This window comes from Myotis daubentonii, chromosome 6, assembly GCF_963259705.1.
Source record: "Myotis daubentonii chromosome 6, mMyoDau2.1, whole genome shotgun sequence".
Classification (NCBI taxonomy): Eukaryota; Metazoa; Chordata; class Mammalia; order Chiroptera; family Vespertilionidae; genus Myotis; species Myotis daubentonii.
In genome coordinates this window covers 98,502,108-98,639,912 of record NC_081845.1, presented here as the reverse complement: position 1 = coordinate 98,639,912, position 137,805 = coordinate 98,502,108, and the positions used below count along the sequence as shown (strand labels likewise).

General features: G+C 53.0%; 6 protein-coding genes, 1 long non-coding RNA gene and 1 pseudogene across 17 annotated transcripts in view; 3 read left to right on the top strand and 5 right to left on the bottom strand.

The window, feature by feature from the left end:
• GABBR1 (gamma-aminobutyric acid type B receptor subunit 1) overlaps positions 1 to 16,204 on the bottom strand; it is a 23,853-nt gene extending 7,649 nt beyond the window's left edge. Inside the window, exons 1-12 of one of the 2 annotated variants that reach the window (XM_059702199.1) lie at positions 16,087 to 16,204; positions 15,710 to 15,806; positions 15,034 to 15,237; positions 14,150 to 14,335; positions 12,961 to 12,981; positions 11,678 to 11,838; positions 8,660 to 8,794; positions 8,174 to 8,344; positions 7,102 to 7,203; positions 6,733 to 6,798; positions 6,149 to 6,340; positions 307 to 549 (exon numbers count right to left, since the gene is read on the bottom strand). In XM_059702199.1, coding sequence (XP_059558182.1) covers positions 307 to 549; positions 6,149 to 6,340; positions 6,733 to 6,798; positions 7,102 to 7,203; positions 8,174 to 8,344; positions 8,660 to 8,794; positions 11,678 to 11,838; positions 12,961 to 12,981; positions 14,150 to 14,335; positions 15,034 to 15,237; positions 15,710 to 15,806 — 1,578 coding nt within the window. In that variant the 5' untranslated portion in view covers positions 16,087 to 16,204. Of the gene's footprint in view, positions 1 to 306; positions 550 to 6,148; positions 6,341 to 6,732; positions 6,799 to 7,101; positions 7,204 to 8,173; positions 8,345 to 8,659; positions 8,795 to 11,677; positions 11,839 to 12,960; positions 12,982 to 14,149; positions 14,336 to 15,033; positions 15,238 to 15,709; positions 15,966 to 16,086 lie in introns of those variants that run through there. The other variant, XM_059702198.1, reaches the window with a different exon arrangement.
• An 18,947-nt stretch (positions 16,205 to 35,151) lies between these two features.
• On the bottom strand, positions 35,152 to 42,267 carry LOC132237650 (NHP2-like protein 1; annotated as a pseudogene).
• A 6,353-nt stretch (positions 42,268 to 48,620) lies between these two features.
• On the top strand, positions 48,621 to 63,428 carry MOG (myelin oligodendrocyte glycoprotein). Of its 2 annotated transcripts, XM_059702224.1 has the most exons (8): positions 48,621 to 48,755; positions 50,542 to 50,889; positions 60,074 to 60,187; positions 61,473 to 61,493; positions 61,815 to 61,835; positions 62,415 to 62,531; positions 62,747 to 62,767; positions 63,121 to 63,428. In XM_059702224.1, exons 1-8 carry the CDS (start codon positions 48,674 to 48,676, stop codon positions 63,132 to 63,134), a joined length of 738 nt encoding a protein of 245 aa, XP_059558207.1. In that variant the 5' UTR covers positions 48,621 to 48,673; the 3' UTR covers positions 63,135 to 63,428. The 2 variants fall into 2 exon arrangements, with proteins under 2 accessions (XP_059558207.1, XP_059558205.1); XM_059702222.1 differs by lacking the exon at positions 63,121 to 63,428 and having other exon boundaries at positions 62,747 to 62,831.
• A 644-nt stretch (positions 63,429 to 64,072) lies between these two features.
• ZFP57 (ZFP57 zinc finger protein) lies at positions 64,073 to 109,853 on the bottom strand. 7 transcript variants are annotated; one of them, XM_059702217.1, is made up of 7 exons: positions 109,712 to 109,853; positions 109,512 to 109,570; positions 106,590 to 106,665; positions 66,785 to 67,183; positions 66,235 to 66,361; positions 65,778 to 65,882; positions 64,073 to 65,235 (listed from the first exon to the last, which is right to left on the bottom strand). In XM_059702217.1, the coding sequence occupies exons 4-7, from the start codon at positions 66,890 to 66,892 to the stop codon at positions 64,193 to 64,195; spliced, it is 1,383 nt and encodes a 460-aa protein (XP_059558200.1). In that variant the 5' UTR covers positions 66,893 to 67,183; positions 106,590 to 106,665; positions 109,512 to 109,570; positions 109,712 to 109,853; the 3' UTR covers positions 64,073 to 64,192. The 7 variants fall into 7 exon arrangements, 5 of the variants coding, with proteins under 5 accessions (XP_059558200.1, XP_059558204.1, XP_059558203.1 ...); XM_059702221.1 differs by having other exon boundaries at positions 66,235 to 66,358; positions 109,512 to 109,847; XM_059702220.1 differs by lacking the exon at positions 109,512 to 109,570 and having other exon boundaries at positions 109,712 to 109,797.
• A 78-nt stretch (positions 109,854 to 109,931) lies between these two features.
• POLR1H (RNA polymerase I subunit H) lies at positions 109,932 to 112,968 on the top strand. Of its 2 annotated transcripts, XM_059702228.1 has the most exons (5): positions 109,932 to 110,075; positions 110,203 to 110,357; positions 110,532 to 110,632; positions 110,811 to 110,920; positions 112,735 to 112,968. In XM_059702228.1, the coding sequence occupies exons 2-5, from the start codon at positions 110,222 to 110,224 to the stop codon at positions 112,757 to 112,759; spliced, it is 372 nt and encodes a 123-aa protein (XP_059558211.1). In that variant the 5' UTR covers positions 109,932 to 110,075; positions 110,203 to 110,221; the 3' UTR covers positions 112,760 to 112,968. The 2 variants fall into 2 exon arrangements, with proteins under 2 accessions (XP_059558211.1, XP_059558212.1); XM_059702229.1 differs by having other exon boundaries at positions 110,030 to 110,357.
• A 1,749-nt stretch (positions 112,969 to 114,717) lies between these two features.
• Positions 114,718 to 116,327, bottom strand: LOC132237567 (uncharacterized). The gene is made up of 2 exons (XR_009453553.1): positions 116,021 to 116,327; positions 114,718 to 115,591 (listed from the first exon to the last, which is right to left on the bottom strand). It is a non-coding gene; the product is annotated as an uncharacterized LOC132237567 (long non-coding RNA).
• A 218-nt stretch (positions 116,328 to 116,545) lies between these two features.
• PPP1R11 (protein phosphatase 1 regulatory inhibitor subunit 11) lies at positions 116,546 to 118,518 on the top strand. 2 transcript variants are annotated; one of them, XM_059702226.1, is made up of 3 exons: positions 116,546 to 116,823; positions 117,755 to 117,863; positions 118,297 to 118,518. In XM_059702226.1, exons 1-3 carry the CDS (start codon positions 116,755 to 116,757, stop codon positions 118,497 to 118,499), a joined length of 381 nt encoding a protein of 126 aa, XP_059558209.1. In that variant the 5' UTR covers positions 116,546 to 116,754; the 3' UTR covers positions 118,500 to 118,518. The 2 variants fall into 2 exon arrangements, with proteins under 2 accessions (XP_059558209.1, XP_059558210.1); XM_059702227.1 differs by lacking the exon at positions 116,546 to 116,823 and adding an exon at positions 116,908 to 116,989.
• A 1,104-nt stretch (positions 118,519 to 119,622) lies between these two features.
• Positions 119,623 to 124,107, bottom strand: RNF39 (ring finger protein 39). The gene is made up of 4 exons (XM_059702230.1): positions 123,654 to 124,107; positions 122,399 to 122,421; positions 122,100 to 122,191; positions 119,623 to 120,953 (listed from the first exon to the last, which is right to left on the bottom strand). The coding sequence occupies exons 1-4, from the start codon at positions 124,002 to 124,004 to the stop codon at positions 120,376 to 120,378; spliced, it is 1,044 nt and encodes a 347-aa protein (XP_059558213.1). The 5' UTR covers positions 124,005 to 124,107; the 3' UTR covers positions 119,623 to 120,375.
• Positions 124,108 to 137,805: the final 13,698 nt, after the last annotated feature.

Sequence of the window (137,805 nt, the reverse complement as noted above, 5' to 3'; positions counted from 1 at the left end):
GGCTTCTGGGTGTGGGGCCTGAGCAGGTCGCTGAGTCCCTGGGTGGTTTCCCCACTTTAATGGAATAAGCAAACGACCTCTTTCCTCTTTCAAAGCCCTATAGTTCTTATCTGACAGACATATCTGGGCTGAAAGGAATGAGGAGAGGGCTGAAGCAATGGGACGGCCTTCCCCCTTCTAGTCTCAGGTGGGTTTGGGGTCCCTACTCCTTGGACTGAGACCAGCTGCTGCAGGGAGGCAGCTGAGAGGAGGCGTTTCCAGAGGGGCTCCCAGGAGCACGCGTGTGGAGGGGCCACTGGCACTCACGGAGACGCCCTCGAAGGACGAGGAGTTCATCGCCCGGTAGATCTGGTCGGTGATGGTCTGGTTGTTGTAGTTGAAGTCTTCCAGGCGCACGCCCGCGTGGCCACCCCCTCCCGAGGTCTTGTTCAGGGCCAGGGCCAAGGCCCAGATGGCATCGTAAGCCAGCGGGGCCTCCTGGAAGCCCCCCGTCTCCTCGGGGTGTCTTTTCAGTCTCTTGGTCAGTTTTTCCACAAATTCCTGGGATGTCTAGGGAGGAAGGGGTTGGAGGGTGGGAGGCCGGGGTAACACCGCTTCTGGTTCCCCCATCTCGACTTGAATAGATGGTTTACGTTCATGTTGTCAGGTCGAGCGAATGTATACATAAAACCTTGAGCTACACCCGTGTCTGATTTACACCTGAAGCCACTAGACTAGGGCAGGGAGCAGCTGGGACCAACACCTTCATGTGCACAGCTGCTCAGAACGACACACAGAGCTGACACCGCATGATAAATGGTGAAGGTTAGAATGTGGAGGGCAAAGCAAGAGAATGGCTGTGCTCTCAGCTCCAACCTTCCCAACAGAGCTCCCCGGCCACACAGCCCCTCCGACGCCCAAAGCCCCGGCGGCGGAGGCACCCAGCTTCCTCACGCGGCCTGTCCCAGGGCGCCTTCTCAGGGCCGGACTCCTGCCCCGCAGGCTTGCAGTTCACGGACTCGCAGACATCCCCTAAGCTTCAAGGTCTATTATTCAACCCCTACCCACACCCTTCCAGCCCTTTTTCTTGGAAATCTTTTTCCAAGAAAGCTAAGTAACAGAATGACAGTTCTTTTACCTCTGTTGTGAAATGGGTCAGAAACCTGAGTTTCCATACCTGGCAGCACTTAGCTAGATGACCAGAGTGAATTCCCGTAAGGGTTTGGAGATGGCTCCCACATAAAGGAGAAAATCACACCTGCCCTTCCCTATCTCCTAAAACCACACTCAGTGGTGACTTCTCAGCAAGACACAGGTTCCAGGGGTGGGCCACAATGGGTTCTTAAACTGGACTGGAGGGCCGGAACAAAAGCATGGATGGAGTGTTTGTGTGAACTAATATAAATTCAAAGTAAACATCATTACATAAAAGGGTACGGTCTTTTTTTTCTTTTAGTTTTATTCATTTCAAACGGGCCGGATCCGGCGGGCCGTAGTTTGCCCACCCCAGTAGGAGGTGTGCAGGAGGCAGCTGATCGATGTTTCTCTCTCATCGATATTTCTAACTCTCTATCCCTCTCCTTTCCTCTCTGTAAAAAATCAATAAAATATATTTTAAAAAAAAGTCTTCATTCCCCATGCGGTGCCCACTTTTCTTTATATTCAACTTTCTGGACACAAAGGAGTAGAAAACGCAAAGGCCAGGCAGTGTGGTGCAGTGGGAACAGCCTGGCTTTGCAGACAGACAGGCTGGCTCTCCTGCCCTTGAGGACAGGACCAGGCTCCACCCCTCTCTCCTTCCTCAGAACCCAGCACTGTGCCTTCCCAGATGGATGTCCACGGGATTAGGGCACTGAAGATGCTCTGTATGATTTCACGAGGGGTGTGTGTGCATGAAATACAGAATGCACAACTCCAAGAGTGAGCCCTCATAAAACTATGGACTTTGGGTGAAAACGATGTGTCAATGTAGGTGCATCAGTGACCACTCGGGCATGCTGACAGTGAGGGTTCTACGTGTGTGTGAGGGCAGGGACATGTGGAAAATCTCTGCTCCTGCCACTTATCTTGCTGTGAACTTGAGCTGCTTTAAGAAATAAAGTTAGGCCCTAGCTGGTTTGGCTCGGTGGATAGAGCGCCGGCCTGCGGACTGAAGGGTCTTGGGTTTGAGTCCAGTCAAGGGCACATGTCCAGGTTTTGGGCTTGATCCCTAGTAGAGGACATGCAAGAGACGGCCGATCAATGATTCTCTCACATCACTGATGTTTCTTTCTCTCCTTCTCCCTTCCTCTTTGAAATCAATAAAAATATATTTTTCTAAAAAAGATACTGCTCAGTGAATAGCTTTAAAAGAAAAACATATTTGTTGCCCAGCTTGTGTGGCTCAGTGGTTGAGCATCGACCTGTGAACCAGGAGGTCAGGGTTCGATTACTGGTCAGGGCACATGCCCTGGTTGTGGGCTCAATCCCTAGTAGGGGACGTGCAAAAGGCAGCCAATCAATGATTCTCTGTCATGGTTGATGTTTCTCTCTCTCTCCCTCTCCCTTCCACTCTGAAATCAATAAAAATATTTTTTTTAAAAACTATAAAAAAATAATACCTAAGACTAAAAGCTCAATTTTCCTCACTCCCTAACACTTCTCAGCACATAAGATTGAATCCTTAAAATCACCTTAGACTCCTTCAAATCACCAAATTTCTTAATTCTTTTGTTGAAATGTGTCATCAATCCCATGCATTCCTACACAGAGCACTGTTAATAGTAATAACAATAGCTAACGTTTACATTGTCTGTAACAGGCACCTTCCTAAGGTACATGTGTCACTTACTTAGCCTTTAAATGAGGTGTATGGCCCTTTTAGAAATAAGGAAACTGGCACAGAAAAGTTCAGCTGCCTGAAGGTGCACGGCTAGTGCGTGGCAGCAGGACCCACCGCCGGCGCCTGCGCCGAGTCCCTGAGCCCTGTGCTGCCCGGGCACCCAGGCCTCGCAGAGCGCCGCTGAGAGGACGGCAGCGGCTGAGGCTTTTAAAAATAATTGTAATTGATTTTTCAGAGCGAGCGAGAGAGAGAAACATCAACTGCTGTTCCACTTGTATATGCGTCCTTGGATGCTTCTTCCTGTGCCCTGAGCGGAGATGAACCCACAGCCTACGTATCAGGACAAGCTCCAACCTGTCCTTCTGCCTCCAGGTCTATCCAATCTGCAGTTCACAGTAATCACTATGTCAGAAAGTCACCCCAACAGGCAGGGACTCCCCCCGCTCTGCATGCTGTGCCCCTGCCCAAGCCCTGCCCCCCTCGCCCCCCCCTCCACCCCCCACTGGCTCGGCCGCTGCTGGCACCCTTGAGCCCACATAACTAGTTACCAGAAACAGCCCCTCTTGGGCCAGCAAAGGTATGGCTGCCACTTTTCAAATAAAAATGTTACTAGGCAGCTCAAGGAAAACAGAACAAAAGTTCCATAACGCATAGAAATTAGAGAAGTAACCAAGTGCAAATTTATGAAACTAATTTTCTAACAGCCCTGTCTGGCAGTTTCTATATGTAAGAGTGGGTGCTCAACAGTGACCTAAAATGCACATAATGAGATCAGTTTTATTTTGTGTTTTCTCCAGGTCTGATGGCACCTCTATCGCTGTCAGAATTTACTCATTTAGCCCCAGCCTCTTTGGCTCAGTGGATAGAGCCTCCACCCACAGATTGAAGGGTCCCGGGTTCAATTTCTGTCAAGGGCGTGTACCTCAGTTGCAGGCTCGATCCCCGGCCCGGGTCAGGGAGGGTGAGGGAGACAACCAATCAACGTGTCTCTCTCACATCGATGTTTCTCTCTCTGTGTCTCTCCACCTCCCTTCCACTCTCACTAAAAATCAATGGAAAAATATCCTCAGGTGAGGGTTAACAACAACAAAAAATTTACTCATTTTACTCACAATCTTGCTCCCACCGCCTACTTGCCCCTCTAGCCCAGAGCCATCGCCATTCTCCAGAACCGCTCTCACCCACTGCGCACGGCTGGCCTTTGCAGCAGGATAGCTCTTTGTGGCAGGGGACTGTCTGGTACATGGTAGGATGTTTTGGAAGCATCCCTGGCTTGTCCACTAGACAGCAGTTGTGACAACCAAAATCACCCCTAGATATTGCAACCTCTGGTTGAAAACCACATCTCTAACCAATGGTACTCAAAATACGTCCCCAAGCCAGAAGCATCAACATCCCCGGGAATTTGTCAGAGATGTAAATCCGGCGGCCTACCCAGACCTCCAGAATAGGAACTTCCAAGGGAAGAGGCCAATAATCTGCATGCCAACCAATTTCCGGGTGGTTCTGGGAGCTCGTTTCAGAACTATTCACCTAGATTCAAGGCCACCAACTCGGCTCCTTTTCTAAGTCGCCGTGACTCTGGGCCCCGAAGACCAACCCTTGCTTCTGGTCCACCTGCCTTGTCCATTTAACTCGCCTATAATCCCCTCCCTAGTTAGGCGTTACGGCTGCTTCTCCCCTGGTGCTGCAGGCTGCGGAGCTCGAAGGCAGGCAGCATCTTTGTCTAGAGGCCAAGAGAAAGAAGACCTCCATCCAATGGACAACTCACCGGCCAAGTGACCTTTCAGAGTTTTTCCAGGGAACTTTTCAACCAAGATGCCTTACACATAGAATCCCTCAGACCGTCCCAGGACAGTGTCCATAGCAGAGTCCACATGACAACTGGCCCTTCAGCACAATCCACGGCCAGAATAAACTTCTCGAATCTTCTTTCGCTCTCACTCAAAAAGAGTGTTAGCCAACCAAAGTAGGAATTTTTTAGTCAGACTTCCTGGTTCCCTGGAAGGTGATGGGGACACGGGTTTGGAGCGAGCCTGCCCACCAACAGTTACAAGGCCTGAGACAAGTCTGTCACTACCCCCTGTGAGCCTCAGTTTCTTGGCCTATAAAATGGGAATGAAAAGCTAACATCAGAGTACTGCTGTGAGGATCACTAAAATTATGTATCAAGCTCCTGGTTTACTACACAAAAACAATTACTACCAGAACTTTGTTTTAATGAGATATTTGGGGGTTTTATAACCATTAACTCACCCTCAGCTTGCTGCCCAAAGCAGGCATTCCAGACCTGGGACCGCCCTGGGCACAATAAGCAGACACTTAGGTATTCCTATCCAGCTCACCCAAGACTCTGTATTCCTTATGCTGTAGTGCCTTGCCCTGGCTGGTGTGGCTCAGTGGACAGAGCATTGGCCTGCGGACTGAAGGATCCCAGGTTCAATTCCAGTCAAGGGCACATGCCTGGAATCCCCAGTAAGGGATGTGCAGGAGGCAGCTGATCAATGATTCTCTCTCATCATTGATGTTTCCATCTCTCTCTCCCCTTCTCCCTTCCTCTCTGAAATAAGTAAAATTAAAAAAAAAAAAAAAAAAAGATGTAGTGCCTCTTGCCCTCACACCCTCACCTGTGGCCCTCACCTGCAGGGTTGGGGCTAAATGACTTCAAAAGTCCCCTTTGCACCTGCAATTCTAGGAGGATTATCCAGAGCAGCACCAGGAGCAGCACTGCTGATTGAGCACCAGCTGGAAAAAGCTTTGAAGTCACCAAGAAAATAAACTATATTCACGCCCAGAATGGCGCTCCTTAGAGGTATGCTTGCATGTGCAACACCTGTTATTATTAACACCTCTCCCTTATCTCACTTCTTTTTTTTTTCTTTTAAATATATTTCATTGATTTTTTACAGAGAAGAAGGGAGAGGGATAGAAAGTCAGAAACATCGATGAGAGATCGATCAGCTGCCTCCTGCACGCCCCCCAGTGGGGACGTGGCCGCAACCAAGGCACATGCCCTTGACCGGAATCGAACCCGGGACCCTTGAGTCCGCAGGCCGACGCTCCATCCACTGAGCCAAACCGGTTCAGTCCTCATCTCATTTCTTGCCAACAACTCGTTTCCATGGTAACAGACCACCCTCATTGAACCACCCCACTGCCTCTCTTTCTTGCCCAAGGAAGTCAGAGCAGAAGTGGAATCCAGAGGAAACGATATAAACAAGTTCAAGGTGGGCACAGGCCCCCTGCACCCCTGTATCTCCAAACTCCACACCTGCTCCCCTCCCCTTCAAGGCTCCCTCAGGGCTCCCCACCTGCCCAGGTCCGGCCGCTAAGTCCCCACACTCTCACCATGTTGGAAATGCTGCGGGTGTTGGCAGGGTTCAGCATGACAATCTCAGTGGTGATGTGGCCCTCCACCGCCTCGGTCATCTCGTCCACTGTGCAGTTGATGGACGGGTCATAGGTCTTGAACCAATTGTCCGCGTACCAGCCAATGAGGAACCACACATACTTCTTCCCGAAGAGCCGCTCCTTGTACACCTGGATGCAGAGGAGGAGGGCTGGGTCTGTCACTGTTTTCTGGTCCTATCTCGTATGTCACTATCCAGCCTCTGGGGAATCAGAGAAGGGCCGAGAAATGAAGAGAGCAATCTACAGGTTTGGGGCGGGGAGTAGGAGAGGCTCGCCTCCTCCTCCTAAGCTCCTCCCAGCCCGTAGGAAGGACTGGAGCTACAGACCCCCCGGAAACAGGAAGTGGTGGAAAAATGAGAGCTGGAGAGTGTCATGTGTGTGAGAAGCCGAAGATGGAGTCAGAGCCAACCGCCGGGGATATCATGTGAACCATCCGCTCAGCCCCTCTGCTGTCAGCTTCAGCAGAGCCCGCCCAGGGCCAGAGCCCGCCCAGGCCCACCCTCTCCAGACTCCAACGCCACCTCACAGAACACTTTGCGGGCTTCGGTCTCATAGAAAAGTCCCACGATGATGCGGGCGTCCTGGCGCTGCAGGAAGGAGGGAGAAACAGAGTCCTGAGCGGGTGAGTGTCACCTGGAGCGTGGAGACAAGCTTCCAGGAGAGGCTCCCGTCTCACAGAACCGAGGTGAGGTGCCTGGCGGAGGCGTCAGCCCAGGCCAGGGGGTGCCTATTGCAATCTCTACGTGTATCGAATCCACATGCTGGGCACCTTAGGCTCACACCCGTCAGTGTCAGCTACATCTCAATGTAAAAACAAAAACCCAACATCCCCCCACCCGGTTCTTCTCACCAACCCAAACTGTGCCCCTGGCCATTCTCGGCCACCCCACCTTCAGGTTCTTGACGGGCACAGCTGGGTCTGAGAAGAAACTCTGGCGGAAAGTAATCTCAATTCCAGCCTCCTTCACGCGCTCCTCCAGATCATCCAGAGTCTTCAGCAGGAATGAGAACAGAAACACAGGTGCACAAGAGGTGAAGACCAGAGATCTGGCTGGGATTGCACACCCCACAGGGAATAGCGTGTGAACCTTCCCCGCCAGCATCCTCTGCCCTGGGCGGGAGTGGTCAGAGGACGGCCCCTGGAGCCTCAGGAGGGAGCTTCCAAGCAAGGAGGTGCACAGTGAGCCCCCCTGCACCTCTGTGTCCGACAGATCACCCCACTCCGCCCTCTCACCACTGACAGCAAACATGGGGGAAGGAAACAGGAGCCATAAAAGACAAGGCAGGGCCTGGACAGGTGGGACGATGTCAACCTCAAGAGGCACGTGAGCAGACAGTCAAAGGACAGAAAGGAGCATCCTGAATCACTAAGAGATGGGGGGGGGGGGGGGGGGTTAAAGGGCCATGAAAGTGAGAGTAAAGAGAGGATTCAAAGAACATAATAAAGGAGAAGAAACCGACTGTCTTCTCTCCCTCAGAGCTCCCCTCCCCTCCACCTGGCCTCGTCAGCATCCCTGAGTCAGCTACCTGACCCATGTTCATACTTCTCTCTCTGTCCCTGTCTCCATCTTTCTCTCCCTCCCTCTCCCTCGCTGTGCCTGTGCCATCTTCATAGCTCCACCCTCTGCTCCCATTCACACACACACACCAGCCCTTGGAGCGCGCGGACCCTGCTGCCTCCCGGGGTTCCTACCGCACATGGTCTCCTTATTATGTCCCGACTTTGGAGTGAACCTACTTTGGTAGAACGGGGTCACTTGGGGACTACCTGTCTGGGGAACAAGGCATCAAAGGGGGGAGCCCTAAAACCACAAAGTTGAAGGATCCTGAAAATTCAAGGTGCTCATTCCTCTGGCATAGAAAGTACATGCACTCAACCCCCGGGAATGTGTTCGAATCCAGGTCTCTCCCAGAATGAGTCCCAGGTCACCCCTTTCCGCCCGCTGCCCAGGAACCCCTCACCGACGTGAAGACTTCGGTGGTCTGCTGGATGGTGGCGATCTTCTTCCAGCCCCACTTCTCAAAAAGCTTCACGCGCGTAGGGTTGTGCAAGGTGGCCGACGGGTGAGTGCGAAAGAACGTAGGGAAGCGCTGCCGGTTCGACAGGGCCGGTGAGCTGGAGCCATAGGAAAGCTACGAGGGACAGGGTTAGGGCGACAGGGCGCCCTTCGACAGGGGCGTCATCCATGGGCCCCGCCAGCAGCTGCCCAGAGCGTCTCCAACCCTGCCCACTCTCTCCAAGCACCTCTGCCCCCGCCCTCAGAACGCCTCGGTCAAAGGCCTGCACACCCTCACCGTCTGACGCCAGCGCCTTCTAGTGGCGGCGGAGGGTCGGGCCTGGTGCTAGGAGGCCGATTAGTTCAGGTCTGCAAAGGGCTCTGAATCTTGGAAGCCATCCTCTCAAATACACCCCCAAAAACGGCTGGCCTCTGGCCCGCCCCCACTCACCACAATGAGATTCCACATCCTGGCGGCCTCCGCCACCAGCGTGGAGACGGAGCTGCAGCCCGGCATGAGGATGATCTTGATGGGGTCGTTGTAGAGCAGCTCATACAGGTACTTGGTGGCCTGGCCTGGGTCGCACTAAATGGGGGGAGACCGTGAGGGCTGGCTCCCCTAGCATCCTCCATCCCTGTAACTCCTACTCCATTTCCCCCCAAAACCGAGTTACTTCCCCCAACTACCCACCCCTCTGCTGAAACCCTTTTGTCATTATTGCCATGTTCTTCTCCCTCTGAGCGTAGTCTCCTATCTTCTCGGTTTCCCTCACCCGTTAAACAGCTGCCTTCCAGCGGCTGCTTACCCATACCCTCTCCTCCACCTGCAGTACCATGTCCAAACCCCTTCCCTCCTCCAGCTCACCCGACCCTGGCCACCTTCCCCCCAGCACTCCTGCTTCCTACCACGTTTCTACGCTCCAAACATGTATGCGTGGAAGAGTCCGAAGGAATGTGAATAAACTCTCCCCGCGTCCCAGGCAGCCTCCTCAAAGCCATTTTATGAAAATCCCTCCCTCACATCTGCAAACTCCCTCTCTTCACCTTCCTTTTTCCTCCCTCCTCTCTTCACTGGGCTAGTGACACAGAGAGCAGAAGCAGGCGCACTGGGGGGCCAGCTCAGCATCCAGCCCGCCTGCTGGGCCTGACCTTTCATGGGTCCATCAGAAAAAGAGGCACTCGGGGCAGCCATGGGGGAAGAAACAAAGAGGAGGAAGAACTGGGGAGAATAAATAGAATGACTCTCAAGCAACGAGATGACTTTTAGGGGTGCCTGAGGAGGGGCATGGGGATGGGGAAGTAAGCACACAGAAAGTCTGAAAAGAAAAGAACGCAGGGGGGGTGGGGGGGCGGCGGGAAGAAGGCGGTGGCCTCTCTGCCCGCTGCCTCCTGCTGACAGATGACCTTTCAAAAGCTGCTGGAGCCCCAGGGAAGCCAGTGGGGAGGCAGGCCAGAGGGACAGAGGAGGGTGAAGTGGGGAGCAAGGTGCAAGGAAATAAAGGCCCCCTAAAGCTTGCTCACTCCCCACTGAGGCCTGACCTCGGGGACACTGTGGGAGCTGCAGGGCGGGGGCGGGGGGGGGCAGAGTCTGAAGCGCCACCTGCCCCCACGCCAAGGGCAGTGCTCAGTGTCCACTCAGTGGCTGATTTTTGAAGCAGCTTCTTCCCTCCCACTGGGTCTCCAGGAGCTGTCACTCCTGCCCCGGCCCCAGCTTCCCCAAAGCTCCTCCATGCCCCTCCCCGTCTGAAGGAAGGTGGTTAGGAACGAGGACATACAACACGGAAGATACATACAAAGAGGGCGACGTGTGCTCCTCAATGTCTCTTCCTTGGTGCCCACATCCCTCCCTGCTGCTTCTCACACCCTCTCCCGTCCACACCCAAAGCAGCCCGCAGGCTTCCTCCCAGCTCCTCTGCTCTGCTCTCGCCAGGACCCAGATACACCCGTGTGTCTGCCTGTCCATCTCCCCCTGCGGCCTCTGCTACTTTCTCCTCCACCTCCCTTCTCTCAGGTCTCCCCACCTCCAGGGCCTCAGCTGGTCTGGTGGATGCATCTGCACTCCCCGTGCGCCCTACCATAAAGCCCACACCCACCCTCCCTGGGCTCCCACCGCCCACAGCAAAGTGCTTCTCTTGTCCTCCGAAGCTGGGCCTTCCCATCAGCTGACCCTCTTCCCGCCCTGCGGCTCCCAGTCCAACACGCGCTCTCTCCCTGGGCCCTGTTGCTCTTCCCACGCACATCGTGGCTTCGCTGCACAGGCCCCGCAAGGGCAGGGTTTCTTGGTAAAAATGCAGGTCCTTGGGTTCATCCCTAACCCAGGAGTTAGACTGCACACTGAGCCGCGCCCTGTGGTGATCCTCACGGATCCTGAAGTTGGAGGGTCACTGTCAGAGGACCTCAGGTTCTGGCTCCAAGCTCGGGACAGCCCTCGCGCTCTCCCCACTCTGCCCTCCTCGCTCACTTACCTGTGCCCGGGTGTAGATTACAGCAGGAACAGAAACCCTCAGCACACCCCAGGGCAGGTCGCCAACCCTCCCCTCCAGCTTCCCTCCACCCGGGGCCACAGCCGCTGAGTCTCTGAGGGCCACCCCTACCACACCTGGACCCAGATTTCCTTCCCTTCCCTGCTCACTCTCCTCACCTCTTACCCCACATCCCCGTTCCGGCTCACATCTTAGAGCCACATGCTGTGAAGCTATGAAGACTCGCTCCAGACCCAAGCTCCCAGGACCTGCCAGCTCTCCCTGCCCCCGCTCAGGCCGCCCCCCCAACCCCCCCCCCCCCCCCCCCCCCGCCAGCCCCTGTGTGCTGCTGTGCCCTGCTCCCCGGCCCCCCGCCCCCGCCACTGCGGGGGCTCCCTTGTGGGCCTCTAATCCAGTTCATTCTCCGGCGCCTCTGACCACCAATGAGCCTTCCCAGCCACACACTCCTCAGCCCCGCAGCCCGGGAGTCCTGCACGGCGGGCTTGGAGGGAGGAAGTCAGATGGGACTCACAGCGACCCTTCTGGTTTTTGTGATAAAGGAACCCCAGAGCCCAAGTCCCTCAAAATGTTCTTCGTTTGGTCCCTATTCCTTCCAGCTCCGACCTGATGCCAAGATGGACCTTGCTCCCGGGGTAAATGTGAGCCCCATCCAGTTTCTACCTCTGACGCCCCCCCCCCCCCCCCCCCCCCGCCCATCCCAGGGTCAGCTCACTCCCCAGAGGACCTGGATCAGCTGGTCCCCTAAATCCGTCCAGCTTCCCCAAGCCCAAGCACGTCCGTGGGTCTCTGGGAGCAGAAGGGTCTGCCTTGCAACAGGGCTAACTACTGTGAACCCCTAAACCCTCATCCTGAACCCCCAGCCCCCGGGACTCCCACGCCGCTGCACTCCCAGCCCTTCTCCTGCTGGTCACGTGGGAGGGGTCGGCCCGGAACCAAGTGGTCGGGACTGAGGCCCCCAAACCCCTGCCCCCCAGGCCCGGGGCTACCTGGCTGTCGTGGTGGATGAGCTTGAGCTCATAGTCCGGCAGGATGTCCCTGCGGCTGTTCACGTCCTCCAGCGCCATCTCCACGGCCGGCTGGCAGGCCTGGCCCCCGGGCCAGCCCCCGCTCATGGGAAACAGCGCCCCGATGTACACTGCGCGCCGTTCTGCGGAGGGGCGCGGGGGGACCCGCGGATGAGGCCGCGGGAGGTGGGGCGAGTGGGAGGCCCACACCGCCGGAGCCACCCCCACCGCCATCGCCACCAGGAGCGGCAGCGGCCACCGAGCCCGGGGAGAGGCGCCCCCCGGACCCATGGCGGGGAGGGGTCGGCAGGCAGAGGCTGGAGAGCGCGCTCAGGGGGGACCCTGGTCCTGGGGAGGGCTGCGGAGGGGGTGCCGCGGAGGCGCCTCCATCCCTGGCTGCGTGGGGCGGAGGGGACTAGGGCCTCGGGGAGGCAGGGAAGATGGGCTCCCCACGCCCCCGGCTCCAGCTCCGCTCCCGCCGCCGCCACCGACTCTCCTCGCGGACTGACTGACCGACCGACCCGGGCGGGGGGACGCGACTGGGAGGGGCTCTGACGTCACGGAGCTGGGGGCGGGGGGGGGTGAGGTGGGAAGAAGGGGGCGGGGAAGGAGGCGGGCTCTGCGGACGGAAGGACCCCGGAGCGGAGGGGGGGCCTGAGGGAGAAGGCGACCCCCTGGGAGGAGGAAACGGACGTGGGGACGTGGGGGGCAGGAAAGAGGGGAGCAGCGTGCCGTGCAGGAGCGCGGAGGGGAGGGGAGGAGGGAAGGAGGGGGTTGGAAGGGGCCGGCCACAGAGTGGGGGTGCTGGGAGCGTGTGGGGGAGGGGAGGGAGCGCGCCGGGAAGGAACGAGACAGTGGCGGGGGGCGGGGGGGGGGGGCGGGGGGAGGCCGTGAAGGTGCCGGGAGGCGCCGAGATGCGGGGAGAGGGTTGGGGAAGGCGGGGAGGAGGGCGGGCGGGCGTCCTCAGGTGAATCCCGGGGAAGGGCGGGCAGAGCACGGCAGGAAGGTGCTGGGACCGGGGAGCCGAGGAGGACGGGACGGGTCTCCGCGCCCCCTGCCGGGCAGCGCAGTCTGAGAGGAGGCGGCGCCGGGGAGGTGCAGCCAAGCGGGGAGGCGGCCGCGCAGAAAACCGGGACTGGAGGCGGAACCCGGTAGGCGACGAGGGGCTGCGGACGGTGGGGGCGGGGGAGGACCCGGATCCCGTCCCGGCAAAAGCCGCCGGCCGCGGGTGGGGGGCGGGGTGGGCGCGTGGGGTTTCCTCTCACCTGAGTGCGGCGCTCGGGTCACTGGCAGCGGGAGAGACGGGATCAGAGAAGAGTTACCACGGGCGCCCGGCTTCCCCGGCCTCACCCCCAGCCCCCCACACCTGTCCGGGCCGGGGGCGGGGAGCGGGAGCCCGCCTCTCAGGGGAGGTGCCTGGGGAGGAGAGCGAGGCGGACTGTGGGTCAGGACTTGGGCTTTTTTAATTTTTCGTAGGACGACAGAATTAGAGACAGAACTGCCTACAGCTAAGACATGGGCAGATCCTGATTGGTGGAGCCTAAATATTATAAATTGTGGGGGTCTCTCTTTAAGAGAAGACAATTACAAATACAGTTGCTTTTAAGCTATTGCTGTTAAAATATCCTATACATTTTACAAAACACCTATGGCCATGCGGACACATTGTTAGAGCACAAGGATCCCGAAGCTTGCCTCATTCGCTTCGTGGTTAATCCAGCCTCGGGGACTCCTACTTGCCAGAATGGAATGACAAACTGCAAGCAGAATAATGGAGTGAGAACCTGAGAATCCGAAAAGAGTCGAAAGTGTAGGGGAAGCGAAGGTGTGCCTGCCCGCCAGGGAGGAGGCTGCGGGGGAGGTGGGATGCCGGGGAGGCCTGCAGGCCTGGGCGGGGAAGGGCTAGGAGGGTGCCCGGAGCGAGGGCGGGAGGCTGTCTGGGCCGGGCAGAGGCTCCTTGTGCTCTGACAGTTCTGCCCCCAGTTTTAAGCCTTTTTAATTTTATCCTGATAACTTTCCACCCAGATATTCTTCCCAATCTTACCAACTTCTCTAAGTATGACATGATTTATTTCTGAGTCTGTACAATAATCCAGTTATGCAATAAATGGGGAGGGGTTGGTTCTAGAGAGGTTTATGCATAGAAAGTTCAAAGTTTAGAAAAAGGGACTGGAGCTAGGAAAACTGGGGTATTTAAACCTTAAGGAGGGTGATGGAGGGTGAGGTTCACAATGGAGAAGAGAAAAGGTGAGGCCAAGCACTGGGAGCAGGAGACAGAAGAGGAAGGTGCATAAAGGAAGCTCCACCCAACTCCGGCTCCCGGAGCGGCTGCTGCGGGAGGGGCCGGGACCGTGGGTGAGGAAGAAGCTGGGCCTCGGCCTCGGCCTCCCCAGAGCCCTCCTTCCCCCCCACCCACCCCCAGCTCAGGCGGCAGGCAGGCAGCGGCCCCCTCACCCTGGCAGTGGGGCTTGGGGCTGCTCCACTGGCCCTGACTACACGTGCTGCGGGACACCCCCGCCAGGTGGAAGTCAGGGTCACACCGAAAATCCACCCGGGCTCCGTCCAGGGCTGGGAGGTCCCCGCCCGTCAGGAACACCTTCCCATTTTCCAGCATCAAATAAGACTTGGAGCAGATTCGGACTGTGGAGAGACATGAACAGAGGCGGGTGAAGAAGGCGCCTGCCCGTAGAGAGCAGGCGGTTGGGCTGTGGGTTGGGGCCCACAGGCATCGCACAGGGCAGGAAATCAGCGCAAAAGGGATCGGTCTCCGGCTTCCAGGCCCCCCTAGCCCTGAAGCATCCCCACATTCCCGGGGAGAAAAGGAAGCAGCACTGCCACGTAGGGACCCAAGGTGGAGCCATAAGCACGGAAAATGCGCTCTTCAGTGGGCGGTTCTGGCTGCGATGGGAGGAGGCAGGTGACTTTAGAAGCAATCACATTTGCCTTTCGTGTTTTACCTGCTTGCATGCATGCTAGACGGGACTCTGTTTCTTGGGGTGCAGTCTCTGCATTAGAGACAGGTATTCGGAAATGTGATAAGTCATTTTAGAATGTTTTTGCATAATCTGCCACTAATAGTCCTTGAAGAGAATAAACTCACAAGATGAGTAATCAGGTTATGGGATCAATGTGCGGTGGCCTGGGGGAGGAAAGGTGACCGGCACGGCGCAGGCTGCTAGCCGCTGCCTCTCACTGCGCACGGCAAGTCCCTCCTGCAGCGCAAGTGTTTGTGAACTGGTTGCACGAGTCCAGGTGCCGGCTCACCCACGGTAACGCTAGAGTCGGAGGCAGTAAGAGGAATGGTCTTGACCAATGAGGGGCACTGGGAGGCTACTCACCACAGCGGCTGGGGGTGTCCATCTCTGTCCAGGAGCCGTTGGCCAGGCACTTGCGGACCTTGGGCCCCACCACCTCGCGCTCTCCGCGGCACACGTACTCAATCTCGTAGTCCACGGGCAGGAAGCTGATAGCCTTCACCTGGTCCCGAGTCAGGCCCCGGTACCTGATGCCCCCTTCCCAGGGCGGGTGTATGATCTGGCAACCTGAGGGGAGTGGAGGGTTGGGGGGGGGGGGGGGGCGGCGAGTCAGCCGCGGGGCGGAGAGGCTAGGGCGCGGTCCCCGGGCCGGGAGGACGGGGGTGGGGGTGGAGGCGGGAGGGAGAGGGTACCCCGCAGAACTCTGCTCATAGAACCCAGAAGTGGGGAGGGAAGGAGCCGGTCGGTAAGGAGAAAAGTAACGGAGAGATCATGGGGGTGTGATGTGCGAGTGAGCCGGGAGGACATCTAGTTGAATCAGGATGTGAGAAGCTCTCACGAGGCCACCTGGGAGGGCTTGGAGGACCAGGAAAGGGCAGGGCTGGGTGGCGACGGGGCCGGAGCGGGCGGAGCTGAGGCCTCGCGCGGGTCGCAGGGAGGGGCCCAGCGGGCGACCGGGTGGCCGAAGGGCAGCGGGAGTACAGGGGGGCAGGCTGGCGGGGCCGGAACGAAGACCCCGAGGGCTGGGGGTGGGGTGCACCTTCCGCGCTGGCGTTGGGGGTCTGCGCCCCGCCCGCGTCCTGCGGGCCGAGGAAGAGCGGCGCCAGCAGCAGCAGCAGCAGCGGCGGCGGCAGCATCTGAGCGAGAGGCGGCGGCGTGAGCCCCGCGGGGCCGGCACTGCGCGCCGGGCCGGCCTCCCCGTAGCCTCCGGGCTCCGACCCGCTGCGCCGGGAACAAGAGGCTCCCCGCGAGGAGGCGGGGGCGGAGCTGGTGGCCAGGGGCGAGGGGAGGACGCCGTCCCACCGCCCGCAGCCCCCCCCCCCCCGGCCTCCGCCCTCGCGGGGCTCCACCTCCCCGCCCCCGCCCCGCCCCGCGCGCCCGGCCCCGGCGGCCTCCCCGCCCCGGCCCGGCTCTTACCTCGGCGGCGGCCCAGCTCCCCCGCGGTCCCCGCCTCAAGGCTCCAGCCCGGCCGCTCCTCCCCGCTCCCCTCGTCTGTCCCCCACCTTCCTCTTCTCCACCTTCCCCTCCTCCCGACCCTCCGGCCCTGGAACCCGGGCGCCGCCGGCCTGGCTCTCGGCCTCTTCTCGTTCCCGACCCCACCCCCGTCTCTCCTTCCCCGCGGCGGCGGCCGTGGGAGCGGGGAGCCCGGAGCGAAGGAGGCGGCGCCGGGGACCGGGAAAGCTCGGGCGGAGGGAAGAGGGAGGGCTCGGAGGGAGGCCGGGCGGAGGGAAGAGAGGGGAGAGCGGCGAGGGCCCTCCCACTGCCCGACCGGGACCGGCGCCCCGCCCCGCCCCGCCCCCACCCCCCGCGGGGAGGCGCGCGCCTGGCGGGCCCTGCGCGCGGGAGCGGGGCTGGCGCGGAGCCGGGGAGCCGGGCCGCGGAGAAGGTGGTGCACAAAGGGAGGCAGCTCGGAGCTGGGTGAGGAGAGAGCCAAGGGCCTGCAGGCGCCGGGCGGAGGGGAGGGAACGGAGACGTCTGGGTCCGGCGGCGGGAGCGGGCGCGAGGGGGCGGGGACTGAGAGCCGGGGCCATTCGGGCCGCATTGCTGCTCGGACTGGAAGCCAAAGACGGGAGGGGGCTACCAGGGGAGGAAGGAGGCAGTAGGAGGTTTTTAAAAAGCAAAGACAAGAGTCTGCGGAGGAGGGCCGCAGCCCGAATCATTTCTGGGTCCCGCGGGGCCATCGGTGCTTCCCGGCGGAGGAACCGCCGGGCCTCGGGGGCCCTGGGGCCCTGCGCGGGGCTGGGGAGAGGAGCCGGCGTCGGATGGGCCCGCGAGGGGCGGGAACCAAGCACTGTGCGGCCCATCAGCGCCCAGGGCTCAAGCTTCACGTTTTTCATAACCAACATTTCATGATGACCACGTCCCTGTGCGGCTCTGCAACCATCGGTAATGTCGCCTAACTCCATACGTACCACTGTCAGAGCCACCCGCGGCCCTGCTGTAACAGGAAGGGAGATGGAAAAACGTAATTTGCAGTAAAATAACATGCACAGTATTCTGCTGTGTGAGTGCTGAGGCCTGACTGGAAGCGGCGGGAGCTCCGTGGAGTGGGGGTGGCGCTGCTGCCCGCCCACGGTTGCCGCCGCCTGCACCCTCGGTGCCCAGATGTGAGAGGTGGTGAGCACTCCTAGCGGCCTCCTCCCCTACATTCACACGCAGCTGTAATTGCATTCCTAGAAAGTTCACTGTATATTAAAACCGGTTTTTTAACCGTATTAAATTTTAGACTCAGATAATTAAACAGTTTTCACCTACATGAATGTCCCAGGGGACGTTTGAGGACCTGGGCAGGCAGTGCTTCCCTGTGCAGGCTGCTCGGGAACATCTTACCCCACCATAGCCAGGGGCTGGTGCACCCCTCCGTGGCTGCAATTACAAAAAGAAAGCCCACACAGTTACAAAACGCTCCCTAGGGGCTGGGTGAGGACCACTCAGCTAGAAAATGGGCAGAAGAGAAGTGGAGTCCACATATGGCTCAGTGGTTGAGCATGCACCTATGAACCAGGAGGCCACGGTTCAGTTCCCAGTCAGGGCACATGCCCAGAATGTGAGCTCCATCCCCAGTGGGGGACACACAGGAAGCAGTGCATCCATGATTCTCTCATCATTGATGTTTCTATCCCTCTCTCCCTCTCCCTTCCTCTCTGAAATCAGTAAAAAATATTTTTTAAAAAAGGAGTAGACAGTGGGGCGGGGTTTCTAACCACTCAAAAGGACAGCCACCTTGTCACTGAGTGGCCTGCCTCCTGGCAGGGCAGAACCAAATTGCACCAGGAGAATGTCCTATGGATGGGAGGTTTCCTAGACTGTGGCCTCTGTGCCCCGTCCACAGGCGAGCTCAGTTGCCTGGCCAGTGGACACCCTCCTTCAGGGCCCTGGCATGGCTGAGTGCCAGGGGACACCTTCCCAGACCAGAGGGCCTCCCTGTGGGGGAGATCTGAGTGGGGCTCTCCAGGGAGCCTACAAACAAGTTCCCAAGGTGCTTCGTTCTGGCAACTCATCTGGCTTCCCTGCATTCCCGCCTGAAATGAGGGGAGGGGATGATGGAAGCCCCCGGAAAAGAGGGATCTATATTCGAGGAAATTGAAAATTACGTTGGTGATATTCATTACCACCAGAAAAGGAAACAACCTGAATTGTCAAATCACAGACACTGGTTCAGTACACTGGAATGTATCTATTCAAAGGAATAGTTATGAAAATACTAGAGGCCCGGTGCACAAAAATTTGTGCACTCGGGGATGGGTGGGGGGGGTCCCCTCAGCCCGGCCTATGCCCTCTTGCAGTCTGGGACCCCTCGGAGGATGTCCACCTGCTGGCTTAGGCCCGCTCCCTGGGGGATCGGCCCAAGCTGGCAGACATCCCCTGGCAGCCCTCAGGGGATGTCCACTTGCCAGCAGGGAGCAGACCTAAGCTGCAGTCGGACATCCTTAGCGCTGCTGAGGAGGCAGAGGAGGCTCCCGCCACCACTGCTGTGCTGGCAGCCATCAGCCTGGCTTGTGGCTGAGCAGAGCTCCCCATGTGAAAGCGCACTGACCACCAGAGGGCAGCTCCTGCATTGAGCATCTGCCCCCTGGTGGTCAGTGTGTGTCATAGTGACCAGTCATTCCCAGTCATTCTGCTGTTAGGGTCAGTTTGCATATTACCCTTTTATTATATAGAATAGAGGCCTGGTGCACGGGTGAGGGCCGACTGGTTTGCCCTGAAGGGTGTCCCGGATCAGGGTGGGGGCCCTGCTGGGGTGCCTGGCCAGCCTGGGTGAGGGTCTGATGGCTGTTTGCAGGCTGGTCAAGCCCCCCACTGGGGACCCTCACCCCATGGGGGTTTGGCCAGCCTGGGTGAGGGGCTGATGGCTGTTTTCAGGCTGCCCACACCCCCTTCAGGGTGGGGGTCCCCACTGGGGTGCCTGGCAAGCCTGGGTGAGGGCCTGAGGGCTGTTTTCAGGCTGGCCACAGCCCCTTCAGGGTAGGGGTCCCCGCTGGGGTGCCTGGCCAGCCTGGGTGAGGGGCTGAGGGCCATTTTCAGGCTGACCAAGCCCGTGGGGACCGAAGCTCCCAGCCTTTCCTTTTTTTGTTTTGTTTTTTTATTCGCTCCAGCTCTGTGGCCATGGTGACTGAAAGCAGGTATCTGGGGTTTATTTACCTTCTATAATTGAAAATTTGTTGCCTTGAGAGGAGGAAGCAGCCGGCCAGGAAGCTTGACTTCTTCCCCTGCTTGCCCCAACTCTGTGGCTGCTGGCCGCCATCTTGGTTCAGTTAATTTGCATACAGTCACTCTGGCTGGTGGGCGTGGCTTGGGAATGCAGCAAAGGTACAGTCAATTAGCATGTTTGTCTATTATTAGGTAAGATGTTTAAAAGAGTATCTTCCTGCCCTGGCTGAGGTGCTCAGTGGTTAGAGTGTCAGCCAGCGCACCAAAGGGTCATGGGTTTGATTCCCAGTCAAGGGCAAGTACTTGGGTTGCAGGTTCCTTCCCCAGCCGGGGGTTGGGGGGGAGCAACAAATCAATGTGTCTCATATCGATGTATCTTTCTCCTCCTCTCCCTCTCTCTCCCCCCTACTCCTTGCCACCATCCACTCTATTGAAAAGCAATGGGAAAATATCCTTGGGCGAGGAGTAACAAAAATAAATTTTTTAAAAAGTATCTTCCGCCGAAACCAGTTTGGCTCAGTGGATAGAGCGTCGGCCTGCGGACTGAAAGGTCCCGGGTTCGATTCCGGTCAAGGGCATGTACCTGGGTTGCGGGCACATCCCCAGTGGGAGATGTGCAGGAGGCAACTGATCGATGTTTCTCTCTATCTCTCTCCCTTCCTCTCTGTAAAAAATCAATAAAATATATTTTTTTAAAAAAAGTATCTTCCAATGATATTAACATTTAAATAAAGAGAATTTGAGAATAAAAAAATTCAAGATTCATACAGCTGTGGCATACATAAGTTAAAAAGCTGGAAGAAAATACATCAAAATGTTAGTAGGATTGCCTCTGCAGCCTGAATTATTGTGCAACTTCTTTTGTCATATTGGTTCAATTTTTGTTCAAATGTTTTATGAGTTTTACCTTTACAACTATTTATTTTTTATTTTTTTTTTAGTTTTTAGTTTGGGGTTCCGAAACCCTGAAGGACGTTGAGATAGTATGCCAGCCGCTGTCACTGGGCAGAAGCTCGAATCATATTTACCTCACAAATGTTCAGCTTCTCCACCAGTCGCTGCAGCTCCCTCTTTCACCTCTTAATCCTCCAATGTCACTTTCCAGATACCTGGCCGATATATTCCTCCGGGATATTTAATGAGGTCCTTCCCCCAAAACTGTTACAGTATCATCACCCCACCTTTCCCTCCCTTACATACAAGGTCCTCTCCCCCCTACACACAGATCCTCTCCCCCTTACACACAAGGCCTCTCCCCCCTACATACACAAGTCCTCTCCCCCTTACACACAGGTACTCTCCCCCCTACACACACGGGTCCTTTCCATCCTTACACACAGGTCCTCTCCCCCCTACACACAGGTCCTCACCCACTTAAAAACAGATCCTCTCCCTCCTACACACAGGTCCTCTCCCCTTACACACACAGGTCCTCTCCCCACTACACTCAGGTCCTCTCCCCCTTACACACAGGTCCTCACCCTCTTACACACACACACGTCCTCTCCCCCCCTTACACACACACAGGTCCTCTCCCCCCTACACACAAAGGTCCTCTCCCCCCTTACACACAGGTCCTCTCCCCCCTACACACAGGTCCTCTCCCCCTTACACACAGATCCTCTCCCCCCTTACACACAGATCCTCTCCCCCCTACACACACAGATCCTCTCCCCCCTACACACACAGGTCCTCTCCCCCCTTACACACAGGTCCTCTCCCCCCTTACACACAGGTCCTCTCCCCCCTACACACAGGTCCTCTCCCCCCTACACACAGGTCCTCTCCCCCTTACACACAGATCCTCTCCCCCCTTACACACAGATCCTCTCCCCCCTACACACAGGTCCTCTCCCCCTTACACACAGGTCCTCTCCCCCCTACACACTGATCCTCTTCTTCTTACACACAGGTCCTCTCCCCTTACACACAGGTCCTCTCCCCCTTACACAGAGCTCCTCTCCCCCTTACACACAGCTCCTCTCCCCCTTACACACAGGTCCTCTCCCCGAAGGACTCTGAGAGAACAGTGTGCTGGACCCCATGCCTCTCGCCCACCCACGTAACCTTTGTGCCTTTGGAGATACTACCTCCTTTTGCAGTTTTTGACTGTTTTCACAGAGATTTGGACTTCCTACTCAGATTACTAAGAATTACCAGTCTGCCCTGGCCGGCGTGGCTCAGTGGATAGAGCGCCGGCCTGCGGACTGAAGGGTCCCGGGTTCGATTATAGTCCAGAGCACATGCTCAGGTTGCAGACTCAGTCCCCATTTGGGGGCATGCAAGAGGCAGCGGATCAATGGTTCTCTCATCATTGATGTTTCTCTCTCTTCCTTTCACTTCCTGTCTAAAATCAATAGAAATATATTTTACCAGTAATTAAAAAAAAGAATTACTAATCTTCTTGTTCATTTTATTTCCCATACTTCCACTTTCTTTCCTCTCGTCTTCAACTTCTATCCAACCCTGAGACCCTATAGCCCAGAACCGAACATCACACATTAACCAAAGTACATCAACTGAATGATGACCTGCTAGATGCTAGTGTTTTCAGGGCCTCCCTATGTTAATTCTCACACAGACAAGAAAAGGGCACATTACTGTCCTTATTTTGGAGCTGAATAAACTGTGATGTAGAGCAAGTAAGAAGCACATCAGAGGTCACCCAGCTGTAAAACTGATGCGCCGATGTTTGACCTCTGGCCTGTGAGCCCCAGTTCTTTCTACTGCAGTCAGACCTCATGTCAGGGTGCCCCTCTCAGCCACCGAGTGCGTCCCCTACCCATGTCCTGCCCTGTCTGATGTAGTCGACAGTATGTGGGGGTTGTGCATGTTTTTTATGTTGGGATAAAAGTCTTGTCCTCATGGAGGACTTTGTCCTGCGTAGCTCTTGCTGTTTAGAAACATGTTTGCCCGGCCTTGATCATGGGGAACCCAGGTTTCTTCTCCAGAGAGGGCCCAGCTTATGCCATTGGGCAAGAAACAGATCATGGTACCAGCTTTTCATGATCTCAGCTTGAACAGAGAGCTCAGATAACAGCTGTAGACAATTGGAATCCTCTTGGCAAAAAAAAGGTCAAGAGAGGTCAATACAGAATGCTTAAGTGCCTTCCCAGCGGGCCTTCCACACAGTGGAAGGGAATAAATCCTTTCATGTCCTTAAGTTGCTGCCAAACATTCAAAGAATTAATTTATAAGTTTGTTTGGAATAAAGCATCAAAAAATATTAATGAAACTTGTAGAATAATACCATGTAAGAATATCATGACAACTGAATTTTATCATACTTCACTTTAGAAATTGGATTACTGCTATCAGTCCCTTTTAAAGACTTTGACATAAGCTACTCAACTTTTGTTTAGGGAGGGAACATATAACCTTTAATTGTCCTTAGTTTAAGGAAAGCAGAGTTTTCTAGATTTAAGAGATTAGCTTAAAAATAGTATTAAATAAACCCGAGAGGCAGGCACACTTCCTGCCCATCCGCATTTCCGCGGTAAAACTCCACCCCTGAAATCCCACCCTGCCTCAGTGAGCAGGCACTCCTTCTGTGATTGGCTAAGTCAGAGCTCGGGGGCCCCCAGGGGCGCGGCAGGCCCTGCGGCCAACATGGCGGCTGCCAAGTCACGCAGCCCAACATTGTGGCAGTCTACACTGTTCTCTGACAGAAAAGACGATTTCCTTATTTTCACAATAAACAAGGGAAGAGCAAACCAAAACCCCTAAAAGATAGATGGCCGACATTATACTGCAGACAAACAGAAATCCCATTCGCTGTTTATACCTTTTATAATTATCTTAAAGAATATCAATTAAATTTAAACTGGGTTTGCATTAAAAATTTCAGTTGAGATCACAAAATTAATCCTAAAAAAAAAAAAGAAACATGGAACAAAGGTTTAAAATTAAAACGTGAAATCACTTACATGCTGGGCTTCACTCTGGCTTTTTTTTTTTTTTTAATATATTTTATTGATTTTTTACACAGAGGAAGGGAGAGAGATAGAGAGCTAGAAACATCGATGAGAGAGAAACATCGATCAGCTGCCTCCTGCACACCTCCTACCGGGGATGTGCCCACAACCCAGGCACACGCCCTTGACCAGAATCGAACCTGGGACCCTTCAGTCCGCAGGCCGACGCTCTATCCACTGAGCCAAACCGGTTTCGGCCACTCTGGCTTTTTAATGACGGCTTGAACCCTTTCTGTCTTACTTTTTTTTAAATATGTATTTTCCTTTTTTATATATTCTTATTGATTTCAGAGTGGAACAGAGCGGTAGAAAGAGATAGAAACATCAATGATGAGAGAGAATCTTTGATTGGCTGTCTCCTGCATGCCCTCTACTGGGGATCGAGCCCACAACCTGGGCATGTGCCCTTGACTGGAATCGAACCCGGGACCCTTCAGTCCGCAGGCCGTCACTATTCACTGAGATGCTAAACCATCTAGGGCAGGAGGATCTCTTTAACAAATCCTCTCAATTGTTTCACAAACACAATTCTAATTCAGCTGTACGTTCTCGACACTTCTGGCCTTGATTCTTTGTGCCAGGAAAAGGAAACAGGAAAGTTGCAAAGCTATTTCTGTTTTGCCTCCACATTGGACCCAACCTGGAACTCCCAGAATTCCAATGAAATAAAAGGTCACAGTGTCAATGCCTGCTCCACGGCTTACCTCCTCCCCACAGGGACGCTCAGGGTGCTCAGGCCAAGGACTGGTTACAAATGGCTCTGTGAGTTGCCTCCATAATTAAAGTTGCCCTTCTACAATAAATGACGAGCACAGTGTACTAAAATGCTAGGCTAACCAGGCAACAAAAGGAAAATAGTAAGCTTGTTTGTCCCTTCTTCTAGAACAGCAGTTCTCAACCTGTGGGTCGCGAACAATGAAAATACATCCTGCATATCAGATATTTACATTACGATTCATAACAGTAGCAACATTACAGTTACAAAGTAGCAACGAAAATAATTTTATGGTTGGGGGTCACCACAACATGAGGAACTGTATTAAAGGGTTGCGGCATTAGGAAGGTTGAGAACCAATCATTGCTACTTCATAACTGTAATGTTGCTACTGTCATGAATCCTAATGTAAGTATCTGATATGCAGGATGTATTTTCGTTGTTACAAATTGAACATAATTAAAGCATAGTGATTAATCACAAAAACAATATGTAATTATATATGTGTTTTCCTATAGTCTTAGGCGACCCCTGTGAAAGGGTCGTTCGACCCCCAGGTTGAGAACCGCTGCTCTAGAGGGTATGTGAGGTCAGGATAACAGACTTAGGAAAGACTCAGTTCTCACAAACAAATTTAGTGAGCATTTCTGCTCCTGCAACTACAGGGGAGTTATATTCTAAAGGGTTTCAAATATAAAGTATTAGGTTTAAGGAAATAGATAACTATATTTAGATGGAATTTGAATATCTATACACAATTATTCATACCAATGTGAAAAGCATATGCATCATAACATGTGTATGCAATGGTTGGTAGGGATTTAGTCTGTTTATTAGCTGCAATAGAATTGCTCTGCCACTATGTCAAATTCAGGTACCTGTAATGATTGTACATTTATTCGAAGCACATAGCACACTGCCCAAATAATACATCTCCCAGAGTTTTGTATTAGGAAGTACAGGAAGCTTGAAGACTCCAATACTTCATATGTATATGCAGGTCTAATGCCCATAATGAGCACAGTTGTGTTTCTCCAGAAAAATGCATGATTATTAACATCAGGTGGAGTAAACAAAGACTATAGCTTCACATCTGATTTTGCCACAAAATGAATGCAAATCAGGGCAGGTTTTCCACCAAATGAGTTGGAAACGAAATTTTTGATTTCCAGAGCATTGTGGATTTTGGAGTTACAGAGAAGGGTGTGTGGAACTGAAAGTATAAACATGAGAAAATATTTACAAATAGATGTTCTAGAAGTCAAATGAACAAATATGAGGCAACAGAATAGAAATTCTACTCAGAAATAGCATAGAAACCCCAGCGAGAACCCCCATAAAGGCTGCTATGGAAACCATGCCCCTATCACAGTGGGTCAGCTGATCCAGGGGCCCCAACATCCGATTCTGCTGCTGCAGAAGGGTCAGTCGGGCTGACGGGAAGCAAGCTCCTTAGCATATAGAGTCCACAAGTGTCTCCTAACTCCTGCCCTGTCTTCCCCAGCAGCCACTCTGAAATGCTAGGAGCCAACATGACAAGCAGAGCCCTTCAGATGCTTTCAGTATTAGCACACTTCGGTCAGCACAGAACATAAGAACTTATTGGTGCGTAACTACAAAAAAGCTAACATCGCTCCTAACGCTTTCATTTATTTCTGTGGTAATGACTCCATCATGAGGAAACTGCAGCTCAGGAGGCTTAAAGCAGCTGCCTGAGGCCACACAACCAACAAAGAGAACGGGCAAGTCTCACTCAATGTCCAGCCGTGCTGGCTGGATGGCATTCCTTTAACTTGCTCACATACTCTCAAGTCCCATTCCAATAACACCAGGCTCTTTGTGCCAGCAAGTGTCTCCCTCAGCCTCCTCACCCCATGCCATCTTTACCTCATTAACAGCTTAAGTGTCACCTCCTGAGGGAGGCCCTCCCTGAATTCCTCAGCCTAGACCCCACACCTCACCCTGCTGGTGACTCTCATAGCACCTTGTATTCATCACTCAGTGGCAGTTAAAATAATTATGGAATTATTTATTTAATATCTGCCTTCCTGACCAGAACTTAAACCTCGCAAAGACAGGGCCCCTATTGTGGTGCTCATTGCATTCCCTGTGTAAGAGCTGAACAGTGCCTGCTACCTAGTGAGAAGTTTAATAAAAGGTCACCAAAGAGCGGGAGGGGCCACGGTGGTGGTGTAGGTAAATTGATACTCCCATCCTCCCACAACATCAAAATTACAACTAGACCCCAGAACAGCCATCATTCAGAATCACCTGAAATCCAGTTGAATGGAAGCCCTACAACTAGAGAAGTAAAGAAGAAGCACATTGAGACTGGTAGGAGGGGCAGAGGTGAGGAACAGGCTGGTCCGACACCCACATGTGGCATGTGTTTAATCGGGAGGGATATCTTGGCTGCCGAGGCCCCCTGTGAAGAGCAAGGGGTCCCAGCCCCACATTGAACCCCTCAGCCCAGGGTTCCAGAGCCGGGAAGAGACGTCCCCATAACTTTGGGCTGTACAAACCAGTGGGGATTGTGGCTGAATGACAGGCTGCTGGAGACCCAGGCAGTTCCTCTTAAAGAACCAGTGCACAGATTTACTCAGACTCACTCCCTCTGAGCTCCAGCACTGGGGCAGTAGCTTGGAAGGATCCAGGGACATATGGGGAGGAACTAAATGGTCTGGAATCAGGGCAAGAACTGGGGGCAGCTTTCTCCCAGACAAAAGTGTTGACAGAGGCCATTGTTCCTTGCTAAGATCTCCCTGCCACAGTGCTGACAGGGAGTCGCTATATCGCGGTCTCCACCAACCTGTCCCACACTGTTCACCCATCCCTGGTGATTCCCTGAGACCCCACCCCACCCAATTTGCAGCCCCACCCAAGCTGTTTGCAATGGCTTTTCCATGTGAATAGCCTGTTCTGGCTCAGGCTTCAGACTTTTCTAAAATCTCTTAAACAAGCAGCAGCTAGCCTCAGTGTGTCCCATACCTCTTACTAAGTAGTCCCAGGCCCTGCACTAGCAGCAACCTGCCTTGGTTCATAGCTTGTCCTCTCCTGGGCACCTCCAAACCCAACACAAGTAGCAGCAAGCTGCAGATTGCTCTGTAGCTTGTGCCGGCCCTAACCCTAACCCTACCATGTACATGAATGACGTTCTCAAGGAGCAGACTCAGTAAGCACCAAAGCCCCACAGAAGCAAGTCCTCCTCGGGGGGAGTGGGGTCCCCTGCACAACAGCTCTTCCACTGTAGTCACAGCTGGTCTGCACAGCCAGTTCGCCTGATGGTCAAACCTTCCCAATTATGCCAACAGCAATCAAGGCTCAACTGCAACAGGACAGTGCACACAACCTACACCTAAAGTGCCCAGCTCAGGTGACTGGGGAGGCTCAGCTGCTGAGCCCTACTGGACACCTACTACGCAAGGCCACTCTGCCAAGACTGGAAGACATAGCAGCTCTACCTAATACATAGAAACAAACACAGTGAAGCAACCAATATGTGAAGACAAACATGTCACAAATGAAAGAACAGAAGAAAAGAACTAATGAAATGGAAGCAAACAAGCTATCAGATACACAATTCAAAACAATGGTTATAAGGATGCTTAAGGAACTTAAAGAGAACTTCAAGGAATTTAGTGAGGACTTCAAGAACCTTAGTGAGAATGTCAATGACATAAAAAAAGAGCAGTTAGAAATGATGGATACACTAACTGAAATGAAGAATAATATACAGGAATCAACATTAGAGTAGAGGATGCCAAAAATCAAATCAGCGATTTGGAATTTAAAGAAACAAAACGCACCCAATCAGAAATGCAAGAAGAAAAAAGAATCCAAAAATATGAAGATAGTATAAGGAGCCTCTGGGACAACCTCAAGTGTACCAACATTTGCATAGTGGTGGTGCTGGAAGGAGAAGATAAATTAAAAACCTACTTGAAAAAATAATGACAGAAAACGTCCCCTACCTGGTGAAAGAAATAGACATGCAAGTCCGAGGAAGCACAGAGAGTCCCAAACAAGAGGAACCCAAAGAGGCCTACACCAAGACACATCATAATTAAAATGCCAAAAGGTTAAAGACAAAGAGAGAATCTTAAAAGCAGCAAGAGAAAAGCCTCCTGTTACTTATAAGGGAGCACCCATAACACTGTCAGCTGATTTCTCAACAGAAACTTTGCAGGCCAGAAGGGATTGGCAAGAAATAGTCAAAGTGATGAAAAGCAAGGATCTACAACCAAGATTACTCTACCCAGCAAAGCTATTATTTAGAATTGAAGGTCAGATAAAGAGCTTCCCAGACAAGAAAAAGCTAAAGGAGTTTATCACCACCAAACTAGTATTACATGACATGTTGAAGGGTATTCTTTAAGAAGAGAAGGAGGAGGAGGAGGAGGAGGAGGAGGAGGAGGAGGAGGAGGAGGAGGAGGAGGAGGAGGAGGAGAAAGATCAAAATATGAACACTAAAATGGCAATAAATACATATCAACAATTGAATCTAAAGATTGTGGGAAGCTGCCTATTGTCTTCTCTAGCAGAGAGATGTGGACAAGGAGCCCAGAATGCTGGTGAACCTTGAGCCCTGGCATAGGTCAGAGCTATGCACCCACTATTTAGTCCAGACCATGGTAACTGAAGCAACTTCCCCACCAGATAGTCATGTAAATAAATCCTTACTGATAAGATAGTCTGTCTGTTACTGGAAATTGCCTGTCTAAGGGCTATAGGTGTATCCCAAACTAAATAAAACTATGGCAAGGCCTGAGCAAAAGTGGAGTCCATCCTCTTGGGATGGGCTCTCACCTGGCCCACCAGTTTCCAAATTATTATTTCTTGTCTCATCTCTTTCATTTGTGTGCGGCCCCTCTTCCAGAGCCTGAACCCTGAACCACACGGGACATGGGACATTCACAAAAAAATCAATGTAAACAAACAAGGAATCTAATAAACAAATAAAACCAGAGGCATTGAAACATGAAACAGACTGACAAATCTCAGAAGGAAGGGGGTAGAGGGAAAGGAAAGAGATTAAGCAAAGAACTTATATGCATACTAGAGGCCTGGTGCATGAAATTTGTGCATGGGTAGGGTCCCTAGGCCTGGCTGGCGATCAGGGACAATCTGTGGGCCAACTAGCAGGGCGATCAGGGACCCCCGCTGGCACTCGCCTTGGAGGTGACTGGCGGGGAGATTGGGGCAGCGGAGCCGCCCACTCACTGGCTGGCCCCAGTCCCAATTGCCCTGCTGCTACCGCTGGTTGCCTCCCTTTGTGAGGCGACTGGCAAGGTGATGGGGGAGGGCGCTGGCCTGGGGCCTGTTGGCTGGGGGCAGCTCCTGCGTTGACCGTCTTCCCCCTGGTGGTCAGTGCGTGTCATAGCGACCGGTTGTTGTACCATTTGGTTGATTTGCATATTAGGCTTTTATTATAAAGGATATGCATTACCCATGGACCCAGACAATAAATAGGGTGTTGAAGGTCTGGGGTGGTGCAGGATTCTGTTGGAGGAGGGCAATGGTGTGGGGGGAGAGGACATCTGTAATACTCTCAACAATAAAGTTAAAAATGAAAGGAAGAAAGAAAGAAAGAAAGAAAGAAAGAAAGAAAGAAAGAAAGAAGGAAGGAAGGAAGGAAGGAAGGAAGGAAGGAAGGAAGGAAGGAAGGAAGGAAGGAAGGAAGGAAGGAAGGAAAGGAAAGGAAGGAAGGAAGGAAGGAAGGAAGGAAGGAAGGAAGGAAGAAAGAGAAGGAAGGAAGGAAGGAAGGAAGGAAGGAGGAAGGAAGAAAGAAGGAAAGAAAGAAAGGGAATTTTTGTACCTTGAGAAAAAAAAGATAAACAGGAACATCTGACAGGAAGGTGAGTTGTCACTGCTGTACAGAATTATCACATGGCTTCCCGAGCCCATTCACTGCTGGGTGGTCTCTGTTGTTTGTTGAAGACCTGGGTGTTGCTGAAATGGGAGGCTCTCTTCCACGGCCCTAATCATGACACACTCTCCACAGCGTGAACCCTCTGTCCTGTGAAGCACAGGGCCGTGGGAATAGCGTTTGCTTTACTGCCACCAGTTTGGGGAAGTATGATTTGCTTAATTGTCTCGTCCACTCCTTATTACATTCTCTGATGTAGATATTTTTATTTCCATTTTGCAAATGGAGAAGCTGAAACTCAAATGAATGTAATAATTTGCCAATGTCTCCCACATAATAAGCCAAGATGAGAACATTTGTCTCTCTGATGCCAAGCCCCTGCTCAGCCTGGTGGCCAGCTGTAGGGAGCACCCGTGGAGAGTGCTCTGAGGGTCGGCATTGCTGCTGCGGGTAAAACCACAGGGGTGGCCACTACATGGTAAGGCCCCTGTGGGGCCGGCTCCCCTGGCATGGAGCAGCCCCAGGGCCGCGCTCCTTTGTTCAGCATCTACGCTCACTGGCTTCGCTGGCGGTGCTGATGCTTCGCCATCCACCGTGCCGGGTGCCCAGAGCCCTTTCCTCCCGGCAAACGCTCCGTGACCGTTTCTGGTATTGCATTTTCCGTCATTACGAGAGACTGTGGTAGCGAGAAAATCATCACTGCTCCACTAGAGAAACTACCGGAGTGTGTGAGCACCAGGGCCGAGTGTGGCCGTAGCAGTGGAGGGGGAGCAGACGCCGCCTCAGGACGATCTTCACAAACGGACATCTTCGAGCCTTTGGGCCTTTGTATTCAAGTCCCTTGAACATTTTTAAATAGAAATATAAATTCTGGCTTTTTTTTTTTTTTTTTAAGTAGCTGTTAGGGTTGCAAAGTTGAAGCTTCAGCTTCCTCTCCAGCATTAGGCCTGGCAGGCCCTCTGCCCACACTCCAGGTACCGTCTCCAGTGCCTGCACCAGTGCTCCCCACGGGACAGCACACTGCCAAGCCTACAGCAGATGTCACCAGGAAGGCGGTCGCTATTCTCCCGCAAGAAAGCGATGCCCCTCCAAGCATCAGCCTCCGTGGTCTTGCCCCACAATCCTGTTATGAAACTGAGACAAGAGTGGAGAATTTCCAACTGTGCCTGGAACAGACTTTCATTTTGTCTGGATAATTATAAGTAGGATGGGCGAGGGGGCGGGAAAAAAGGAGACCCAGACCAGATGGACAGGCTTTAAGAAAGGATTGGGGACTCCATGGTCCCTGGTTGCTGTGTAGCAGGCGGCAGGCAGAACGGGTGTCTTCCTTCATCTTCCTCCTGTGCTTTCTCTCCGGAAGCCAGGGCCCGGTGGGCGTCCCCGTCCCTACGCCAGCTCACGTGAAGCCATCGTGGGGGAAAGATAAAATAGCAGGAGATGGAAGAAAGAAGAAAGGAAATAGCAGGGGGAATGTACCAAGCAGGTGCCCTTGAATCTTTTAGCCCCTCACTCACATTTTACCAAGGCGGTTTGAGGTCATGTGGCCTCCAACTCCAGGAGCCCAGGAGGGATGCGTATAAAGTAAACTGGCAGCTTACGTGGAGGGATTGAGGGTGGGCGACCTGGTCGGGGGGGGGGGGGGGGGGGGAGAAAAGGCTCTGGATAGAGGCACAGCTAGAACAGGCTGCACGCCACCGCCATCCTCTGGACTGTAACTGCCTCTGGGTCACGCACACTCCAAACTCTGTCTTGTAGTTACTTCAACCTCAGTGAATAAGAAGGCTGGGATTTTTTTCAGGATGTTGGCTTCCTTTTATTTGGGGGGCAGAGGGGATGGATATATATTTCTTAGCTTGAGCTCAGTAAATATAAATTAGACATAGAATCACCTTATTTCAAAAGGATTTAGAATAGAATCAATTTAGACCAAATTTAATTCATGAAACACAGTTTATAAGAACATCTTAATTTTATATTGCGAGGTACACGTACAGGCTGTTGTGTTTATTTAGAAGCAGTCTTTTTCACATGTGTGTTTTGGTGGAGAAGAGCAAAAAGACAGTGGAACATTATGTTTTCTTGCTTGGAGGCGACACAGACACATGAGGACACATGAACAATAGGGTGTCGTCATGTGGACTCTCTCAGCTATGAGATGGCTGTTATTTCTCAGCAATAAGCCCCCTTTGATAGAGCTTAAGATGTTTATAATCTTTTGCAATTACAAACCATGCTACATTGAATAACTTTATACATATGTCCTTTCCCACATGTAGGGATTTATGTGAAGAAGGATTTCCTAGAAGAATTGGGTAAATCCTGTGTGAATTTGTTATTTTGCCAGAAATTACCAAACTATAGGCAAATGGGGACCCGTGCCCGAAAAAAAAGAACATCATCAAGAAGTCTGCTCAGAAAGAGAAAACAAAAGATTTCAGCATGTTTTTCTGCCTTGTATTGACATTGTCATAAAGGGCTCATAAAAAATACTAGTATTGGTTTATTTCACCTTCTACAACTGCCACTGGAAGTATCACCAGGGTATAGAGAAAACTCATTGGGCCACAGGTTTTCTTTTTTCATTCAGTCAGTAAGTCTGTGTGTAGTAAGGCACAAGCCAGGCACTTGGGGGTCACACTCATGACCGAGACATGGTGTCAGTCTTCCCAGTCCTTAGGCCTGGTCAGGTGATTTAAGAACTGGAATCCAGAAATAAGCCCATGCTCTGGCTTTATTACCCTATATAATAAAAGCCTACTATGCTAAGCGTCCGACCATTCGACCAATCACTGTGACACGCACTGACCACCAGGAGGCAGATGCTCCAACCGGTAAGTTAGCTTGCTGCTAGGCCAATGGGGACTGGGTGAGACGGGCCGGACATGCCCTGGAGCCCTCCCACAGTCCCTCCCTGGCCGTGATTGTGCACTGGTGGGGGTCCCTCAGCCTGGCCAGCACCCTCTCAAAATCTGGGACCCCTCAGGGGTTGTCAGAGAGCCGGTTTTGGCCCATCCCCACAGGCCAGGCCGAGGGACCCCACCGGTGCACAATCCGTGCACCAGGCCTCTAGTCCTATCTAATAAAGAGGTAATATGCAGATTGACCATCACTACAACACACAAGATGGTGCCCCCATGTGGACACAAGATGGCCACCACAAGATGGCCGGCAGGGGAGGGCAGTTGGGGGGAACCAGGCCTGCAGGGGAGGGCAGTTGGGGGGGACCAGGCCAGCAGGGGAGGGCAGTTAGGGGCAATCGGGCTGGCAGGGGAGTGGTTAGGGGTGATCAGGCTGGCAGGCAGGCAAGTGGTTGGGAGCCAGCAGTCCTGGATTGTGAGAGGGATGTCCAAGTGCCCGTTAATGCCCGATCCCACTGGCAGTCAGACATTTCTCTAGGGGTCCCAGATGGGAGAGGGTGCAGGCTGGGCTAAGGGACACACACCCCCATGCACGAATTTTAATAGTTTAAAATATAAAAACAGATACATATATTTGTTATGAGCACTCATTTAAAAATATCAAGTTTCCTTACTCTGGGGTAGAATTATTCAACATGTACACATGGTGGCGACTAGGAGACTGGAAGAAGTTAAAATGTGTTTGATTAATACGAAAAAAAGAAATGATACATACATTTAGCTCTGATGCTAAAAATCAGCTCTCCAAACAGAGTTATGGTAGGGCAAATAATAAAAAGGGCTAGGAAACAAAACACAAGCTACAGAAATGGTAGAGCAACCTTAGAGAGCCCTAGGTCATGGTTTCTAATAAAATAGCTAAATGTGAAATCAAGCTTGCATTCCCTCGCACCCAGCTGCAGCGGGAACGGAATGCCAGTCACTCCAGTCCAGGGTTCCAGGTCTCGCCCGGGCAATGCTCATCGGGCTGACCGTGGGCTGTTCACACCCCCCGGCCTTGCCTTTGTCATCTGAAAAAGAAACTAAAGCTATTTGATCTTCTTATGCCACTTACTATTGTGATGAACAAATACAATGGTAGAAAGCACTCTGAAGAGGTTAAGAACTCCACGTGACCGAAAATTCGTGTTTCCTCCATTGACTGGCATTCAGTGTTGGTATGTACACACCACCCTGCCTGAATGAATTCAGCGATGAATTACTAGTTCAGCAAGTGTGAACTCTGTGCAGCTTTGGCAAGTGCCTGTGGCATGCCCACCACGCGCTCTGACCATCCTGCTGACTCCAGCCCGGTCCTCCCGGCCCTTGCTTTGTGCTCAGCGGCGGAACGGTGACTTAGTTTGACCACTAGATGGCACTAATGACAAGGCGAGCTTAGGTCCCTTCAGAAATTGAGCACTTTTCCCGACCAAGGAACTTTTCCAGGTTTGTTTGTTTTGTAACTTTTTAAGACATCATTATTTTAAAGGCCATATGCTCCCTGTGAAAACATAGCAAACAGTACATGACATTAAAAGGGAATCCCGTGTCGGGGAAGCCTGCCGGTGGTTTCCTAGCCCTGATTGGAAGGCAATAGCGTGTAGCCCGTTTAAGGTGCAGGCGCACAGCTGCTGGGCTGGCTGAAATCACTACAGTGTCTCAGGGCCACCCTGGAGGGGTAGCCGCAAAGCCGCTGTGCCCACGCCGCCCTCACCCTGAATGTGCACAGCTCCGCAGTGCCGTCGGGGTATAGCTTACTGGCTCCTCCCAAAATCCTGGTTTTCTCTGAGGAAATCGCGTTAACCCACTACTGGAGCTGGTATTGGTGAGTCAGTAACCGAATTAACCGTTTCAAGAAGCATATTAAGAAGCTTACAGTCAAATGTATTAATATAATAGTTTTTCTTCCTCACGATTTTTCTGGGATGGAACCGATACTGCTGTCATTTGATGGTTATGAGTAATGGACGGCGGCGGGGGTGAGGGTGGGGGGGTGGGGGTAGGCCCCGACAGCAGGGCAGCCATCTGAGCAGCTTCCCAGGAGGCTGCAGGGTGACCCCCAGGATGGTCCCCACAGGCACTGGGGAAGGGACCCGTGGGGAGCATAGATGCAGTCCCCGGCCCACCCGTAGTCGGGTGACAAGGAAGGTACTTGTAAGTCAGTCACCGGGAACAGGCCACGGGCCAGACGACAGGCCACGGGCCAGGGGACAGGCCATGGGCCAGGGGACAGGCCATGGGCCAGGCAATAGGCCATGGGCCAGGGGACAGGCCATGGGCCAGGGGACAGGCCATGGGCCAGGCAATAGGCCATGGGCCAGGCAACAGGCCATGGGCCAGAGCAGGTGCGGCCACTGGAAGGGCGGGAAGATCTGCCGGTCAATCTCCCCCATGAATGAGCGGGCTGCTGGTGGCTCTCAGCTCTCGCACCCTTGGGGCTCTCTCTGCAGGGGCGCTCTTGGGCCCACGCAAGGGCCTGATGGGCTCAACTATGTCCACCATGCCGCCCAGTGCCAAGGTGGACAGAAGCTCTGGGCGCTGGCGCGGCTCCGAGCTCTGCTGCAGCCCCAGCCTCTCAGCTGCCAGGTGGGACTGAGGGAAACGGGACCTTGGAAACCGAGGATATAATTCGGTGAAAACAAAGCTTCTACCGCATCTCATCCTCCCGTGGAAGTGCTCATTCCAGCAGCACCCCAGGAGCAACAGAGAAAGACCACCCATGCACCTCTCTGATAACAAAACTATACATACATACAAGAGGCCGGGTGCACAAAATTCGTGCCCTGGGGAGGGGCCCCTCAGCCCAGCCTGTGCCCTCTGGCAGTCCAGGACCCCTCCGGGGATGTCTGACTGATGGCTTAGGCCCGCCTGAGCCTGGCTCAGGGCTTCTGGCTGAGCAGAGCTCCCCCTGTTGGAGCACACTGACCACCAGGGGGCAGCTCCTGCATTGGTCAGTGCGCATATAGTGACCAGTCATTCCACCCGTCAGTCAATTTGCATATTACCCTTTATTATTATATAGGATATGGTGACGTGGCCACACCAACCATTCATAATGCTGCTGACAACCAAGGGCAAATGGGAACCAAACACTCTGGTCAAAGAATATATTCAACAAGAAAAACTGAGTTTGATTCAACTTGATTTGGCTCATTATTTTTTTTTATTCATTCATTCACTCATTTTATGTTTACTTTTTTTTTTTTTAATAATTTTATTGATTTTTTTTACAGAGAGGAAGGGAGAGGGATAGAGAGTTAGAAACATTGATGAGAGAGAAGCATCGATCAGCTGCCTCCTGCACATCTCCTACTGGGGATGTGCCTGCAACCAAGGTACATGCCCTTGACCAGAATCGAACCTGGGACCCTTCAGTCCCCAGGCCGACGCTCTATCCAGTGAGCCAAACCGGCTAGGGCTTATGTTTACTTTTTAAAAATACTTTTAATTGATTTCAGAGATGAAGGAAGAGGGAGGAAGAGATAGCAATGCTAATGATGAGAGAGAAGCATTGCATCCTAGTCTAAGCGGCTGCCTCCTGCACACCACCTACTAGGGATCAAGACCGCAACCACCCCATGACCGCCTGGTTCCTAGCTGATGCTCCGTGACAGCCACACTGGCGAGGCTGGGCTCATTATTCTAAAATCTGGACCTCGGTTTCCTCATCTGGCACCGGAGGGTCCTTGGGCAGCCGGGCGGGGGCTGTGGGTCAGGAGCACCAATGTCCCTTGGCAGGTCCAGGAAGGTGAACTGCCCCTGGGCAAAGCTTCACGGGGTAAGAGGGAGGCTGGCCCGACACAGGGAGAAGGGCTGGGGCCTGTGTTGTGAGCCTCGTGGAAGCTCAGAAGTGGCTGTGGGAATGACATTAAGAGAAGTGAAAGGTGAGGGGACAGGAGAGAAGACCCTGGCTGCAGGTAATCCACCAGTGGCCCTGAAACACAACCAGAGCAGTGATCAACACTATTTATCATAGGCCGTCCCCACTCCCCAAGCAGCCCCCTCCCGGCCAGCAGGCACCCGAAGGTCCCCATCAGGACAAAAGTCCTTAACACAGAATTTCAACCCAAAAGTCCAAACTTCTCACCCTGAGTTAACATGGTTGAGCCAGGCTGGTTGGAGCACCCTCCTGTGCACCAAGGGGCGGTGGGTTGGATCCCAGGGTGGGACCCTTACAGGAGGCAATGGGTGGCCATCTCTCTCTCATCGAGGTTTCCTCTCTAAAATCAATAAAAATAAACAAACAAGTGCATTTGGTTGATCAAGTGAAAGTGTAAATATTACCTAGGGAGACTAAAATGCAAGAAAGCGCTTGATAGGGGACCCAAGAGCCTGAAAGAGAGGGCTGTATAAAGGCTGGGGGTCTAAAGATGGGGTACCACTTTGTCCCCCATTCTTTTAACAAAGTGATACTATCATGTAGCCCTTGCTTTTGCACACCGAGGAGGATACTGGGAGAGCAGCACAAAGTCCTGCCCTCAGGGCCTGACCTCCTATGCACAGGCCCTGCACAGTAGGTATTATTATGGATTTTGAGAGAAAGCCAGAAACAGGCCTAAGCATTTTAGGTACCTTGTTTCATGTAACTCTCTGTCAACCCCATGACGTGGGTGGTATAACTCCCAGTTTACAGTTGGAGAAGCTGAAGCTGTCTGCCCAAGGTCACAGGTCTCCCCAGGACAGTAAGCCGGAGGCTGTGGGCAGCAGGCAGTGGTGCAGCTGAAATTTGCATCTGAGCTTCCTTTATATGTGAAGATGCAGGGTCCTCCATATTTTGGAATAGGGATATTAGGAGTCCTGAAAGAGCCCCAGTAATTCTGGACTCATCATTATCCCTCCATGCAGAGTTCTCTGCTAGGGAAAGAGAAGGAAGGAGGGAGGGAAGGCAGGAAGGAAGGAAGGAAGGAAGGAAGGAAGGAAGGAAGGAAGGAAGGAAGGAAGGAAGAAGGGATGAAGGAAGGAAAGAAGGGAGGGAGGGAGGGAGGAAGGAAGGAAGGAAGGAAGGAAGGAAGGAAGGAAGGAAGGAAGGAAGAAAGGAAGGAAGGAGGAAGGGAGGAAGGAAGGAGGAAGGGAGGAAGGAAGGAAAGAAGGGAGGGAGGGAGGGAGGGAGGAAGGAAGGAAGGAAGGAAGGAAGGAAGGAAGGAAGGAAGGAAGGAAGGAGAAAAGGAAGAAGGAAGGAAAGAAGGGAGGGAGGGAGGGAGGGATGGAGGAAGGAAGGAAGGAAGGGGAGGGAGGAAGGAAGGAAGGAAGGAAGGAAGGAAGGAAGACTTTAATTGCCAGGCTCACAAATGGTGTGTCAAAAGACAGCTGCTGGTTCCAAAATGGCCACCACCGTGTTTTCCTGCGGTCTGAGCAGTTACTTAGTTACCGGCCCCCAGCAGTGCCGCCCGGACTGCACCGGGGCAGAATAGTGCCTGGGCCTCCTTCTCCCAGTGATAGTTCTGGCAAACAGTGGAGGAAAGAAGTAACCAGGGCATGAGCATGCAGTGAGCGCAGCAGTGAGTGTGCACTGAGTGTGCGGTGAACATGGCAGAAAGTGTGTAGCTAGCACAACAGTGAGTGTGCAATGAGCGTGGTAGTGAGTGTGCAGTGAACACAGCAGTGAGCACGGCAGTGAGTGCAGCAGAGAGTGTGCACTGAGTGTGGAAAAAAATCCTTTCTCCATTGGTGCCCACCTCCAAATTGCCATAGCACAAGTCTTCTTACCCCGACCACTCGGTCCGCACCAGGACCAGGACGGCCTGGCTTAAGGCAGATGTTAGAGGCCGTTTGACTATCTTACTTCCCATTAGACTCGGGACCGGGGGTGGTGTTTGCATGTCTCCTGCTATATCCCCGAGTCTCACATAATGCCTAGCACGGAGTAAGGAGCTCAATAAATATTTGCTAAAACAATGAGTGAATGAATGAACAAAGGAATCCATAGAAAGGAGAGAAGAGGAGAAAAACAGGTGGGAGAGGAATGCGCCGAAGCAGGAAACAGTGGACACAAAGTCGCATTCCATGGGCATCTGCAGGAGGAACTGGGCTCTGCGGATGGGGGACCCAGGGCTGGCGTGAGGGCACACAAAAGACGCAGAGCTTAAAGAGGGGCTTGAAATGCCATCACAAACAACACAACCTCGAAAGGTACAATTCATCTGTGCCAACCAAGCCCAAAGTGTCAAGGGATAAAAATTAAATAAGTAAAAATATTCAGTAATAATAGAAATGGCAATGTGTTAGGTTGGCCGACAGCTGTGACCACAACCCCAGCATCTCCCTGATGCATCGCAATAAACGTTTCTAGTTTATTCCCCTCCCAAGAGGGTTTTTCTGGTTGAGTGGCTCAGTCCTACACAGTGTTGCAGGGATTCAGGAACCTTCCGCCTCTGGGTCCACTATCACTCCCAGCTGTGCAGGCAAGGAAGCTGACAGAAAGGCAGGCCTGGAAATGTGCTCATCACTCCTGTCCACATTCCATTGGCCAGAACTCAGTCTTGTGTCCCTGCCTAGCTGATGGGGAGGCTGGGAATTGTAGTCCAGCGGTGTGCCCTGGAGGAAAAGGAGGCGGGGGTTGCTGAATGCAGCCACAGCCCTTATCTAATGACCCCCATGTGCAGTGAACATGGCAGTGAGCGCAGCAGTGAGTGTGGCTGAGAGTGTGCACTGAGTGCAATGAATACGGCAGAGTGTGCACTGAGTGTGCAATGAATACGGCAGAGAGTGTGCACTGAGTGTGCAATGAATATGGCAGAGAGTGTGCACTGAGTGTGCAATGAATACGGCAGAGTGTGCACTGAGTGTGCAATGAATACGGCAGAGAGTGTGCACTGAGTGTGCAATGAATACGGCAGAGTGTACACTGAGTGTGCAATGAATACGGCAGAGAGTGTGCACTGAGTGTGCAATGAATATGGCAGAGTGTGCACTGAGTGTGCAATGAATACGGCAGAGAGTGTGCACTGAGTGCGCAATGAATACGGCAGAGTGTGCACTGAGTGTGCAATGAATACGGCAGAGTGTGCACTGAGGGTGCAATGAACATGGCAGTGAGCGCAGCACTGAGTGTGCAGTGCACAGAGTAGTGAGCATAGCAGTGAGTTCGGCAGTGAACACGGCAGAGTGTGCATTGAGTGCAGTGAATACAGCAGTGAGCAGTGAGTGTACAGAGTGTGCAGTGAGCACAGCAGTGAGCAGTGAGTGTGCAGTGAGCATGGCAAGAGAGGATTTGTCTGCAGGACCAGCGATCGGGGGTGCCCGCTTTTGCGTACTTGTTGCCTCGGCCTTTTTCTCCACCTGGAAAGGCTCTTGGTAACCAATTCTCAGTGGGGAAGCAGAGGACAGCCAGCGGCTGCTGGCAGACCAGGAGCACCTCCTGGCCCTGGCACGGGGGGGCTGGGTGCCCTCAGTGGTTAGAGCATCAGACCCACCAAAGGGTCTCAGGTTTGATTTCCAGTCAAGGGCACGTACCTGGGTTACGCGTTTGCTCCCCTCCCCTGCCCCCTGCCATCTCTCTCCCTCCATCCCTCCCTCCCACAAGCAATGGAAAAATATCCTCATGTGAGGATAAACAACAAAAAGATCCTGTGGGGATGCTGGCGAGAAGTGAAAGTGCCAGGGCCATGGACAGGGGTGGGGGGGAGCGGGAAGATGGGGAAGGAGACTGTATTCCGGCACCGTCCTAGTGAGCGGGGAGCCACGTCCAGCCTGAGCTGCTTCCAAAGCCAGTGGGCAGCCCTGATGGAGGAAGACTTCTTGTGCTGAGCTGACCTTGGCCTCTGAGGCTGCACTAACTGCACTCCCCACCACCAGCATTTCGTCCAAATCTGAGTAGTTCATTCCTGTTTCGAGAAGAAGAGAAAAGGAAAAACGCCTAAGTGCCCGATTCACAACAAGCTGAGTGCTTTTGTTTAATATACAAACCAGATGTGCCACTACAATCGAAGGCAGCTGGAGCCCTACGTGCTGACACAGACCATCTGATGCACACCCAGGGGCGGGAGCGGGGCAGAGGCCAGCGGGTTAGGCCAGAGCCTTTCAGTGGGCTGCTGGGTGGGCTGCATCTGCTGCTCAGCGGGGAGCCTTCTTTGATGGTGACAGAGCAGGTGAGGACAGGCCTGGGGCCCCCACAGGCCGCCCCAGCGCCGGCTTGGAGCGCACCAACACGTAGAGCACGTTCTTGTCTTCACGCGGCAGCGGGAGGGGCAGGGTCCGGGGCTCTGCGTGGGCAGCCATCACAAGGAACGCAGAGGTGCCTCTGAGGGTTTTGGCGGCCTCGTTGGCTCCTTTCCGAAGCCGCTTGTGGTTACACGCCTGCCGAAGGAGGCTGATCTTTTCGATGAGGGGGGCATTGCGAGAGGGAGGCCTTCAGATTTACATCGGCCTCAGTCCAGGCTGTGGTCCCGGGGCCTCGGCTCTCCTCAAGACCCTGAGAACTTTTCTTTTCTTTTTTTAAATTTAATTTTGTTTTATTTCTTAAAGTATTACAAAGAGTATTACACATGTCTCCTTTTCCCCCCCCTTGACATTCCCCTGGCTTCCCCCACCCCCCAGTGTCTTGTGTCCATTAGTTATTTTCATATGCATGCATGTAAGTCCTTCGGTTGATCTCCTACCCCCCCCCCCCATCCCTCCCCAGGGTTCCCACTGTAGTTTGACAGTCTGCTCAATGCTGCTCTGCCTCTGTATCCATTTTTGTTCATCAGTCTATAATGGTCCTTATTATCCATAAATGAGTGAGATCATGTGGTATTTTTCTCGGCTTCCCAGGGGCCGTCCCAGCCTCATCAGGGCTGTCTCAGCCTCACCAGCGGCCGTCTCAGCAACACAAAGTTTGGCATTCTGTCTTTTGTTGGGCAGCTCCTTGCTGGACAAAATCTCCAGGCGTTCCTGGTGGCTGAATATCTGGTATGCCTGCTTGGATTTCGTTTTCTACTCAGTGCACAGACTGCTTGTCTGCCATCTCCCAGCGACCCATGTGAGACTGGATCTGGTGGGCCTGCTTGTGCGTTTACTGGTACAGCAGTTCCATGTCACCAGCCCAGCTGTGTCTGGCTCTGGCTTCCTCCGAACCTGATTCTGCTTCTTGAGTGTGTCCCTTATGGATGCGAGGAGTTGAAATCTGCAGTTTGTTGGGTTGGGCTGCAAAAGCGCAGGTGGTTCCTTTTTTGCCACTGGCACAGCTTGGGTGGGGATGTAAATTGAGTAGGGCGGGGCCTCCAGGAATCACCAGGGTGGATCAAGGGGCAATGGTGTCTCTGCGCCTCCTCACCTCCTTGCCTCTCCGCTACTTCAAGTCTCTGCATCCCAGCGTGCCGGTGCACAGCTCCACGAGACAGCCACCCTCGCTTTCTGACCCGTTGCAAGGCCGTCCCGCCTCTCCCCGTAGGGGTCTGGGACCTCAGAATCCCGCCCCAAAAAGCTCAGTGCATTCGAGAGTTTGTAGCCCCTTCCGATTGAAAAAAACCGCGCATCCAGTTGCAGCCCACCTGGCACGCGGCTCCGTACCTCCATTCTTGGCGCCTCTGCACATCCTACTCAGTCTCACTGAGCTTCTTTCTTTCCTTCCAGTTGTAGAGCCTCCACTGGGCCAGCTTTCCCATGGTTCCGTATGATAGCTGTTTGCCCTATATTTGGTAGTCTCGATGTTGTTGTGGGAGGCAGCACGCACAGGTCTGTACCTTACGCCACCATCTTGGTTCCCTGAGCGCTTTTCTTTATGAAAGATGAAAATATCGGTAAGTTTTAGGATAGTAACAAGGAAGGTACAAAAATGACAGGAAAACTTCACCCTCCGGCAGACGTCATTGGCTGCTGTGTTCCTCGGTGTCTGCACTGTCACTGACATGAGGACAGCGGCCTGAAGAGCCGCCTGGCTCTCCTGGCTCGGCCCACGAGTGCACAGCCCAGCCCATCGATGCCACATTGGCCACGTGGATATAAACTAGAACATCTTTCAGTCTGTCAGTCACTGCGTCTTCATGGGATATGCAGACACATTTAAACACACAGCTGCTGTGAAAACAGGGCCACAAGGTGGAAAAGATAATGTCCAACTCCTCGTGAATGTGTCGCTAGAGGGAGTCCCAGGAGACAGCCCTGCGTGGAGGAGATGACAGCATCTCTGAGTGGCCACTGCACAGGGAGCCTCCGCACTCCCTCAGGAGACTCTCGCCCAATGCGCCGGCCCCTCCCTTCAGAGAGGAGCTGCGGCCCAGCGCCCCAGCGCCCCAGCGCCCCAGCGGGGTGAGCGCCTCCTTACAAGTGCCCGCTCTGGGGCTAGAAAGCCTGGCTCCCTAGAGCCTGTCTTTGCACAAAGTGTCCAACTGTATGTAGGGCGATCTATCAGAACTTGTTAAAAGCACATGCTCTTTGTGACCCTTCCTCCTGGGTAGAGGCGGGGTGAGCTTTGCGGGCGCACCAGGCGGGCGCACAGGGCCCACACGTAGAAGGAGACAGGTATTGGGGTCCTCAATCACCTTTGTCACAGCCTTGAAATTCTTAGTAACATTATTTTCCCATGAGTGCTTTGTAAGTGAAGTCCAGTGGCGTAGCAGCACAGGTGCAGGGCCTGGAGCCAGGGCGGGAGAGGTCTTGCCTCCCACACCTCTGAGGCCCCCTGGACTGGCTCCAGGCTGCCCCCCCCCCCCCCCCCCGCCCTTTACAAGGGAAGCAATGCCACCTTCTCTGCTGGTGCCTTTCAGCAGGGACGTGGGCCCCGTGGGGACCGGAGCAGTCAGGCATGCGCACTTGTCTTGCCCTGTGGACAAGCGTGCACCCCTAAGTATGGCTGTGCCTACAGAAGTGCAACATGAATAGCAACAGCAAAGTCGCCATGACGCACCGCGAGTGGCGCTGCCGCGGGGAGGAGGGCTGTTTCCGGCGCTCGGCGCAGCGTTTCGTTTTGTGCTGGGTCCTGGGATTAGGCAGCCACCAGGAGCCCGATGCTCACTGCCAAGTTCCACATGAGGCAGAAGGTGGGAAAGGGTGTCCTGAGACCCCCCCCCTTGTGCTCTCGGTGCACGGACGGCTGAGACTGGAATTAACTTCATCAAGGCAGGGGCTTGGTCTGTCTTGCTGCAGGTTTTATAATCAAGGCCTAATGTAGAGCTTGATACATGGCATCTGCTGTTAAGTATTTATTAATATAAATTAATTGAATACATTTGTATTTCAACCTAATAAGTTGATACTTAAAAATTTAAACAACCTAGCCCTGACCGGTTTGGCTCAGTGGATAGAGCATTGGCCTGCCGAACGAAGGGTCCCGGGTTCGATTCCAGTCAAGGGCATGTACCTTGGTTGCAGGCATATCCCCAGTGGGGGGTGTGCAGGAGGCAGCTGATCGATGTTCCTCTCTCATCGATGTTTTTAACTCTCTATCCCTCTCCCTTCCTCTCTGTAAAAAATCAATAAAATATATTTTAAAAACACACACAAGAGAAACCAAGATGGCGGCATAAGTAAAACCGGAAATTGCTGCCTCGCACAACAACTTCAAAAATACAACTAAAAGACAAAACAGACATCATCCAGAACCACAAGAAGGCTGGCTGAGTGGAAATTCTACAACTAGAAGGAAAGAGAAAAGCACACTGAGACTCAGAGGAGGTGTGGAAGTAAAGTGCAGAGGTACGGAGGCACACGTGGAAAGGGCTGGCAACTGAGGACGTGGTTGTCTTTTTCAATCGGGAGGGAGTCTCAAGCTCCTGACTGCTCTGATCTCCAGTTCTGGGAAGTCTCTGGGGACCCAGACTCATATGGGGAGAAACTGGACTGTCTGGCATCGGGCGGAACTCGAGGGCGGTTTTCTCTCAGAGGTGCTTGCAGTGATTACTGGGATACTGAGACCCGGGGCCCCTTAGGGTAGGACTGAGGAACAGCCATAGCTGCTTGCTCCGCCCTGTTGATCCCCTGAGACCCCACCCAACCCAAGCTGTGAGCAGAGGCTTTTGCATATGAAAAGCCTGGCCCTTTGCAATGTGAAAATTACCTAACAAACTGCAGCTGGGTCAGAGAGACCCAGAACTTCCAAAAGGAGGCCCAAGGCCCCACATCAGCTTGCATTGCTTCACAGCTGGGCCTCATCTGGGCACCTCCAAATCCCAAACAAAGAAGAGGAATCTGCAGATATCTCCGTAGCTCCTGCTAGGTAGCCTCAGGCAGAGGCTAAATTAGCACCTCCTTAGAGATCCAAGAGCCAGTGTACCCAGTGGTCAGAGTGGGACCATCCATAAGGGACACACACAGGAGGCAGACTCAGTGAGGACCAAAGCCCCACTGAAGCAAGTCTTGCCCCAGAAGGGTGTCTCCAGCACAGAAGTTCTCCCACTGCAGACACAGCTGATTCTCATAGCCGATTGGCCTGGAGGTCAATTCCTCCCAGTGATACCTACAACAATCAAGGATTAACTGCAACAAGACTGTGCACAAAGCCCACAAAGTGGTGCACCAAGAGTGTCCACCTCAGGTGATTGGGGAGGCTGAGCCACTGGGCCCTATAGGACACCTAGTACACAGAGCCACTCTATCAACACAGGGAAGCATAAAAAATGCGGAGACAAAGAAACAGGTCACAAATGACAGAAATGGAGGAAAGCAAAGTACTGGATATAGAGTTCAAAACCACACTTATAAGGGTGTTTTTTTTTAATATTTTATTGATTTTTCACAGAGAAGAAGGGAGAGGGACAGAGAGTTAGAAACATCGATGAGAGAGATCGATCAGCTGCCTCCTGCATACCCCCCACTGGGGATGTGCCCGCAACCAAGGTACATGCCCTTGACCGGAATCGAACCTGGGACCCTTCAGTCCGCAGGCTGACGCTTTATCCACTGAGCCAAACCGGTTAGGCCACTTATAAGGTTTTTCAAGAATTTTCTAGAAACCACCGATAAATTTAGTAACTCCCTCAATAAGTCTAGTCAGACCGCCAATAAGTTTAGTAAGACTCTCAAGAAATCTAGTGAGACCCTTGAGGTTATGAACAAGGACCAACTAGAAATTAAGCATACACTGACTGAAATAAAGAATGTTATACAGAGTCCCAACAGCAGACTAGAGGATAGCAAGAATCAAGTCAAAGATTTGAAATACAAAGAAGCAAAAATCACCCAACCGGAAAAACAAAATGAAAAAAAGAATCCAAAAATATGAAGATAGTGTAAGGAGCCTCTGGGACAACTTCAAGCGTATCTGAATTATGGGGGTGCCAGAAGAAGAGAGAGAGCAAGATATTGAAAACCTATTTGAAGAAATAATGACAGAAAACTTCCCCCACCTGGTGAAAGAAATAGACTTACAAGTCCAGGAAGCACAGAGAACCCCAAACAAAAGGAATCCAAAGAGGACCATACCAAGACACACCATAATTAAAATGCCAAGAGCAAAAGACACAGAGAGAATCTTAAGAGCAGCAAGAGAAAATCAGTCAGTTACCTACAAGGGAGTACCCATATGACTGTCAGCTGATTTCTCAACAGAAACTATGCAGGCCAGAAGGGAGTGGCAAGAAATATTCAAAGTGATGAATACCAAGAACCTACAACCAAGACTTCTTTATCCAGCAAAGCTATCATTCAGAATTGACGATCAGATAAAGAGCTTCACAGATAAGGAAAAGCTAAAGGAGTTCATCACCACCAAACCAGTATTATATGAAATGCTGAAAGGTATCCTTTAAGAAGAGGAAGAAGAAAAAGGTAAAGATACAAATTATGAACAACAAATACACATCTATCAACAAGTGAATATAAATATCAAGTGAATAAATAATCTGATGAACAGAATAAACTGGTGAATATAATAGAATCAGGGGCATAAAAAGGGAGTGGTCTGACTATTCTCGGGGGGGAGGGGTAAGGGGCTTGGGGGTGCGGGAAGAGACTAGACAAAAATCGTACACCTATGGATGAGGACAGTGGGGGGTGGGTAAGGGCAGAGGGTGGGGTGGGAACCAGGTGGGTGGGAGCTATGGGGGGAAAAAAGAGGAACAACTGTAATAATCTGAACAATAAAGATTTAATTAAAAACACACACACACACACACACAAAAAACCTCTAAAAAAATTTAAACCACCTAAATAGCTTGAAAAACTAGTTAAATAAGTATGATACATTCATGCAATAAAAGATTGTGTAGCTGTATAAAATATGTTCTCGAGACACTGATACGTGAAGATATCCAACATGCATGTTGTTACCATGTTTTTACAGAAAAGGAGGGGTGGGGTGCAGTCCCAATCCTCACCCCAGGACGGCCTCCTGTCGCCCCTCCAGTGCACACACGTGCAGGGTTCAGAGGAAACCGAAATTGCTCCACATGGCTGGGAGGGAAATGTTTCAAAGTATATTATTCTATACCTTCAGATTTTGAAACAAGAAAATGTGCAAAGAAATAAAAAAGGACCAATTTTTAAGAGTACAACGGAGCTCTCTCATTTGTGTGCGATATATTTCACATAGCATCGGGAGCACTTATGCACCACTGATCCCAGGCAGCCACCCGCGCAAGCGACCGTTTACTGCGTGCTCGCAGCTTCACCAGGGGCACATGTTAACTCGTGTGCACAGCCCTGTGGTTGCAGGGTGCCACCGATATGCTGACACTCATCTTGGCTGATCTCAGGGGGTAAGGGAAACACTCCCATCCCACATCTCTTTCCCTGTGACACTGAGGACTGAGAGAGGGAGCCAGGCTGTGGGACATGAGGGAGCCAGGCTGTGGGACACTGAGGGGGCCAGGCTGTGGGACACTGAGGGGACCAGGCTGTGGGACATGTCTGTTCTGGCTTGGCTATGCTGACACCTACTAACCTTGCTAACCTCCCATGCTTGCCTCTCTGAGCATAGGTGGCTATCAACTCCTGACATTCAACTTGCATGGGATCAGAAAGAGGCACCTCAAGTGGTGTGTGGATTGTTTTGACCTAAAGGCAACCAAGATCCTGTGGTCTCGTGAAACTTCTGTCCTCATTACCTGCCTAGAAGGTTTTAAATTAGGGGCCATGTCTATGCTAACAGATTATCAAAGATAACCCTTTCACCTTCCTATAGGGCAGGGCAAGCTTCTAGTTACTGACCCCTGCCACACCCCTTGACGCCCCGGCCTCCCTAGCCCTAGCCGGAGTTCGGAATGTCAGCAGCATCTCATTTTACCTTTCTGTCCTGAGCCCCTCCGGCCTGGGGGCCTCTGGCTCTCATGTGTCGGGGTTCCCGTGCACACATATGTAATTAAGTTGGCCATGTTCTCTTGCTGTCTTTTCATGTCTGTGTGACCATCGGGCCAGTGGGAAGAACCGTGGGGTAGAGGAAGTCCCCTCCCTGCAAGACCACCGCTGTCCCGACCTTCCTGACCGTCCTTCGGGGGCAGGAAGCTAACTAAGCGGAGGGGCTGCTCTACGTGGGACACGAGGCCTGGACCTGGGTTTGCAGAGGAGGAAAGGACGTTAGCCGGGAGGAGGACGGCGGCAGTTAGTCATGAGGCATCAGAACGAGGGAACGAAGGCTCAAGGTTCCTTCCTTTTTAAAAGGCCAACAATGATCCCGCCCCCTTGGCTAATACTGGGAGGACAGGGGGTAGGAGAGACATGGTAAGGCGCTCCCTGAGGTCCAGGGAGTGAGCGGTCCGACCCCAGCTGGTCAGATCCTAGGAGCCCCTTCAAAGGCTGGGTCAATGGGAGGGAGGCTGGTGCCAGGCAGCCTCCTCTCTGTAGCTCAGGGGGTGGGCAGGCCAACCCTGTCATCGCCTGGGTCTGTGGCCCTTTGTGTGAGTGCCTGGCAAGGATGACGTGGGGCACAGCTGCAGGAGGAGCGGAGGCGGAGCGCTGCCCTCCTGTCCCAGGCGTCTTCAGTGGTGGGACAGGCCAGGGCCTCTGCTGGGCCGTCCCTGCTGGGGCTCTGTGTCCCCCAAGAGTGAAGATGGCAAGTTTCTGGAGCTCCTCTCTGCCCAGCCGCCTCCCCTTCTTCCTGCTGCTCCTCCAGTCACCTTCTAGCCAGGCAGGTAAGGCTGATCTTGATCCCTGCCGGAGAGAAAGGCTGGTTTCCTAGGCTAGCCTCCTTTCACTCAACCTCCAGTTACTACGCAGTAACTATTATCTTTCTGAAACACAGATGTCCGACATCCGTCCCCTCCTCAGAAAACATCTGTGCTTTGCTGCAGTTTTCGGAATAGAGCCCCGCCTCCTGGCCATGAACTTCACCCTGACTCTCTGGCCTCACGCTTACCAGCTGCTTAGCTTTGGTTTCTCACCCAACAAACAGGGACCTGATAGTAACAGCCTCTTGGAGTGGCTGTCAGGGTCCGTGCGTGAGACAAGGTCCATGACAGCTTCGTAGTCCCGATCCCAAAACACCACCGTCAGTCAGTGCGGGTGGGAGTAGCATCGCGGGGTCCGTGCGGGTGGGAGTAGCATCGCGGGGTCAGTGCGGGTGGGAGTAGCATCGCGGGGTCCGTGCGGGTGGGAGTAGCATCGCGGGGTCAGTGCGGGTGGGAGTAGCATCGCGGGGTCAGTGCGGGTGGGAGTAGCATCGCGGGGTCAGTGCGGGTGGGAGTAGCATCGCGGGGTCAGTGCGGGTGGGAGTAGCATCGCGGGGTCCGTGCGGGTGGGAGTAGCATCGCGGGGTCCGTGCGGGTGGGAGTAGCATCGCGGGGTCCGTGCGGGTGGGTGTAGCATCGCGGGGTCAGTGCGGGTGGGAGTAGCATCGCGGGGTCAGTGCGGGTGGGAGTAGCATCGCGGGGTCAGTGCGGGTGGGAGTAGCATCGCGGGGTCAGTGCGGGTGGGAGTAGCATCGCGGGGTCAGTGCGGGTGGGAGTAGCATCGCGGGGTCCGTGCGGGTGGGAGTAGCATCGCGGGGTCCGTGCGGGTGGGAGTAGCATCGCGGGGTCCGTGCGGGTGGGAGTAGCATCGCGGGGTCCGTGCGGGTGGGTGTAGCATCGCGGGGTCCGTGCGGGTGGGAGTAGCATCGCGGGGTCCGTGCGGGTGGGTGTAGCATCGCGGGGTCCGTGCGGGTGGGAGTAGCATCGCGGGGTCCGTGCGGGTGGGGTCAGTGCGGGTGGGAGTAGCATCGCGGGGTCAGTGCGGGTGGGAGTAGCATCGCGGGGTCCGTGCGGGTGGGTGTAGCATCGCGGGGTCCGTGCGGGTGGGAGTAGCATCGCGGGGTCAGTGCGGGTGGGAGTAGCATCGCGGGGTCAGTGCGGGTGGGAGTAGCATCGCGGGGTCAGTGCGGGTGGGTGTAGCATCGCGGGGTCCGTGCGGGTGGTGCCCTGTGCTCACGTCCTGGGGAGAAAGAAAAGAAACAGGAGACCCCACTCCTTGTCCTCCCGGGAACCTTGCAGTGAACAGGGCTCCCACCTCCCAGCGGCTCCGATTCCAACGGGGAGACGCGCTTCCTGTGGGAACAGGCCAGGCGCCCGCACCCCCCCCCCCCCCCCCCCCACCGCCACACACACACCCGTTGGGATCCGAGGAGACTGGAAGCAGCACCTGCGGTGCCAGGTCTGTGGGGGCTGCGGGCAGCGGCAGCAGCGGGGAGGGCGGGCAGGGCCTCCCGCGGGGAGCCTGGCCAAGTCCGAGCGGGAGGCCCACGGAGAGCTGGAGTGCGGTGCTGACGGCGGGGCTGAGGACCGGGACACAGCCGCCCTGAGGCCGCAGGCTGGGCCGTTCACTCCCAGGATGTCCAAGAAGGGAGCGCGTGCCTGTTTCAGACGCCATCAAACGCCCGTCCAACCCCCTGTGAGCGCCGGTCCTGCCGGGCTCACCGCCCTGACGCGCTGGTGTCCCGCACAGGACCGTTCCGCGTGGAGGGCCCGGGGCGCCCCGTGCGCGCCCTGGTGGGGCACCCCGTGGAGCTGCCGTGCCGCCTGGTTCCCGCGAGGAACGCCAGCGCCATGGAGGTGGGCTGGTACCGGCCCCCCTTCTCCCGGGTGGTGCACCTCTACCGCGGCGGCCAGGACCAGGCGGAGGAGCAGGCGCCCGAGTACCGCGGCCGCACCGAGCTGCTGCGGGGCGCCGTGGCCGAGGGCAAGGTGGCGCTGCGCATCCACCGCGTGCGCTTCTCCGACGAGGGCGGCTTCACCTGCTTCTTCCGAGACCACGGGCAGCAGGAGGAGGCGGCGCTGGAGCTGAAGGTGGAAGGTGGGTGCCCCCGCCACGCACCTGCCCGGCAGGCCCTCCGACTTTTCTTTCTTTCTTTCTTTCTTCCTTTCTTTCTTTCTTTCTTTCTTCCTTCCTTTCTTTTCTTTCTTCCTTTCTTTCTTTCTTTCTTTCTTTCTTTCTTTCTTTCTTTCTTTCTTTCTTTCTTTCTTTCTTTCTTTCCTTTCTTTCTTCTTTCTTTCTTTCCTTTCTTCTTTCTTTCTTTCTTTCTTTCTTTCTTTCTTCTTTCTTTCTTTCTTTCTTTTCTTTCTTTCTTCTTTCTTTCTCTTTCTTTCTTTCTTTCTTTCTTTCTTTCTCTCCTTTCTTTCTCTTTCTTTCTTCTTTCTTTCTTTCTTTCTTTCTTTCTTTCTTTCTTTCCTTTCTTTCTTCTTTCTTTCTCTTTCTTTCTTTCTTTCTTTCTTTCTTTCTTTCTTTCTTTCTTTCTTTCTTTCTTTCTTTCTTTTAAATCTTTATTGTTCAGATTATTACAGTTGTTCCTCTCCCCCCCCCCATAACTCCCCTTTATCCGGTTCCCACCCCACCGTCTGCCCTTACCCCGCCCCCCACTGTCCTCATCCATAGGTGCACGATTTTTGTCCAGTCTCTTCCCGCATCTCCCACACCCCTTTCCCCCCCAAGAATAGTCAGTCCATTCCCTTTCTATTATAATCACCAGTTCATTCTGTTCAGCAGATTATTCATTCACTTGATTCTTAGATTCACTTGTTGATAGATGCATATTTGTTGTTCATAATTTGTATCTTTACCTTTTTCTTCTTCTTCCTCTTCTTAAAGGATACCTTTCAGCATTTCATATAATACTGGTTTGGTGGTGATGAACTCCTTTAGCTTTTCCTTATCTGTGAAGCTCTTTATCTGACCGTCAATTCTGAATGATAGCTTTGCTGGATAAAGAAGTCTTGGTTGTAGGTTCACTTTGAATATTTCTTGCCACTCCCTTCTGGCCTGCATAGTTTCTGTTGAGAAATCAGCTGACAGTCATATGGTTACTCCCTTGTAGGTAACTGACTGATTTTCTCTTGCTGCTTTTAAGATTCTCTCTGTGTCTTTTGCTCTTGGCATTTTAATTATGGTGTGTCTTGGTATGGTCCTCTTTGGATTCCTTTTGTTTGGGGTTCTCTGTGCTTCCTGGACTTGTAAGTCTATTTCTTTCACCAGGTAGGGGAAGTTTTCTGTCATTATTTCTTCAAATAGGTTTTCAATATCTTGCTCTCTCTCTTCTTCTGGCACCCTCATAATTCGGATACGCTTGAAGTTGTCCCAGAGGCTCCTTACACTATCTTCATATTTTTGGATTCTTTTTTCATTTTGTTTTTCCGGTTGGGTGATTTTTGCTTCTTTGTATTTCAAATCTTTGACTTGATTCTTGCTATCCTCTAGTCTGCTGTTGGAACTCTGTATAACATTCTTTATTTCAGTCAGTGTATGCTTAATTTCTAGTTGGTCCTTGTTCATAACCTCAAGGGTCTCACTAGATTTCTTGAGAGTCTTACTAAACTTATCGGTGGTCTGACTAGACCTATTGAGGGAGTTACTAAATTTATCAGCGGTTTCTAGAAAATTCTTGACAAACCTTATAAGTGTGGTTTTGAACTCTATATCCAGTACTTTGCTTTCCTCCATTTCTGTCATTTGTGACCTGTTTCTTTGTCTCCGCATTTTTTATGCTTCCCTGTGTTGATAGAGTGGCTCTGTATGCTAGGTGTCCTATAGGGCCCAGTGGCTCAGCCTCCCCAATTACCTGAGGTGGACACTCTCGGTGCACCACTTTGTGGGCTTTGTGCACAGTCTTGTTGTAGTTAAGCCTTGATTGTTGTAGGTATCACTGGGAGGAATTGACCTCCAGGCCAATTGGCTGTGAGTATCAGCTGTGTCTACGGTGGGAGAACTTCTGTGCTGGAGACACCCTTCTGGGGAAAGACTTGCTTCAGTGGGGCTTTGGTGCTCACTGAGTCTGCCTCCTGTGTGTGTCCCTTATGGATCTGAGGAGTTGTAATCTGGATGGTCCCACTCTGACCACTGGGTACACTGGCTCTTGGATCTCTAAGAAGGTGCTAATTTAGCCTCTGCCTGAGGCTACCCAGTAGGAGCTATGGAGATATCTGCAGATTCCTCTTCTTTGTTTGGGATTTGGAGGTGCCCAGATGAGGCCCAGCTGTGAAGCAATGCAAGCTGATGTGGGGCCTTGGGCCTCCTTTTGGAAGTTCTGGGTCTCTCTGACCCAGCTGCAGTTTGTTAGGTAATTTTCACATTGCAAAGGGCCAGGCCTTTCATATGCAAAAGCTTCTGCTCACAGCTTGGGTTGGGTGGGGTCTCAGGGGATCAAAAGGGCAGAGCAAGCAGCTATGGCTGTTCCTCAGTCCTACCCTAAGAGGCCCCACATCCCAGTGTCCCGGTAATGGCTGCAATCACCTCTGAGAGAAAGCCGCCCTCGAGTTCCGCCCGATGCCAGACAATCCAGTTTCTCCCTGTATGACTCTGGGTTCCCAGAGACTCACTTGGAACTGGAGTCAGGGCCATCGGGAACTTGTGACTCCCTCCCAATTGAAAAAGACAACCACGTCCTCAGTTACCAGCCCTTTCCACGTGCGCCTCCGTACCTCTGCACTTTACTTCCGCACCTCCTCTGAGTCTCAGTGTGCTTTTCTCTTTCCTTCTAGTTGTAGAATTTCCACTCAGCCAGCCTTCCTGTGGTTCTGGATGATGTCCATTTTGTCTTTTAGTTGTATTTTTGAAGCTGTTGTGCAAGGCAGCAATTTCCGGTGTTTACCTATGCTGCCATCTTGGTTTCTCCTCCGGCTTTTCTTTCTTTTTAAAATATATTTGTATTGATGTCAGAGAGGAAGGGAGAGGGAGAGAGAGAGAAACATCCGTGATGAGACAATCGTGGATCGGCTGCCTCCTGCGTGCCCGCACTGGCCGAACTGACTTGTGCCCTGACCGGAATCAAACCCTGACCCTTGGTCCAGGCTCAGCCGCTGAGCCCGGGACCTGTGGCTTTCATCATCCTCGGGCCATAGGTGAGTGCCTTCAACCCCACATCGCCCTCCCAGGCGTCGCTTCCACAGGCGCATCTGGTCCTCAGGGCCTGCTGCTCGTTCAGACCGGAGCACCCAGAGCAGCCAGCCCACAGCATGCAAGTGCCTGGCTCAGTGGTGCTCCTCCTCCGGGAGCACCTGCGGCCAGTGAAGGGCTGTTTGGGCGATGGCAGATGGCTTGGAGGCATTCCGCAAGTACTGCTGAGTGATGAAAGCAAGCTACACTTGCCTGGCCGGGCGCACAGTGGTTAGAGCGTTGGCCTGCAGACCAGAGGCTCTCCGGTTCCACCCCAGGTCAAGGGCATGTACCTCCCTGCAGGTTCCGAGCCTAGGCAGGGGCACATGTGGGCGGCAACCAATTCATGAGTCTCTCTCATACAATGTTTCTCTCTCTCTCCCCTTCCTTCCTCCCTCCCACTCTCTCTAGAAATCAATGGAAAAAATACCCTCAGGTGAGGGTGTTTTTTAAAAAAAGCAAGCTACACAATGACACAATGTAGAGAACAAAAACTAAACCTTATGTTTGTGAATATATTATGTATATCTCAGAAAAATATGAAAAGGGATCCGTAAGAAAGTTAGTGTGGTTCACTGTGGGGGCGCGGAGAGGAGAATGGGGTGTGACCCACCACAGAGCATGAAAGAAAAGATCATAATTACCCATGTGACCTTCCTGTAAAAGCACATGTACGTGTACATTTGTGTACATATAAAGAACAGATGTGTAAGAAACAAAAATCAAAATAGAAAAAAAGAGATCAATGGAAGCAATAAAATCTGAAATAATCAATTTCTGATTAGTTTGTGCTACTAGAACAGCGGTTCTCAACCTGTGGGTCGCGACCCCTTTGGGGGTCAAATGACCCTTTTACAGGGGTCGCCTAAGACCATCGGAAAACACATATATAATTACATATTGTTTTTGTGATTAATCACTATGCTTTAATTATGTTCAATTTGTAACAATGAAATTGGGGGTCACCACAACATGAGGAACTGTATTAAAGGGTCGCAGCATTAGGAAAGTTGAGAACCACTGTACTAGAAGATAATATGAATAACCTGAAAGTTAATCAAAGTGTGCAAGGGGACTCTTTTCCTTCTTGTTGCTTTGGGGTTATCTTCTGTTTGTTTGTTATAAACAAGGGGATCATTCCTAAAAGAGTCAAATTGACCAAATCCTATTACAATGAAAAGTTGATGTGTTTGTGGTGTTTTATTAGGTGAGAAACGTTATTGAAAAATATATTCCAGCCCTGGCCGGTTTGACTCAGTAGATAGAGCATCAACCTGCGGACTGAGGGGTCCTGGGTTTGATTCCAGTCAAGGGCACATGGCCAGGTTGCGGGCTCGATCCCCAGTGGGAGCGTGCAGGAGGCAGCTGATCAATGATTCTCTCGCATCATTGATGTTTCTATCTTTCTCTCCCCTCTTCCTTCCTCCTGAAATCAATAAAAATATGTTAAAATATATATTTCAACATAGTTGAAGTGAGTAAACCGACAAAACAAATGTCTGAATATGTCACCTAGAGTGTTTACTTCCCTACTCCCTTCTCCAGAATTTCATTTTCAGTATGTTTTATGTGATGAATGACAAGTCATTCATTTTTTTTTTTAAATCCCAGGATGGTTAGATGTGGGCAAGATGAAGTGGATGAGAGGGAAGCTTTGAAAATTATTTTTTTTAATTGATTGATCTTTAGAGAGAGAGAGGAAGGGAGAGAGAAACATTGATTTGTTGTTCTACTTATTTCGGCATTTATTGGTTGCTTCTTGTATGTTTCCTGACTAAGGATCAAATCTGCAACCTTAGGGTAGCTGGACAATGCTCTAACCACTGAGCTGCTGGCCAGGGAGAAAATTAATTGCTATTTAATCGAAGGACAAAAATGTTGTGAGGGTGGGAGCCTCCTTTCTCCCCTCCTCCTCCCCACCTGTGGTGAAACACCAGCCAACCCGCCAGACAATAGCCCACTGCAGGCCGGGACCAGGGGTGGCATTGTGTGCGGGATAACAAAGCGCTATTCTAGGGGTGGCTGCAGGAGGTGGAAATAGCTGTGTGTCACAGGATGGTCTTCAGACAGCATTTGTTGTACAAAAAAAGTAACCTCAAAATGAAAACTGCCAGGGAAGGAAGCTTCCCTCTGGATTGGTTTCCACATTCCAACCTCTTCCTCCTGCCGAGTCTGCACAGCTGAGCCAGCGCCCGCCTAATCCGGGAGCCAGGAAGCTGGGCGAGGTTAGGGCTCCAGGCAGCGCTATGCCAGTGCAGGTCTCAGATGCCCTCGCCTCCTCCAGTTTGTTGTCTCTCTGACCTTATTCTTTCCTTGTCATTTCTGTGATTTTAGTAATAGTTGTCTCTAATCCTTTCTTTAAACTCATCATTATGAAACCTTAAAATGTATGCAGAGGTAGAGAGGATAACGGTAATGAGCCTCCAAGGACCCAGCACTACCTGCAATAGTTATGGCCAAAGGCAAATTGCTTCACCTGACCCCTCGTTACCCCCTTCCGACTGAGTGACTGAGGCAAGTCCTAGGGTGCAGTGTCATTTCGTTGCTAAATCCTTAAGGATGTGTCATTCAAGTGTAAGAATGCTTGAGGAGGTGGCGGAGGTAGAAGAGGGTAAAGGCGGGACAAACGGTTCTGGGAGGAGCCTGACTCGGTAGCTCAGCTGGTTGGAGCATCGTCCAGATGTGCCAAGGCTAAGGGCTTGGTCCCCAGTCAGAGCACATACAAGAAGCAACCAGTGATGCATGGACAAGTGCAACAGCAAACCAGTACTTCTCTCCTCCCTTCCTTTCTCTCTAAAATCAATCAGTACATTTTAACATGGTGATGGAAGGAGACTTGACTTTGGATGGTGAAGCCACAATGCAGTATACACATGATGTACTAGAGAGCTGTACACTTGAAAACCTATATTTTATTGACCAATGTCACCCCAATAATTCAATGATCACATTTTTAAAAATTAACAAAAATTCCTTAAAGTCATCAATGTCCAGTCTGTGTTCAGATTTTCCTGGTTGCTTCGTAAGTGTATTGTACAGCTGGTTTGTGTGGCTTGAACCCAAACAAGGTCCACACATGGGTCTGTGCTGTAGTGTTTCCCTCGATCCAGATCTTGCCGATTTCGTCCCTTGCTGTGTAGCAGGGTGCTCTGTCCCCTGCACTTCCTGTTGGCGGACGGGTTAGATGCGCAGTCGCCTTGTCAGGCACACTCCTGGGGGCGTCGTCCCTGCTGCTTCCATCAGAAGGTCCATAGGCCTCCTGTTCTCTCTCTTGGTTACAAAGAAAACGCTGAACTGTGAGCTTGACAACCATGCTCTGTCGGTACCCAGATAAGAACTTCAAAGTAGACTTTGCTGTATTTTCTTCTACGGTCGTATTTATACCTACGAATCCCTCCTGACCCATTTATTTATTTTTTAGATGAACTTCTTTATTATTGATTTGAGAGAGAGGAAGAGAAAGAGAAACATCGATTTGTTGCTCCACTGCGTCATGCATTCATTGATTGTTTCTTGTATATGCCCTGACCGGATCTCGAACCCGCAACCTTGGTGTATGTGGATGGGCTAGTGGGCCAGGGCCCTCCTGACCAGTTTAGTGTTGCTTGTTGTGACTTAATTCCTAAGGAGAATGGCAGTGTCTTTATCCAGCCCTCTAAAGCAGAGAGCAAGGTACGGGCTGGCGGAAGCATGGCACATGGAGCCTGGACAGGCGGCGCGTGGGCACTGCCCAGCAGACTCTAGAATGGGAAAGCGGTGGAACCGGAGTGCTGAGTCCCTCCCTCACTCCGCTCCCCTCCACACGCTCAGGCACAAGTCCTGTGGGTCCTCCTGTCTCCAAGCTCCAGAAAAGGGATTCCTAAGCGGCGTGCGCATGGAGCCCTCCGGCAGCCTGGGCAGGTGATGGCCCTTCTCGGAGGACGACGTAAATGCATAAAATAAAACACATCAGCCCGAGACAGTGAACAGCATAACAAGATATGGGATGTGCCGGGGTCCAACCCCAGCAGGTCCAGGGGTCCCCAAAGGTGTGGACGGAGTCGGCGAAGAAGGAATGGCATGGAGGCAGCGTTCAGTTGATCAGCAGCCTAGCCAGGATCTCCAGCCACGATCTCCAGCCAAGTTCTGGTCTGGATCTCCAGAGAGGTTCTGTGTCCATGTTGTCTTGCTAGGTTCTCCAGCCAGGTTCAGTCACCAGGTTCTAGTCAGGCTCTCTTGCCAACCTCTGCAGTCAGGTTCAGTCCAGGATCCCTTGCCATGTTCTCTCCAGCGAAGCTCCTCCATCTCCAGGTCCCGCGTAGGTTCTGTCTTCTGAATTCTGTGTTCTAAGTTCTGTCTTTTGCTGTCTTGTTGAAACTGTATTTATACCAGTTGATTCAATCCTATCAATCTCTATTACAAAGGTTAGGGCGTTTCTTATCTCCATTCCAGGGAGAAAAGATTATGTAGTTTAAGCATGATTGTTCATAGTTAAAGTGATTAATTACCCGCCTGGCACTTAGTTGAGGGGTTTTATTCCCTCCCTAACTTCAGGGGAAAATCCCTACCTGGGGATTCAACCTTTCTCGGAGAGGTGACCTTGGTTAAAACACAGCGCCAAGAAGGTGAGCAAACATATTAAGAACCGTATGCCATATATGCCAGGTCCCTTGAAACAGCAAGGATGGACCGGCTCCCGGCAGGGATGGCCCTGATAATGAGTGTAATTTCAAACTAATGAGGGACATAAGTGATACTTTGAGATTTCTGCAACAACTCCATATGACATGAAGGTATTTGTGGTTTTTATTGATGACAAAGTCACAGGTTCTGCGTGTATTGCTTACAAACATAATAGAAAGAAACACTACATTTGGTTTCAGTGTTACTGAAAATACATACATATCCTTTTCCCTATGTGAGTTCACAGCCCTTTGAACTTCTCCACCTCCATCATGTCCCAGTGCCGGCTCCTGTCCTTTTCATTGTCCCCGCTACCATGACCTCTGAACTGCCCACCCGACTCGCCTCTGCTCTATGGTCTCAGCTCAGGCCTGTCTCTGAGGGGCGGGCCCTCCGCCACCCTGGCGGCCTCAGCATCCCTTAGCTGGTTCTCAAAACTCCCCAAGATTTGCCCAACCTGCAGCCTTGAGTGCTGCTGTTCCAAGCTCTAGCCTCTCCTTCAAGACTAAGCTCAGGTGTCAATTCTGTGCTGCCTTCTCTAAGCTTCAGTTATGTTCATTGCCTCACTCACCTCACTGTGGAGCGGGCAGTCTGGTGCGGGGGTGTCAGCTGGCTGGCCTGTGCTCCCTCCAGATCCTCCCTCTGGGTGGGCCTGTGCTCCCTGCAGATCCTCCCTCTGGGTGGGCCTGTGCTCCCTGCAGATCCTCCCTCTGGGTGGGCCTGTGCTCCCTGCAGATCCTCCCTCTGAGTGGGCCTGTGCTCCCTGCAGATCCTCCCTCTGGGTGGGCCTGTGCTCCCTGCAGATCCTCCCTCTGGGTGGGCCTGTGCTCCCTGCAGATCCTCCCTCTGGGTGGGCCTGTGCTCCCTCCAGATCCTCCCACTGAGTGGGCCTGTGCTCCCTGCAGATCCTCCCTCTGGGTGGGCCTGTGCTCCCTGCAGATCCTCCCACTGAGTGGGCCTGTGCTCCCTGCAGATCCTCCCACTGAGTGGGCCTGTGCTCCCTGCAGATCCTCCCTCTGGGTGGGCCTGTGCTCCCTGCAGATCCTCCCTCTGGGTGGGCCTGTACTCCCTGCAGATCCTCCCTCTGGGTGGGCCTGTGCTCCCTGCAGATCCTCCCTCTGGGTGGGCCTGTGCTCCCTCCAGATCCTCCCACTGAGTGGGCCTGTGCTCCCTGCAGATCCTCCCACTGAGTGGGCCTGTGCTCCCTGCAGATCCTCCCACTGAGTGGGCCTGTGCTCCCTGCAGATCCTCCCTCTGGGTGGGCCTGTGCTCCCTGCAGATCCTCCCTCTGGGTGGGCCTGTACTCCCTGCAGATCCTCCCTCTGGGTGGGCCTGTGCTCCCTGCAGATCCTCCCTCTGGGTGGGCCTGTGCTCCCTCCAGATCCTCCCACTGAGTGGGCCTGTGCTCCCTGCAGATCCTCCCACTGAGTGGGCCTGTGCTCTCTTCCAGATCCCTTCCACTGGGTGGGGCCCGGCGCACTGGCCGGCCTGGCGGTGCTGCCCCTGCTCCTGCTGCAGCTGGTGGCCGGCCTGCTCTTCCTGGGCCTGCAGCGCAGGCTGAGAGGTACGCCTCGCGGCACAGTGCCTTCCCAGCATGAGCCATGAGCGGCTCCCAGCCCTTCCTTCCAATGCTCCTGGGTTCAGAACCCCGTGCCAGGCTCACGCAGCAGAGCGCTTGTCAGGCCGCAGACCCTTGCACCCTGAGGTGGGCTTGCAGATGAGGCAGCTGAGGCAGGAGCGGGTCCACATGCCTGGAAGCCTGTGCGGGGAGCTCAACCCGAGCCGTGCTGGGCCCCGGCCCAGGGAGCATTCACACGCAGGGAATGAGCTTGGGTCGCGCAAGGCTGGGCTCTTGAGGGGAATACAAACACACGCAGTAGGTATTCAAAAACCCCGTCCTCCATCTCCATTCAACGCCAAGGACTGGGTTTTGCCGGAAATGGAGCTCCGCATTTGCGCCCACACTGTCCATCCCTGCCCCCCCCCCCCCCGTTCTCAGAGGCAAAGACGCAGGACCTGCTTCTTCCACACCCGCTCCCAAGAGGATGGCAGCGAGAAGGGCTTTGCGGGGAGTGGGTGTTGGTGGCATAAAAAATGGGGGCTTTTTCTCTCCTTGAATTCATCCCCCATTAGCAAGGCCTTAAGTCCACAGGCTGAGCAGAAAGAACCTGATGGCTCTGCGGGCCTGCGTCCCGCTCCGCTGACCCTCCCGGCTCAGGGCCCCACCTGTCAGGCAGCGCCAACGCCCTCCCCTCAGTTGTAAGGAGGGACTAAGGGGTACCGTTATGTGACGTGCCTGGTGCGCAGCAGCTGCTCCGTTAAGCGTTCAGTCCCTCCCTTCCGGTCAGATGGGACGCGGCCTGACATTCACACAGCGGCCCCAGCGGGTGGGGAGGCCTGTGAACTGACAAGAGGCCTGCTCTTCCTGGGCGGAGCAGGCGACGGTGATCAAATCTTGTTGGCCTGGGGCTTTGCTGTCCACCGAGGTTCCCCACATTCTTTATCCCAGTTTTTTAATTGTTTTATTGCTTAAAGTATTACACAGAGTATTCTATACGTCTCCTTTTTTTTCTCCCCTTGACCCTCCCCTAGCCTCCCATGCGCCCCAGTGTCTTGTGTCCATTGGTTATGCTCGTATGCGTGCATACAAGTCCTTCGGTTGATCTCTTACCCCCCCTCCCACCCCCCAACCCTCCCCAGCCTTCCCGCTGTAGTTTGACAGTTTTTAATCCAGACAATAGCCAAGTAAAGAGCCCGGCTCTCCGCTCCAAGCCCAGCGGCTCTTCCCACCAAAGCAGGCCGGTGTGCGCCAGCCCAGGGACTGATTGTGTTGCCTTTTTCCATTTTAGGAAAACTTCGAGCAGAGATAGGTGAGTTTCAGTTACCTGCCCTCCTCCTCCCCACCCTTCTGGTTTTGGCCTCACCAAAATGGCCGCTCTCTCAGAACATCTGTGCCAATCCCTGAGTTCCCTTTAAAACGCCCGAAGCAGCCCAGACTGACAGAACATTCCTTCCTCTTGCTGCTGTGAGCCAGGACAGGCACCGACCCGCAGCTTCCCTCCCTCCGTCCGTCTGTCTGTCGGGTGTCCCTGTCAGGCAGAAAGAACTTTAGGTGATTTAAAAACACAGGCCCAGAGGAGGCAGTGTGGCCTCGCAGGCCTTCTAAGCGCCTCTCCCTCTGTTCTTTTCAGAGAGCCTTCACAGGACCTTTGGTAAGTGCTGGGGTACAGGCCCTGGGTCAGCTATGTCCCTCGGGCCCGGGCACCTGGCCAGGGCAGGACCCTGGCTCCTAAGGGGTTCCTCTTGCCTTTTCTTTGAATAAGCACCTGCACCCAGGACGGGTGAGATGGCTGCGAGTGCGGGCACTTGCGCTGAGGCACTGCTGCTCGCTCCGCAGGGCTCACACCACACGCTCGTCATCCTCTTCTCAGGAAGCAGAGGGGGGCAAACGGGACCTTTGCACAAATACTCGCTGTCTAGCGGGGAAGTGCCACCCATACATGGAGAACCAAGGACACGTGTCACCAGCTGAACCCACGCGGTGGCGTGTTCCTGAGTACAGGAGTACAACTACATGACTAACCCCGGGGGGCTTCTTGGAGGAAGAGTGAAGATACCATGCCCCACTAAAATGCTGTTCAGGTCTAATGATGTCATTTTAAAATATTGATAAAAATAAGTCGTATTTTGAGACTTCTGCAACATGTTAAGAAACCCCATACAATATGGGGGGGGGGTGCGTGGGCATGGGGAGCCCCATTAACCCTATTTGTTCTTGGTGGACAATTCAGATCCTCACTTTCTGAGGGTGCCCTGCTGGAAGGTGACCCTGTTTGTCATTGTGCCGGTGCTCGGACCCCTGGCCGCCTTGGTCATCTGCTACAACTGGCTGCACCGAAGACTAGCAGGTGCAGGCTGCAAATAGGGCACGGAGCCGGGGGCGGAAAGATGACCGGGCTCCAGATGCTGGGGTCTCCCTCTCTGTCCCCAGGGCCAGCCGGGCTCCTCAGGGAATCCGTGGGTCCCATAGTGGAAAGGGGGTGCGTCCCTGCAGAGCTTCACAGGGAGGCGCGGGCGGGAGCTGGTCACCTCCCACCAGTCACCTACTTCTCTTTGTTTTCAGGGCAATTTCTTGAAGAACTAAGTAAGTTCTTTCCTCCTTCTTATAAGCTGAAAACAAAAAAATAGGAAAGCAGCAAAAGAGTGGGGCCATGAGGCATGGAAAGGCCAGAGGAGAGGGGGCTGGGCTGCACGGGTGAGGGCACTCTGTGAGGTAGCAGCCGTCTTGCCAGCTGGCCAGGTGGCAGGGGAGGAAGTGGGGGCACCACCTCGGAGGCACAGACCCCACTCCTTCCCCTTCCGAGGGCAGCTGCCTGCCTCAGCCCAAGGCCCTCAGAGACAGGCCCAGGCGGGCGGCCCAGGCCTTTCCTCTCCCGGGTTAGACGGTTTCATGGCAGAAACTACTGACAGATTTTTCAAGTTGTTTTCTTCTCCTAGGAAACCCCTTCTGAGTGGAGGTGCGCGTTGGCAGACGTGGAGGAGAGCCTGGCTGGGCCAAGGGTCGGTCCTGGGGGTTGCGTCCATCAAGGCCTCTTGGCTGTGGGCACCTTCCAACTTGCACTTCCAGGAGCGCTCTAAACTCCACATAGGATTGATTTCTTTTTTTGTTTGTTTGTTAATTTTTTTTTAAGGAAAGGAGAAACGTCGTTTGTTGTTCCACCTTATCTACACACCCATTTGTTTCTCTTGTCATCTACTTTTTCCCAGCTCTGTCTTTCCTGTTTTTGTACCTACGTCTTTCTTTTTTAAAAAAATATATATATTTTATTGATTTCAGAGAGGAAGGGAGAGGGAGAGATGGAAACATCAATGATGAGAGAGGATCATTGATTGGCTCCCTCCTGCACAACCTCTACTGGGGATCGAGCCCACAACCTGGGCATGTGCCCTTGACCGGAATTGAATCCGGGACCCTTCAGTCTGCAGGCCGACGCTCTATCCACTGAGCCAAACCAGCCAGGGCTGTACCTACATCTTTCCACCTCCTGCCTCCCACCCGGAAGTCCGCAGGCACTGGGCCTCAGAGGGCGCCTGTGCTGCACCAGCGCCCCGCGGCCTCTGACCCTCTCCCGCCCCGCAGCATGCCGACCTGCAATGACCTGTCCCAACGGAGGGTCGAAGGGAAGGAACATGAGTCCCAAACAGCAAAGAGCAGAGGGCGCTGCAGAGTGAGGACGCAGGGAGAGAGCCAGCGCCTGGCGGAGCTCCGCCCAGCGGGGCGCCCTGAGGATCGGGGACAAAGGTGCGGATGGCCGCCCTGCTTTGAGGCCCCCCTGTACTTCCTCGGCCAGCAGAGGGGTCCCTCAGGCTCCCCTCCCGTCCCTTTCCTCCCATGTCCATGCCTATCAGAGTACCCCCGTTTCGCTCAACAATTCCTGCTTTATGGTGCGAATAACGCCAAGTTCCCAGGCCACGCCCTGTGCCTCTTCCTCCCGCCCCAGCCTCCGCCCCAGTCCGTCCCCAGGAAAACCGAACAGACGAACAGACGACGTCTGGATCGGAAAGGCCTTTACTCTTGTTCCAGGCCCTCGCCGCCCCGTCTGCTGCTTTTCCTCCGCGTCCCTCCTCCCTTCCTCCCGGGCCACCTCCTGGGGGCCCGGCTCCTCGGAGACCCGCTGCCTTCCCTGCCACCGGGCGGGCGCGGCGAGAGGCCCAGCCACTGGCCCAGGGCCGCCCGGCACAGCCCCTCGCCCTGGTAGCTGCCCCAGTGCCCCACGAGGGCCTCCCGCTCCCCGAAGCAGAGGTCGCAGACGGGGCAGCGGTAGACCTGCTCCCAGCGGGCGCGCTGGTGCCGGCGCAGCGCCGAGGGCGAGCCGAAGGCCTGGCCGCAGCAGAAGCAGCGGCGCGACTGCTCCGCGCGGTGGGCCTCCTGGTGCCTGGACAGCGAAGCCTTGGCCCCGAGGGTCAGGGGGCAGCGCGGGCAGGGGGAGCCCCTGCGCCCCGGAGGCTTCGGCCGGGCAGCCTGGGGCCGGGCGCTCGGGCCGTGGGGCCCCGGCGCTGGGGCTGTGGCCACGGGGGCCTGAGCTCTCACCACGAGCACCGGGGTCCTGCCTGCGGGCGGCCGCGGCCCGGCGGCGGCGGCGGCGGGGCCCTCGGCTCTCCGCGTGGCTCCTTGGACCCCGGCCGCTGGCACGGGGCTCCCCGCCGCCGGCCCCGGGGCCAGGTGTGTCCGCTGGTGGCGCTTGAGCTCAGACCGGTCCCGGAAGCACTTGCCACAGCAGGGGCAGGAGTGGGGCCGGTAGCCCAGGTGCACGCGGCGGTGGCGGCTCAGGCCCGAGGCGTCGCAGTAGGTCTTGTCGCAGAGGGAGCAGCGGAAGGGCCGCTCCCCGAGGTGGGTGCGCCGGTGGCAGCTGAGGGCCTTGGGGCTCCGGAAGGACTTCCCGCACTGGCCGCAGCTGTGCGTCCCCTTCAGATTGTGGACGAACTGGTGGTAACGGAGGTTGGAGCGCTGACTGAAGCACCTGCCGCAGACGGGGCAGGGGAAGGGGGGCCCAGCCGCGGGTGCGGGTGCCGGGAGCGCTGGGGGCCCGCCCAGGGGCTGCTCCTCGCCTCCTGCCAGGACCGAGGAAGAACAACACAGCAAGACTCACCCTGAGAGCCCGGCCCCGGCCCCCTCCCCCGCTTCCTGCCTGGCTCTGCACCCTCCACCCTCCACCCTCAGCAGCACCCAGGGTTTTTCTAATTAACAGCAAGTAAAACCTGAACTGGAATCTTTCAACAATATCAGATTAAAATATTAACTGATAACATCTTTTGAAACCCAATTCCTCTCTTTTTCCTACTGTCATGCCGGCTGGGACACGAGGGAGAGGGGTGCTGCTGGAAATGAAGCTCAGATAGGAGTGCCAGCCGGGCACTGGGTGCCGGGCCTGGCCGCAGCCTCTCTCACGTCCTCTCACCTCCCAGGAACCAGTCTCCCCCACCCCCTGGGCGTTAAGCCCATCCCTTCCTTTCTTTCCTCCTGCAAGGACTTCAGCAAAGGAGTGCCCCTGACCAGCAGCCACATGCAGTCCCTCAGCCCCTAGAAACTGGAGGCGCTCTGGCCCTGGCGGCTCACGGCCAACTTCCCGACGCCAAGGCCCCGGAGGGCGCACCTGCAGGGCGGCCTCCCCCCCGCGGCGGGAGGAGGGCTGCTCTCCACCGCTTCACTTCTTGTTCCAGCTCCGCGACCCGATCCGGATTAGTCAGAGCGGTTCTAGCTGCAGAGCGGGGAGGAAGAGGAGCTGAGGTCCCGGTGCGGCCCCTGCACCCAAAGGGAACAACAGGCTGCTTTTGTGTCCTTGGTTTAAGAACCAGAATCTGGGAAACACAGACGCAGGGGGAGACACTCAAAAGACCAGCCCCTAAGCGCGGGCCCTCGCCCAGCGGCCTGGGAAGCTGGCAGGATGAGGGGACTCTGCTCGCCCTGGGAGCTGTCAGCACGCCACTTTGTGCAGGCTCAGTCCTCTCCTCTCCCTGAGCTTGTGACCCAGATCTCACACCCGAGAACCAAGGGCCAGTCGACCTGCCCAGGGAAGCCAAATGCCCAGGGCCGTGGGACCCGCCTCTTACCCACAGACACCAGGGTTTTGAAGGTCTCGGACATGACGTTCTGGTAGAGGGCCCTCTGACGGGCGTCCAGACACGCCCACTCCTCCGGGGTGAAGCGCACGGCCACGTCCTCCAAGGTGACTGGCTTCTGGAAGAGAGGGGCTCAGGGAGTCTGGACCCAGAGCAGACCCTGGCCTCGTCCAGAAAGCAAAGGGAAAACTAAAACCACAGAAGCAGGGGAAACAGAAAACTCAGGCACAGAGCCAGCAACAGGTACGTACAGACAAGAAAGGAAGGTTGGAGAGGAGGAAGAGAAATATAGGAGCGGACGGAGGGTTTACACAGAAAAGAACCAGAGGGAAGCAAGCAGAAAGGCTGCGGCTCTGCCGGCCCTGGAAGCACTCGTGAGGGCTGGGTGCTGCCGGCCCTGGAAGCACTCGTGAGGGCTGGGTGCTGCCGGCGAAGGCCCTCGGCTCCTCCTGGTGCGGCAGCCTGAGGTCCCATCTGACCTGCAGACGGGAATGGGCGAAAGCTGCCGGCCCGGGACGCCCGCCCCAGCTCGTCTCCTCACCTCCGCCCAGGCCTGCCACCAGCATTCCCTCTTCACCGCTGTCCGCGGGGCCTCCTGGTCGGGCGTGGGGCCGGGGCCGGTGCCGGGGAACAGCTTCTGCACTTCCATGGTACCTCTTCCCAGCTTTATCCACTCCCGGACTTGCCCTCGGGGCTACCTACCGCCCTGAGGTGGCAGAGCCCGAGGGAGCGGCCCGCAAGGCCCTGGTCGGCTTGGCTTCCTGTGACAGACCATCGGCTCAAGGGCCTTCCTTCGGATCCCACAGCCTCGGCTTCAGAGCTCAGGGACCTGGCCCCCTGGGGGCGGCTGCCACTGTCCAGGAATGCCAGGCTGGGGCTGGGAAGGCGCCTGCCCCTTTCCCCTGCGTCTCACCACCGGCTCGTGCCCACCTCTGGGAGCCTGAGGTCAGAGAGAAACAAACCCATCAGCCAGAGGGGAGTGAGAAGCAACAGAGAGAAACAAACATATGAGCGAGGGGGGCTGGGGGGAGTGAGTAGCAACAGCTTCCTTATTAGACCACAGGTTACCCACTCCTGCTCTGCGCCGGGGTGACAGCTAACTCACAATTTTAACCCAAAGGCAGAGGTGCTAGTCACTCAAGGACACTCCAGGTCCAAGCCGAGACTGCGGCTCCGACGGTGGGATGCCCGGTCCCAGAGCTCTCAGAGCAGCACAGCCTGCCGAGGGAGCCAGAATGGCCGCGGCAGCACCCGCACCATTCTCCTGATTTTGACCCCGTTTCATTAGAAAATGGGATTAAAGGAGACACTCTCTAAGATCCCCTCTAGGAGAAAAAGATGGTTCTTTGGGTTTTAACATATACAGATCTTTGTTAAGAATACAGGGAGCTGGCCAGGTGGCGGAGCATCATCCTGTGCACTGAAGGGCCACTGGTTTCATTCCGGCTCAGGGACATACTGGGTTTCGGGCTGGATCCCTGGTCGGGGCGTGCATGGAAGACAACCAATTGATGTTCCTCTCTCACATCAATGTTTCTCCCTCTCCCCTTTCTCTCTCTCTGGGCATGTCTTCTGGTGAGGATTTTTAAAAAACGAAGCCCTGCTGGTTTGGTTCAGTGGATAAAGCGTCGGCCTGCAGACTGAAGGGTCCCGGTTTCGATTCCTGTCAAGGGAACGTGCCTGGGTTTCGGGCTTGATCCCCAGTAGGGGGCGTGCAGGAGGCAGCTGATCAATGATTCTCATCATTGATGTTTCTGTCTCCCTCTCCCTTCCTCTCTGAGACATATATAGAAGAACAGTGATAGCAACCCAACATCAAGCGGGTATCCCGGCTCCGCTGAGGCAGACCTGGCTGCACTCCCAGGCCTGCTGACAGCAGCACACCCTGTCTCCCCTTGAGATGCGATGAAAAGAATAAAGGCATAAAAATCTGTTACTTCTTTCACTTTTTTGAACAAGTGATGGAAGGAAAACGCCAGCAAGAAAAGGAGCATTTGACAATAGAAGGGAAGAGGTCAGGAAAGGTGCGGTGCTGGGATGGAACTGGAGTCCCTCCCTCTGTGGCTTCCTTTCCTCCGACGCTGGCGTTTCTAGCAGACGCGCAGCCCTGCTCGTTCTCTCCGGGCTGTGCCAGGGTTGCCAAACAGGCAATACCGACGCCTTAGTCAGGGGCACTGACCTCTTTTCCTTCAGGTCGTCAAATTTAAAAACCGACAACAGCCAACACAAAGCTGTGCGGTGCGAATGAATTAAAAAATATATATATATATATATTTTGTCAAATCAGAAAAAAAAAAAAAAAAAGGTTTGGTGTGCCACAGAATGAAAAATCGCTGTCCGCTCTCCTGCCCAACCACACAGGCAGCTTCCCGCAGCAGCACCAGTGACAGCACCGCAAGGCCTGCCTCCGGCCCCAAGGCGACACCCACTCCCGCCGCGGGTCCTCCACCCGCCTTCGCCGGTTCCGGGGCTCGGAGCGGACTGTGGGCTCGGAGCGGACTGCGGGGCTCGGGGCGGACTGCGGGGCTCGGAGCGGACTGTGGGGCTCGGGGCGGACTGTGGGGCTCGGGGCGGACTGTGGGCTCCGCGCGGACTGTGGGCTCGGAGCGGACTGTGGGCTCGGGGCGGACTGTGGGCTCGGAGCGGACTGCGGGGCTCGGAGCGGACTGTGGGGCTCGGGGCGGACTGCGGGGCTCGGGGCGGACTGCGGGGCTCCGCGCGGACTGCGGGGCGCGGGGCGGACTGTGGGCTCGGGGCGGACTGTGGGCTCGGGGCGGACTGTGGGGCTCGGAGCGGACTGTGGGGCTCGGGGCGGACTGTGGGCTCGGGGCGGACTGCGGGGCTCGGAGCGGACTGTGGGGCTCGGGGCGGACTGTGGGGCTCGGGGCGGACTGTGGGCTCGGGGCGGACTGCGGGGCTCCGCGCGGACTGCGGGGCGCGGGGCGGACTGCGGGGCTCGGGGCGGACTGTGGGCTCGGAGCGGACTGTGGGCTCGGAGCGGACTGTGGGCTCGGAGCGGACTGCGGGGCGCGGGGCGGACTGTGGGGCTCGGGGCGGACTGTGGGCTCGGGGCGGACTGTGGGCTCGGGGCGGACTGCGGGGCTCGGAGCGGACTGTGGGGCTCGGAGCGGACTGTGGGGCTCGGGGCGGACTGTGGGCTCGGGGCGGACTGCGGGGCTCCGCGCGGATTGCGGGGCGCGGGGCGGACTGTGGGCTCGGAGCGGACTGTGGGCTCGGAGCGGACTGCGGGGCGCGGGGCGGACTGTGGGGCTCGGGGCGGACTGTGGGCTCGGGGCGGACTGCGGGGCTCCGCGCGGACTGCGGGGCGCGGGGCGGACTGCGGGGCTCGGGGCGGACTGTGGGCTCGGAGCGGACTGTGGGCTCGGGGCGGACTGTGGGCTCGGAGCGGACTGTGGGCTCGGGGCGGACTGCGGGGCTCCGCGCGGACTGCGGGGCGCGGGGCGGACTGCGGGGCTCGGGGCGGACTGTGGGCTCGGAGCGGACTGTGGGGCTCGGAGCGGACTGTGGGGCTCGGGGCGGACTGTGGGCTCGGGGCGGACTGCGGGGCTCCGCGCGGACTGCGGGGCGCGGGGCGGACTGTGGGGCTCCGCGCGGACTGCGGGGCTCGGAGCGGACTGCGGGGCTCGGGGCGGACTGTGGGCTCGGAGCGGACTGCGGGGCTCGGGGCGGACTGTGGGCTCCGCGCGGACTGTGGGCTCGGAGCGGACTGTGGGCTCGGGGCGGACTGTGGGCTCGGAGCGGACTGTGGGATCGGGGCGGACTGCGGGGCTCCGCGCGGACTGCGGGGCGCGGGGCGGACTGCGGGGCTCGGGGCGGACTGTGGGCTCGGAGCGGACTGTGGGGCTCGGAGCGGACTGTGGGGCTCGGGGCGGACTGTGGGCTCGGGGCGGACTGTGGGGCTCGGAGCGGACTGTGGGGCTCGGAGCGGACTGTGGGCTCGGAGCGGACTGTGGGGCTCGGAGCGGACTGTGGGGCTCGGAGCGGACTGTGGGCTCGGGGCGGACTGTGGGCTCGGAGCGGACTGCGGGGCGCGGGGCGGACTGCGGGGCTCGGGGCGGACTGTGGGCTCGGGGCGGACTGCGGGGCTCCGCGCGGACTGCGGGGCGCGGGGCGGACTGTGGGGCTCCGCGCGGACTGCGGGGCTCGGAGCGGACTGCGGGGCTCGGGGCGGACTGTGGGCTCGGAGCGGACTGCGGGGCTCGGGGCGGACTGTGGGCTCCGCGCGGACTGTGGGCTCGGAGCGGACTGTGGGGCTCGGGGCGGACTGTGGGCTCGGAGCGGACTGTGGGGCTTGGGGCGGACTGCGGGGCTCGGAGCGGACTGTGGGCTCGGAGCCGATTGCGGGGCTCGGGGCGGACTGTGGGCTCGGGGCGGACTGCGGGGCTCGGAGCGGACTGTGGGGCTCGGAGCGGACTGCGGGGCTCCGCGCGGACTGCGGGGCGCGGGGCGGACTGTGGGGCTCCGCGCGGACTGCGGGGCTCGGGGCGGATTGCGGGGCTCGGGGCGGACTGTGGGGCTCGGGGCGGACTGTGGGCTCCGCGCGGACTGTGGGCTCGGAGCGGACTGTGGGCTCGGGGCGGACTGTGGGCTCGGAGCGGACTGCGGGGCTCGGAGCGGACTGTGGGGCTCGGGGCGGACTGCGGGGCTCGGGGCGGACTGCGGGGCTCCGCGCGGACTGCGGGGCGCGGGGCGGACTGTGGGCTCGGGGCGGACTGTGGGCTCGGGGCGGACTGTGGGCTCGGAGCGGACTGTGGGGCTCGGAGCGGACTGTGGGGCTCGGGGCGGACTGCGGGGCTCGGGGCGGACTGCGGGGCTCGGAGCGGACTGTGGGGCTCGGGGCGGACTGTGGGGCTCGGGGCGGACTGTGGGCTCGGGGCGGACTGCGGGGCTCCGCGCGGACTGCGGGGCGCGGGGCGGACTGCGGGGCTCGGGGCGGACTGTGGGCTCGGAGCGGACTGTGGGCTCGGAGCGGACTGTGGGCTCGGAGCGGACTGCGGGGCGCGGGGCGGACTGTGGGGCTCGGGGCGGACTGTGGGCTCGGGGCGGACTGTGGGCTCGGAGCGGACTGTGGGGCTCGGGGCGGACTGCGGGGCTCCGCGCGGATTGCGGGGCGCGGGGCGGACTGTGGGCTCGGAGCGGACTGTGGGCTCGGAGCGGACTGCGGGGCGCGGGGCGGACTGTGGGGCTCGGGGCGGACTGTGGGCTCGGGGCGGACTGCGGGGCGCGGGGCGGACTGTGGGCTCGGAGCGGACTGCGGGGCGCGGGGCGGACTGTGGGGCTCGGGGCGGACTGTGGGCTCGGGGCGGACTGCGGGGCGCGGGGCGGACTGTGGGCTCGGAGCGGACTGCGGGGCGCGGGGCGGACTGTGGGGCTCGGGGCGGACTGTGGGCTCGGGGCGGACTGCGGGGCTCCGCGCGGACTGCGGGGCGCGGGGCGGACTGTGGGGCTCCGCGCGGACTGCGGGGCTCGGAGCGGACTGCGGGGCTCGGGGCGGACTGTGGGCTCGGAGCGGACTGCGGGGCTCGGGGCGGACTGTGGGCTCCGCGCGGACTGTGGGCTCGGAGCGGACTGTGGGCTCGGGGCGGACTGTGGGCTCGGAGCGGACTGTGGGCTCGGGGCGGACTGCGGGGCTCCGCGCGGACTGCGGGGCGCGGGGCGGACTGCGGGGCTCGGGGCGGACTGTGGGCTCGGAGCGGACTGTGGGGCTCGGAGCGGACTGTGGGGCTCGGGGCGGACTGTGGGGCTCGGGGCGGACTGTGGGCTCGGGGCGGACTGCGGGGCTCCGCGCGGACTGCGGGGCGCGGGGCGGACTGTGGGGCTCCGCGCGGACTGCGGGGCTCGGAGCGGACTGCGGGGCTCGGGGCGGACTGTGGGCTCGGAGCGGACTGCGGGGCTCGGGGCGGACTGTGGGCTCGGAGCGGACTGCGGGGCTCGGGGCGGACTGCGGGGCTCCGCGCGGACTGTGGGCTCGGAGCGGACTGTGGGCTCGGAGCGGACTGTGGGCTCGGGGCGGACTGCGGGGCTCCGCGCGGACTGTGGGCTCGGAGCGGACTGTGGGCTCGGAGCGGACTGTGGGCTCGGGGCGGACTGCGGGGCTCCGCGCGGACTGCGGGGCGCGGGGCGGACTGCGGGGCTCGGGGCGGACTGTGGGCTCGGAGCGGACTGTGTGGCTCGGAGCGGACTGTGGGGCTCGGGGCGGACTGTGGGCTCGGGGCGGACTGCGGGGCTCCGCGCGGACTGCGGGGCTCGGAGCGGACTGTGGGGCTCGGAGCGGACTGCGGGGCTCGGAGCGGACTGTGGGGCTCGGAGCGGACTGTGGGGCTCGGAGCGGACTGTGGGGCTCGGAGCGGACTGCGGGGCTCCGCGCGGACTGCGGGGCGCGGGGCGGACTGTGGGGCTCCGCGCGGACTGCGGGGCTCGGAGCGGACTGTGGGCTCGGGGCGGACTGCGGGGCTCCGCGCGGACTGCGGGGCGCGGGGCGGACTGTGGGGCTCCGCGCGGACTGCGGGGCTCGGGGCGGACTGTGGGGCTCGGGGCGGACTGTGGGGCTCGGGGCGGACTGCGGGGCTCGGGGCGGGAGCGAGGCTGCGGAGCCGCACGCACGGTCTGCACCGGGCTCCCGGGCGGGGAGGGCGGGGAGACCGAAGGTGCAGGCAGAAGGGCCGTCTGGCGCCTGTCCCGCCTGTCCCGCCCTCCAGAACTCCATGCCCGGGTGGAGGAGTCGCCATTTTCCAGGCCTGAGCGCCCCCTCCCCCTCCCCGGTCTCCCTCTAACCCCAAACCGGCCAACGGCTCCCCACGGCACGTGGACTGCCCCCGGCCCGCACCCAGGGCTCCAACCACTTGACTTTCCTGTCCCTCGGCCGAACCAGCCCTCGGGTCTGCTCAAGCCCTCAAGGGCCCTTTCCAGCCCCTGCCCAGCCCGGCCTTGGCCCCGGCCCCTGCGGGTGCGGGCCCGCCCCCAGCACCCCGCGCGCCCAGCGCCCCACCCCCGCCACCCCAGCCCGCGCTCCCCGCCTGCCGGGGGCCCCGCAGGGCAGGTGCCTGGACCTCCTGGCTGGCCTTCTGTGCTCTCAGCCCCCGAGACGCCCTTCCCGGGACCACGCTTTCCCGGCACGTGCCAGGAGGTCCGGGCGCCCGCTCCGCACGGCGGCCACTCCCCCGACCCAGCTGACCGGTCGGAAGCTCCCCCGCCGGCCGCGCTCCGGGGCGGAGCCAGCGGGACAGACCCCTCCGTCGGCCCAGATCGCGGCGAGCCCACCGCCCCGCGTCCTACTCACCGCCGGGAAGAGCGCCCGGGCCTGCGCGAGCCGCTGCAGCAGTGCTCGCCCCGGAAGGCGGCGACCGGCTCCGCTCCCTGCCCGCCCGCCGCCGAGCCGCGGCCCGCCCCGGAGGCTGTGGGCCCGCAGGCGGCGCGCGTCAGTCTAAGAGCCTCAGGGAGACCCGCCCCCAGCCCACCCCTCCCCCAGCTTACCCGGGTGCCACCCAGCGCCGGGATCTTCCTTATTCCAACCTTAATTTACTCTTAAAATCTCTGATTAAAGCAACCAGCATCGCCTAGAGCCCAGAGAAGGAAAACGAGACCGTCACAGCCCCAGGAGGGACGTGGAGGCGCACGGCTGCCTAGACAAGCAGGGGCCGCGAACGCACGCTGGTCACTGCGGAGCCAGGGGGCGGGGCGGGCCGCCGGCCAGTGGGGAGCCAAGGGTCCCCCTCCGCAGCGCGCAGACTGGGGCGGGGCTGAGGGCTGCAGCATCTCCCGCCTTCCCGACAGGGGTCCCCGCCCATGGGGGCTTCTTACACTGAGGCGCCAAGGCTAGAAAGTTGAATGCATGGGGCCTGAGCCACCAAAAGCTAAGAGGATAATTAGAGGGGAAAAGCCCCCCTCCCCTCCCTGTGAGAGCCCTGGGTTCGAGCAGGTAGATCGGTCTTTGAGAGGGGAGTCTGCCATTCTCCCAAGTGTCAGCACCTGAACCAGCACCTTTCCTGTTGCCCCAGCACCTGCCTCGGGAATTGGGCTTCCGTTTCAGCAGGCAGCTGAGCCTGCCTTCCAATTACATGATGAGAGATGGCAGGCGCGGTAGAGAGGACCATGACCAGGTAAAATTCTACTTACCCGGTACCTTACCACTGAGCTGAACCCAATTCAACCTTTCTCAGTGACATCTTATTTAAATCCTCACCCCAGGACATGTTTTCATTGATTTTATACAGAGAGGAAGGGGGGGAGAGAGAGATCAATGTGAAATAGAAACATCTATTGGTTGTCTCCCGTTCTCCACCAGACTGAGATCCAACTGCAACCTAGGTATGTGCCCAGACCGAGAATTGAACCTGCAACTTTTTTTAGTGTACGGGAGGATGCTCCAACCAACTGAACCACCTGGCCAGGGCATCTTTTTATTTTTTTAATCAGCCCAATGAAAATATTTCACATTGGCATTGGATTTTACAGTTTACAAAACACTTTTGTAAAGAGAGCCTCCACTAAATCCTCACAAACACCATGGGAGGTAGGAATTGTTATTCCATCTCTATGTTACTGACAAGTTTAGGTTCTTGTCTCCTGATAGAAAAGAATTTAGACCAGGGACACTGATAAAAGCAAAGGCAGATTTATTGAGGCTCCGCAGAGGGCCGGAACACTGAGATAGGGCCTCAGGTTGTTACCGGAAAGGGATCCTGGGCCTGGCTGGGTCTGCCTGGGGTCAGCTGGTAGTGTGTAAGTTCTTGAATTTGTGCAGGAAAAATTTCACAGCGTGAGTCCAGATGACTGCGAGGGAACATTTATTAAAGCAGGGACAGTGGAACAAGGAAGGGCTTAGCACAGTGGTTCTCAACCTCCCTAATGCCGCGACCCTTTAATACAGTTCCTCATGTTGTGGTGACCCCCAAATTCATTGTTACAAATTGAACATAATTAAAGCATAGTGATTAATCACAAAAACAATATGTAATTATAGATGTGTTTTCTGGTGGTCTTAGGCGACTCCTGTGAAAGGGTCGTTCGACCTCCCAAGGGGTCGCGACCCACAGGTTGAGAACCGCTGGCTTAGCATAAAAGAAGCAATAGGAGAGCCCAGGCTGGGCTGCCCTTAGCTCTCTGGGAAGTCAGAGTAAAGGGGCCTTGGGGTCAGGTTCAGGGGTTAGCCTGGGACGAGATGCTGCTGCCCATTGCTCCCTGGTTGCAAGTCCCATGGGGTCCCTTAGAGTTTAGGAGATGCGCGCCTCGAGGGAAGGTGGGAAAGAAGAGGGGAAAGGGACTGGTGGGGCTGCTCCCCAGAGGGCAGGCAGGCTCTGGGCCCTTCGTCTTGAGGGTCTCTCTCTCTCTCTCTCTCTCTCTCTCTCTCTCTCTCTCTCTCTCTCGCAGGCGGGAGCCTTAGGGGGGCTTCAGGGGAGGATTCCAGCATAACATGCATCCATTTCCAGGTGGGCTCCTCCAGGGTGTGGTCTCCACCGATTGGTCAGGGCCAGGACAGGGTGTCGTCAGTCACCACAGCTGGTCCTGGTGTTGTCCACCTGGTTTTGCTGCTTTTCTGGGCCTGGAGCTGGACTACAACTGAGGCCTCAATGCTGTCTTAGGGAGGGGACCTTCTGCATCTACTATAAGTTGCTTTGCAGTTTGTGCAGCTCTCTGCCTCAGTTTCCCTGTTCCACTTGTCCTAGCTCACGGCCTGTCTCAAGGTTCTGTGCTCGGGTTTTTATGGCTTGAGGACATGGAAGTTGCTGGAGTTAAACAATCAGAGAGTAGGTTAGCAGGTTTGTTTTGGAACACTGATGTCTGGGTATACCTCAGCAAAGCAACGTGTTCTCAGATTGTGCAGCACTTACTATGGGGTGCAGGAAGGGACTTTCCCAACTAGGTATTTGTTGGGTCTGATCAAATAATTGAATTGATACCCCCACTCCTGGGAACTGATCTTTAGGTCACTGCACAATGGACATTCCCTTTTGCTTAGACCACATTCCATTTTGCTAAGACCATTATCTTTCCCCTCAGGACCTTCCTAGGATCCAGACCTGCCCAGAGAATTCTCTGCCCAGAATCCTTAAAAACCTCTGATTCCCCACCCTAAGCGGTTTGGCTCAGTGGATAGAGCGTTGGCCTGCAGACTGAAGGGTCCCAGGTTCGATTCCGGCCAAGGGCATGTACCTTGGTTGCGGGCACATCCCCAGTGGGGGGTGTGCAGGAGGCAGCTGATGGATGTTTCTCTCTCATCGATGTTTCTAGCTCTCTATTCCTCTCCCTTCCTCTCTGTAAAAAGTCAATAAAATATATTAAAAACAAACACAACAACAAAAAACCCTCTGACTCCCTGTCACTGGGTGCTGGCGCCATTTTGAGGCTCAGCCATCTGGTCTCCAGAGGCCTAACCACTGCTATTTCCTATTTTGAAACCCTGTCTCAGGACCTACAAGAAACCTATGGGTGCCCAGCAAGGGGCAAAACTGGGAAAACAAGAACCTCGCCCCCTGGGTAACCTGTTCTCCCCTTTCATATCCCTAGTGAGGCAACTGAGACCCCTGATCTTTCCTCCCTAAAGATAGCATCTAGGCCTCAGTTGTATTTCAGCTCCAGGCCCAGAAAAGTAGCAAAACTAGATAAGGGACGCTGTGGCAGCCTCAGGGCCAGCGCTTACCTCCCAAGTCTCTGGACAGGACCACAGGACGCTCGAGCCTTCACCAGCCGGTCTCCCGGGGAAACGATGCAGCTGCACCGCTCGCTCCCCCAGGAGGAATCCACAGTGTTCCAGCGCCTCTCAAAGTCCATCCGTGATCTCCGCGTCCCTCTCAGCAGGAAGCAACTATGGAAGCTATGACCTTCGTCCCTGTGCCACACAACAGAAAGGCTGGCTAGGCCACTTCACAAAGGCATTCCCTTTCGCTCAGGCCGCATTCCACTTGCTAAGACCATTATCCTTCCCCTCTGGACCTTCCCAGGATCCGGACCTGCCCAGAGAATTGTCCGCCCAGAAAAGCCCGCCCAGAGTCCCTTAAAACCTCTGACTCCCCGTCCCTGGGGGCTGGCGCCATTTGGGGGCTCAGCCCATCTGGTCTCCTGGGGACCTAATAAATTCGTAATTCTTCATCCCTTTCGGCCTCGTGCGTTCCTCTTTTGGCGACCCTAACAGTATTGAGTTTGTCTCTGGGTTTGTGACTTGGTTTTCAATCTGAAAAACAAACTTAAAAGAAGTCAGAGTGGTTCCTGGACCGCGGCTTACGCCACCTAGTGATAACTGCCACAGCTGTGACAGGGCTTGACTCAATGGAGCATGTTTTGGGAACATGTGATTCTACCTGTTTTATTCACAGGTGAGGAAACAGGCCTGAGAGCTGGCGCCTTACCGAACCGGCCCCTCTGCTTTCACGTCACCACACTGTGTCTGGGCTGCATGCACGGTGCTGGAGGCTGGCTGGTGTGGGTTTCCCACCTCGCAAGCGGCCTGCTCAGCTTTACAGACAGACAGTGCATGCTGTGGACTGAGGGCTGGTGGGAAGGTGGCAGGAAAAGCATGAGGTGTAGCAGTGATGTACATTACCACAATCTTCAAACAGGCTGAGGGAGGGGGTGCCAACTATGCATCCCATTTACAGTGAAGAAACTAAATTTGCCCTTTAAAAAAGACAGGATCTGCCCTGGCTGGTGTGGCTCAGTGGATAGAGCATCAGCTGCAGACCAAAAGGGTCCAGGGTGCGATTCTGGTCAAGGGCACATACCTTGGTTGCAGGCTCCTCCCTGGTGGGGGCATGTGCAGGAGGCAACCAATCGATGTGCGTCTCTCACATGGATGTTTCTCTCTGTCTTTCCCTCTCTTTTCCACTCTCCCTAAAAGATCAGTGGAGCCCTAGCTGGTTTGGCTCTGTGGAGATAAGAGCATTGGCCTGTGGACTGAAGGGTCCCTGGTTCGATTCCAGTCAAGGGCACATGCCCAGGTTCTGGGCTTGATCCCAGTAGGGAGCGTGCAGGAGGCAGCTGATCAATGATTCTCTCTCATTATTGATGGTTCTCTCTCTCTCCCTCTCCCTTCTTTTTTGAAATCAATAAAAATATATTTAAAAAAGATAAATGGAAAAATATCCTTGGGTGAGGATTAAAAAATAATAAATAAATAATAAATAATAAAGTGACTTCCTAAAAAAAAAAAAAAAAAAAAAAAGACAGGACCTTGTAGGGCAGTGGAAAATTACCAGCCCTGCACGGAGGGGAGTGCAGACCTTGAAGCTGTCCCCGGAGATAGATGGCCGGCACCAAGAACCAGCTGAAGAAGTTAGCCTCCGATTAATTGTCAAGATAAGCGGGAGGTGAGAATACAGGCAGGAGTGATAAACTCCCATGCCGTTAGGACACAGCACAGACCCCTCTGGAATTTCTTTGTTCCCTTTACTCCCTCCTACATGAAAGATTTTAGTTTCCTTGATTGGCCATTTGGCCCGGGGTCTTGGCCAACAGGTCAAGCTGACCTAGCAGACAGGATGTCTTGTTAGAAAATAACAAATGTTCCAGGAGGCCTCTGGCTGATGCATGAATCCACTTTGTCCCCGTTACACCCCACCCCTATTTTGAATTGTGTATAAAAAGCTGTAACTGTAACCGCTCGGGGCTGCTGCTTCCTGTGCGCGTCCTGCCGTGGCGGCGGCCCGGATTCGAATCTGCTAATAAAGAAACCCCCTCTCCAGATTGGCTTGGGAGAGGATCTGTTTCACCAAATTCTTGGCTTGCCGTGGTTACCTGTCTCGCGGGTAATTTCTCCTCATAACAGACCTGACCTGGACTGGCAGGAATTGGCCTCATTGTTTCCTGTCCATGTAAGAAACACTGACACTGGTAGAGGATTTTTATGAGTTTATTTGAGCCAAACTGACAACAACTGCAAGGAAGTAAAATCTCAATAGATGAGAAAATGCTCCAGAGAATGGCAGTTTTGTACAGTACAAAGAAAGAGGTGTAAGTGGGTTACATGGGCTCCATTGGTGCTGGGTTAGAGAGAGAAAGCAAGCGGGAAGTCCCCGGGATTGGGTGAAGAGTAAAAGGAATAGCACCTACTTCTTAGCAATTAACATGATAACAGTAACAACGGAGGAGTTTTGAGGTCTCTGCCTCCTGCGGCGAGGGGTGTGGTGGGGTGGGGTGGGGGGAGGAAATCACCCTGCTTTGTTATTGTAGATGCAGAAAGACCACAGACAAGCTTAGTGAAGGCAAAGCCTGGACGCTGTGGGAGAAGATACTACTGCCCTAGGACATGACTGCCTGCCCCGACTTGCTTTTAGTTAGAAAGTTTTAATTTCGGACCATCCTCTGTGGCTACGTTCGTCTCTGAGTTTGTAAGGCTGCCCTTCAGGCCTTCCCCTCAGCTTGCCAGGTTTAGGATGCGGCCCTTTCTGTCCACAACCCTAATCCCAGTTCTGGTTCCAAATCACTTTTTAAAAAATATATATATTTTTGTTGATTTCAGAGAGGAAGGGAGAGGGCAAGATAGAAATGTCAATGATGAGAGAGAATCATTGATAGGCTGCCTCCTGCATGGCCCCCACCAGGGATCAAGCCCACAACCCATGAATGTCCCCTGACCTGGAATCAAACAGTGACCTCCTGGTTCCTAGGTCAGTGCTCAACCACTGGGCCACGCCGGCTGGGCCAAATCACCTTATTTACAAAACTAGGCAGTCGGCACCTGGACTATTTGATTTGATTTGATCCTCAAATCTTGAATGTCAGCAAAGAGATATGGGGTGAACAGGGCATTTATTTGCTCCCTCAAAAAGCATTACAGCATAGGAGAGAGACGGATTGGGATGGGCCCGTTTATTTGTCTCTGCGGCACCGGCTCATCAGCACTCAGCAGAGGGTTTGTAGACTCTCAGCCACTTACAGTTCCTACAAGACAGGAGAGCAGCAGACACAGGCTGAGGCCAAGGCAGTGTGAAGTCCTGAAGCAGAGCAGCAGGCTAGGGCCTCGCAGCTCTGAGCACAGGCTGAGGAGCACTGTGCAGCGAGTGGGGATGGTGGCACGGGGACTCTGAGCGTTGGAACAGGATATGAGATAGGTATTGGGTTTGAGTGTGAAGACAATGAGCGGGAGGAGGGCTGTGGGAGAGTGGGAAACTCTATATAATGGAGCCTGAGGTTGATGGAACCAGCCCTCCTGGTTGTGACCTACATGGTTCCAAATACTGAGACAAGCCCTTGAGCTCACCACCAGATTGGTGACAAAGACCCTGGTCTGAAGTATAGCAACAGCCGGGCACCATTTGGGCAACTGTCTTTGAATCAACTTCCTGGTTCTCGGTCTTTAACCATTGCCCCAATTCTTTCTCATTAATAGGCAATAAAATGGAAGACCCCTTGTCACAATCTAGCAAGCTGTGGCGAGTTTTCTACGCCTGAAGCTCCACAAACCTGTGAGCTACTGTTGGAGGTGGTCACCGAGAGGCCATGACAGCGGCTGCCCCACCGCTGCCCAGGCGGTCAGAGGCTCCGCATGCCCTCCCGTCCTTGGAATGCATGCTCCGCTCACCATTCCCGCACCAGGAGCTGCTGTAAGGCCGCAGCCTTGAGAATAAGATGCTGTCTGGACTGAATATGTGACTGAAGCCAGTGAAGACCTCTAGACATGCCTTTGAGGTTCTGATGGGCAGGTGTGGAGACCTACTTGCTGTGCAGCCACCCAAGACAAGCTTTAGAGATAAGGTCCTTTGCTTATTAAACTCTCCGCCTGCCAATCTGGAGTGGCCCGCCACTCCACCTCAGTGCCAGTATGCAGAACCAAAAATGGGTGCTGTCACCCCACTTGGTGGGCAGAAGTCAGGTCCTTTTCACAGCTCTCATCAATACTCCCTCCTCAATCAATCTTCCTGTTTTATTGACTCTTGGGCTGCTGGCCAATGGTCTAGCTATTTGGGCTGACACCTGAAAAACTAGACTCATCAGACATCTCTCTTTGGAGCTTCAAGCTGTGAAAATAAACCACGGCTGCTGACCTGCCCATCGAGGCGCTCAGGGGGTGCCCCAGAAGCGCCTGCTCTCTGCTGAGACGGGCTGGGCTCAGCTGCTGAACGGAACCTGTTTATGCAGCTGCCCCATGTGCCAATCCATCCCAGACCAGATACGGCAGAGCTTCCCTCTCAGACTGGGCAGAGTGAAGGACTCAGCTTGACTTGGACTTGGACTATTGCCAATTTTTGTCCATTTTTACAAGGAAGGCTACGTAGGAAGGGGCATGTCCACACCTGCTCTGGGCAGATAAACCTCAGGGGATCTTTGACCCCCACTCAGGGCTCTCAGTGGTGCCTCACCAATGTTGACACTCTTTAGGGCACAGTGCTGTTATCTGAGTCCAATCAGCCTACCAGTGTGGCCCTTGAAACTGTCATGTTCTCAGCTTCTCAGGCTATTTTCAATCTGAGAGTGGTGTCCCTCTTACTGCAAAGCCTCTTGGCCATGGGCTGACAGGGTATCAGCACCTTCCATGCTTCCTTTCATCATTGAGGCTGAAACAGCCTTCTTAAGAGCTGACTACAAAGGGTAGTTTACTTTCTGTCTCCCCTCCTCAGGGCCCAGCTTGGGCATCAAATTCTGCAGTCCTCCAGAAGGGAGCATGTCCTCATGGCCACTTCCTGGGTAATAATCAGGATGAACAGGACAGGTGGTGAGACAAACCTTGTTTGGAAATTCCTGGACATGATACTCCTTTTTTCCCCCTAAAAGCCTAACAACCCCAAGCTGGCCTGGCTGGCGCATCCTGTGGGTGGGACAGCTCACCACAGGGGGCGGGGGAGCTGAGAGAGTCACACTTCATTCCAGGCCAGCTGCTTGGATTCTTCTGTTAGATTTACACGATCCCAGATGATAAAGTTGAGTACATTGCTAAGTCTGAAACCCCGCACAGACCAAGTGGGGTCTTTGTACTTTTTTATTATTAATTTTAGAGAGGAAGGAAGAGGGAGAGATTTTAGAGAAACATTGATGTGAGAGCAAAACATCTATCAACCACCTCATGACTCCCCATATCAGGGAGGGGGTGGAGCCATAACATTTCCACACACAGAATGACGCCCAACTGAGCCTCCGGGGCCAGGGCCCTTTGTACCTTTTATTAAAATGTTCTTGGAGACAACCAAGGTGGCAGGGGAGACAACCAAGATGGCGGCATAGGTAAACAACTGAACTTGCTGCCACGCACAACCACATTAAAACTACAACTAAAAGACATCCAGAACCACGGGAAGGCTGGCTGAGTGGAAATTCTACAACTAGAAGGAAAGAGAAAAGCGCATTGAGTCCGGTAGGAGGTGCAGAGGTGTGGAAGTGTGGAGGTACAGAGGTGTGCGAAAGGGGCTGGCAGCTGGGTATGCTGTTGTCTTTTTCCATCAGGAGGGAGATACAAGCTCCCGACTGCTCTGAACTCCAGTTCCTGGCAAGAATCTGGGGACTCAGACTCATACGGAAAGAAACTGGACTGACATCAGGCCGGAATGTGAGGGTGGCTTTATCTCAAAGGTGCTTGCAGCGGTCATTGTTCCTGAATGGGGGCACAGGACGCAGAGACCCAGGGACCTATCTGGGGGAGGGCCAAGAGGCAACCATTTCTGTTTGCACCACCTGGTGATTCCCTGAGACCCCTCCCCACCCAATTTACAACCCCACCCAAGCTGTGTGCAGAGGCTTTTGCATATGAAAGGCCTGGACTTTCTCCGCCTAAAAACCTGTCAAACTGCAGCTGGGTCAGAGAACCCATAACTTCCAAAAGAAGGCCTAAGGCTCATCAGCAGCCTGCATTGCTTCACAGCTGCACCTCATCTGGGCACCTCCAAATCCCAAACAAAGAGGAGGAATCTGCAGATCTCTCTGTAGCTCCTGCTGGGTAACCTCAGGCAGTGGCTGACTTTGAACCTCCTTGGAGATCCAAGAGCCAGTGTACCCAGTGGTCAGAGTGGGACAACTCCTCAGCTCCATAACTGACACACAGGGGGCAGACTCAGTGAGTGCCAAATCCCCACTGAAGCAAGTCCTGCCCCATAAGGGTGTCTCCAGCACAGAAATTCTCCCACCGTAGACACAGCTGGTCCACACAGCCAATTGGCCTGGAGGTCAATTCCTCCCAGTGATACCAACAGCAATCAAGGCTTAACTACAACAAGGCTGTGCACACAGCCCACAAAGGGGTGCACCGAGTGTCCACCTCAGGTAATTGGGGAGGCTGAGCCACTGGGCCCTATAGGACACCTAGCACACAGAGCCACTCTATCAACACAGGGAAGCAGCCAAAATGCGGAGACAAAGAAACAGGTCACAAATGAAAGAAATGAAGGAAAGCAAACTATTGGATATAGAGTTCAAAACCACGGTTATAAGGTTACTCAAGAATCTTCTAGAAACCTCCAAGAAATATAGTGAGACCCTCAAGGATATGAAAAAGGACCAATTAGAAATTAAGCATACACTGACTGAAATAAAGGATGTTATACAGAGATCCAACAGCAGACTTAGAGGATCACAAGAATCAAGTCAAAGATTTGAAATATGAAGAAGCAAAAAATACCCAACTGGAAAAAAACAAAAGAAAAAAGAATACAGCCCTAACCGGTTTGGCTCAGTGGATAGAGTGTCAGCCTGTGGACTGAAGGGTCCCAGGTTAGATTCCGATCAAGGGCACGTACCTTGGTTGTGGGCACCTCCCCAGTAGGGAGTGTGCAGGAAGCAGCTGTTCGATGTTTCTCTCTCATCGATGTTTCTAACTCTCTATCCCTCTCCCTTCCTCTCTGTAAAAAATCAATAATATATATTTTTAAAAAGAGAAAAAGGAAAAAGAATACAAAAATATGAAGATAGTGTAAGGAGCCTCTGGGACAACTTCAAGCATACCAACATCCAAATTATGGGGGTGCCAGAAGAGAGAGAGCAAGATATTGAAAACCTATTTGAAGAAATAATGATCAGTCCTAGCAACGACAACAACAACAACAAAACAAAGCACAGACATTCCTGAAAACTGGGATCTTAAGCCAGCCAAAGGAATGACATTTCAATTTTTCATTTTTATTTTTTTTATTATTTTGTTAGCTTTTTAATTTTTTTTTATTTTTTGCTCTTTTCTTTGTTGTTTTTTTGTTTTGTTTTTGTTGTTCCTTTATTTCCTACTTCTTTTCACATTATTTTTTTAACCACGTGAGCAGCAAACACGTGAGCGGCACGCTCTTGTCCAGGGAGCATCAGCCCCGTGAGCAGCCTGCCTCGAGCCTAAGAGCAGCAGCCTCATGTGGCCTGCCCCTGTCCAAGGAGCAGCAGCAGTGTGAGCAGCCCGCTTCCCTGTCTGAGGAACAGCAACCATGTGAGCAGTCCGACCTGTCCAAGGAGCAGCAGCCGCACGAGCAGTCTTCCTACGTCTGAGGAGCGGCAGCCCTGCGCAGCCCCATCCCATCCGAGGAGCAGCAGCTGTGCATACCCTGCACTAGTCCAAGCAGCAGCAGCTGCATGAGCAGCCTGCCCAAACCGAGGAACAGCAGCTGTGTGAGCAGCCCGCCCCCATCCAAGGAGCAGCAGTTCTACAAGCGGCCCGGCCCCATTCGAGGAGCAGCAGCCACACGGGCAGACCACCCACGTCTGAGGAGCGGCAGCCCTGCACAGCACGCACCGGTCCGAGGAGCAGAGCCACAACAGCCTGCAGCCGGGTGAGTGGCAGGTCCCCGTCTGAGGAGGAGCAGCCACACGTGCAGCTCACTCCCGTCCAAAGAGCAGCAGCCTCGCAAGCAGCCCACCCTGTCCGAGGAGCAGCAGACTTGCAATCAACCTGTCCAAGTTCAAGGAGCAGTAGCCCCACAAGCAGCCCACCACATCAGAGGAACAACAGCAACGTGCAGCCAGCCCCCATTCAAGGAACAGCAGCCACATGAGCAGTCCGCCACAGTTCCAGGAGTAGCAGCTGCGTGTGTGTGGCCCGCCCCCATCGAAGGAACTGCAGCATCATGATCAGCACACCCTCTTCTGAGGAACAGCAGGTGTGTGAGAAGCCTCCCCCCACCAGCCAGAGGAGCCACCACAGCTGTGAACAGCACCCACCAGAGGAGCTGCTGCCAACTGAGGAGCAACTGCTACCACAACCGCCTGAGGAGCAACCGCAGCCCAAGGAGCCACTGCCACCCAAGGAGCAGCCCCTGAACGACTCAACATCTAGATCTGTTGGTGAGATCAAACGTGGGTAGACAAAGAAACCCCCAAAGGAAAGAAAAGGAGGACTCGCCAGAAAAGCAGCTAAGTGAAACAGGCATGCAGCATGACAGAAAAAGAATTCAGATTAAGGGTCCTAGACTGCATAAACTGGATGGAGGAAAAAATCAACAACTTATGCAAGAATCAAGAAGAAACAGATGAAAAAATCAACAACTTATGCAAGAATCAAGAAGAAACAGATGAAAAAAATCAACAACTTATGCAAGAATCAAAAAGAAACAGATAAAAAAATCAATAAATTATGTAAGAACCAAGAAGAAATGAAGAGTGACATAGCTGCAATAAAAAACACCATTGAGAGTTTCAACAGTAGACTAGGAGAAGCAGAGGACCGAATTAGCGAATTAGAAGACAGGGAAGCAAAACACACTGAAACTGAACTGCAATTGGAGAAAAAAATTAAAAGATAGGAGGAGAGCTTAAGGGAGCGATGGGACAACATGAAACAAAACAACATATGAATAATAGGGGTGCCAGAACAACAGAAAAAGGAACAAGGGTTAGAAAACCTATTGGAAGAAATAATATCAGAAAACTTCCCTGAGGTGGGGAAGAAAAAAGTCACACAAGCACAGAGAGTCCCAAACAAGGTGAACCCAAAAAGACCCACACCAAGACACATCATAATTACCATGGCAAATGTTCAGGACAAAGAGAATCTTACAGGCTGTAAGAGAGAGACGGAAAGTTACATACAAGGGATATCCCATTAGATTATCAAATGATTTCTCAACAGAAACACATCAGGCCAGAAAGAATGGACGGAAAATTACAAAGTGATGCAAAGCAAAGGACTGAATCCAAGAATACTGTATCCAGCAAGGCTATCATTCAAAATTGAAGGGGAAATAAGAAGCTTCACATGCCGAAACCGGTTTGGCTCAGTGGATAGAGCATTGGCCTGCGGACTGAAGGGTCCCGGGTTCGATTCCGGTCAAGGGCATGTACCTGGGCTGCAGGCACATCCCCAGTAGGAGATGTGCATAAGGCAGCTGATCGATGTTTCTCTCTCATCGATGTTTCTGGCTCTCTATCTCTCTCCCTTCCTCTCTGTAAAAAATCAATAAAATATATTTTAAAAAAAGAAGAAGAAGAAGAAGAAGCTTCAGAGACAAAAAAAGGCTAAGGGAGTTTATCACCACCAAGCCAGCAATGCAAGAAATGCTAAAGGGACTGGTGTAAAAAGAAGAAATAAAAAGCTAAGAAAGAAAACAGCCACAAAAAATAGAAATGGCTGCAAACAAGTACCTTTCAATAATAACTTTAAACGTAAATGGACTAAATGCTCCAATCAAAAGACATCAAGTGGCTGAATGGATAAAAAAACATGACCCATACATTTGCTGTCTACAAGAGATCCACCTCAGAATAAGAGACTCACACAGACTGAAAGTGAAGGGATGGAAAAATATCTTTCAGGCAAATGGAAATGAAAAAAAAGATGGGGTAGCAATACTTATATCGGACAAAATAGACCTCAAAGTGAAGGCCATAACAAGAGATAAGGAAGGCCACTTCATAATACTAAAGGGATCAATACAACAAGAGAATATAACCCTGATAAACATATATGCACCCAAAGCAGGAGCACCCACATACATAAAAAAACTCCTGGAAGATATCAAGGGAGAGATCGACAATAATACAATCATAGTAGGGGACTTTAATACACCACTGACATCACTGGATAAATCCTCTAGACAAAAAATCGGCAAAGAAACAGCAATCCTAAATGACTCACTTGATCAGATGGACTTAATTGATCTTCAGAACATTTCACCCCAAAGCCACGGAATATACGTTCTTCTCAAGTGCTCATGGGGCATTTTCAAAAATAGACCACATATTGGGTCACAAAGAAAGTCTCCCCAAATTCAAGAAGACTGAAATCCTACCAAGCATCTTCTCAGACCACAATGGCATAATATTAGAAATAAACTACAATAAAAACAACCCAAAATACTCAAACACCTGGAAGCTGAATCGCATGTTATTATATATTGATTGGGTTACCAATGAGATCAAAGAAATTTAAAACATCCTGGAAACTAATGACAATGAAAACACAACAATCCAAAACCTATGGGACACAATGAAAGCAGTCCTGAGAGGGAAGTTTATAGCTCTACAGGCCTATCTCAAAAAACAAGAAAAATTGGTAGTAAATCATCTAACTCTACATCTCAAAGAACTAGAAAGAGAGCAACAAGAAAAGCCCAGAGCGAGCAGAAGGAAGGAGATAATAAAGATTAGAGCAGAAATAAATGACATAGAGGCCAAACAAACAATACATAAAATCAATGAAACCAAGAGCTGGTTATTTGAAAGGATAAACAAGATTGATGAACATCTAGCCAGGCTCACCAAGAAGCAAAGAGAGAGGACCCAAATAAACAAAATCAGAAATGATAGAGGCAAAACAACAACAGACCCCATAGAAATACAAATGATTGTTAAAAAATACTATGGACAATTCTACTCCAACAAATTAGACAACCTGGAGGAAATGGACATATTCCTAGAAAAATACAACATTCCAAAACTCAATCAGGAAGAATCTAAAAATCTCAATAGGCCAATAACTATGGAAGAAATTGAAGCAGTCATCAAAAAGCTTCCAGCAAACAAAAGCCCAGGACCGGACAGCTTCACATGGGAGTTTTACCAAACATTCAAGGAAGAACTAAAACCTTTACTCCTCAGACTACTACAAAAAATTCAAGAAGAAGGAACACTTCCAAGCTCATTCTATGAAGCCAGTATCACCCTAATAACAAAACCAGGTAAAGACAACACAATGAAAGAGAATTACAGGCCAATATCCCTCATGAACATAGATGCCAAAATCCTCAACAAAATCTTAGCAAATCGGATCCAGCAGTACATCAGAAAGATCATACACAATGACCAAGTAGGATTTATCCCAGGGATGCAAGGATGGTACAATATCCGCAAATCAATAAACGTGATACATCACATAAACAAATTGAAAGAAAAAAACCACATGGTCATATCAATTGATGCAGAAAAAGCATTTGACAAAATCCAACACCCATTTTTGATAAAAACTCTCAGCAAGGTGGGAATAGAAGGATCATACCTCAGCATAATAAAAACCATGTATGACAAACCCACAGCCAACATCATACTCAATGGACAAAAACTAACACCATTTCCCCTAAGAACAGGAACAAGACAGGGATGCCCACTCTCACCACTCCTGTTCAACATAGTACTGGAAGTATTAGCCATTGCAATTAGACAAGAAGAAGAAATAAAAGGCATCAAAATTGGAAAAGAAGAAGTAAAACTGTCCTTATTCGCAGATGACATGATATTGTACATAAAAAACCCTAAAGGCTCCATCAAAAAACTATTAGACTTAATAAATGAATTTGGCAATGTAGCAGGATACAAAATTAACACCAAGAAATCTATGGCATTTCTATACACCAATAGTGAACTTACAGAAAGAGAGACTAAAAAAACAATCCCATTTACAATCACACCAAAAAAATTAAGATACCTAGGAATAAACTTAACTAAAGAGGTAAAAGACCTCTACTCAGAAAACTACAACACGTTGAAAAATGAGATAGAGGAAGACATAAACAGATGGAAGAACATACCATGTTCTTGGATTGATAGAATCAATATCATCAAAATGTCCATACTACCCAAAGCAATCTATAAATTCAACGCACTTCCCATTAAAATACCAACGGCATATTTCACAGACCTAGAACTAACTCTCCAAAAATTCATCTGGAATAAAAAAAGACCCCGAATAGCTGCAGCGAACCTGAGAAAGAACAAAGTAGGTGGGATCTCAATACCAGATATCAAGCTGTATTACAAAGCCACTGTTCTCAAAACTGCCTGGTATTGGCACAAGAACAGACATATAGATCAATGGAATAGAATATAGAGCCCAGAAATCGACCCGAACCAATATGCTCAATTAATATTTGACAAAGGAGGCAAGAACATACAATGGAGTCAAGATAGTCTCTTCAATAAATGGTGTTGGGAAAATTGGACAGATACATGCAAAAAAATGAAACTAGACCACCAACTTACACCATACACAAAAATAAACTCAAAATGGATAAAGGACTTAAATGTACGACGGGAAACCATAAAAATACTAGAAGAATCCAAAGGCAACAAAATATCAGACATATGCCGAAGCAATTTCTTCACTGATACAGCTCCTAGGGCTTTGGAAACTAAAGAGAAAATAAACAAATGGGACTACATCAAAATAAAAATCATCTGCACAGCAAAAGAAACCATCAACAAAACAACAAGAAAGCCCACTGCATGGGAGAACATATTTGCCAATGTTATCACCGATAAGTGTTTAATCTCCAACATTTATAGGGAACTCATACAATTTAACAAAAGGAAGATAAACAAGCCAATGAAAAAATGGGCAAAGGACCTAAATAGACACTTTTCAAAAGAGGACATTCAGAAAGCCAAGAGACATATGAAAACATGCTCAAAGTCACTAATCATCTGAGAAATGCAAGTCGAAACAACAATGAGGTACCATCTCACACCTGTCAGAATGCTATCATCAACAAATCAACAAACGACAAGTGTTGGAGAGGATGTAGGGAAAAAGGAACCCTTCTGCACTGCTAGTGGGAATGCAGACTGGTGCAGCCACTATGGAAGACAGTATGGAGTTTGCTCAAAAAACTAAAAATGGAAATCCCATTTGAACCCGTGATCCCACTTCTAGGAATATATCCCAAGAAACCAGAAACACCAATCAGAAAGGATATATGCACTCCTATGTTCATAGCAGCACAATTCATCATAGCTAAGATCTGTAAACAGCCTAAGTGCCCATCAGTAGATGAATGGATTAGAAAACATCTACATGATGGAATGCTATGCTGCTGTAAAAAAGAAGGAATTCTTGCCATTTGCAACAGCATGGATGGAACTGGAGAGCATTATGCTAAGTGAAATAAGCCAGTCAATGAAGGAAAAATACCACATGATCTCACTCATTTATGGATAATAAAGACCATTATAAACTTATGAACAAAAATAGATACAGAGGCAGAGCAGCCTCGAACAGACTGTCAAACTACAGCGGGAAGGCCGGGAAGGTTGGGGGGTAGGAGGGGAGGGTAAGAGATCAACCAAAGGACTTGTATGCATGCATATAAGCATAACCAATGGACATAAGACACTGGGGGATAGGGGAGTCCAGGGGATTTTCAAGGGCGGGGAAAAAAGGAGACATATGTAATACTCTTTGTAATACTTTAAGCAATAAAACAATTTAAAAAAAAGAAAAAAGAAAAATAAAAAAGAAATAATGACAGAAAACTTCCCCTACCTGGTGAAAGAAATAGACTTACAAGTCCAGGAAGCGCAGAGAACCCCAAACAAAAGGAATCCAAAGAGGACCACACCAAGACACATCATAATTAAAATGCCAAGAGCAAAAGACAAAGAGAGAATCTTAAAACCAGCAAGAGAAAAACAGTCAGTCACCTACAAGGGAGTACCCATACGACTGTCAGCTGATTTCTCAACAGAAACTTTGCAGGCCAGGAGGGAGTGGCAAGAAATATTCAAAGTGATGAATACGAAGAATCTACAACCAAGATTACTTTACCCAGCAAAGCTATCATTCAGAATTGAAGGCCAGATAAAGAGCTTCACAGATAAGAAAAAGCTAAAGGAGTTCATCACTGCCAAACCAGTATTATATGAAATGCTGAAGGGTATTCTTTAAGAAGAGGAAGAAGAAGAAAAAGGTAAAGATAAAAATTATGCACAACAAAGTGAGAACAAATACATATCTATCAACAAGTGAATCTAAAAATCAAGTAAATAAAAAATCTGACGAACAGAATAAACTGGTGAATAGAATAGAATCAGGGATATAGAAAGGAAGTGGACTGACAATTCTTGGGGGAAAGAGGGTGTGGGGGGTGTGGAAAGAGACTGGACAAAAATTTTACACCTATGGACGAGGACAGTGAGGGGGATAAGGCAGGGGGTGGGGTGGGAACCAGGTGGAGGGGAGCTATGGGGGGACAAAGAGGAACAACTGTAAAAATCTAAACAATAAAGATTTATTAATTTAAAAAAGTTTATTAAATAAAAATAAAAATGTTCTTGGTCCCTCCTGTTGCGACAGGGAAGGATTCTGATTGGTGCCATTAGGGTCATATCCCAATCCCTGTAGCCAACCACTGGCTACACTGATGTCAATCATTATAGCTAAGAGAATAGGTGTTATGATTGGGTGGGACTTACAGGGGGCAGGGAAGCAGTTCTCTAAAAGGAGGGTGAGGTTTGGTTTACCTGAAGAAGGGACTCTGGACAAGAACTATGGAATAAAATCACACTTACCGAGCATAGCTTTATGTATATAAGACACAAAAGAATATCCAGATACTTCACATCCATATCCCAGAAATTTTGAGAAATCCATTGGCTAAATTTCTTAATCCTTTCAATAGAATTTCCTGTCAGTATGGGAGACTTTAGAGAGTTCATTCTCAACTACGTCAGGGTATATTAATTTCCTGACTTAGATGTGTTGACATTTAAATGAGAAAATAAATGTTCTGACACATGGCAGACACTTTCTCCCTCTATACCACTTCCTTTCTGCCACTGGGTCACCAACAAAAGCATGAGTCATGACAGATGAGGTATGGCTTATTCTCTGTTTAAATTGACAATAGGTAACAGGTAAATTTTATTTATTTTAAAATTTAAATTATTTTTTATAGATGAGAGATGTGTTGTTCACTTATTTATGCATCATTGGTTGGTTCTTGTATGTGCCCTGACTGGGGATGGAACCCGCAACCTTGGTGTATGGGGACAGGGCTCTAACTCACTGAGCTACCCAACCAGGGCCCCATAACCAGTGAACTTTAGAAAGCCTATACTATCATGGCATTGCAGACCTGCTTACCACCTACCTTCAGAGATAAAAATGTACTCTTGTTCAGCTTTATTATATAATTTGTGATGCTAACACAATGAGAGACTTCATAATAGCAACTTTAAACACCAACCTTGTGACCTTACATCCTGAGGCTGTTTCCCAGCATTCAACTTTCATGGTTAAAATACTCTATCAGGCATGTCTTGATGATTCAGTACTATCTTATATACTTGATTTAGTATAAGGGTTATAGCAGTTATCTTTTGTCTCCTGTCCCTATAACCTGTTAAGATTCCTGTTTTGGGCTTTCTTAACCCTCAACTGTTAGAACAGCTCAACTTAAGATTTGTCCCATCCTTAGTGGAACCCAATTCAATAACTCTATGGCCTGGTTTTGTCCACATTTCTATTCCTAGTCTGGTCTTTTACCCTGAGTCCTATCACTGCTTGTTCATCTTGTCCCCTTGGTGCCCTATTCCAGTTCCTTAAATGGGTTCCATGGGTCCCCTCCTGACCTCCAGCTCCTCAGGACTATTGATTCCTTGCCTTCTTGCTGTCCACGGGCTGGATTCCTACCCTTGTATTGTGATCCCTCCCCCATGCTGCCTTTGCTGCCAATAGCCTTCTTTCCCCAGCCACCCCTAAGTGTCCATTGGATTTGGCTACATGGAGCTCTTTGATGACTCAGTGAAAGGGGATTTGGTGAATGATGGGCACTGAAGCCTGAATGCAGGCAGTTAGTAGACTTTTTAAGATACTTAACTTTGAAGGGATGCAAAGAAATAGCATGGTAGCTTATTTAAATGGAGAAAACTGCCCCAACTGGTTTTCTCAGTGGTTAGAGCACAGGCCCGCAGACTGAAGGGCCCAGGGTTCGATTCCAGTCAAGGGCACGTACCTTGGTTTTAGGCTCAATCCTCAGTCCCAGTCGGGGCATGTGTGAGAGGCAGCCAATCGATGTGTCTCCTACATCGATGTTTCTCTCTCTGTTTTCCCCTCCTTTCCACTTTCTCTAAAGAAAATCAATGGAGCCCTGACCAGTTTGGCTCAGTGGATAGAGCATCAGCCTGTGGACTAAAGGGTCACAGGTTCGATTCTGGTCAAGGGCATGTACGTTGGTTGCAGGCACATCCCCAGTAGGGGGTGTGCAGGAGGCAGCTGATCGATGTTTCTCTCTCATCAATGTTTCTAACTCTCTATCCCTCTCCCTTCCTCTCTGTAAAAAATCAATAAAATGTATTTTTTTAAAAAAGAAAATCAATGGAAAAAATATTCTCCGGTGAGGATTAAAAAATAAAAATTAGCGTGGTATTTGGAGAAACCAAGATGGCGGCATAGGTAAACACCGGAGATTGCTGCCTCACACAACCACTTCAAAAATACAACTAAAAGACAGAACAGACATCACCCAGAACCACAGGAAGGCTGGCTGAGTGGAAATTCTACAATTAGAAGGAAAGAGAAAAGCACACCGAGACTCAGAGGAGGTGCGGTGCGGAAGTAAAATACTAAGGTGCGGAGGTGCATGCGGAGCAGGCTGGCGGCTGAGGGCGCGGTTGTCTTTTTCAATCGGGAGGGAGTCTCAGGCTCTGAGCTCCAGCTCTGGGCGAGTCTCTGGGGACCCAGACTCAAACGGGAGAAGTGGGACTGTCTGGCATCGGTCAGAACTTGAGGGAAGCTCTCTCTCTGAGGTACTTGCAGCTATTGCTGGGACACTGAGAAGCAGAGCCTCTGAAGGCAGGACTGAGAGCAGCCATAACTGCTTGCTCCTCCCGCCCTGTTGATCCCCTGGGACCCACCACGCCCAAGCCTTGCGCGGAGGCATTTGCTGGAGAGCCTCAGGCAAAGGCTAGATTAGCACCTCCCTAGAGATCAGGACAGAAGTTCTCCCACTGCAGACACAGTTGATTCTCACAGCCAATTGGCCTGGAGGTCAAATCCCCCACAGTGTTACCTACAACAATCAAGGCTTAACTACAACAGGACTGTGCACAAAGACCACAAGGGGGTGCACCAAGAAAGCATAAAAAATGCAGAGACAAAGAAACAGGAAACAGATGACAGAAATGGAGGAAAGCAAACTGCTGGATATAGAGTTCAAAACCACACTTTTAAGGTGTTTCAAGAATTGTCTAGAAGCCGCCAATAAATTTAGTAAGGCCCTCGAAAAGACTGGTGAGACTGCTGGTAAAGGTAGTGAGAGCCTCAAGAAATCTAGTGAGACCCTCAATGTTGTGATAAAGGACCAACTAGAAATTAAGCATACACTTACTGAAATAAAGAATATTATACATAGATCCAACAACAGACTAGAGGATCGCAAGAATCAAGTCAAAGATTTGAAATACGAAGAAGCAAAAAACACCCAACCGGAAAAGCAAAATGAAAAAAGAATCCAAAAATATGAAGATAGTGTAAGGAGCCTCTGGGACAGCTTCAAGCGTACCAACATCCGAATTATAGGGGTGCCAGAAGATGAGAGAGAGCAAGATATTGAAAACCTATTTGAAGAAATAATGACAGAAAACCTCCCCTACCTGGCGAAAGAAATAGACTTACAAGTCCAGGAAGTGCAGAGAACCCTAAACAAAAGGAATCCAAAGAGGACCACACCAAGACACATTATAATTAAAATGCCAAGAGCAAAAGACAAAGAGAGAATCTTAAAACCAGCAAGAGAAAGAAACTCAGTTACCTACAAGGGAGTAGCCATACGACTGTCAGCTGATTTCTTAACAGAAACTTTGCAGGCCAGAAGGAAGTGGCAAGAAATATTCAAAGTGATGAATGCCAAGAACCTACAACCAAGATTACTTTATCCAGCAAAGCTATCATTCAGAATTGAAGGTCAGATAAAGAGCTTCACAGATAAGAAAAAGCTAAAGGAGTTCATCACCACCAAACCAGTATTATATGAAATGCTGAAAGGTATCCTTTAAGAAGAGAAAGAAGAAGAAAAAGGTAAAGATACAAATTATGAACAACAAATACACATCTATCAACAAGTGAATTTAAAAATCAAGGGAATACATAATCTGATGAACAGAATGAACTGGTGATTAGAATAGAATCAGGGGCATAGAAAGGGAATGAACTGACTATTCTTGGGGGGGGAAAGGGGTGTGGGGGATGCGGGAAGAGACTGGACAAAAATCGCGCACCTATGAATGAGGACAGTGGGTGGGGAGTGAGGGCGGAGGGTGGGGTGGGAACTGGGTGGAGGGAAGTTGTGGGGGGTAAAAAAGAGGAACAAATGTAATAATCTGAACAATAAAGATTTAACTAAAAAAATAAAAATAAAAAAATAAAAATTAGTTGCAATGTGGAATCTAAAAAAAATAAATGAAAATGGGAAAAACACGAGCATATTTATAGGTCAATAGGAATAATCCAGTTGAGAAGGAGCAGTGGCTATACTGCCGAGGGGGAAAGAACAGCCCATAGCATAAGGTTATGAGAAAGAGAGGCTCCCATCTCCCACTATGAGAACAAAGAGGCAGGAAGAGGAGTGAGCAGAAACAGGATGAGCAAAGCAAGGACAGCGCAGAGAACTGGCAGGACTCACTGCCGGGCTCCAATCTCATGTGGAGCCCCACAATGTGCGACGGCGTCAGACACTGCCTCCTGGTCTTCCCTTTCCTTTACGCTAGCCCAAGGCTTGCAAACAAGAAAAACATTTTTAATGTATTTTTATTGATTTCAGAGAGGAAGGGAGAGAGAGAAAGAAATATCAATGATGAGCCCTGACTGGTTTGGCTCAGTGGATAGAGCGTCAGCCTGCGGACTGAGGGGTCCTGGGTTCGATTCAGGTCAAGGGCATGTACCTCGGTTGCGGGCACATCCCTGGTAGGGAGTGTGCAGGAGGCAGCTGATTGATGTTTCTAACTCTCTATTCCTCTCTCTTCCTCTCCATAAAAAATTCAATAAAAACAATAAAAATATATTTAAAAAAAAAGAAATATCAATGATGAGAATCATGGATCAGCTGCCTCCTGCAGGCCCCCACTGGAGATGAAGCCTGCAACCCAGGAATGTGCCCTTAACTGGAATAGAACCCGGGCCTACGCTATATCCACTGAATCAAGCCAGCCAGGGCAAGAAATTTTGACCATGATGTTACTGTATTTCAACTCACTGAACTTTTTTTTTTTTTTTAAATATATTTTATTGATTTTTTACAGAGAGAAAGGGAGAGGGATAGAGAGTTAGAAACATCGATGAGAGAGAAACATCGATCAGCTGCCTCCTGCACATCTCCTACTGGGGATGTGCCCGCAACCAAGGTACGTGCCCTTGACCGGAATCAAACCTGGGACCTTTCAGTCCGCAGGCCGACGCTCTATCCACTGAGCCAAACCGGTTTTGCAACTCACTGAACTTTTCAATGTTACTTTTAAAGGACAGGCTCTTGACTATATTATAAGAAATTCTAGTATCCTCAGTACATTTGGAACTGACCACTCAATACTTGTTTTCCTCTATCTCTAAACAGGTGATACTAAAAAGGTAACAATAAGCCACTTCCTCCAAGATATACATAATCTTACTTCCTGGGGATTTCTGCTACATTCCCATGGAAAAGCTTTCTGAGGATACATCAGCTGAGTGTGCTCCTCAAAGAACATGCTTCCTGGTTTTCTTAATCTTCCTAAGTTGTAACTATCAATCCATTTAATAGTTTGTAGGGCCTCTTTCATTTTGGATAGGGGTAGGGATTATTGTGGTAAAAACATATTCAAATGGAAAAATCCCAGCAGTTTGCAACTGTGTAGATTTTGCACATAATTTTGCACTGAGATTGCTACCTGGGTTAGTTACCAAAATATTTGAAAATGTCAAACTCACAAATTACTTAGCAGCTCTCTCTGCGAATGCTTATAAAATCAGAAACCATTGAGCACATCTATTATAAGCTGCCTTAATATTTAAGTCTATCAGTCTTCCTTGTTCCCCAAACGAAATATGTTAATTGAAACCTGAGGGACACCTCACAAGGCAGCAGAGAGGAGCATGTGAAGGAGACTGGTTACGAAACCAAAGAAGGGTCCGGGCTGCTGTCACTACCTGAGCCAATTCAGCAAAGACAGGGTCGAATCTTATCTGAGGGTTTATTCCAATCCTGCCGCAGCGTGGAGAGCAGCAGGTCAGCCACAGACATCTGCTCTGCCCACCATAAGCCAGCTGCTGATATTGAGGACAAAGATCACGTGGGGAAGTAGGAATTACAGGCAGGGGAAGTGGGCATGGGGTAATGGTTACAGGCAATGTGGCTGTGGGGAGCGGGTGTCCCAAAGGGCAGGGCCTCCGGGACTAGACTGTTTCAGCAACAAGATTGTTGAACTTCCCATGATGATAGGCAGCTCTCAGAAAAGGAGGATGGACTGACTGCATTCCTAGGATAACTCCTCTGTCCGGCGTGCTGGGGGGCGTGCAGCTCCCAGCCAGGTGAGAACAGAGCCAGCGCGGTTGACAGGACATGAGTAATATTTCTTATCATTGTGGCTGGTCCCCGCTTCTATTCCGGCCCCTAACAGGCAGGCTTCTCACTCTGGATCCAGCTGGGGCGGGTTAGTGTCAGAGATGTTTTGGTACTTATACCTATAGACTTAGGGGGAGGGGTGACGTGGCTATTTTCATCTTGTGAAAAACTCAACTTTTTAGAATTCAGTTTCCAAACCTATTGTAATAAAGAGTTGATGCCAATGGTATGACTACAAACATTTGAATTTTTACCTAAATGGGAGCTTCTAAATGCTATTTCATTAATCCAATAACTTCCATGTCCTTTTACCCACCAGTCTTACTGTCACTTGCAATCGCCTGAGTCAAACTACTGCCACACACCATTCCATTGGTTCTGACCCGGATAACTTTGTTCTGACCCAGATAATTTTCAGGGCTTCATCTACTGCCACTCCCTAGCCCTGACCCTCTGGGCCTGCTTCCCCAGGCCCAATTGTCCTTTCTCATCTGCTTACCAAATGCTCCACCCTTCAGTTCCAAAAGTGTCCACCTCTTCTCCAATGTTTGTCTAAGTTCTTTAGCTTTATTCCAAAGGGCTGTGCAGTCTTTTTCCATTGTTTCTGTAGCCCTTAGACCATTTCTGTTAGCTTTTCCTTCCTGTAATAGATGTTTCTACTAGATCCTGCCTTACCCCCCTGATGTTCCTGGCAATCAGCAGAGCGCCTAAGAGGATTCTATATCTATGGAATGAGTGAATAAACGGCTTTATGTCTAAATACAACATCTTCACCTCCTGGGTAAACACTTGCCATGGTCTCTATTTTGCCTACTCAACCAGATTCTGCCTACTATGGTATCCTGTGTCCAGGTATTTCAAACAAGTTTATATAATAAACACTTGACAAAATTTGCTTTATTATCAGCCTACATTTTCCACTCTGCTGTTTTTCCTTGTCAACAAACTGGCCTCTTTTCATTCATATCCTTATTGGTTTATTTTCAAATTTTATTAAATGTATTGGGTGACATTGGTTTATAAGATTACATGGGTTCCAAGTGTACAATTCTGTAACACATCACTGGTATATTGCGTTGTGTTCACCACCCAGAGTCGTTTCCTCCCGTCATCACATATTTGATCTGAAACAATAAATTACATAGAAGAAAGCATAACTACTGAACCTATGGACTTTGGTCTTAAATAGGCTTTTGTGAACTTGACCCTAGATAACTTTGTTTTGACCCAGATAACTTTTCATGGCTACATCTACTGCCTCTCCCTATCCCTGACCCCCTGGGCCTGCTGTTCCCCAGGTAAGTAACAGCAAAAATAAGTGAATAGGACTATATCAAACTAAAAAAATGCTGCACAGCCCAAGAAACCATCAATAAAACAAATAGCAACCAACCAAATATTAATCAAATAAACATATATTACAGGAAGGAAATATATGAGAGCAAAATATTTACAAACACCTCTGATAAGGGGCTAATACCCAAAATATATAAAGAACTCATACAACTCAACAAAAAAACTGAACATTTACTTTTCTTTAGCATTTTAAACTTGAACTATGGGGTTTCCTTGCTTCTATTTGGGGAGACATGTATAGCACAGCATGAAAGTAGGGAAAGAAAACCGACAGTAGGGCAGTAATTCGTATTGTGGCATTTTATGGGTATAAAGCGCTATTTCTTATCTCATGGGAACAACTGGGTGAGGAAGGGTTTATTATCCCAATTGTGATTCTCGGGGCAGCCAGCCAATACAGAGCCCAAAACAAATCTCCCAATACTAAGCTCAGCACTCCTCAGGGCTGTCAGCATGCTTTCGGCACAGATGACTCTCCAGGGACTTGAGCATCCTGGTACTAAATGGGGATGCCCAGTACTTCTTCTTGGGGAGCCCTTTTGTTCAGACTTGAAGGAGCTTTATGATGCTGCCCATGTCTTAGGAGGACATGTGGGTGACCTTGTCTAGAAAGCAGAGAAGAAAGAGTTCTGGGAGAGGGGACAGGGGAAGAAACAAATCCTGAGTTTATTGGACGAGTATTAAAAAACAAATTAAGTAAATATATTTTAGTGCCTCAACTAAAATATAAAAACAAGAAAGGTTGACTATGACTGCACAGAAAGGCTGTAAGGAGGAGGAAAGGTGTGTTGTCAGCTGTTTTGTATTCTGGGCCTGGATCTCTAGGTCGCAGCCCTGCTTCCAGCAGTTAACAAATATCCTTTTCTCCCCCAACAAACATTTACTAAGTGTAATATGTGCCAGACTCTACAGAACAAACCTACAGGTATGAAACCACAAAGGAATAAAAATCTAACAAACTCCAGGACCAAGACTGTGATAACGGATATACCACAACTTACATGCCTTGGAGAAATGCTTGCACACCTGCACCAGATCATGTTAAGAAAGAATGTTTATGGAAGTGCCATTTGTAGAAGAAAACAAAAACAAAAGCTGGCAACAAACCAGAAGACAGCAACAGCAGAAAAGGTCATGAAGCTGCAGCACACTTTATGTCATGAAACGAACACCCCCAGGAACTCGCCTCTGGGTTATGGTAGGTCAGTGGATCTGGACGGGACGGTAGAGCCATGAGGCTCAGTGAGACGAAGGAGAGCGAGTGTAGGGAAGGGCTGTAAAGGCAGCGCTGGAGCACTCCCCAGGCTGGGAGGGGGAGGAAAGAGAATTGCAGTGCCACACATCCACAAGAATGAACTAAAAGATGTTAACAACAAAGACAGCAAATCAGAGTGTATTTTTTTTCTTTTTTAAAATTAAATCTTTATTGTTCAGATTATTACGGTTGTTCCTCTTTTATCCCCCCATAGCTCCCCTCCACCCGGTTCCCACCCCACCCTTTGCCCTAACCCCCACCCCCTCGCACTGTCCTCATCCATAGGTGTACGATTTTTGTCCAGTCTCTTCCCGCACCCCCAAATCCCTTTCCCTACCCGCCCCCCCCCCCAGAACAGTCAGTCCACTCCCTTTCTATGCCCCTGATTTTATTATATTCAACAGTTTCTGTTTAGATTTTTTAAAAATTGTTTTATTGCTTAAAGTATTACAAATAGTATTACATATGTCTCCTTTTTTCCCAACCCTTGACAATCCCCTGGCCTCCCCTACCCCTCAATGTCTTATGTCCATTGGTTATGCTTATGTGCATGCATACAAGTCCTTCGGTTGATCTCTTACCCTCCCCCATCAGATTATTTATTCACTTGATTTTTAGATTCACTTGTTGATAGATGTGCATTTGTTCATAATTTGTATCTTTACCTTTTTCTTCTTCTTCCTCTTCTTAAAGGATACCTTTCAGCATTTCCTATAATACTGGTTTGGTGGTGATGAACTCCTTTAGCTCTTTATCTGACCTTCAGTTCTGAATGATAGCTTTGCTGGGTAAAGGAATCTTGGTTGTAAGCTCTTGGTATTCATCACTTTGAATATTTCTTGCCACTCCCTTCTGGCCTGCAAAGTTTCTGTTGAGAAATCAGCTGACAGTAGTATGGCTACTCCCTTGTAGGTAACTGACTGTCTTTCTCTTGCTGCTTTTAAGATTCTCTGTCTTTTGCTCTTGGCATTTTAATTATAATGTATCTTGGTGTGGTCCTCTTTGGATTCCGTTTGTTTGGGGTTCTCTGCACTTCCTGGACTTGGAAGTCTATTTCTTTCACCAGGTAGGGGAAGTTTTCTGTCATTATTTCTTCAAATAGGTTTTCAATATCTTGCTCTCTCTCTTCTTCTGGCACTCCCATAATTCGGATGTTGGTACGTTTGAAGTTGTCCCAGAGGCTCCTTACACTATCTTCATATTTTTGGATTCTTTTTTCTTTTTGTTTTTCCGGTTGGGTGTTAATTTTGCTTCTTTGTATTTCAAATCTTTGACTTGATTCTTGAGATCCTCTAGTCAGCTATTGGAACTCTGTAGAATAGTCTTTATTTCAGTCAGTGTATGCTTAATTTCTAGTTGCTTTTTCATAACCTCGAGGGTCTCACTAGATTTCTTGAGGGTCTTACTAAATTTAGTGGTGGTTTCTAGAAAATTCTTGAAAAACTTCATAACCATGGTTTTGAACTCTATATCCAGTAATTTGCTTTTCTCCACTTCTGTCATTTGTGACCTGTTTCTTTGTCTCCGCATTTTTTATGCTTCCCTATGTTGATAGAGTGTCTGTGTGTGCTAGGTGTCCTATAGGGCCCAGTGGCTCAGCCTCCCCAGTTACCTGAGGTGGACACTCTTGGTGCACCCCTTGTGGGCTTTGTGCACAGTCTTGTTGTAGTTAAGCCTTGATTGTTGTATCACTGGGAGGAATTGATCTCCAGGCCAATTGTCTGTGAGAATCAGCTGTGTCTACGGTGGGAGAACTTCTGTGGAGACACTCTTATGGGGCAAGACATGCTTCAGTGGGGCTTTGGTGCTCACTGAGTCTGCCTCCTGTGTGTGTCCTTTATGAATGTGAGGAGTTGTAATCTGGATGGTCCCACTCTGACCACTGGGTACACTGGCTCTTGGTTCTCTAAGGAGGTGCTAATTTAGCCTCTGCCTGAGGCTACCCAGCAGGAGCTATGGAGAGATCTGCAGATTCCTCTTCTTTGTTTGGGATTTGGAGGTGCCCAGATGAGGCCCAGCTGTGAAGCAATGCAAGCTGATGTGGGGCCTTGGGCCTCCTTTTGGAAGTTCTGGGTCTCTCTGACCCAGCTGCAGTTTGTTAGGTAATTTTCACATTGCAAAGGGCCAGGCCTTTCATATGCAAAAGCCTCTGCTCACAGCTTGGGTGGGGCGGAGAGTCTCAAGGGATCAACAGGGCGGAGCAAGCAGCTATGGCTGATCCTCAGTCCTACCCTAAGAGGCCCCGGGTCTCAGTGTCCCAGTAATCGCTGCAAGCACCTCTGGGAGAAAGCCGCTCTCGAGTTCTGCCCAATGCCAGAGAAAGTTCAGTTTCTTTCTGTATGAGTTTGCGTCCCCAGAGACTCGTCCAGAACTGGAGTTCAGAGCAGTTGGGAGCTTGAGACTTTGTCAAGTAAGACTCCCTCCACGTTCTGCATGGAGTAGGGTTCGGTATCTGAAAGAGGAGCCGCACAACAAATGAGAGAAAAAGGCACAAGATAATTTTGCAATATTGGGGGACCAGGCGGCAAGTCCCGAAGGACTTCCTCCGTGCTCAGACCTCACCAAGCTTTTATTGATCTGGGATGCACCCATAGCATAGCCCTTAGGCAGGTGACCCCTTAGTAACAAGCATACTAGCCCATCAGCAAGGATTTACATAATAATAAATGGGGGAGTAGTTTCAGCTACCACTGTCTGGACAAACAGAGGTGGCGCCTAGCTCCGAGCTTTGCTAGGGCTTCAAAGGCACCCAGCCTTTGGGGGGGTTTCGGGGAGTTCTCTGTCTATGCTTATCAGATAGTGAAGGCAATAAACAGTTTCCCACAAGACTTCCTCCCTATTGAAAGACAACTGAGTCCTCTGTTGCCAGCCCTTTCCACGTGCGCCTCCGTACCTCCTCTGAGTCTCAGTGTGCTTTTCGCTTTCCTTCTAGTTGTAGAATTTCCACTCAGCCAGCCTTCCTGTGGTTCTGGATGATGTCTGTTTTGTCTTTTAGTTGTATTTTTGAAGTTGTTGTGCAAGGCAGCAATCTCCGGTGTTTACCTATGATGCCATCTTGGTCTCTCCAAATACAGTGTATTTAAAATTAATTAAAGTCCACGCACAAGCAACTATGAGCTATTATGTCAGTTAGGAATACAGTTGCCCATGAACAATACGGTTTTGAACTGCATGGTCAACTTTTATGAGGATTTCTTTTCAATTAATACATACAGTACTGTAAATGTATTTTCCTTACGCTTTTAATAACATTTTCTTTTCTTTAGCTTACTTTATTGTAAGAATAGAGTTTATAATACAGATAACATACAAAATACATGTAAATAGACTGTTCATGCTATTGGTGAGGCTTTTGGTCAACAATATGCTATTAGAAGTTTTTGGGGAGTCAACAGTTATATGCAGATGTTCAACAGCTTGGGGGGGGGGGGCGGTCAGGACCCCTAACCCCTGCATTAAGGGACAACTGTACATGCCGAGGTGGTAAAGACTAAAAAAGGTGACGTTACTACAAACTTCTGAATAGTGAGGGCCTCCAGGGACGAGAAGCATGCCGGGGAGGGAGCACACAGGCTCTGGGGCCTGAGCTGGGGTCTTTTACTGTCCTTCCAAGTGCACAGGCACATTTTCATTTGTATATTATATTTAACATGGAAAAGAAAAATGAATATAGGACAAAATAAAAGCATTAAATGGTATCATTTACAAATAGTACACTGGAAAGGTCTTGCATAAGCGGGGAATAGAAAGTGACAAAATGTGGAGCTGGAAGAAAATTGAGAGACTACAACACTCCTTTCTCCGTCTCCCTCCTCACCCTGCGCAAGGGACCCTCTTCTGTGCACCTCCACCAGAACCTTGCCACCTTACTATCTGCGGAGAGTGGGAGCTGTAACCAAGAGCAAGACTTCTCTGTATTCACTCCCAGGAAGGAGCAACACTGGCACAAGGGAGATTTTCCAAAGTAAGTGTCTCCTACAGTAAACTGCAAGGTTAAGCTAGGCTCAGGGCGTGGCTACTGCTTCCCTGAGAAAGGTGTGACCAGGAAGTAAGGCCAGACACTTCCCCTAGCAATCCCAGGTAACCTCCCCCACTTCCCCTAGCAATCCCAGGTAACCTCCCCCACTTCCCCTAGCAATCCCAGGTAACCTCCCCCACTTCTCACCAGCAATCCCAGGTAACCTCTCCCACTTCCCCTAGCAATCCCAGGTAACCTCCCCCACTTCCCCTAGCAATCCCAGGTAACCTCCCCCACTTCCCCTAGCAATCCCAGGTAACCTCCCCCACTTCCCCTGGCAATCCCAGGTAACCTCCCCCACTTCCCCTAGCAATCCCAGGTAACCTCCCCCACTTCTCACCAGCAATCCCAGGTAACCTCTCCCACTTCCCCTAGCAATCCCAGGTAACCTCCCCCACTTCCCCTAGCAATCCCAGGTAACCTCCCCCACTTCCCCTAGCAATCCCAGGTAACCTCCCCCACTTCCCCTGGCAATCCCAGGTAACCTCCCCCACTTCCCCTAGCAATCCCAGGTAACCTCCCGGGGTGGGAGCAGGGGGATGGGAGAAGCAGATCAGTACAATTCCTTATTCACCTGCACTGCCCAACCCAGGTCTCTCCATTGGGGAAACTAACATTTGTGAAGTATCTAACATATGTAATGCTTCACAGAAATCACAGTCTACCCATAAGCACTGTAAAATATTAATCCCACTTCACAGATGAAAAAACTGATCAAAGAGAATAACAGCAACTTGAATGAACTAAAAATAGCGAGGCTAGTTTTCAAGGCCAGAGCTTGCTGGCACTTCTGTAGCTGACACCCCTGGAGCGTGATTCACTGAGCTCTGGGACGGATGAGCTAGCATTAAAAACAAAAAGGTTCATTTAAGAGACATCATTTTACCAGAAAAGCATTGAAACTTGACTAATCTTTTATTTTTATTTTTCTTATTTGACTTCTCAAAAAGGGTGGCAGAGTTAAAAATTTTCTTTGATAAGTTTTTATAATTGTATCCTCTTCTTCTCTATTCTGAGACTTTTCCATAAGAATATTCACTTTAATCCGACTTCTGCGTGGCTGGAAAAGTGGATATGCAATAACACTTTCAAATTCTTTTACCTCTTTCTTTATTCTCTCACGCTTCTCTGTTGTAGGTGGCTGGCTCTGGCTTTTTCTCAAGAATCTTGCCTTGAGTCTTTGCTCTATTAGTTCCCTCCCTCTAATCATGCGTTCCTGGTGATCTTTAATTTGCATCTGTTCCCTGTCATTTACCTGTTTTCTTCTCTGTGCATTCTGGACGCCAGGCCCTGCGCACACAAGCTTGGGGAGTGCCGGCTCAGGAGGGGACCACAGTAACTGTCTGAGGGCTTTCTCTGCGAGCTCTCTGGCCTGTGCCGCCTGCTGCATTTGCCGCGCTATGTGTCTCATCTCTCTCTCAGGCACCAAGCAGCACTGTTTCTGTCTGTCTGTGCTTTGGGTTGCCTTCCCCTCCCATTTCTTCTCAATCCCATTGCCTGCCTCTTGTGCTTTCATCATTCCCACCAATCCTTTACTATAGTAAGACTCCACTCGGGCGAGCCAGTAGTCAAGGGAGAGATCTTGCTCTCTATAGAGTGTTTGATACTCTTCTTGGTTTTTCTGAGTTCTCAGTTGTCTGGCTGCTTTTGTATGCACACCACCTAGATTCTATCGGGGGGACAGAATTGTATAGGGTGACCATCGTTTTACACTGAACATATTTAAACAGTAGTTTACCCTGACTACTGACACCAAGAAAAGATGAGTGGTTTATGATTTACTTTAGTATAAGAACTTTGTTACTCCCATCATTCCTAGGTGAGCCTGTGAGCTCTGAAAGTTGAAGTACCTACCACCAAAATCAGTAACTAGCTTTTTAAAAATACAGTGTTGGGAGTTTCCAAAATAATACTTTGTTTTTCAAGTATGGATATAGCTAGAAAACAGTTGCCAGTGTACACACACTACTCGAGGTGTCACTTCAGCAGAAAGGTTTTAAACCTAAGGTTCTTTCTCTTAGTAGTTCCAACCTGTATGATGTGAAGATAACTTATTTACCAATATTTTTTTCTCCAGTGGGGACTGCTGACCTGAAGCAATCCTAGGGTCTCTAGATGCTTTAACCCAGGCCAACCTGAAACACAAGAAAAGCACAGGCAGATTAGAATGTGGCGTGTCAGAATGTATCTCCCATACTGACTAAACCAAACCAAACTGCCCTGGCCAAGGCCAGGATATTCCGCTTAGAAAGAGTAAACCTGCTCACAGGCAAGACGCACAGGGCCATTTCCCCCCTGGAAACTACCAGGTCCTAGGGTGGACAATAATAAAATGAATGCTCTTTTTATAAGAGCATTTCCTATAAATGAAAAGCATACTTCTCTTGTGGACTCAACGCAAACCATTCTGAATCTTGCATCGGGGACTGGGAGAAGGGAGAGGCAGATTCCTTGGTGAAGCGTGGCCCAAGCACATCTAGGTCAGACTGCGCAGCCCCCCAGCCGCCCCTGTCTTCTGAGGTAACTCTAGAATGAAGCGGGAGTTCATTCTCATTCTGCAGTTTCTTGATTCTGGCCCTCTCTGCCTCTATCAGCAAATACAGCATCTCTGCCCTCTAATCTTTTGTTCTGAAATTCTGTTCTTCCTTATACTGCCATTCATCCTTCACCTTAAATCCATTATGACACCATTACCTGTGTGCCCCTTATGATGGGAATCTGTGTTGACTCTGGTTTACTTACAGGACAGCCTGATGGCAACACAACTGTGACTGCCAGCCTTGGCCTCATTGAAGCTTACTGTGAGGTCACATTTAAGCCACTGAAGATGCCTGACATCTCATCTCTAAGCCCTTTTTAAGAATATTACTGATGGTTACAAGCATGGGCTCTGAAACCTGACAGGGCTGTGTGTGTGACTCAGGCAAGCAACGTCATCTCTCTCAACATCAGCTTCCCCATCTACAGACAGATACAAGATAAAAAGCTGCCTCTTGAGATCAGAAAGAACAAATGTGAACTAGATGACAGAGCTTGGCATGATGCCTGATGTGACAAGTTCTCCATTAAATACCAGGTGTCTACCCTCCACAGTCAGGCCCCTAATTCTCTAGAAAGCCTTTCTGCCTTACTCTATGTAACAGTGATTTTGCCTTCTTCTCAACACTTACCATTTTTACTTTGACAACTCATTTGAAAATCAATCATGGTTTATGTTATGGTATCTGTATTCATGTATCACTGTAAAAATGGACTGAAATTCAGACTCATCAAGGGTGGGAATTATATCTACAACGACAGTGATGTGTCCATATTATCAGAAAGGATCTTGATATCAAATATTGGACTTCACTGACCTCTTAGGTACATTCATATTTCTCTTACTATGTGAATCTATTTTGAGATTTAAAAAATGACCATCTTTTATTTAGTATATAGCATCTAGCACAGTACTTAACATTAGTCCATGATCCCAAGTTCTCATAATTAATGACTTGTTGATTGATTATACGTATTATATAATATCTGAGCATCTTTCTCTCTTATGTTCCCCATAATACTGTATCTACTTTTTATTAAAACATTTACCAGTCTTTCTTGAAGTATACAGGCATATTTGTGTTATATGCCCATCCTGGGTTCTCACATTTTGTCCTACCAGTATACTTTCATTGTATTTTAATTATTCATTTGCACTTTTTAAGGTCAGAGAACAGAGTTTTCAACTTTGCAGCCCAACCTCCTCAGCTCAAAGACTGGCAAAGGTGCTAAATAAATACTAACTGAACAGATTGTGAGCTTCCATTGGAAAAAGGCCATGCCTTATCCACTCGTGTTCCTTTACTGCATTAGGACAGTATTCCACCCATGGTGGACCTCCAATGAAAAGGAAAAGTTGCCCTGGTTGGTTTGGCTCAGTGGATAGAGTGTCAGCCTGCGGACTGAAGGGTCCCAGGTTCAATTCCAGTCAAGGCAAAATAGGGAGTGTGCAGGAGGCAGCAGATCAATGATTCTTTCTCATCACTGATGTTTCTCTCTCTCCCTTCCTCTCTGAAATCAAAAAATATATATATTTAAAAAAGAAAAGGGAAAGTTGATGAGGGAAGAGCACTAATTTCAATTTCCATTTTCAAAGAAACACACAGAGAGAAGTGAGAATAGAAATTGCCTACCATCATGGGTTCAGCAACAAACCTGCTTTGTAAGACAGGAAACATGACACGCAGGTAGGTGAAATGACGTCAGTCTTAACCCCTCACTACTGTCTTTCCCTTACAGCAGAGAGAGGAAGGCCAGCGCCTCTTCAGGAAGAGACCACAGCTCCTCTCTTTCAGAGGAGAAATAAATGAGTGATGGCTCCAGGACTTTTATACCGAGAGCTTAACACAGCTCCCTGGTTGGGTGGGGATGCAAGGGCCGAGAGGGAACTAAGAAACTTCAGGACAAGTTTCTATTTTAGATTGCACTTAACGGATGACTGCAAGTAGCAAGATTTTCTAAAACTATTTGTTCTCAGGTTTTAGAAAAGATTTGGGAAACGTCAACTGTCCACCTAATGGATGATGACGATTTAGATAGAGCTGGTTGGACGGGAGGCGAGGGACGCGGTAAATGGAGGTCGGTGTGCAAATGAACACAAACTTGACCTACGTCTCGGTGCAATCCTACCCCGGCTGCCCCTTGCCTAGTGCTAGCGTCTAAGGCGGGGTGGTCAGCCTCTGGTCTCGCCACTGCCCGGTGCCGGGCCGAGCTCCGGGCACCCCGCTTCCTTCCATTCCCAGGGACCGAGCACTCCTCCTCCCCTTTCGCCCGCCCGCCTCCCCGCTCGCCGCCTCTGCAGAAGCCGACTCACCCTTCCCGGAGGCCGGGAAGAGCCCCAACCGCCCAGGCGGGGCTCCACAGAACGCTCGTACGGCCCGCGAGGCCCACGGGCGCTAAAACTCTAACTCCCCAAACGCTTAGCTTTGTTTGTTCTACTCACCGCGCAGCCGCAAACGGGAAATACCGGCTCAAGAAGGGCGGGAGTTGCAGTTCTCTATCCTTAAGAAATTCGGTAAAGTTACAAGGATTTTCGGAGGGACCGCGCCCCCGCACTGGGTCCCCCGTAAGACGCGAGACCAAGAAAATAAACATCCGAGGTTTGGGTCCGAAGAGGAAAAGCAGCGGCGGCGCATCCATTACCCGCTTTCTCAGCCGAAGTCGCAGAACCAGGCTGAGACGTCGCACTCCTTTCCCGGAGCTTCCATTCCGCGGGTCCCGAACCGCCTGGCGGGTTATGACGCCACAGCCAATGGGGAGCCGGCAGTGGCGATGCTCTAGCCCGCCGCGTGCTCGCTGCCCCGCCGCCCGCGCCAGCGGACGCTCTAGCCGCCGCTTCTCGCTGCCCCGCCGCCCGCGCCAGCGGACGCTCTAGCCCGCCACGTGCTCGCTGCCCCGCCGCCCGCGCCAGCGGACGCTTTAGCCCGCGGCGTCGGCGGCTCTTTCGCCGGCCCCGGGAAGCCCGCAAGCCCCGCGGGAGCCGCGCTCGGGCTCCGCGGTCGCAGAGGCACGACACACGCGTGGGAGGGGGCTCGGGTTCGGTTGGCGGAGATCCAGGCACAGCATGAGAATGGCCCCTGCGTGGGAAAGAGCGCTCTCTGTCTTTTGTTCATAACCTTCTCCTCCCTTCGCAGCCTTCGCCCACCGTCCATCATGGACCTCGCCGGCAACGGCTCCAGCTTCCAGTCGGATCTGGATTTCTGTCCGGATTGCGGCTCAGTCCTGCCTCTGCCAGGCACTCAGGATGCAGTCACCTGTACCCGCTGCGGCTTCTCCATCCACGTGCGAGGTGAGGGCTCCTAGGCAGGGTCCCGGCTGAGGCCCCGGCGGGCAGGGGTCGGAGGCAGGAGGTCAGGCACGAGATTTGGTCTCGGGGCGCAACCTGAGGGGAAGGGAGGCGGGCCGCCAGGTTCCCCGGGAGGGCTCCCCGTGCGTCGGCCCGACCCGTGCTCGCTCTGCGCAGACTTGGAGGGGAAGGTGGTGAGGACCGCAGTCGTGTTCCACAAGCTGGGCACAGCCACGCCCGTGTCGATGGAGGCCGGCCCCGAGCTCCAGGGGCCAGTGGTGAGTGGATGACGTCAAGGACGGCCCCCGCAGGGCGGGCACGACTGACACGGAGGGCGATTGCTACGAGCTGGAGAGTTTTGTGCCCGATCCCCACACAAAAGAGGGGCCTGGGGAGCAGCAGTGCCCAGGGGGAGCCGTAGGGGCTGCGAGGCCCCTCACCCGCCGTGGCTTCCAGGTGGACAGGCGCTGCGCCCGCTGCGGTCACGAGGGGATGGCTTACCGCACCCGGCAGATGCGCTCCGCCGACGAGGGCCAGACCGTCTTCTACACCTGCACCCGCTGCAAGTGCGTATCCCCGCCTGGCCGCTGCCCGTTCTCAGGCTGTTTGCTAACTAAGCAGCTCCACAGGTTTACTTTTTGTCCTGAATAAACAATTACTTCTTTTGGTCCCATCCATTTTTTGTACAGTTCTGGTAGTAGGAAGATTTGTGGTGGTTTTATTTTTAAAAATTACACTTTTTTAAAAAATATATTTTTGTATTGATTTTTCACAGAGAGGAAAGGAGAGGTATAGACAGTTAGAAACATCCATCAGCTGCCTCCTGCACACCCCCTACTGGGGATGTGCCCGCAACCAAGATACATGCCCTTGACTGGAATCAAACCTGGGACCCTTCATTCTGCAGGCCGAGGCTCTATGGAGTGAGCCAAACCAGTTAGGGCTTTTCTTATCCTTTTAATGCCAATAAACTAAACCTTTTAACATATTTAAGAGGAAATGAAAAATACAGAAGGCAAGTATGCTCAGTGGTCAGCAGTGATGTTGGCGTCTCCCACTGCACCAAGGCAGTTCTGCTTTCCTGAGATGGTGTGTGAGTTAAAGAGCAGGCTCGCTGGTGGCTTTAAGAGCTCCTCTTGTCTCTGGCGCTCCGCAGTCATACTGCAGTGTTGCAAAATGTGGCTTTTAAAAATCTTGTTTGGGATTTGTTGAACTTTTCAACATTGAGGATTGATTTTTCTCTTTTCCCCATCAACCTTGTAAAATTATCAGCCATTATCTTATTGAATATTGCTTTTCCCTATGTTCTCAATTCTCACATGCTGGAACCCTAATTAATTAGTTGTTTATTAGACTGTCTATCCTTCATTTCTCTCACCCTTGTTTTTCATACTTCCTATCTCTTTCTCTCTATGCTGCTTCTGGGTAATTTCTTCAGGTTTCTCCTAGGTCACTAATTCTGTCTTCAGCTTATTTCAGCTATTATTTTTGATATAATTTTCTTTGTTTTATAAAATTCAGTTTTTTAGAATTTGAACTATGGGAATTCTTTGAAGCATGGGATGAATGCTCAATCCTCAGCATTTGTGTTTCCTGTTCAGGTCCCTTGAGGCACAAGACAGAATCACTTTAAACTTGGTTCCAGGTTGTTCTCAACTATAGTGGTAGTATGAATTGGGACTGCAAGTCCATGCAAGGGCCAGCTATGGTTAGAAAACCTCAGAGATTTTCCTTCCTCTACCTACTGACACAAAATTCTCCTTCTGCAGAGTTAGATTTTGTTTACTTTTACACAGAGGGGTAGCCCCCTGGGGGTCCCAAATGTATGCCCAGTACCTCCAATCATACATTGTAGTTCTGTCTAAGATTCCTTCATATGGCTGTCAAAACAGCAAGAGGACCATGGTAGCAGGGGTTTCAGTTTTCACTTACCTGTTTAGTTTTTTGGTTTTACATCATTTACCCAATATGAATTGCATTTACTTTCTTGCCATCTCATCAATGGATTAAAAATATTGTTAGATATATCTTTTGACAGTATTTCCCCCAGTCTTATCTATTTATTTTCTTAACTTTTTTTTAAATGAACAGAAGTTTTAAATTTTTATGAGGTCCAGTTTATCCTTTTTTTTTTCTTTCATGGCTAGTGCTTTTCGCATTCCAAGAAATATCTGCATACTTCTTGGTCATAATTCTTTCAATGTATTTTCAATCCCAGCATTTTTAGTTGGCTTGAAGTTAGAGGACCATTTATGGGAGCTAGCTTTCCACAGTTTCATAAATAAAAGCCCTTCCTTGATTATTTGAGTATGTCATCTTACACTGCTAGAACCTCTTCCTTCAATCCAATATAACAAAGAAATCCTTTCTTTCTCCATAGGTTCCAGGAGAAGGAAGATTCTTGATTTTCCTTTTATTTCTGGGCAACTCAACAATCCCTCCCCCCTCCTCTTCCTTGGGAGGTGAAGGATATTGGTTCCTAGATCCTTGTCCATCCCCTGGTTGCAGTATTTGCTCCCCGAGAAGCACATCACCATGTGAGGAGTACTGTTGTCCCCAGGTTGCTCCTATTCCTAGTTGAGTTTTCCTATTAAAGCTATGTTTTTCAATAAGACCCAAATATGTGTGTGTTATCTATAATCTGTTTTGTTCCAAATGGAATTCAAATGAGTTCATAGAGATATGTTTGGTCTTTTAACAAATATATCATCTATAAAAAGAGTATACATTAGTAGATGAGAAAGAAAAAGAAAAAGCCAAAAAATTGAAGCCAGCAATGAGGCTAATATAAAAAAAGCAATTATAAGTATTTTCTCACTACCTAAATCTATTTGGTTCCTGAGTTTAGGGAAACAAAAAGTGGGGTTTGGATAGTGAGAGAGTCAACAGAAAATTTAACAAGATCTATTTCCTATGTAAGTTTGCACAACAAAAAATCTGATACTAAGGGATACCAGTGTGCACTTACTACAGGTGAACATTTTGGGAATTGTTTTTTTATTGTTCTTGAGATAAATATAATATATATTGTAATAGGTTGATAGATAGATAGAAAAAAGTAAAGACGACAAGGAATCCTAATCCACAGAGATACTTGTTTTCTTATTGGGTTATGCTGTACATACTGAATTGTACCTTGCTTTTTTCAGATTGGACCATAAACTTCAAAGGGAAAAAAATACACAGTCTAGGCACAATAAACATTCACACTGTAGTCTGAGAATCAGTATTCCTGCATTCCTTGGTTCTTTGGCTTAAATGGTGATCAAGGGGTGAAAGTAGTAGTGATTATCTTGTAATTGTGTGACCTTTTGTATATTCAGGGCTCTCAAACATACCGTTATCTTGTTTGACCCCCTCAGCAACTTTGAGGGATGGGCAGGGCAGTCTTCTGCATTGTACATTTGAACTGTTCTGGCAGTTGACTTCCTTGCCTCCTGAAATCTGAAATCTGTTCACGTTTCTACCCTACATTAAGCCTTTCCTTGACCCATACTGACTGGATAAAGTCCAAGTTTCTTAGCAAAGCATACAGGCCTCCCGTATAACTGAGCCTACCTGTCAAGCCTCGTTGGCACTCCCCTTACATCCCACCTTTGTACATCCCAACTGCATGTCCTTCAGTACACATCTATGTCTCCATAAGCTGCTCTTTGCACCTAAAAAAATCCCCACGCATCCCTTTGTCTGCCTTGTGTTCCCTTTTCACCACTCTTGCTCCCTAAGCACATATTTTTATCATAGCATGAATTGTTCTCCAGAGAAAATGTTAGCTATATACAGCTAAATTCTTCACAGATGAGATTTGCATATGCATTAATATCCCAATGTCTTCTATTTTTGTTATTGCTAAGCATGCCAATCTCTCCCACTAGTCTGGGAGCTAAAAGGCAGGATCACAGTGCTTCATGCACCTCCATCTCCAAGGCCTAGTGCAATCACAGGGAAAGTGTCCCAGCCGAACGTGCATGCATGCCCTGCTTGGACACTTATCAGCAGAGGACAGGTCCTAGAACCCAGGTTCTTTTTGTTTTTCTTTTTTTGTTAATCCTCACTGAATGGTTAAAGTTGGTGGTGCGCCCTAACCGGTTTGGCTCAGTGGATAGAGCGTCGGCCTGCAGACCGAAGGGTCCCAGGTTCGATTTCAGTCAAGGGCATGTACCTTGGTTGCGGGTACATACCCAGTAGGGGGTGTGCAAGAGGCAGCTGATAGATGTTTCTCTCTCATCGATGTTTCTAACTCTCTATCCCTCTCCTTTCCTCTCTGTAAAAAAAATCAATAAAATATATATTTAAAAAAATTTTTTAAAAAGTTGGTGGTGCATGGGCAGGCTAAATAGCAATCTCAAGTCCTTGCAATAAATTCAAGAAAAATTGAATTTATTTAAAGAAAAGGGGATGGGGCTATCCAAAGGGAAGGGCTACACAGCACTGGTTGATGATGTCAGCAAAAATATACGAAGGGCAGTGAAACAAGTAAGATGCATAGAAAAAGTAACAGGAGAGCCTAGGTGGGGCTGTTCTGGGTCACTGAAAAGTCAGAGAAAAGGGGGCCTTGGAGACAGGTTCAGGGAGTGAGCCTGGGACAAGCTGTGCTCGCCATTGCTCCCCTGGTTGCAAGTCTCACGGTCCCTTAGAGCAGCAGCTCTCAACCTGTGGGTCGTGACCCCTTTGGGGGTCGAACCACCCTTTCACAGGGGTCGCCTAAGACCATCAGAAAACATATAATTACATATTGTTTTTGTGATTAATCACTAGGCTTTAATTATGTTCAATTTGTAACAATGAAAATACATCCTGCATATCAGATATTTACATTACGATTCATAACAGTAGCAAAATTAGTTATGAAGTAGCAACGAAAATAATTTTATGGTTGGGGGTCACCACAACATGAGGAACTGTATTAAAGGGCCTCAGCATTAGGAAGGTTGAGAACCACTGCCTTAGCGGGAAGTAGGGGCAAGGGAAAGGCCCTGGCATGCTCCGGGGAGGAGAGTTCTCAATGGGATGGGTCCTTCATCCTCCTGTACTTCTATCTTGCAGGTGGGAATCTTAGGGGAGCTCTCAGGAGAGGGTCTCAATAGAATGTCCATCAGCTTTCCAGGGGAGCTTTTTCAGGGCCATGATCTCCACTGACTGGTCAGCGCCAGGGCAGGGGGTCATCAGTCACTGCAGCTGGTCCTGAAGCAGCCACTTGTCACTTGTCTGGTTTTGCTGCTTTTCTGGGCCTGGAGCTGAAATACAACTGATGTTATCTTTTTTTTTTTTTAAATACATTTTATTGATTTTTCACAGAGAGGAAGGGAGAGAGACAGAGAGTCAGAAACATCGATGAGAGAGAAACATCGACCAGCCGCCTCCTGCACATCCCCCACCGGGGATGTGCCCGCAACCCAGGCACATGCCCCTGACCGGAATCAAACCTGGGACCCTTCAGTCCGCAGGCCGACGCTCCATCCACCGAGCCAAACCGGTTTAGGCACAACTGATGTTATCTTTAGGGAGGAAAAGGTCAGGGTCCAAACAGCATGACCAGTGAGGGAGACCAGTGTGCACTTGGTACAGGTGCTAGGGAGGGAGGTTGCCCTGGGGACAAGGTTCTGTGTTCCCAGTTTTGCCCCTTGCAGGCATCTGGGGCTTTGTGCTGTGGCGAGTTTCTGTACCTGGTCCATCATCCTTGTTCTGCTCATGTCTGTGAAACACACCCTATTTTTTCCATTGATTTTTAGAGAGTGGAAGGGCGCGGAAGGAGGAGGGGAGAGAGAAAGGGACATCCATGTGAGAGACACATCTACTGGCTGCCTCCCGCGTGCCCCGAGACTGGCGGGACCAACCTGCCACGCAGGTATGGGAATCGAACCACTGAGTATACCGGCCAGCGCTGGAACCCAGATTCTTACGTGTGTTCCCACTGCTCCTAGGTCCCCTTTCTGTAATTCCCATGCCAAACAATAAGGAAACAGAATGGGCCATTACCTTAGCTCCTCAGTGCCCCGCCCACCCACCCAGGGATGGAGGCGGCCCCTCGGGACCGCCCTCCTACCTGACCTGCGCGCGGCCGCCCTTGACTGCCCCGCGGCGCCCTCCGCGACTCCTCCCCACGCGGGTCCGCGCGGCGCCTGCGCACTGCGACGCGACGGCAGCGCCGCTCCGGCCGCGCCTGCGCTGCGTGCAGTCGGTGCCGGGCGGGACCACCGGCGGCGTCACACCCGGAAGCCGGGGGCCGGAAGTGGGGCTGCACAGGCTGTCCCCAGGGGTGGCGAAGCGGAGGCCCAGGAGGAGGGGAAAAGAGGTGGAGGGTCCTGGCCGCCACTCTGAGTCCGATACCGATCCTCTTAGGTCCCGGAGACGCGGAGCAAGGGAAGGGTGTCTCCCCCTCCTCCCCTCAGCCTGAGCCATGGCCGAGGCGGGGCCCGGGCTGAGTGAGACCGTCACTGAGACAACGGTTACCGTGACAACCGAGCCCGTGAGAAAGGCGGGGGGCGGTGCTGTTTAGGGGTCTGGGAGGTACCGGGAGGGCGGGGATAGGGCTCTGGAGAGTTGCTGGAGGGCCTGGGCCGGCGCATAAGGGAGGAGTGGGGTTGGGAGAATCGCCCGGACTTGGGGTATTGGTAGTGGCAGGGATGGTGCAGGTGGGTCAAGTGACATGTTTGGATGTAGGGGTGCTGCTGGGGTGGCGGTGGTGTAAGGAAGAGCGGGGGCTGAGGAGCGCGGGAGGTGCGGGGAAAGAAGGCCAAGTCAGAAAGCATGGTTGGAGGCCAGCTGCGGGGAACTCGGAAGCATGCATACCAATAAGTATTTGTCGAAGGGGTGCATGTAAAAGGAAGCAGGGAGAAGGAGGGAACAACAGAAAAGGAAATGAAGATAATATTTTGAAAAATCAGAGGAGATGTAAATAGAGAAAAAGGTAGCATTTTTGCAAAAACATGTTAGGTTGTTTTCAAAGGGAGAAGGTTGTATTGGGCTAATAACACTTGGATTAAGGGAGTTTAGAATAATGGTTACCAGAGATTCCAGGATGCTAGGGAATAGGTGACTAAGAGGTAAGGAGGGCTGGGCTCTGAAAAAAGAGATCATAGATGAGGCTTTGAGACGGAGAAACTAAATACCACCAAGGATAAGTTGGGGGAGAAAATGGAGAAACAGTGAGGGTTCTGTTTTCCTTTGAGGATTTTCTGGGACCTTCTCTGGGTTAGGAATCGTGACTTCCTTGTGTGCTCGTGGTTACCAAGAGCAGGAAGTACTACTTCATGGTCCCCGAAGGAGTCAGAGGCCTGTTCTGGTTCGTCTCCCACCACTCAGCTCTTCCGGTGCTGTCTGATACTCAGGAGGCCCCGGGAGGGAGTGGATGGTCCACAGGAGGGGACTACACGCTATGCCCATCTCTGTCAACCTAGGAGAACCGGAGCCTGACCATCAAACTGCGGAAACGGAAGCCAGAGAAAAAGGTGGAATGGACGAGTGACACTGTGGACAACGAACACATGGGGCGCCGCTCATCAAAATGTGAGTGATTGCCGGCCCACGGTAACCCTGGAGTTCTCACTCCCATCCGCGTGCTTCGACCTCCTCACATCCACTGGCCGGCCTGAAGCCCCCAGGTGCCCCCAGTCCTGTTGTTGCCTCGGTGGCTCTCTGGCATCAGGGAGAGGAGGTTAAAATGAGAGGTGCGGAGGGCTCCAATTGGGATGGGATGTCCCAAGGCTTGAAGGCAAGGGGTATCAGAGATAGAGAAGTGGAGCTTTGGACTCCTGGCTCTCTCAGAAGATGATGGGTTGAGTGTCTGAGTGCCAGGGGGTGACCCTGGGGAAACTGGATCCTGGAAGATAGAAGGAGTCAATAGTGGAAGTAGGAATTCTTACTGAGACCCACTGGGAATGGACTGGCTCTGCATCTTGCCCTTCCCCCTTTTTAACCGGGCTCCTCCTTCCAAACCCAGGCTGCTGTATTTATGAGAAACCTCGGGCCTTTGGTGAGAGCTCTACGGAGAGTGATGAGGAGGAAGAGGAAGGCTGTGGTCACACACACTGTGTACGGGGCCACCGCAAAGGACGGCGCCGTGGAACCCCCGGACCGAGCCCCACCACCCCGTCCCAGCCCCCTGACCCGTCCCAGCCCCCTCCAGGGCCAATGCAGCACTAAATTCCTCTCTCCCTCACCACTTCTGTGTCTGTCTGGCCCTGACTATATTCATGTTGCTACTTGGGGACTAAACCCATGGTTTGATCATTCTCCAGTCCCCACCCACCTCTCTGTCTGAAGGAGGGAAGGAGAGGAGGGTGGACAGAGATCCTGGAATTCGGATTTGCTGCTATTCTAGAGCCCAGGCTTCTGGGTTGAAGTACCCATCCTCTTCCCGCCAGGGATCTAGGCATCTTGGTCCTAGTCTCTTCCCTTTGCTCCCACTGCCACATCACCTGCCCTGGGACCCAGCTCTCGGCTCCCTGCACTCTGCTTGAGTCCCAAATGCTTAGATTGGATTTCCAACAGCCCAGCTTTCACTGCCAGGGTCCCGGTCAGGTTCCAGGCAGTCCTGCCCCAGCCGCGCTTGCTCGTCCTGGCTTAGAGCTCTTCCGCAAATGTATTTGTATTTATATAGTCCGAGCGCCTAGTCCTTGCTGCGGTGTGAGGGGTTGTGGAGAGCTCCCAGCCCTTCTGCTCCACTCCTGCCCACTCTCTCATGCACTCAGGAGGAGTTGGGGGAGAGAAAGGTCTTTGTCATTCTCACCTTTAATGGAAAATGAAAAAAGAAGTCATGTCCTCTTTCCTCACCCTTCACCTGTGACCTAGGGTTTCTGACAAAGCTGGCTTTGGGAGTGGTCACTTAGGGCCAACTGTCTTTTCAGTTTGGTCTTCCAGCTTCAGAGACAGGTCCAACATCGTCACAGGGAGAGGAAGGAAAAGAGCAGAGATGAGGGTGTGTCCCCTGCACTCCACTCTCACCCCTTCCTGCCTGGCTCTGATGTCTGCCAGTCCAGGCGTCCAGCTCCCTTGGCCCTCCTTGGGATCTGAATGTCATTGCCCATGCCTCTGGCCACGCACACTTGCAGAGATAATCAGATCCACACCACCACAGAGATCTCATTTATTGACACAGGTGCACAAAATAAATAACCCAACATCATAAAATGTGTTAAATATGGGCCCTTTTATACATGTGGGGGGAGGTGTGAGGCTACACACAAGGAGGCCATAGGTGTCTGGGCCATCCCCAGGTTGAGGAAAGGAGAGGTAGCACTGTCGGTTTCTTTCTTTCTTTTTTAAATTTGTTTTATTGATTTCAGCGAGGGAGAGAGACTGAAACATCAATGATGAGAGAGAACCATTGATCAGCTGCCTCCTACACATCCCCTACTGGGGAACAAGTCCGCAACCTGGGCATGTGTCCTTAGCTGGAATCGAACCTGGGACCCTTCAGTCCACAGGCCGATGCTCTATCCACAGAGCCAAACTGGCGCTAGGGCCTTACTGTTGGCTTCTTACTGGAACAGTACAGGGGGTAGTTCAGAGAAGGTTCTTCGTGGGAAAAGACTGAACGTGGGAAGCAGTCACCATGAAGTAGGACCCCCTCCCCCCATAAAAAGAACCACCAACCTTGACATTAAGCTTCCTAGAGAACCCTAAGGCCAGAGCCCAGCCTCTTGCTTCTAGGAGGAGGTCTTGCTTCCCTGGAGAGGCCTGAGAATGGACGGGCAGGAAAGCCTGGGGGGGGCTGGTCTTGTGTTGAGACCAGCAGAGGCGGAAGTGGAGGGGAAATATTGTTAGAGCCTGGAGCAGTGTAGATGGGGGAGGGGCTGGAGGGGAGAAGCTCCTGAGAAGAGGAGTGCAATGGATGGGGCGTTGGGACTGATGTGGAAACGAGTTCAGTTGAGTCTCACTGTGTGGGAGAAAAGATCCCATGTGGGTGGGCAGGTTGCTCATCGGAACTCGCTGCGGGCGGGTGTGGACAGGTCCCTGCAGGAGGGCCTCCGAGCCCCAGAGCAGGCGGGGCCCGAAGGAGGAAGGAGGCGCGCACGGCTCAGCCCTCCGCCGGCACGATGCGCAGCGGGGCGCGAGGGTCACGCGTGCAGAGCAGTGGGAAGACCCGCTGCCCCAGGGGGCCGGGGGCCTGGAAGGCGAACAGCAGGTCCAGCGAGCGGCCGTCGTAGAAGGCCACGCGGCCCCGCTCCCAGTCCAAGTCCACGCGGATCCGCCGCGGCGGGGGCCCGGCGCCGCCCAGTGGGGTGGGCTCGGGTGCCGTGAGTGCCCACAGGCGGCCACCGCGGCCCTCGACGGCCCACACCGAGCCCACAGGGCACAGCCCTACGCGGCCCTTGCGTTGCACCGACTCCCCAGCTGCACCGAAGGCGTAGTGACTCTCCACGTCGTCGTCCTCCCCAGGAGGGGCTCCGCCCGAGGCAGGGTCCGCGGTCTCCACCTCCCAGCAGTGGCGGCCCGCCCCGAAGCCCTGCTCGCCCAGCACCGCGGGGAGCTGATCGAAGCGTGCTGGGCTGTCAGGGGGCTCGGGTGTCCCTGGAGGGGCCAGCCGGACGCTGCGGCGGTCAGCGGAGATGAGCAGGCGGCGGTGGGCAGTGCTAGGGTCCAGGGTCAGGTCGGCTGTGGAGCACAAGACAGGAGGGGCGCCGAGAGAGAGGGTTGCTGGGTCAGGGGCACGGGACCCAGCGTTCCCAGCGGGGGCCACCTAGAGGCCCAGGCAGCTGCAAGGTGGCTGTGGGACTCAGGAGGGTAGGTCTGGGCAGGACCCAGCCTGCACACTGATGCCCTTTCTGTAGGACTGGACTTGGGAAGGAGAGAGGCTGGCCTGACAGGAGGAATGAGGCCTGACACCTCCATCTGCAGTATCTGGGGTGGGGCTGGGAGCTGGGCCAGCAGGATGGGGAAGGTGGATCTAGAGACAGAGTGATACCAGATACCGGAACCCCAGTGTCAGAGGGGAGGGGCGGGAGGAATCCTAGGTATCTGGAGAAACCAGCCCACTCACCCACAGGAATAGGTGGAGTGGACAGGCCTCTTAGAGGGAGCGTGGGGCAGAGTTGGGCAGTTTGGTGATAGCCAAAGGGGCCAGAGAAATAGTTATTGGCCTTGAGTGTATGGGGGGCGTTGAGAAAAGATTTCTGGATTCGGGGTACAAGAAGCAATCTGGGGTGGGCAGGGTGGTGGGTGACCAGGAGGGTGGAGGCAGGAACTCCCAGTGGCTGCAGAGGCGCCTAGCGTCCTGGGCAGAAGTGCAGGAGAGGAGGGAGCGGAAACGGGTTTCTGAAAGGCCACTGACCTTCAGGGGTCTGTTGTGTGAGTGTTTGAAAAGGTAAGAGGGAAGAATGGCTGAAACAGGAGCACTTGAGGGTAGGCATTGTTATGGGTTGAATCTGTTTCCTCCCCCAATACCTCAGAATGTGACCTTATTTGGGAATAGAGTCTTTACAGCGGTAATCAAGTTAAATGAGGTCAGTAGGGTGGAGCCTAGTCCAATATGAGCGGTGTCCTTATAAAAAGGGGAAGTTCGGGCCTAGAGACAAATGGGTGCAGAGGGAACACGGGGAGAACGGCCCCAAAGGCGAGGAGAGTCAGGACCGACTCAGCCCTCAGCAGGCCCCCACGCCAGGACTGTGAGAATAAGCTGCTGGTGCTGAGGCCCCTGCGTGAGGCTGTGTCACAGCGCCCCTAGGACACAGACACAGTCCAAAGGGCTTGGTGGTTTCTGAGAGACAGGAGCAGACCTGGAACAGCCTCTCCCACCCTTACCCGCCAGCCTGTGCAGCATGTTCCTGACAACCGGGTAGTCCTCGGGGAGCTCGTCCTCAGAGTGAGATGACTGGGGTGTGGGGGCATCAAGTCTGGACAAATGAGGGAGAAAGGTCAGGAAACCAGTAGCCACCCTTTGCCCTCCGTTGCCCCCTCTCCTACCACATGGCATCTCTGGTGCAGGGAGGGGTAGGGCACCCAGAAACCCTGTCTGAGTGGGTACAGAGGTGGGGCCCAGTGATGGGTGATGGGTGGGCAGGTGGGGGTGGAAAGGAAGGAACAGTCAACGTGGGACTCACCTTCTCCATGTCTCCCGCATGTCCTGGGGGCAGAGGAAAACGTGGATGTGAGCTCTGAGCTTTACACGGTGCGGAGCCCTCACCGCCTCCCCCTCAGGTGAGCAGGTCAGAGGTGTGAGGCCCCATCTCTCAGCACATCTCCCCTTTACCCCTGTGCTCCCGATTCCCGGTCTCCTCTCGCAACCCCCTTCACCGCACTCCATTCTCCTACCACCACCAGGCACTGTCCTGCCCCGTCCCCCAGGCCTCAGTGCCCAGCCGCATCCACGCCCTTTGCTTGCCCCGGGAGTCCTGGCCTTTCCTTGCTGCCCACAGCCCCGTCCTCTGCCTCGGAGCCTGTCCTTCCCGCCCTCCCTGAGGGTGTAACCCTTTACATCAATCACACAGACCAAACATACTCAGAGCCCTTGGGTAAAGGGTTCGCATTTTAAAGCTTTATAATAAAGCTGCTTCACTTCTTGCCATAAAAGCCCAGTGGCGTTTATTGGGCCCTTTGCTTTGTGGTCTCTGCATTCTGGCCAGGGAGGCGGCCGGACTTGTGTCCAGCAAGCTCAACAGGACCCGGGGAGCCGCACAGAGGCCGATACCGCCCCCCGCACGCCGGGCTCCTCCGCCCCTCCCAGTCCGGAGCACCCCTGGAGCGGCGAGCGCGGTGCAGAGGGAGAGAGGAGGCTGGGCCTCACTGCGCCAGTTACCCTAAACCGGGAGGTTCTGGTCCACGTAGACCTCAAAGAGGGGGAGCAAGGCCGGAGACGGCTTAGCTGCTGGGGAGAAGCGGGTCGGGAATCCCCAAACCGGGGGTCTCGCAAGGGGCTGGGGCTGATTGCCGACCCAGGAGGGGCGCGACCGCGGGTGGGTGACCAGGCGGGGAAGTAGAGGCTGAGGCCCCACGGCAGTTCTTCCAGATCCGGCCGCCCTGCCCGGGGCCTGGGAGGAGCCGCGGCAATAACAACAACCACCACCCACCCGGCTCGGCCCGGCCGGCGGCGGGGCTTTCGGATCTGCACCCTCTCCGCCCTCCCTCGGGCTCCCCACCCTCCGGCCCAGGTCCCCCCTCGCCTCCCCAGGCAGCCCCTCGCTCCGCCCGCTCCCCTAGCACTCGGGCCGCGCCCCGCCCCGCCCTGCCTTTCTGCCCTTCTCCCAGCTCCATCCTTTGCCTCTACGCCGCCGAGGCTCGGGCGCTGGAGGCACCGGCCCCCGCCCGGGCGCCCGAGGAGCTCCCTCCGCCGACCGCAGCGGCCGCGTCCCGCCTCACCTCTCCCGGAGCGTCCAGGCTGCCCATGGTGGGGATGCGGCCGCCGCGGCGCCTCCGGGCGCGGGCCCCCGGCTCGGCCAGCCGCTCGCGCAGCCCGCGGCTGATGCGCACCTCCACGGCCAGGCGCACGTGGGACCGCAGGCTGCGGCGCGGGCAGGGCTGGCCGCAGCTGGGGCAGGCGGGGGCCGCCTCGGGGCCGGGGGCCCCCCAGCGGCGGGCCAGGCACGCGCGGCAGAAGCTGTGCTCGCAGGCCAGCAGTACCGGGTCCTCGAAAGGGCCCCCGCACAGCGGACACGTCGCCAGCTGCGCCAGGCGCTCCACCAGCCCGGGGCCTGGAGCGGACGACTCCATGGGAAGCCGGGTCTGCGCGCCGTCCCCGCCGCCCTGCTGCCGCCGCTGCCCTCTCCTGGGATGGCCTCTCCGTCCCAGGCTGCCGCCTCGCCTCCACGGCAGGTTTTATAGGGAGGGAGGAGGCCCGCGGCAGGTAAACAGCGGCCTTGCGCAACTCCTCTTCTGGTTCTCCCGCGTCCCCGCGGAGCTGGGGAGGAGGGCGCGCGGAAAGGACACCTGGGTCCTCCGGCCAGAGAGGGTCACCAGGGGCGCGCTGGGGGCAAGGTGGCCGATTATGGGGAGGGGTAGTCCCCTCCACCCCCCGCCCCGCCCAAATCTCACCTTCCCCTCGGCCCGTGGTGTGCGGTGGGCAGGGTGCCCACATCGCCGGGGTGTGAGTCATTCCAGGTGGCGGGCACACCTACTCCCGGGGGCGGGGCCGGAAGCGGGGACCCGGGCCGTGTGGCTTTGGCAGGCCTCTGAGTGTTGGCGTGTGGCTGTCATTCCCGGCGCCGCTCTCTCTCCAGCTTCCTGCCCCACCTCTTACGGGCTTAAGGACACTGCAGCTCTGGGGCACGGGGTGGGGAGCAGGCTCCCACACTTCTGCCTCTCGGAGTCAGGACAGGGCCCTCTCAGCTCTGCTTCTGGCGGGTTCCCAGGTCCTCTCGCCTTTCTTCCTGTGTCTCTAGTTCTGTTTTTCCCTGTGTGTGATTTTATTTCTACTTTTCTTCTCTCCTCTTTGAGATGTGTCCAAGGGTTGTCTCTGTCAAACCTCTTGGTAAACTGAGGCCCGAGAGCGGCATTGCCCAGGTCACAGGAGCGGGGCCATGCCCAGGTCCTCTTCTCATTTGTGTCCTTTCTGTGACATTTTTCATTTCAGATTCCTAGAACTCCCTCTGCTCCTGATTTATCCTGATCTTTCCTTGTGCCCTCTTCCTCCCCTCCATCTCTGTCTCCTCCTCCCCCTCCCCTCCCCCTCTCTGCCCTTCTCTGCTCCTCTTTTTCCCAGCTCCTCCACCTGTCTCCAGCTAGGCCCTTCTGCCTGGATGCCCTCCAGGGTTGTGAATAAGTAAACACTCAGATGCCTGCAACTGTGGTCACACACACTGTGTACAAACATGCATGTGCATCCACCAATGTCCAAATGCCCCCAAGTGCAGACTCACAGACAACACCTTCACATACGCAGACCTCACGGAGACACACACCAGGCATTACTCAGGGACAGACAGGCTGCTGGGGGGGGGGAGGGGGCTGTCATTAGCGTTACTGTCTATGAGAACAGCGCAGTGTCTACAGAGCCGCAGCCCTCCCCCCGGCAGCCCTCCAGGCACCCTTCTCTCCCACCTACACCTCAGGTAGGCATTCAGATAGACACCCAACAAACACACTAACACAAATAAACACAGCACACTCATCTGAACATACCTCCAGCGCAGTGCTCAGCGACCCAAGGGAAAGACTACAGATATGATCGGATCTATTCTGTGAGAGATGGACTTCTCTGTTCTGTCAGGTAGAATAATGGTCCCCGAAGATGTCCACATCCTAATTCCCGGATGTGTGAGTGTGTGAGCTTACATGGGTGGCTCGGGGAATTAAGTTTGCAGATGGAGCCAATGTGGTTCAGAGGTTGAGCGTCGACCCAGGAGATCACGGTTCAATTCTGGGTCAGGGCACATGCCTGGGTTATGGGCTCAGTCCGATGGATGATTCTCTCTCATCATTGATGTTTCTATCTCCTCTCCCTACCTCTCTGAAATCAAGAAAAATATTTTTTAAAAAGTTTGTAGATGAAATTAAGGTTGCTAATTAGTTGAGTTTCAATAGGGAGCTCGTTCCAGATCAACCCAGTGGGTCTAATACAATCAAAGATCCACTTCCAGTTGTTTGCCCTTCCAAGGGGCTGGGTTTCTCTGAATTTCTCTGCCTCTCGGGCTCCTTGTCCATCCTCTTGCTCTTTTTCTTTCCATGGCTTTGTTTTCTCGGCCCCACACCCAGCCCAAGGCCTCTTAGACATCAGGCTCCTGCTGGATGGGGACCTGCCTCTGGGTCCCGTGTGTTCCCTTTGAGCAGCCTGTCTGTCCCTGAATCATCCCGTGTTCGTCCCTGTGATGGTCAGTGTGTGAGAGACTATCTGGGCGTCTCTGTGAGGTTCGCATTCTGTGGATGTACTGTCTCTAAGTCTGTGCACTTTGGGGCATGTAGACATTCAGCCAGATTAGCCCAACAGCCCTCCTGCCTAGAGGGGGGACCACGTCATAGCCATGCCATCTCCGCATGTGACCCTGTAGCCGCATGGGACCTGAGACCAGCCACTGCAGCGAGGCCTGGGGGCTCCCGAAGGCACCACCACAGGTCGGAGGCAGGGCCAGGCCTGAACATTTGGCTCTTTCCCTTGCAGGTGACTTCTTCTCTCCTCTTACTCCTGTCCCCAATCAGCCTCCTGTCCCCGTCATCTTCCTGTCCCCCGTCAGCCTCCTGTCCCCGACAGCCTCCTGTCCCCGTCATCCTCCTGTCCCCGTCAGCCTCCTGTCCCCCGTCAGCCTCCTGACCCCGTCATCCTCCTGTCCCCGTCATCCTCCTGTCCCCGTCAGCCTCCTGTCCCCGTCATCCTCCTGTCCCCGTCAGCCTCCTGTCCCCGTCAGCCTCCTGTCCCGCGTCTGCCTCCTGTCCCGCGTCTGCCTCCTGTCCCGCGTCTGCCTCCTGTCCCCGTCAGCCTCCTGTCCCGCGTCTGCCTCCTGTCCCGCGTCTGCCTCCTGTCCCCGTCAGCCTCCTGTCCCCGTCAGCCTCCTGTCCCCGTCTGCCTCCTGTCCCCCGTCATCCTCCTGTCCCCGTCATCCTCCTGTCCCCGTCAGCCTCCTGTCCCCGTCAGCCTCCTGTCCCGTGTCTGCCTCCTGTCCCCGTCAGCCTCCTGTCCCCGTCAGCCTCCTGTCCCGTGTCTGCCTCCTGTCCCCGTCAGCCTCCTGTCCCGTGTCTGCCTCCTGTCCCCGTCATCCTCCTGTCCCCCGTCAGCCTCCTGTCCCCGTCAGCCTCCTGTCCCCGCAGCCTCCTGTCCCCGTCAGCCTCCTGTCCCCGCAGCCTCCTGTCCCCGTCAGCCTCCTGTCCCGTGTCTGCCTCCTGTCCCCGTCATCCTCCTGTCCCCCGTCAGCCTCCTGTCCCCGTCAGCCTCCTGTCCCGTGTCTGCCTCCTGTCCCCGTCAGCCTCCTGTCCCCGCAGCCTCCTGTCCCGTGTCTGCCTCCTGTCCCCGTCATCCTCCTGTCCCCCGTCAGCCTCCTGTCCCCGTCAGCCTCCTGTCCCCGTCAGCCTCCTGTCCCGTGTCTGCCTCCTGTCCCCGTCATCCTCCTGTCCCCCGTCAGCCTCCTGTCCCCGTCAGCCTCCTGTCCCCGTCAGCCTCCTGTCCCCGCAGCCTCCTGTCCCCGTCAGCCTCCTGTCCCGTGTCTGCCTCCTGTCCCCGTCAGCCTCCTGTCCCCGCAGCCTCCTGTCCCCGTCAGCCTCCTTTCCCCGTCAGCCTCCTGTCCCCGCAGCCTCCTGTCCCCGTCAGCCTCCTGTCCCCGTCAGCCTCCTGTCCCGTGTCTGCCTCCTGTCCCCGTCATCCTCCTGTCCCCCGTCAGCCTCCTGTCCCCGTCAGCCTCCTGTCCCCGTCAGCCTCCTGTCCCCGCAGCCTCCTGTCCCCGTCAGCCTCCTGTCCCGTGTCTGCCTCCTGTCCCCGTCAGCCTCCTGTCCCCGCAGCCTCCTGTCCCCGTCAGCCTCCTGTCCCCGTCAGCCTCCTGTCCCCGCAGCCTCCTGTCCCCGTCAGCCTCCTGTCCCCGTCAGCCTCCTGTCCCGTGTCTGCCTCCTGTCCCCGTCATCCTCCTGTCCCCCGTCAGCCTCCTGTCCCCGTCAGCCTCCTGTCCCCGTCAGCCTCCTGTCCCCGCAGCCTCCTGTCCCCGTCAGCCTCCTGTCCCCGCAGCCTCCTGTCCCCGTCAGCCTCCTGTCCCCGCAGCCTCCTGTCCCCGTCAGCCTCCTGTCCCCGCAGCCTCCTGTCCCCGCAGCCTCCTGTCCCCGTCATCCTCCTGTCCCCGTCAGCCTCCTGTCCCCGTCAGCCTCCTGTCCCCGTCAGCCTCCGGTCCCCCGGTAGCCCTCACCGTAGAGGCCTGGGAGCTGCGGCTCCTGTCGGGAAAGTTGTCCGATGCTCTTCCTCCCCCTGCACCAGGGCACCGATTCGCCTTTCCCCGCCCCTGGTTTTCTATTTAGAAGCTGCTTGTCCGCCGTCAGCCTGTCGCCATTCGGTAGAGTGTGTGGAAGGCCAGCTCAGACCACCTCGGACAGTGCCGCCCGGGCAGAGGGGCCTGTCCCCCGGCCTCGGCCACCCCCGCTGGGCGCCGGACCGGGCAGCGGCTGCGCTTGCTTGGCCGTCGCGTCGGCGTCCCCGCCGCGTGGCCTCAGGCCCGACCTCCCCGGCGTCACGGGAGCCGGCGCTGCCGCACCCGCCACACTCCGGCGGGCAGCTCCGCGGACGCCGCGCCAGCTGGAGGCCGCCGGGAAGGTCGGGGGAGGCCCAGGGCGGCGTGGCCGTGGCGCTCCCAGCGGCGACGGGCGGAGCCACCCGCCAGCCTCTCCCGCTCCCGGCGGGTTTGCGGTGTAAACGCCGCACTCTTCCTTGGGGGGCGGGGGGGCTGTTCCATTCGGCGCCCTCGTGTTCCTGCTGCCGGAGCTGGAGGACACCCCCTCCCTGTGCAGGACGTCAGGGCTCCGAGAGGGCCGCGCGTGGTGCACAGGGTGGCGCGGAATCCCACCTTCCCGACCGCCCTCCTGGGGCGCCCGGCCGTCCTCCCCGCCCCCTCCCCCCCCCCCCCCCCCGCGCCCTCACGGCGCCAGGCAGCCCCCACCAGTCGCTCAGCACCTATTTCCCTGCCTCGCCTGGGAGTCGGGTTCCGCGGGGGGAAGCAGCCACGCGCCCGCCCCTCCCGGCCACTGAGGTTCAGGGGGAAAGGCGGACACAGCGGAGGGCAGTGACAGGTGCGGAGGCGCTGGGAGAGGTGTGCGCGCCGCACCCGCAGTGGCTGTTAGGAAAGCTTCTCTGAGGTGCTGCCTTAAAAATGCCACCTTTTAAAACTGTTTTTAGAGAAAGAAACGGGAGAGGGAGAGGGAGAGGGAGGGAGGGAGGGGGAGAGGGGGAGAGAGAAACATCAATGTGAGAGCAAAACACCCTGCACGCCCCTGCGGGGAATGGAGCCACAACCTGGGCTCCAGGAACCCACCCTGCCACCTCTCAGCGCCCGGATGACCCTCAACCAGCCGCGCCGGCCCTGGCAGGGCAGGGCAGGTGTGACTTCTGAGTTGGGCCCCGACTGGTAAGAGGGAGCCAGCAGGGACAGGAGCTGGGGACAGTATGGGGGCGAAGACCCGACGGGGGAAGGTCTTGCTGAAGTTCGAGGGTGAGAGTGGCTGGGTGTGAGCCTGGAGGAGGAGCTCTGTCCTCAGAGCCTGGAACGCACGGGGGGGGGGGGGGGGGCTGCAGCGCATTTCTGTATTAGGCACTCACTCTCTCCTCAGGCCCTTCCCTCCGCTTGCTTCCCTGACTCCTGTCCTCCGCACATTCACTTCCAGGATGACACCCATTTCCAGGCGGCACTCCGGGGAGGGACGAGTCTTCCAAGCAAGGCGCTAGTCACCTGCGCACGAGCCGCTACCTCCTCTTCTGTCTCTCAGGCCGCAGGACTGTGGGTCTGTAGAGTATTAGAGTTGAAAGGGACGTTAATGACAGGCACGCTAATCCTTACATTTTGGATAACAGAGTTGAGGCCGAGGGGTGACCAGCTCCTGCAGGTAGCTCGTATGTTAAGTGGAGGAGTCTTTACCCCTCGGGGATACAGGAGCAGGTTGGTTCTTGTCTCTTAAACACTTGTTTCAGCGTAAAAAGGTATTAAGTGACCACTTCCTATATGCCCAGAATCAGGGCCAGCTCCTCAAGGAACAGAGGGGGCAAAATGAGGTCCATGCCCAGCAGCACTGGGGTGTGTTGGTGCGTGGACAGCCCTGCCCTCCGGCCACTTAGACTGTGAGCAGGAGCGGCCCTGAGCGCAGCGCAGCCTGTGCTGTGGAGGGGCCTGCAGGGCGCCGGGGGCTGTCCGGTGCAGGAAGCAGAAGCCACTCCAGGTGTTTTAAGCAACAAGAGAACCAGACCATGAGAAAGTCACTCAGAGGCCCGGAGAATTCAGAGTCAGATGGTCCTGACCGGGCTCTTGGCCACAGTCAGAAACGCCGCCACAGGCCTCCTGTGGTGGGAGCCTGTCTGCTGTTAGAGGAAAGGCCCACCTCATTCTCCCTTCACGTCTCACAGCACATCTCATTCGCAGAACTAACTCCTCTCCACAGCCTCGCTGCAGATGCTTCTGAGAATAGATGGGTTTTGTTTTGTTTTGTTTTACTTTCCAGCCTCTCCAAGAGGAGGAAAGTCAATCCATGTAAAATACAGATCCCAGTTACATTTGAATTTCAGGTCAACAACAAATTTTTTTAGCATAAGTATCTCCCCCAAATTGTATGAAACATACTTATACTAAAAACTTAACTCATTCTTTTTTTTTAAAATACATTCTATTGATTTTTTTACAGAGAGGAAGGGAGAGAGACAGAGAGTTAGAAACATCGATGAGAGAGAAACATCGATCAGCTGCCTCCTGCACATCTCCCACTGGGGATATGCCCTCAACCCAGGCACATGCCCTTGACCGGAATCGAACCCGGGACCCCCCAGTCCGCAGGCCGACGCTCTATCCACCGAGCCAAACCTGTTTCGGCAACTCATTCTTTATTTTAAATTTAAATTTACATAGGTGTCCTGTGTTTCATTGTTAAATCTGGCAGCCCTACAGAAACCCAGCACGGAGACTCATTAGGAGCAGGTGGCTGGTTAGCTTAGCTCAGGGACCCGAGAGATGAGCCAGGGCGGAGGGAAGCACGTTCCAGGCAGAGGGAACAGCTCTGCAAAGACTGAAGCAAGAGCGGTTTGGGCTCATTTAAACAAAGCTGGGACGTGGCGAGTGCAGGTGAAAGTGGTACGAGGTAGGTGAAGGCTGAGGCAGAGACCAGATCCTGCAAGATCTTGAGTTCTGAGTAGTGGGATGAGACATGTGCAAAATGGGAAGGACCCAGAGCCACTACCCCGGGCTGTGCAGGACAGTCGCCCCGAAGAGAGAACATGATCCCAGTGATGGAGGTGGAGGTCATGATGGCTGAGCGGGGCGGGGCAGGGCAGGGTATTTGGGGGAGGGAACTGACAGGTGCTGGCGTGGCCATGAGGAGGACAGGGAGGGCAGTCAAGGGTGAATCTCTAGTTCTAGTTCCTGGAGTGGACGACTGGCTGACAGTGCTATTACCCAAAGGGGCAGAGCTCTCACCGAGCTCTGGGTATTGACTTGGGGTCACAGAGAGGGTAGGGCAGTGACCAGGCGCCGGGGCAGCTGGACGCAGGGCGCAGCGACCTCCCTCTGGTGTGCCGCACCTGCTGCTCTTCTCGCCTCCCTCAGCTTTTTCTCCGCCATCAGCTTCACTTCCTGATTCTCCTTTTCTTTCTTTCTTTCTCTCTTTCTTTCTTTCTCTCTTTCTCTCTTTCTCTTTCTCTCTTTCTCTCTTTCTCTCTCTCTCTCTCTCTCTCTCTCTCTCTCTCTCTCTCTCTCTCTCTCTCTCTCTTTCTCTCTTTCTCTCTTTCTCTCTTTCTCTCTTTCTCTCTTTCTCTCTTTCTCTCTTTCTCTCTTTCTCTCTTTCTTTCTTTCTTTCTTTCTTTCTTTCTTTCTTTCTTCCTTTTCTTTTTTTTTGCCCTGTAGTTATTCCAATTCCTGGACAGAATCAGAGGCTGGAACGGGAGGGTTGCCGCGGTTCTGGGTGCAGTTGCCCAGGGGCCCTGGGAAGCCATGTGCCATCTCTGCCCCCGGCCCAGGGCGGGGCGGCTGGGGAGGGAGAAGAACTTAGAAGCGTGGTGGCGGAGGGCACCCTGCTCTTGGGAGGGACTCCACTGTCGGGACACCATCTACTGAGCAAGGGAGCCGGGCCGGGCTACACCCCACATGGAAACTGGGCTTCCAGTTCTTGTTGATTTTGTGACTGTAAAGCAGGGGCCCTCAAACTACGGCCCGCGGGCCACATGCAAATACAAATATTGTGTTTGTTCCCGTTTTGTTTTTTTTTTACTTCCAAATAAGATAGGTGCAGTGTGCATAGGAATTTGTTCATAGTTTTTTTTAAAACTATAGTCCGGCCCTCCAACAGTCTGAGGGACAGTGAACTGGCCCCCTGTTTAAAAAGTTTGGGGACCCCTGCTGTAAAGTGTTTATTTACTCAACAAATGCTGTGGAGCACCTAGGCTGTGCCAGGTACCGTGCTGGGAACTGAGACCCCAGCAGACAGGACCGGCCTGCACTGGAATGTTACTCGAATGAGAAAGCAGGTCACTAACCACAGTGAAGCGTAGGCCCCACAGAGCAGCATGAACCCAGGGAGACAGTGGCACTGGATGGGTCAGTGGGTAGTGCTCGAGCAGGGATTGAAGGTGAGAGTCACCGACCTGGGCAGCCGTTCCTGGAGGGCGGGCAAGGCCGGGCAGAAGCTGCTGCTGCTGTGTGAGATGAGCACACCAGCACCAGGCCCAGCGGCTGCAGCCCCAGGGCAGCGAGGGGCTCACTGCACAGGACCTGGAGGCCACTGTCCACTGTTGGGGTGGGGTGGGGGTAGGGGTGGGAGTGGGGGTAGGGGTGGGAGTGGGGGTAGGGGTGGGAGTGGGGGTAGGGGTGGTGTGGGGTGGGGATAGGGGTGGGGATAGGGGTGGGGATAGGGGTGGGGGTAGGGGTGGGAGTGGGGGGAGGAGGGGGGGGGGAGCGGGCCTGAGCCTGCGGGGTGGAGGGCTGCACTGGAAAGTGAGGTGTGAGGGGAGAACCCAGGCTTTGGCCCGAGACCCGGGGGCGGTGGGCGGTGGGCGGAGGGGCCGGCGGGACCCGGCGGGAGGCTGGGACCGCGATGCGAGCCGGGACTGCGCAGCCTGTGCGGGTCTCAGGGCGCAATTGCGGACCAAGGAGAAGACTAGGTCACCTTCACCCCGGTTTACAGTCGGCAGCGCTGCTTCCTTTTAAGTCCCAGTAACGGCCCAGGAGAGCGGGTGGCACCTTGACGGCTGCGGGACGCAGCGCAGGGGGGCGGGCTGAGTCGGGAAACCGAGTCCGAAGCTTGAAAGGGAGGGGGAGGCAGCGAGGGGCCTGGAAGAGCTGGGGGCAGGGGGGGGGGTGGACAGGAGCGCGGTGCCTCCCCCGACCGGCTCCCCAGCTCCCCTCCGAGGCGGCCCCGCCGCACCCGCCGCCTTTGGGGAGGGGGGCCCTGGGACCTCCCCCCGGAGGAGAAGGGGGCAGCTGTAGACTGGAGGTCGCAGGAGGCGGCGGCAGAGCAGGGCCCCCCAGGTTAGATGGGGGGGACCCCACAGGACCGGGGACAGAGAGGGCGGGAAGGAGGGCCGAGCGGAAGCGTCGCCCTGGACCCGGTTTTGCAGCTCGGGCAGAGCGCGGAGGGGGGTGGGGGCGGGAGGCGAGGACAAAAGAGGGCGTGAGGGGACTGGATGGGTGGGCAGCAGCGACGTTTGATTCGTGGCCTGTCTCCTTTTATTTTTTAATATATTTTTGTTGATTTCAGAGAGGAAGGCAGAGGGAGGGAGAGAAACAATGAGAGAGAATCGACCTGCGGCCTCCCGCACACCCCTTACTGGGGCTCTAGTTCGCATCCCAGGAATGTGCCCTTGTCCGGAATCGCACCCAGGACCCTCCGGGCGGAAGGCGGCGCTCTGTCCACTGAGCCAACCAGCCAGGGCCCGTGGCCTGTTTGAAGCCGCTGCAGCGGGCCCAGCAGGGCCTGCCCAGGGCGCTCCCGATCGTGAGGGGTCTCCTCGTGTGGGGTCTTGGGAGCTGCAGCGACGGGAAGGCCCCCCAGCCCACGGAGGGTCCCAGCACTCGGTGCAACTTCGTGTGGCAGCGGAGGAGGCTGAGCAGCCGGGAAGGACATGGGGGCTCCGAGGCCAGGGGCTGGAAGGGAAGTTTGGAGGCGCATCCCGCAGGGGTTACAGTCCATCACCAAGAGACTTAGGGGGGCCTGGGGGGGAGGCCTGCAGAGCCAGGCGAGCCACAGGCCACAGATGAGTCTGGAGAAGGGCGGCCGTGCAGCGGAGGGGGTTCCCAGCCTGAGGGTGGTGGGCTGTGCCCGGGTCTTGCATGCTAACTGGGCAGTTAGAAGTGGGCAGAGCAAGGACGACAGGCCAGGCACAGGTCACCGGGCGGAAAGCCCAGGTGCCTAGCGATGGGCAGTCAGTTGTGGGGGGACCTCGCCCCAGGGTGACCTCCTCCCCTAGCATACGCTGGTCCTGTGGTGTGGACCCCTGACCTTTCCTCCCCAGAGATGACATCGAGGCCTCAGTTGTATTTCTGAGCAGCTAAACCAGACAAGTGACCCCACAGCTGACATCAGGACCAGCTGCACTGGGTACGGACCTGCCCTGGCGCTGACCAATCAGTGGAGACCTAGACCCTGAAAGGACACCCCTGGAAAGTGCTGAATATTCGATTGAGCTCTTCCCCGGGACCTCCCCCAACACCTCCCCCCTCACAGCCCTAGGGCAGAGGGCCCAGGGTGCTCTCCCTCCAGGACAAGCCCTGCCTGTCCCTTCCCTCTCCGCACCCCCCACCCCCATTACTACTACCTCCCTCCCACTCCAAGGGCCCTTCCTTTGCCTCCGCCCATTTCTTCTAGGACTCACTCCTTCCACCTGGGATTTACCACATAAATGCTCTCTTACAGCTGGAGGCGTGGCTCTGAATTCTTTCCCAGCTGGAACCCCAGCACCGAGGGTGCTGAGCCCAGGTCCAGTCCCACCGCCGGTGTGACTCCTGTGCCCTTCCTGCCCCTGCAACACGAAGGGCTTAGTTGACCCGATTCTCCTCAGTGAGTCTCAGAAGAGCATTTTTTTTCGAATTTAAATCATTTTTATTTAAGCACGGATTTTACAAAATGTGATATAAATATAGGTGAACGACATTCACAGCTTAAAGTGTTCCTGTAAATCACCCTCAGAGTACATTTCGCCTCAGATGTGTATAAGGTTTCACAGGCATCTGGAAAGAAATCACAAAGAAGCAGCTGCTTTTTCAATACCCTTGGCCAGTGTCAGTTGACCACAGCCCGGAGGAACCTGCCGGTGGTGGCTGAGGCGGTCCGTCTGCTTGGAGACCCACTTGGGACATAAAGCTAAAGGCCTGGCTAAAACTTTTGAAGGAGAACTCTTTGGAGATGGCATCTCTCTCAATGTTTTTTTTCAAATTGAGCAGAGTGTAAATTTAATTTAAAGAAAAATGCTAGGGTGGTTTGAGGTTTATAAATTTGTTGAGTTTTTGAAGAGTTGTGAAACCTTAAGGTAACTAGGAAAATCTACTTTTTTCTTTGCCTATTTAGTGAATAGCCATGCTATGTATAAGTTACCTATAGCTGTATAAGCCGATATAACTGCAATTAAACACATAAATAATCATTTGCTCTACTCTGCATGGCAAAATTTCTCTCCCTGGATAATGCATTTTATTTATTTATTTATTTATTTATTTATAAATTAAATCTTTATTGTTCAGATTATTACAGTTGTTCCTCATTTTCCCCCCCATAGCTCCCTTCCACCCGGTTCCCACTCCACCCTCTGCCCTTATCCCCCACCCCCACTGTCCTCATCCATAGGTGTACGATTTTTTTCCAGTTCTTCCTGCATCCCCCACACCCCTTTCCCCCCAAGAATTGTCAGTCCACTCCCTTTCTATGCCCCTGATTCTATTATATTCACCAGTTTATTCTGTTCATCAGATTTTTTATTCACTTGATTTTTAGATTCACTTGTTGATAGATGCGTATTTGTTGTTCATAATTTTTATCTTTACCTTTTTCTTCTTCTTCCTCTTCTTAAAGGATACCTTTCAGCATTTCATATAATACTGGTTTGGTGGTGATGAACTCCTTTAGCTTTTCCTTATCTGTGAAGCTCTTTATCTGGCCTTCAATTCTGAATGATAGCTTTGCTGGATAAAGTAGTCTTGGTTGTAGGTTCACTTTGAATATTTCTTGCCACTCCCTTCTGGCCTGCATAGTTTCTGTTGAGAAATCAGCTGACAATCTTATGGGTACTCCCTTGTAGGTAACTGACTGTTTTTCTCTTGCTGCTTTTAAGATTATCTCTTTGTCTTTTGCTATTGGCATTTTAATGATGATGTGTCTTGGTGTGGTCCTCTTTGGATTCCTTTTGTTTGGGGTTCTCTGCGCTTCCTTTCGCCAGGTAGGGGAAGTTTTCTGTCATTATTTCTTCAAATAGGTTTTCAATATCTTGCTCTCTTCTTCTGGCACCCCCATAATTCGGATGTTGGTACGCTTGAAGTTATCCCAGAGCCTCCTTACACTATCTTCATATTTTTGAATTCTTTTTTCTGTTTTTCCGGTTGGGTAATTTTTGCTTCTTCATATTTCAAATCTTTGACTTGATTCTTGCGCTCCTCTAGTCTGCTGTTGGAACTCTGTATAATATTCTTTATTTCAGTCAGTGTATGCTTAATTTCTAGTTGGTCCTTTTTCATATTCTCGAGGTCTCACTAGATTTCTTGAAGGTCTTACTAAACTTATCGGCGGCCTCACTAGACTTATTAAGGGTCTTACTAAATTTATCGGTTTCTAGAAAATTCTTAAAAAACCTTAAAAGTGTGGTTTTGAACTCTATATCCAGTAGTTTTCTTTCCTCCATTTCTGTCATTTGTGACCTGTTTCTTTGTCTCTGCATTCTGGCTGCTTTCCTGTGTTGATAGAGTGGCTTTGTGTGCTAGGTATCCTATAGGGCCTAATGGCTCAGCCTCCCCAATTACCTGAGGTGGACACTCTCGGTGCACCCCCTTGTGGGCTTTGTGCACAGTCTTGTTGTAGTTAAGCCTTGATTGTTGTAGTTATCACTGGGAGGAATTGACCTCCAGACCAATTGTCTGTGAGAATCAGCTGTGTCTACGGTGGGAGAACTTCTGTGCTGGAGACACCCTTCTGGGGCAAGACATGCTTCAGTGGGGCTTTGGTGCTCACTGAGTCTGCCCCCTGAGTGTGTCCCTCATGGATGTGAGGAGTTGTAATCTGGATGGTCCCACTCTGACCACTGGGTACACTGGCTCTTGGATCTCTAAGGAGGTGCTAATTTATCCTCTGTCTGAGGCTACCCAACAGTAGCTATGGTGAGATCTGCAGATTCCTCTTCTTTGTTTGGGGTTTGGAGGTGCCCAGATGAGGCCCAGTTGTGAAGCAATGCAAGCTGATGTGGGGCCTTGGGCCTCCTTTTGGAAGTTCTGGGTCTCTCTGACCCAGCTGCAGTTTGTTAGGTAATTTTCACATTGCAAAGGGCCAGGCCTTTCATATGCAAAAGCCTCTGCTTACAGCTTGGGTGGGCAGGGTCTCAGGGGATCAACAGGGCGGAGCAAACAGCTATGGCTGATCCTCAGCCCTGCCTTAAGGGGCCCCAGGTCTCAGTGTCCCGGTAATCACTCCAAGCACCTCTGAGAGAAAGCCGCCCTCGAGTTCCGCCCGATGCCAGACAGTCCAGTTTCTTTCTGTATGAGTCTGGGTCCCCAGAGACTCACCTGGAACTGGAGTTCAGAGCAGTCGGGAGCTTGTGACTCTCTCCGGATTGAAAAAGACAGCCACGTCCTCAGTTGCCAGCCCTTGCCACATGTGCCTCCATACCTCTGCACTTTACTTCTGCACCTCCTCTGAGTCTCAGTGTGCTTTTCTCTTTCCT

Coding starts and splice junctions, on each gene's coding strand:
- POLR1H (XM_059702228.1), top strand. CDS start 110,222: ATGGACCTCGCCGGCAACGGCTCCAGCTTCCAGTCGGATCTGGATTTC. Junction 110,358..110,531: donor CTTCTCCATCCACGTGCGAG/GTGAGGGCTCCT, acceptor CGCTCTGCGCAG/ACTTGGAGGGGAAGGTGGTG. Junction 110,633..110,810: donor CCGAGCTCCAGGGGCCAGTG/GTGAGTGGATGA, acceptor CGTGGCTTCCAG/GTGGACAGGCGCTGCGCCCG.
- MOG (XM_059702222.1), top strand. CDS start 48,674: ATGGCAAGTTTCTGGAGCTCCTCTCTGCCCAGCCGCCTCCCCTTCTTC. Junction 60,188..61,472: donor CCTGCAGCGCAGGCTGAGAG/GTACGCCTCGCG, acceptor TTTCCATTTTAG/GAAAACTTCGAGCAGAGATA. Junction 62,532..62,746: donor GCTGCACCGAAGACTAGCAG/GTGCAGGCTGCA, acceptor CTTTGTTTTCAG/GGCAATTTCTTGAAGAACTA.
- PPP1R11 (XM_059702226.1), top strand. CDS start 116,755: ATGGCCGAGGCGGGGCCCGGGCTGAGTGAGACCGTCACTGAGACAACG. Junction 116,824..117,754: donor TTACCGTGACAACCGAGCCC/GTGAGAAAGGCG, acceptor CTGTCAACCTAG/GAGAACCGGAGCCTGACCAT. Junction 117,864..118,296: donor GGGGCGCCGCTCATCAAAAT/GTGAGTGATTGC, acceptor TTCCAAACCCAG/GCTGCTGTATTTATGAGAAA.
- ZFP57 (XM_059702217.1), bottom strand. CDS start 66,892: ATGGAAGTGCAGAAGCTGTTCCCCGGCACCGGCCCCGGCCCCACGCCC. Junction 65,883..66,234: donor CAAAACCCTGGTGTCTGTGG/GTAAGAGGCGGG, acceptor CCCGCTCTGCAG/CTAGAACCGCTCTGACTAAT. Junction 65,236..65,777: donor GGGGGGAGGCCGCCCTGCAG/GTGCGCCCTCCG, acceptor CGGTCCTGGCAG/GAGGCGAGGAGCAGCCCCTG.
- RNF39 (XM_059702230.1), bottom strand. CDS start 124,004: ATGGAGTCGTCCGCTCCAGGCCCCGGGCTGGTGGAGCGCCTGGCGCAG. Junction 122,422..123,653: donor GCCTGGACGCTCCGGGAGAG/GTGAGGCGGGAC, acceptor CTCTGCCCCCAG/GACATGCGGGAGACATGGAG. Junction 120,954..122,099: donor CATGCTGCACAGGCTGGCGG/GTAAGGGTGGGA, acceptor TGTGCTCCACAG/CCGACCTGACCCTGGACCCT.